Source organism: Molossus molossus, unplaced genomic scaffold (genome assembly GCF_014108415.1).
Source record: "Molossus molossus isolate mMolMol1 unplaced genomic scaffold, mMolMol1.p scaffold_m16_p_37, whole genome shotgun sequence".
Classification (NCBI taxonomy): Eukaryota; Metazoa; Chordata; class Mammalia; order Chiroptera; family Molossidae; genus Molossus; species Molossus molossus.
This window is the reverse complement of record NW_023425374.1, coordinates 800,366-905,361: the sequence shown is the minus strand read 5'-3', so window position 1 is coordinate 905,361 and position 104,996 is coordinate 800,366. Positions and strand designations below refer to the sequence as shown.

The window sequence follows — 104,996 nt, the reverse complement described above, 5'->3', positions numbered from 1 at the left end:
GACAAACAACATGGTGTTGAGGGCTGAGGAGCAGCCCTAGTCCCAGAGCTGTGAGCACTGAGGTAGGAGGGCCGGTGGGCAAAGGGCGTGAGAGGGGAAGCTGGTGCTGGGGCTGAGTTAAGGGAGAGTTCCGACAGAAGGGTGTGTGGGTGTGGGTGTGTGCATGTGTGTGCACGTGTGTGTGCACATGTGTGTGCACGTGTGTGTGCGTGTGTGTGTGTGTGTGTTTGGGGTGCAGCAAGGACCAGGCAGGAAAACATGAATATCTGAGGAAAAGTCAGCAATGGGACAGCAAAGCTGAGGACAAAAAGAGGGGGTTCCCTCTGGGGCCATGGGAGCACCTAGAATACCATCAGAAGTTTAGTTTACTCTGAGGATGACGAAGACAGATGTTTGCACGTAGGAGGGAACGCTGGGAGGGAGGGCCATCGGGAGGAGGGGGAGTTGCTGGCTGACGGGCAGCGGGACGTAGAGAAGGAAGGAGCCAGCGGATCTGGCACCGGGGGCTGTGTGGACGAGTCCACAGCGACTCTCCCTGCGCTGTCTGTACAGGGCTCCCAGCGGGAATGTCCTTGGCCAGGCGAACCCTCCACCTTCCAGCAATGCTGCCCTTCCAGACCTTTCTCTCACCCTCTCCCTCCTCATCCTCCAAACAGGTAAAGAAAAAATCCCACACAAAGTTCAGCACTTGTGCTCGGTCAACCAGGAGGAGCAACCCAAAGGTCGTGTGTGTGGCCAGGGAGCGGAGTCCCTCTCAGTGCTCAGGAAGCGCAGGGCCGGCCTGGCCTCTGCAGGGGTGCGGCAGGGATGCTCACACATCCAATGTACACAGAGACGGAGACACCAGGAGCTGCAGGAACGCTGTGCTCAGCCCCAGCCGCTGCCCTCGGGAGGTGGTGCCCTAAGGACTCCAGTCTCCGGCGGGCTGGGCAGGGGCTCTGAGGGGCTCTCCAGGGGCAGCAGCCCAGGCAGCAGCCCAGGCCAACCGCGAGAGGCACGCAGGGATTGAGGCCCTGTCCCTGCCTGCCCATCCTGTCCTTCCTCTGAGGAGTGGAGGGAAGCCCGAGACCGGCTCCCAGCCCCACAGAGCTGCCCACGCAGAGCTGGAGGCCAAGTGCCAGGGACAGTCCCCCCACCTGTGGGGGCACCTCCAGAACTGCCACGTGGGTAGGTTGAGTCTACAGGCACCTTATGCGTAAGGCTCTTTGAGGCCAGTCGGACCCGATGAGACTACAAGGAAACCCCGAACATCTGGGAGCGACTTTTAGTTAGAAAACTGGAATTCTTAGGTTGTCCTAATTGACTCCCTGAAGAGTCCAGGTACCTCCGCAGGTTACAGTGGTTCATTAGAGACCGTGGGCAGTCTCCATGGCAACTAAGGGGGCCCAGACCCACACCCCATGACCCTGTGGGCTGCGAGCTGCGCAGACAGCTGGGCTCACACGATGGCTGTCGTGTGCCCACAGTGTGACGTCGGGGGACCTCGCAGAGCCTCAGTTCCCATCTGCAAAGTGGGCCTGAGACCACCTATCACCAAGAGCTGTCAGCGAGAGGAAAGGGGAATGAGACAGTCCTGGCTCTGAGAAAGGGCCTCAGGTCCAGGCCTCCCCCTCACCCTACCCCCATTCAAGAGCAGGCCCCCTGGACCATCTCATCCCCGGTACCGCACAGCCGCTGTGGGCCCCCCACTGCGCGGACGCACCTGCGCGCGCATCTCTGGGGCCCTGCAAAGGCCAGTCCCGTGGGGTCGGTGTTCACCAGGGACCCTCCCAGGGCTCCCCGGACTGACTGCAGCCGTGTTTTCCTTGGAAACATAAGCTTTCTAGGCCTGGGTGTGTCCAGGGCGTCCGTCGGTCTCCGACAGGGGCTGGTCCTTGGCAGTGCGCCATGGTGACACGTGGGCAGCTGCGGAGGAGCCGGGGGCCTGCGGCCAACTGCTGCGCCCTGGACAAGGTCTTTGTGCCTTGACCTGTCCGTCGGCACCGCTCCTGGGCCTGGAGTGCGGACCAGAGGGTGGGGCGTCACACTGCAAGATATCGGAACTGAAAAGGTCCTTTTCCACCCCAGAATGCAAGCGTGGGTCCTAGTGCCAGCTAGGTGGGCCCCGGGCACAGGTGGCAGCCCCAGGCTCCTGCAGAGTCCCCCAGTTAGCGGGACAGGCAGGGCCCTAGGCAGAGAGGGCGGGGTCAGAGGAACCTGAGCAGCACCTGCAGCCTGGATACCGTAGGGGGAGGGGAGGCTGCATTTCCAAGTAGATGGAGACCCCAACTCCTGAGCCCGCTGCTGTGGGAAAGAGCTCCCAACTTCCAGCCAGGTGGGCACAGGCCGGCCTGGACCTGCAGAGGGCAGTCCTCCGGACATTGCCTGGTCTGGGACAGGTGGGCTCAGTCATGTCCAGAGAGGGCTCATCCAGGCCCACGGGGATTCCCTGGCCTGGACCAAATCCCACTTTGGACCAGGACTTCCCTGTCATAAGCAGTCATTTTGTTGCGACGTGGCAACTGGACAGAACGGCTCAGGATGTCAGGTACTGGGGTCAGTCTGCCAGGTCTCATCCCGGACTGCTGGGCAGAGCAGGGCACTAGAGACCTCCTGCCCTTCCCCTTCTAGGTCAAGGCCATGAGGAAGACGAGCCTGAAGAGACACCTGCTACTCACCACACAGCAGCAGAAGGAGCCTGCAGAGCTCCTTGCCCAAGCTCTCTGGGTGCAGGTGTGCGTGCCTGTGCTGGGCATGGATGTGCACGCGAGGAAGCGTGCACTGACTCACATGTCTGTTGGTGTGCGTGTGTGTGCAGACAGCTCTGCACATGGGACTGGAGCGTGTGTGTGTTTGTGGGCAGCTGTGGAAATGTGTGTGCAGTGCACTGTGGGCTGGCACACTCGGGTGGATCAAATGTGGGCAGAGTCACAGGAGGCTGGGCTGCCACGTTGGCAGGTGGCACAGGAACACACATGCCTGTCCAGCCGCTGGGCCAGCTGTTGCAAGTCTGGCTGAGGAAGAGCTGTCAGACCTGACCTTGGGATGACCTGAGCTGGTATTTCACCACCAGACCCAAGGAGAGAGGGCACATCACTGCAGGGTGACGAGCATGTGGGAGACCAGGGACGGGTGTGCCTGAGGCCGCCCCACGCCCCACAGCAGCTGAGCCCTCCCCCAGCTACGACAGACTAACCATCCAGGCCTCCGTACTGCACGGTCAGGATTGGGGTCTGTGGTGAGACTCTGTGAAGAGCCGCTGTTTTCCCAGGTCCTCAGGTGCTTCAAGGACAGGGGCCAGTTTAGGAGAACCAGCTCCCCCCAGTTTACCCCAGAACTTCCTGGTTTTAGCACTGAAAGTCCCACATCCCTGGAAACCCCTGTCCCAGGCAAACCGGGGAGGCTAGTCACACGAGCAGACGTGAACCTGTACAATGGAAGGAGACAATCTCTCTGGGAAAACATAACATAATCTACAAAGACAGAATTAGTGCTGTGGAAGGGATGTGTCAGTGAGGAGCTCAGAGCTGAAAGTTGATCAGTCATCTTCTGCCATGAGAAGGGTTTCCACCTTTTTGGGAATCAGCCAAAACTGGTTGTGAATCCAGGCTGTCCCCTCAGCGGCTGTGTGAGCGGAAGCAAGTGGCTCACCCTCTCTGTGCTTTAACTTCTCTCAGAGGCAGAGGCAGACATGCCAGGAGAGGCCGTGCTGGTTACACGCGATATGAGTGATAGTTACTCACACGTGCACACGTATATGTTGTGGAGCCCCCCCCCCCACTATCCCTCTCCAGTGCTGTCTGTCCACTAGTGAATGGAGGAGCGAGGAGTCAAAGACCCCAGAACCCCAGATGCAGAGACGGGCAGAGAGAACACCGAGGGCTGGCTCTCTCAGCTCCCAGATCACCGGGTGACCTTCAGAAGGCCCGAGTCTTCATCTCTGCATAGGACTGTGGCACACACACTTGCTTGGCTTTGTCCTGGCATTTAGTGACTCGAAGAAGCAGAAATGTTTTGTTCAATTCAAAGTGCATCTTTCCAGCCAAAGGGCCAAGGTCAAGCGGTTCAGCAGGAGCAGTTTTGATTGGGTATGAAAATCGCCCAACTCTGGGACCACCGATTCATCTGCTGCTGTCCTGAACCTCTGCCTCTTGGGAACGCCATGCTTGGGGGCATCACTGCCTCTCCGTGGTCACCAGCTGAGCTCTGTGGTCACCCTGGGGTGGAAGGGGAGTCCTTCGTGCTTCCTTCTGCCTCCCACCTTCGTGGAGCCCGGAAGGCGTCCCCGCTGCCCACACACAGGTGGCCCCCACTAGTGACAGGACAGTGCCGAGCCCTCTGGAGCTGGCCTGGCCTGGGCAGGTCTGGGCTGAGATCCCAGAGAGGAGTCGGGATAACTCCCCACCAGCTGCTCTTCTCCAAACCACGCCCTCCTCTTTGTCTTTGATCTCCGCCTTCCGGGACCCTATCCTGGAACCCTCGTCTGTCCTGCTGGGCTCCGCCCTTCCCAAGCCCCTGCCCCCTCTGCTCCCAGCTCTCACTTCTCCTCTGGGAGGGGTCCCTCTATTTTGAGGCTGTTTTCCAGTCTGGGGTGCTCAGGCTCAGGGAGAGCATCGAGCTCCCTGAAAATCACAGACGAAGTTCCTAAAAAAGGGAAAACTCTAGTGAAGCCCAGCCCCACAGAGACTTGGGGACTCCGAGAAGCCCCAATTTTTCAGTGCCCTGCTCAGGGCACCCTTGGGGAAGACACTTGGACTCCCCCTCACCCCAGTGTTTCTACCTGGTGCCTAGGAGCCCCTTGTCTCCTGCTGCAGACCCGAGCGTAGGGGGCGTGGCAGGAGAGGGGAGTGCCCCCCCAATCCTGGCCCGGGAAGCCGTCCCGCGGCTCCCTGCGCACTAATTGGTCTCAACAGGCCGGCAGCGCAGACCCAGCGCCTGTCGTCAGCTTAGCGCCCCGGACCTCTGCGCTCCTGCGGGCCGGGCATGCTCGGTGCCCCTGCGCGCGGCCCCGTCTGTGGCCCGGACGCCGCGGGCCTGCGGAGATGAGGTGCAGCCCGCCGGCCGCCCTGGCCTTGGGGCTGCTACGACTCTGCCTGGGTGAGTGGGCACCGGCCTCGGTGTGGGCGCAGCGGGCAGAGGCGTCGTCTGGGCCGACCCTGCAGGGGGGACTCGGCTGGGGATGGGAGCGGGGCTGGAAGGGCGCTGCCGGGGGCAGCTCTGGGGGCTGCAGGGGCAGCGGAGGGGCCCGCGCCTGTAGTGACCTTGGCCACTGCCCCTTCTGGCTCGGGCTCCCCACTTGCCGACTGATGGTTTTTGTGTGGCCGCTGTTTGAATTCTAAGCACCCAGGTGTCCCTCGTTTCTAAGAAGCTGGCGCCAGCAGGAGGTGGCGGCGAGGGGACCCTCGCGGAGTCTCCCAGTCCAGTCAGAGGGCGTGTTGGGCCAGATGGGGGCCAGACGCCGGCGCGCTGGGGCGAAGCTGTGCCGAGCGCCCGGGTGTCCATCTGTTGTCTTCTCTTCCCAGCCCAGGCCAACTTCGCCCCCCACTTCTTCGACAACGGGATCGGCAGCACCAATGGAAACATGGCCCTCTTCAGTCTCCCAGAGGACACTCCTGTTGGTGAGGGGCCCTGGCACCCACGAGGGGCCCTCATTCCCCTGGAGGTGGCGCCAACCATGAGTCAGTCCCCCGCCTGTGGAGACCAGGCTGTGTGTGCCTCTGGCGCCCTGCGTGCTCTGAAAGCCACAGGGCTGGGGGGGGGGGGCACCGGCAGCTGCCAGGGAGACCTAAACGGGTCCCAGGAGACTAGGAGACCTGGCTGGGGGCACAGAGACAGGGTTGGCTTTAGGCTGCAGGCAGAACGTGGCAGCATGACGCTTACTCCTGGGCTTAGCTGCCCAGCACAGACTGCTGCGACCTTGAGCAGCTGTACAGACTCCCGAAGTCCCAGATCTTTAGGCTTTAAAATGGCCCAAGAACACCGATCTGCCTGGGACACACAGAGAGAGGGGAAGAGAGAGATTTGCACTCCCTCCCCCTCCCCCTGTCTGGGTGGTGAAGCCTGAGCAAAGGGGCACCCTGCTCAAGCACCCCCAGGACCCACTCTGGGCCTGGGAGAGCTGTCTCCAGAGCGCCTCCTCCGGCCTTGATGGTGCACCCCTTTCCCCACCCGCCCCCAGGTAGCCCGGGCTCTGGGTTCCCAGAACAGGAGTCATTGCCAGGCTCAGTCCGAGAGCCAGGCCCGCAGACGCAGACGGAGGGACGGCAGTGTCCTGGCCTCCCACTGAGCTGTGAGGAACAAAGATGGAGAGAGGGAGGCAGGGCCCAGTCCAGGGCGCTGAAGTGCACATCCACTGTGTGAACTGTTGCATCCTTGCTTCTGAGTCGCTGCCCTTTTTAGGAGAAATTGGGTCCCAGATTCTAGGTTTCCCCTTTGTGTCTCCTTCCAGGCTCCCATGTATACACCCTGAATGGGACAGACCCAGAGGGAGACCCCGTCTCCTACCACATCAGCTTTGACCCCAGCGCCAGACATGTCTTTTCCATTGACCCCGATTTTGGAAACATCACCCTGGTTGAAGGGCTGGACAGAGAGGTAGGGAGAGTGTGAGGGTGCAGCCTGTTGCATGAGACAAACGCCTGTGGGCTGACAGGTGCCCTGAGATCGTCCTTACAAAGGTCCTGTGAGCCCCAGAAAGCTCGGAAGGCAGATCAGGGCTGGTGCGTATGGTTAGAGAGTGGGTCCGAGTTGGGTACGACAGCCCCTCTCCCCCTCGAACCCGCAGGTGGCAGGGCCCCACGCCCAGATGGTCGGCCAGGCTGCCCATGTAACGACCTCGGCCGTGGCTGCTCCCAGCTCTCCTCTGACGAGGACCCCGCAGCCACAGGCCAGGGCAGAGGAGGGAAAGGGTGGGCCTCAGGGGTCAGGGTGGAAGTGGGACTGTGCAGGCCCTACCTGGGGGCCTGGGGACCCCTGCACCCTTCCTCACTGGGGTCCCACTGTGTCCTGGGGAGTGACAGACCCTGCAGACCTGTGGGATGTGGGATGTGGAGAGGCCTGGGAGAGACAAGGCAGAGAAAAGGAAAAGGAATAGAACCTTCCTGGGACGTCCGGCACAGTAGCATCTCCCCTCCCTCCAGCCAGGGAGCATGTGCTGTTGTCCCCCGCAGTCCCCCTGGGTCCATGAGAACCCCGGTGTGCAAAGCCCCGGAAGACAGCTCGGCCAGAGGCAGCTTTGGGGCCCCCTGCCCTACCAGGCCTCCGCTGGTGGGCTCAGGAGCAGGGAGAGCTCCCCCCGCCTTGGGGTCTCCAGGGCATGTCACCCCTAGACACTCGGTCCTGTGCCTGCAGAGGGAAGACACGATCGAGGCTGTCGTCAGCATTTCTGACGGCCTGAGTCTGGTGAGTGCCCGGCAGCGTGCGGCTGGCTCTCTGGGCGGCTTCTTCGTCCAACTTCCTGGGCCGTGGGGAAGGGGACTCGCTGGCAAACCCAAGCTGAGGCCCAGGAGGCCCGCCCGCCCCGCGTGCCCACAGGAGGGCGGCAGCGAGTGAGGCCGCGAGGGGAGGAGGGAAGGGCAGGGTGAGCGCCCAGGCTGTGCACATCTGCCCACATCTGCTCACATCTGCCCACATCTGCTCTCCTCAAGCCGGTTCTGTCTCCATCTCAGGCTCCCAAGCTGAATTCCTGGGCACCCCGACCCCCGCCTCTCTCTCCTTCCCCCCACAGCCGGCACTTTCCCCAGAGAGCTGCCCTGGTCCTCACAGGGGCGTCTACCTGAGCTCCTGGACCCCGTCCACCTCAGGGTTGGCCGGAGCACCGCTGTGGAACAGGCCCGGCCACAGCCTGCTCAGACACACTGACAGCCGCCCCACACCCTCAGGACGAAACCCAGGCTTCAGTCTGGTGCTCAGGGCTCCCCACTGGGCACTCCCTGCCCGCCTTTTCTCCCCCATTCACCTCACCAACATCTGACCACGGTGCTGTCCTTGACCTCTGCTGTCACCCCACAAAGTGCTGCACTGCAGAGCGCAATCCCGCTCCTCTGCAAAGCCTCCCTGCTGTCACCACGGGCTGGTACACGTGTCCTGTGGAGCCCCGGAGGCAGCCTCCCGCTCCCCTGCCCAGGGCTGCTTCTGCCAGGCCGTGGGCGCAGGGCCCTCCTGGAGCCTGAGTCCTGCGGGGCAGGCAGGGCCGGGCAGGCCCACCCACCACGCGAATGATATCTCCTGGCACCAAGTAGTCGCTTAATAACGAGAGACTAGAAAGAAGGGAGGGAGGAAGGAGGGAGGGAAGGAGGAGGGAGAAAAGGTACAGACAAACACCTGGGGTTGAGGAGCCACTGCCCCCTCTTGCCCGGATCTCAGGCCCGATTCCCATCCCCTTTGCCCTCTCAGGTGGCAGAAAAAGTCGTGATCCTGGTGACTGACGCCAACGATGAGGCTCCCACGTTCATCCAGGAGCCTTACATTGTCCACGTCCCTGAGGTGGGCTGGGCAGCCCTGGGCTCATGCATTTCTGCCCAAGGCCATGGCCTGACCCCCGGGCAGCCCGGTGACCCCGCCCCCTGGGTAGCCCGGTGACCCCGCCCCCTGGGCAGCCCGGTGACCCCGCCCCTGTGGCTGCCCTGTGACCCCGCCCCCTGGGCAGCCCGGTGACCCCGAACCCTGGGCTGCCCGGTGACCCCGTCCCCGGGCAGCCCGGTGACCCCCCACCCCGGGCAGCCCGGTGACCTGGGAGGGAGCCCTCATCGCTCACCGCCTCGGGTCCTCTCCCACGTGCCTTTCCTCACACGTTCATTTCTTCTCCAAAGGAATGTTCATTGACCAGTTTACAGGTCATAGTGTATGTTTACTGTGGAAATGTTAAGTATGTAGAAAACAAAGTTTCCAGATCACTTAAAACTCCTCCGAGTTGAGCCAGCATTGTTAAATGTTAAATGTTGGTGTATTTATTCCGGTCCTATAAGCATTTCTTCCATTCATTTTTAAATTTACACAATTATCATTCTAATAGCTTCCATTCAGCGAACATTCCACCATTTACGGGACTGTTCCCTTATGTTTAGATATTTAAGACACTTTAAATGTTGTCATGAGAAACTTCAAGTTCTGAACACAGCAGTTCTTTCTCTCTGACTGGAGTTACTGCCTTACGATGCAGCCCCAGATCTGAGATGACAGGGCGGAAGGGTGAACCCCTGTGAGGTGTGGCCCCGGCGGGGGAGGGCTGGCCCCGGCCAGAACTGGGGTTTCGGACATTCGAGTGTTTGTTTCGGTAGGAGAAAGACATTTATTCTGGTTCCAAGTTGTCCGTACTTGGTTCCTGGCGATGCTGACTATGTCTGTGTCTGCTAACCCTCGTCTCAGTTCCTCTGAATAGCTGGTCTTTCTGGAGTCTTCCTTTCTCCTGGCTCTAGGGGCCGCACTGGGGGGGGGGGGTGCAGATCTGCTTTCTCCTCCTTGTCTCCTCCTGCCCTGCACCCTCTGACCATCTCCCCCGGCACTGCCCCTCCTGCTCCCTGGCTAATCACCCTTTGCACCTCTTCTTAGCCCGGGACTCCCCTGACCCCACTCTCCATGGCCCTCCACACCCCCTGCCCCCTGAGCATTCTGCATGGCCCAGGACTGACCCCGGGCTCTGACCCCTCAGGACACACCTGCTGGGAGCAGTGTCTTCAAGGTTCTGGCTGTGGACAAGGACATGGGTTCCGGAGGGAGCGTCGCCTACTTCCTACAGGTAAGACCGCGCGCAAGGTGGAGCCAGAGGCCACGCTCGCAGGTACACCTCGCTGACCCCTCCTCCATCACCTGTAAGTCAGTGTCTGTGCTGTTCCCCCGAACTGTCAGCGATGCCGCATCCGATCCAAAGGAAGGCTCAGGAAGCTATGGGGCAGGACAGACCGGTGAGGACAGGAGGGGCCTGGGTGGACGCTGTCTTTCCAGGACTGGCCCACCCTGGCCCCTCTCCCCAGATCTCAGGGACCCTCAGTCCTCCACCCAAACCCGCCCAGAAGGTAGGAAGAAGGGCAGCAGGTGGCTCCTCCTACCCGCCCCTGTCTATCCGCCCATCTCGTCAGAGGCCACGCCCCTCCCGTGCCTCCTGCCTCTTCCTGGCCCAGGAACCAGCCCCTCACACGAGGCTGTTTCTGCAGCTTTGTTTCCTCTTCTCTCACGTTCACTCACTCGCTGTCAGTTTTCAAGGCAGTGCGGCGTGATGGTTAGCACACAGGTTACGGAGAAATCTCCCCACTCCCCACCCACGGGCCTTGGAAGGTAATCGGACCGTCCCAGCTCAGTTCCCTGGAGTGTAAAACGGGAACGGTCCCAGTACACCTTCCCTGGGTTGCTGTCAGGATTAAATCCATATGAAGCTCCAATAACAGCTCGTTTAGATTAGGGACCATCTCCTGCCCCCCCACCCAACGCCCACCCTCTCTGCACCTGCTGGGGCCTGCAGGCCAGAGCTCAGCCCACCGCTGGGCCCAGCTGTTCTAGATGAGCAGAGAGGCGAGCTCAGGCCCCCTGGAGGGGAACGGCTGGTTTGGGCGGAGGGGTGGGAGGGGAACCCAGAGCCCTAATAAGGGGGACCCCGGAGGCCAGAAAGGCTGATGCCCTGAAATGGGAGCTTCAGCGCCAAGGCCAGACTTTCCTTGACCAGGGACAGGAAGCCCCCCTTTCAGGAAGCAGAGGGCGGTCTGGGGCTGGCCGGGGTGCAGCCTGAGGCCGAGTCTGCCCCTCGCTCTCACAGGATGCGCAGGCCTCCCCATTTTCCGTGGACCGCCACAGTGGTGTTCTGCGCCTCCGGGCTGGGACCACGCTGGACTATGAGACAGCCCGGGCCCACTCTGTCACCGTGGTCGCCAAGGTAATAGGGAAGAATTGGGGGCATCTGTCTTTCCTCAGCCTTTGTCAGGAGCAGCTGCCCTTGGAGTCAGGGTCTCCAGTGGAGGGGACCGTTGAGAGAGCAGATGACCTGGGCGGGGTGGGTGGCTGGGGGTAGCTGCAATGTCTGTTGGGTGGACCCTGCCCAGACACGGACACAGTCTCTAGGGCAGCTGGTGTCATGGTCCCTCCTAGGGGTGACAGGCCAGCTCCCCCTCTAGGGCTGGAGACCCGTGTCCCATCCCGTCCCCCACAGCCGACCTCTGTGCAGCTCCCAGGCTGGCTCACCCCACCTCCTCCTCTCTGGGGACCAGTTCCCCTCTGGGAGCCTCCGCCTCCTCCCCAGCCCATCCCGGAGGCTTAGCTGAGTTCCCCTTGCTTCTGAAGCGAGTGGTGTGGCCTGCAGCCCAGCAGGGTGTCGCCTTCCTCAGGGAGGCCCTCGCTCAGCACACGTTGGCTTCAGACTGGAGCCAGCCCCACCTGCAGCGGCTCCGGGCTGGGCTGGGTGCAGGCCCCCGTCTGAGCCCCACCCCGGACGCAGGTCCTCAGGAGGTGCAGGAGTTCAGTTCCTGGCTGAGAGGGGAAGACTTGGACCCCCCCCCGGGAGAGAACTAACCCTGTTTCCAGAAGAACAATTTTTAGTGTCAGACACTGGAGACTGCGCAGCCCTTCCCTCGTGTCCCCAGAACTCCTACCAGGGGGTCACCTCAGGCGGCACAGGGCACACCCCAAGGGGGCAGCTGCTGCACAGTCTGCCCAGCCGCTCTCTACCCCCAATTCCTCCCCAGGACGGCGGAGGGAGGCTGCAAGGGGCCAGGGTGGTGTTCTCGGCCACCACCACGGTCACGGTCAACGTGGAGGACGTGCAGGACACGGCCCCTGTCTTCGTGGGCACACCCTTCTACGGCTATGTGTATGAGGACACCGTTCCGGTGGGTGACACACCCCTCCACCTAGGGTACCCCACTGCCCCCTGCCCCTCCTTCCAGCTGCTGGCGATGGTCGAGCTCAGCCCAGTTCCCCTCCTTACAGAGGCAGGCTCGGGACTCGGGGGCTCAGGTCACTGTCCTTTGCCTCTGGAAGCATAAGGGGGAGGAAGCAGGTGCTCATGGGCGGAGCACCCACTGGGTTCAAACTCAACTTAGAACCACTGCAAAGGCCGGCGCTGCAGGCTGAGAAGGAGGCTGGGAGGCAGCTGACAGCCTGGTGGTGTGGGGTCTGTCCTGTACCTGCACAGGAGGGAGGTGCCTCCGTGCCTCCCCAGCCCCAAGCCTGTAGCCGGGCGCCCCTCAGTTTGCTGCCGAGCCACCATGACCCTGCTGGGCATCACACGGGCTCAGCTCCAAGGCCGACCCCAGCTGCCTCCCCTTCAGTGCAGGCTCTGAGCCGTGTCAGGGTTGCTACACTTGTCCTTTGGCCCCTCAGGGAAGCTCCCACTCCTCAGCCTGGCAGCCAAAGACCAGCCGGCCCTCCACCCGTGAACCTGCACCGTCGTCTACCCACCTCAGCCATGTCACCACCGCACCTAGCCCTCTGCCCGAAACATGCCCATGGGCCTGGCCCGTCTCAGTCTAGCCCTCTGCTCCCACACTATGCCTACCCCTCCATGAGCAGCCCCCTTGGTGTGCACCCAGAGGACGCCCCAGCCAGACCACGAGCTCCCTGCAATGAGAGACACCACCAGAGCCGACTGCACAGGCCCAGGGCTCGGGAACTCTCTCGAGGGGACCGCAGGCTCCATGTCCACATCCCCAGGCTCTGATTACTCTTGACTTTGTAAAACAGTGCCGAGCACCTACTGAGGCCCAGTCCCTGCTGCTCAGACACCACCATTCCGGGAGCTGGCGGCTGAGGGTGGAGAGAAGCCGAGTGAGGGGAAGGGAAGCTTCTGGTGGGGCTGCCAGCCGAGGCGGGGGGACGGGGCGGGGGACGGGGCAGGGGGACGAGACGGGGCGGGGGGACGGCCACTGTCCTGCGGAGGAGCTGAGGGTGGAGAGTTGCTGGGGCAGGAGGCACGTACCTCCCCCGAAGCAGCTGGGAGTGTGGACCGGCCACGGAGAAGGGCCTGGTAGGGAGCTTAGGGGGCAGCAGGCCGAGGACTTGTCTCTGTGCACCGCTGCCCTCACCCTTCGAACCATCCCCGGACTGTCCATCGCGCCCCTGTGCTGGCCCCTCTCCCACCAGTCCAGGCCTCTCCCTCTGCGTGTCTCTGAAGACAAAGATGGATGAGGCAGGGGGTGAAGCTGGAGGGGGAAGACCGCAGAGCTGAGGGCCGAGAGGCTTGTGGGAAAGGTCAGAGGTGTGGGCAGCCTGTGTGGATGAGGAAGCAGGGACCCTCCTGCCCGGGAGGCCAGTCGGTCTGTGAGCTCCCCGAGAGGAGGGCTGGCTTCACACAGAGGCCTCGCTCTCTTCCTGGCTGGGAGCTCCCCTCCCCTCCCCGTGGGCAGTGTCTGGGAGGGAAGAGCCCTGCATCGCCCCTGAGCCCCCAGCAGCTGTCCCTGTTCCCCCAAGGGCTCTGAGGTCCTGACAGTGGTCGCCATGGACGGAGACAGGGGCAACCCCCACCGCCTTCTCTACAGTCTCGTGAATGGTGAGTCTGGGCCCCTGTGGGGAGGGGCCATCACGGGGCAGCAGCTCTAACTCCCTGGGCAATCAGAGCAAGGTGCCCTGTTTGGGGAGAGAGCTGGCTTCTCCGGGGGGCAGAGTCCCCAAGGCCGTGCCCTCCGGCTCCTGCTTGTCATCAGGCCCAGGGAAAGAGCACCAGGCGGAGGAACTGAGAGCAAAGCGGGGGGCAGACTCCTGTTCCTTCCACCCGGGCATATGCTCACTGGCAAGGGGGGCAACACTTCTCATTGTCTTTACATTGCTATGTTTTTCTGATTCTTTCCAAACGCTCGGCCTAGAACATATACTGATGGATGGAATGTAACGATGACATGGCGTTTTCCTAGTACTAGCCCTATATATGGATGAGAAAACTGAGGCCCAGAGAACCTAAGGAGGCATCCCAAGTCCCACTGGGTTTGAACCTAAGTCTGCTGGCTCCGAGTCTGTGTTTTTTCCACAACTTGGCAGCAACTGGGCAGGAAGGGCCACCCCGGGGTAGGTTCTGCGGCCCTCAGCAGGGACATCACACCTGATCCATGGGTCTACACACTCTCTCTCAGACACGTTGCCTCACCAACCCGGTCCCTAGGATGTGCCTGGGGTGCCCCCTCCATCAGCTCTCGCATGGCACGTGCCCATCAGCACACAGCTGCCCTTCCCCCGCACAGACCCTGCACTGACTTCCTCCATCATCACTTCCAACCTTCAGAACCTGCTCACATCCCTCCTTCCTCCCTCTTTCTGTGCCCCTCCCTCTCTCTCCTCCTCCAGTCTTCTCTCCTTTACTCTCTCCTGTTTCTCCACTCCCCTTTCTCTCCTTCTCTCTCTTCTTTTTAATCTCCCTTCCTCTGTCTCTTCCTTTCTGTCTCTTTCTATGAAGCAGGCATGTACACACACTCACACACATGCACACTCACACATATATGTGCACACATGCACACACACACGTGTGTGCACATGCACAAGTGCGCACAGATGCACGCACACACGCGCGCACACAGCATACATGCATGCACACACTTGTATGCACACACATGTGCGCACATGCGCACACACACACCACATGAGAGAAACAGAGTACTTGGATGTGGGAGCCAAGTAGAAGTGACTCCACGTCCCTGCTCTTCACTTACTGTGCAACCTTGGACAGAGTTACGTTGCCCCCAGAGACTCAGTTTCCTCATTGGTAAGACAGAGTGATAGGATGATGTCCTCTAGAGGAGCTGTCAATGAGATAAGCAGGAGGAGCAGGTGGTGCTGCCCTGTGCGCTACTCAGACTGCAGGCTGTGTCTCCTCCTACAGGGAGTGATGGAGCCTTTGAAATTAATGCGACTTCTGGGGCCATCGTGGTCACACGGAGCCCTGCCCAGCTCCAAAGAGAGGCGTATGAGCTGCATGTACAGGTAACTTGCCTGAGCTTCTTCCTGGCTGGAGGCTGGAGGTCACCATCAGCTCCCTGAGACATGGGCCTCTCCATCACAGCTGCTGGAAAACAGTAGTTAATCTCTTGTCCTCTAATCTCTACGGGGTTTCTCATCCCCTTTGCCACATTCTGTCAGTTAGAAACAAGTCACTAGGCCAAACTACACTCAAGGAAGGGGTCACTCAGTAACGGGCAACAGCAGGTGGGGTCACTGCAGCCACCACGGAGTCAGCCTGTCCAACCGGAGCCACTGTCCCCATCCCAGGTGACTGAGGTCAGCTCTGCAGGGAGCCCAGCTGCCCAGGCCACGGTCCCTGTCACCATCCGGATTGTGGACCTCAACAACCATCCACCTACGTTCTATGGAGAGAGCGGACCCCAGAACAGATTTGAGCTCTCCGTGTATGAGCACCCACCCCAGGGGGAGACCCTGCGGGGCCTCAAGATCATCGTCAATGACTCAGACCAGGTACGCGGCTCTGTCCTCCACCTTGTCTTCCCGAGCCTGCGGGGCCGAGGTCCCCAAGTTGACTCTGCATCAACCTTCAACGGCCATGTTGCAGGGCCTGGCAGGTCACAAAATGACCAAAACAAGAGCGTGTAGCCACAGGGGAAGGGAGAGGAGCTAGTCAAAGACGCTTGGCCTGGAGACCTTCACAGTCAATTAAAAAGTAAAAGTCAACCCTGGCCAGTTTGGCTCAGTGGTTAGAGCATCAGCCTGCAGTCCAGAGAGACCTGGGTTCAATTCCCGCTAAGGGCACGTACCTCAGTTGCAGTTTGTCCCCGGCCCTGGTTGGTCGTGCAGGTGGCAACCACTCAATGTGTCCCTTTCACATCGAAATTCCTCTCTCTCTCTCTCTCTCTCTCTCCCTCCCACTCTATCTGAACAAAAAATGGAAAATTGTCCTTGGATGACAATAAAAAACAAACAAACAACAACAACAAAAAAAACAATAAAAGTCAGCCAAACAAAAGCACCTCTGCGTCTGACTGGCCAGACAGGCATCTGAATGTGTCCTGTGCCTCCTGTGCCCAGCCCAGGGCTGGCGTCTGGGCTGTGTTCCCACAGGCCCTCATGGTCTATAACTCTCTCTCATTGTTGCTCACCTCACCGTCGGAAGGAAGGTGACCTTCAAGGTCACGGGTGAAGGCTGCTGGCTCGGAGTCTGTTGGGAGGTTCTCCCCTTATTCATTTCCCTTGTCTCCTGTCCCCAAACGACTGCCCAGGGGGCCAATGCCAGATTCAACCTGCAGCTGGTGGGACTCGGGGGCGTCTTCCGAGTGGTCCCACAGACGGTCCTGAACGAAGCCCAGGTCACAATCATTGTGGAGAATTCAGATGCCATCGACTTTGAAAAGTTCCAAGTGTTAACCTTCAAGGTAAGTGATGCTCCCCGCTGCCCTGAGTGGCGCTGGGGTCCCAGGGGTTCACACCAGCACCTGGATTCGTTCTTCAGGGGTCCCTAGTCACCCCCGGCCCCTCCCAGCCCTACCCTCTTTCTTTCAGTTCAGGGCCCCTGCTGCTGATTTGGGGAGAAATAGAGGAGGAGGAGAGGGGTACAGGAGGCTCCCCTACCCGCACAGCCTCTCAGCACCCCTGACCTCGCTCTCCAGGACTGGGGGAGGGGCTGAGGGCGGCTACAGTGCAATGTGCCCTGTTAAAGTGGAGAGAAGACGCTTTGTCAAGATACACCTCATCTCATAGACATTTGACATCTGCTATCTATTCTGATAAAAACTTCAGCAGAGCATAAAAAAAATACTCCTTTGTATTTGTAATTATTTAAAATTATAAACATATAAACAATACCTATTATACATAAACATATAAATAATATATATTAATGAAAAGGAAAAATACATACTTTGTTTTTGTTATTTAAATTGTTATAATTACTTATAATTATATATGCATATACACATAGCCAGCACCATTCTTAAAAGTAAAAGTCTAAAAGTATTTTGCCCTGGCTGGTTTTGCTCAGTGGTTAGAGCATTGGCTTGTGGTCCAGAGAGACCTGGGTTCGGTTCCTGCTAAGGGCATGTACCTCGGATGCAGTTTGTCCCCGGCCCTGGTTGGGTCGTGCGGGTGGCAGCTACTCGATGTGTCCCTTTCACATCGATGTTTCTCTCTCTCTTCCTCTCTCTCCCTCCCACTCTATCTGAACAAAAAATGGGGAAATGTCCTCAGGTGAGGATAAAAAAATAAATAAAAGCATTCTATGAAGCCAGAAGCAAAACACGGATGCCTGCTATGACTGCTATTATTTAACACATCCTGGAAATAAGAGGTATACGTGTTGGAAAGGAAAAGAGAAATCTATCATTTTTTAGATGATGTGAATGTTCACTTAGAAAAACCTGAAGGGAATCAGAAAATAGTTAGAAACACAGCAAAGTTTCTCGCATGATTGGTTACAAAGTTGATACACAAAATTAAATAGATTTCCGACACACACAAAAATAGCAATGAAAATAACAGAATGAAAGATTTTCTTTTACAGTAACAACAGAAAAAATTCCTAGGAATTACAATAACAAGAAATAGGCAACATCAAAATGACCAAAAAATGCGAAATTTAACAAAGGGATACAAAGACGGAAACCCTGTTACAAATGCCAATTCGCATTAACAAAGAATCCAGTGCCGCCTCTTGCGTCCTAACCAGAGTTTCCTTCAGAGGTGATGAGGGGACCGGGCACAGCTTCGCTGTTTTTTATCTGGAGAACTAACCCTATAAGAATAGTTGGAAAATCCAGGGAAAAAGAACGCGGCAGGGCTTGCTCTAACAAACATTAAGTTGTGTCGCAGGCACGATGCATTTTAGGGCTGGAACTCAAAAGGAACGTGCCCTTCAGGGGACAGAAGAAATGGGCAGAAACAGCGGGGCTGGGAGGACGCGGGCAGGCGGTGCCCCGCAGGCAGAGCCGGGACCAGCGGCGGGAGGAGGTGCGGAGGAGGCAGGGGTCCCGCCAAGGCCGAGACCTGAGCCGGGTCCCTGCTCTCCCTTCCCCAGCTCTTGGCCACTGAAGTGAACACCCCGGAGAAGTTCAGCGCCACCGCGGACGTAGTGATCCGGCTCCTGGACACCAACGACAACGCCCCCAAGTTCATCTCTCTCTACTACGCCGCCAGGATCCCCGAGGACGCCCCAGGGGGCTCCAGTGTGGTGGCCGTCACCGTGCGTTGTGGACTGGCCCCAGGACTGAGGGTCGGGTGGGAGCCCACCAAAGGAGACCTTAGGGAGTCAGACAGACCTGGGCTCCCGTCTGGACTCATTAGCTTGTCCCTGGACAAGTTCCTGCCCTCAGGGTGCCTCCATGTTTCTTCTTTACAATGGGCACAACACCTCCCAGGACAGTCAGGGGGACGTGAGTGTTGAACCCAAGCTCAGGCACAGGGCTCACCTCCTTTCCCTTCTCATCCCCCAAGAAGGAGTGGAGTTCGTGCCTGGCTGATCTGGTCCTCTGGAACCTCTAACCCGGGAGACCTCCTGGGCGGAAACTAGGGCACCGGGGCAGGCCCCCAGATGAGTGTCTCCCAGAGTTGGGAAAACCCCAAATCCCTCGTTTTGCCATAAAAAACAACCCTCATGAGCTGCCATTGTGCCCAAAGGGGCAGCTGCTATTAGGAGCTTTCTCTCTTCCAGGCCATGGATCCGGACACAGGTCCCTGGGGTGAAGTCAAATACTCCATCTACGGGTCCGGGGCAGACCTGTAAGTAGACCCAGTTTCAGACACGGCCTTGGGCAAGGAACCTGGGGGCTGAGGGTGGATGGGTCTGTCCCAAAGTCAGGAGGCACCTGGAAAGGATGAGACCTGGGTCATGAGGTGCGCGTGGGCATGGCGTGGGGGGAGCAGCTGGTCAGGAGGGGAGCGTGGGCGTGGTGTGGGGGGAGCAGCTGGTGATGAGGGGAGCGTGGGCGTGGGGGGAGCAGCTGGTCATGAGGGGAGCGTGGGCGTGGCGTGGAGGGGAGCCGGAGATCCCGAGGCAGAGGTCCTGGGACACTCAGTGAGGTGCTGGGATCTGCGAGAGGAAGGGTCATCACGACCTCGGGAGCCAGGCAAGCAGTGCTGGGCTCGGGAGGGCAGACCGTGGGTGGAGAGGGAAGGTCTGTGACTCAGGTGGTTGAGTTTAATGTTGACGGGTGGACCTGCCTCCTCAGTCAGACTGCGAGGATGGGGAAGGGCACTGGGAGACCTTGGAGGAGGTGCGTGATGCGTTACTGCCACTTCCTGGAGGCGGCTCATTGCAGCAGACACACGTGTGTCCACGTGTGCACACATGTGCATGGCCTTGTGCACACCCTGTGCTCTGTGTTTGGCAGCTTTCTGATTCATTCATCCTCCGGCGTCATCTGCTCCCAGCCCGGGGCCAGCCTGGATGCTGAGGCCAGGCCCCGGCACCACTTCTATGTGAAAGCAGAGGACGGGGAGGGCAGGTCCAGCCTGGCCGAGGTGTTCGTCACGGTGCTGGATGTCAACGACCACTGCCCCCAGTTTGCGCAGAGCATCCAGGAGAGGACAATGGTGCTGGGGACCCCAGTGAAAATCGAGGTGGGCTTTGCACCTCAGCCAGACACGCCCCCCTAAGAGCCTGTCCTCGCTGCGTAAGAATTGACGTGAAAGTGACGAGTATTGGGTTCTCACTCTGGGCGAGGGCTTTCAGGTACCGGGTGTGTCCCCATCCTCACCTCAGCCCAGAGAGAACCTCTGCGAAGAGGGATCATTGCCACTTTACAAAAGACCGAGTCTGGGCTGTGTTGCTTTACATCAGTTCACGTCGCTGGTCTGCCCGCTTCCCAAGCAAGGCCTCCCCTCGGCACTGACTGCCCTGCCTTCCGCGCGGGAGAGCGTGGGCTCCGCACCCGCAGACCTGACGTTCAGCTCCCTCCTTCCGCCCGTCTGTCCTCAGACAAGCCACTTAGTATCCAAGCTTTTGTTTTCAACCAGCCGCCGCCTAGACCGTGCTAAGGGGGTGGCAGGGCCAAGTCCTCGCCCAGCTCCCGCCCACTCAGTGCGTCAGGGCCGCGACCCTCCCACCCAGCCAGCTCCGGTGACACGGTGAAGCAGGCGCACGAGCCTGGTCCAAGCCGCCCAGCCAGCCTGCTTCTCCCTGTGCACAGGCCACAGACCGGGACGCGGAGGAGCCCAACAACCGCGTGGACTATTCCATCACCCGCTCCGAGCCGGCCAGCGTGTTCGACATCGACGCGCACACGGGGGAGATCCGGCTCAAGCGCTCCATCCGCTCCCTGGACGCGCTGCGCAACATCACGCGCGGCCGGGACTGCACGTGGTCGCTGGAGGTGCAGGCCACGGACCGCGGCTCCCCGGCCTTCAGCACCACGGCCTTGCTCAGGATCGACGTCACGGACGCCGAGGTGGGTGTGAGCCCGGGGGCAGCGGCTCAGGCCCCCCAGGGCACTCGACGCGGAGGGTGCTCCCGTGGCATCGGGCGCACGGGCTTTGCGTCGGGCTGAAACCCTAGTGTCCGCACTCACTCGTGGTGTGGACTCGGCCGGTCCTCCACGTCCCTCTGCACGATGCGGTGATGGTGCCTCCGTGTCGTGCGAGTTAACGGCACAGGTGAAGTCGTCACGTGTAGTTCTCAGATCATTGCCAGGAATGTCGCCGTTGTAGGGGTTCCTGCCACGTGTGCGCAGAGGTGGCCCCGGAGTCAGCGGTAACGCACCCTGCTCTCCCGAGCGCAGTCCAGCTGGTGAGGAGGTCTCGGTCCAAACACGGGTGCTCGCGTCACGGTCTCTCTGTGCGCATTTGTTTCTAGGGAGTTTCATGCATTGTGTTTCTCCTCCGGTGTGTTTTTCTGGGGGGAAGCCCACAGTGCTCATCAGGGAGACCCGATGGCAGAGGTTAAAGGCCACCGTTTGAGGGAGCTCAGGAACCCAGCAGTGCCCTCCAGGGGCCGGGCCGGGGCAGCTGCCTGAGGGGCGCTCTGTTCCAGGCGCTGTCCCAGAGCCCCGTGGACGCCTTCCTGAGGCAGACCAAAGACGACCCCACGACGGCTGTGGGCGTGCTGGCCGTCACCATGGCCGGCGTCGTGGCCGTCACCGTCCTGGTCTCCACCGCCACCTTCTGGCGCAGCAAGTCCAACAAGGTCCGGCCGGTTCGCCGAGTGCTCCGCCGGCGGCCCAGCCCTGCGGCCCGCGCCGCCCACGCCGAGCGGCTCAAGTTCACCAGGACCAGAGCCGCTGCCGAGTTCGTGCTCAGAGAGGATGCTCCCAACGGGAACCGCAGCGCCAGCCCAGGAAGCCCCCCGCCCCTCAGGACCCCGGTGCCCCCCCCTCCACCCAGAATGGCGCCCGGCACAGGCACAGCCCCCCGGACTGTGCCTACCGTCTCCGGCTCACTCACCTCCGCAGAGCCTGACGGGTCACCCACACCCAGAGCCTTGGGAAGCCCCGTCCAGTCAGCCCTGGTCTCTGAGCTGAGGCAGAAGTTTGAGAAGAAGAGCCGAGCCCATCAGGCCTAAGTTTAGAGCGTGGCCCGTGGCCCTCTCTTCCCCTCACCTCCCCCTCTCTGCTCCTTAGGGCCACCCCTGTTTTGTGCAGTGGTGTAACCCCCTATTCAGGGCTCTGGACAGCATCTTGGACAAGGGTTTTTCCTGGTCCTGGGTACGAGTGGAATATACTTCCCGTTGCCCAGACCCCTGGGGCAGCCACAATACTCTCCACTTGGCAGAAGCTGGGGGTCGACCAGGAGCCAGCCTGCCTGTCTTGTCCTCACCAGCCCCAGACCTCAGAGTCCCTCAGGTGCTCCTGGGGGCTCAGCATCACTAGTTGAGTAGGGCCCTGGCCACACGAAACAGCACCTTCTAGAACCTGGATCTGAGGCCTCCCGCTCAAAGCAGGAGCAGACAAAGGCGTCCAGGGCTAGCTGAGGCGGGAGGTCAGCAAACTGCAGGCCGATGGGGAGCAAATGGGCAGGACAGGGCACAGATCCCTGAGAACATGCTGACCCTGGGAAGATGGGCAGTGCTGTCCAGGCAGAGACTGTGGGCCCTCTGTGCCATGGGGACCAGGCACACAGAGGTGGGTTTTTTTTTTTTTAAGTTTTCACCTGAGGATATTTTTCCATTTACCTTCAGATAGAGTGGGAGAGAGAGCGAGAGCGAGAGAGATATACACTGGTTGCCTCCTGCACGACCCCGACCAGGGCCATCCGTGGACTGAACTGCAACCAGAATCAAACCCTAAACTCTTTGGTTCATGGGCCGATGCTCCAACCGCTGAGCCAAATGGGCCAGGGCTGCACGTGTGGTTTCTTGATCCCTGAGCCTGTGTCTGGAGGTGTCGTCTGGCTGTGCAGGCTCCTTGTTGGGGCCTCTGCGGACGCTGACCCCGAGGGTGGAGGAGGCCCTAAGAGGCCGGGAGCCCAGACTGAGGGAGCAGGTCCTTCCCGTCCATGTCTCAGGAGAGGGCTGGGTGGATCAGGTTCCCCCCACAGGGAATGCAGCAGCCTTCCAGTCTGCATGCAGTCAACCTCGATTGTAAATAAAATCGGGTAAATAAAATCTTAACTCACTGCCAAGCTGACCTCCTGTGGACGCTCGTGTTGCCCAGCAGAGATGGTCACTGAGACGCAGCCCAGCTCACGGCCTCCTGCCTCTGGCGGATGGATCCATTCTTCGACCCCAGATCTGACTCTGGGTGGCTGAAAACTCTTTTCCAAATTCATGCAGACACCTCTAGCGGCAGTACACTTACAGGGCGTGTGGCCTGTCATGAGCTTGGACCGGGCTTTCTTCCTGAGCAGGACAACCCTGACGTGGGCATGAAGACCCTGAGCTGGGAACTCAGGCCAGCATCTGGGCCCCTGGAGGGGACACGCCCGAGAACTTGAACCAAGGCAGAGCATTTGAAAACGGGGCACGTGGGCACCTGTTGCAGTGGGAAGTGTGGGAAGTGCCCAGTGACCAGCGCGAGCCACACTGAAGAGGAGGAGGGGGCACCAGCACACAGGGGACAGGCACACGGGTTTGGCATGGAGGGGACCCCACCTGGGAGAAAGGCTGGGCTGATCTCCACCGACGGAACGGTGGATGCCCAGGGCTGCATGCTCATCACACTGGGAAGGGCCGGACTCCTCGCTGGCACGGTGTTAGGACTCTGGGTAAGGAGCTAGAAGGCAGGGGTGACAGGCTGGGCAGGCTCACCTCCTCCTGGGCCCTAAGGCTGGCGTTTACACCCAGGATATGACTCAAAGAAATATGCAGAGTAGTGTGTTTCTCCCCGTGGCTGAGCTCAGACTTCTAATTATACAGAACAATGCAGTACTTTCCAGCCCGAGCCCTGCGTCTGAATCCTGGTTCTGCCACCTGTGTGTTCCTTTGGGCCTCACTCCCCAACGGCACCAGGTACAAGCCTGGTCTGTAGGACGGGGGAGCTAATCCGTGCGAAGCGCCTGCCACCAGCTCTGCATCAGCTCACAGGCTCAGGGCAGCGGCTGCTCCCAGTGCACGAGGCACCTCAGGGTGGCTGGCGGTCCGCGTGCCGGAGCACGTGCTGGAGCAGAGGCCCCGTGCGCCTCCTCTCCAGGACGTTTCCGTCCACTGCTCGGCCTGCGGCAGAGTGGACAGAGCCTGGGAGGATCAGCCCACCTGCATGATTGTTGGCATCTGTCACCAGGCAGTGAGGCCTCCCCGATGGTCTTCAGGGCCCCAGCCACGGGAGGGAGAAGGAAGAAGCCACGTGAGGATGAGGCTGCCAGGCCAGCAGGTGGACACGTGAAGGACCCCTGAGGGGATTCAGGGAGGGACATGGTGCTTTGAAGGAAAGTTCCCAGAATGAGGTGGTTATGGCTTAAGTGACCATCATTTGTGATCAGTAAAGTAAGGGACCTTCTTTTGCAGCAATAGGCTGGTGGTGTTGCGGATATTTGCATGACACTGTGAAGTCCTGCAGATGCCTCTCTTTGGCTGAATAAGATCCACTCCCGTTGATTTACTCAGTGGTTCCTTTGATAGTGCAGCTTCTGAGTATATCATCTGTGCCAGGCCCTCCTCTAGGCATTAGGGACACAGGCTCTCGTGACCCAGAAACAGAAGAGAAAACAAGAACCAAATCCCTCCCTCGAGGTGCTGATGGCAGAGGCTGGGACTAACAGTGGCCTCACCATGAAAGCCAGTAGCCTGTGGTCAGAACCCTGAACAAGTAAGTTTCCCAAGAGCATGACGACTGAATCTCAAACTACAGCATCGTTTAGACATTAACCAGAACGTGTGAAGGATTTCAGCATAGGTATCAGGTTACTACGTATATATGTACACATGCTCACACATACGTGATCCTAGTGAGATCTGATGTTCCAAATGGCCCAGTCTGTATGCTGAGTCACCTTCAACACACCCACACACACCCTGACACGGACGTCCTAAGAGGTGTTAACATTTATTGTGGTGACATTTACTGAGGGCTTATTACATGGCAGGCATTGTTCGGAGAGCTTCATGTGCGAACATTCACATAATCATCCAGACAGCCCTGTGGGGGAGGGACTATCCCCGTCCCCATGTCACGGATGGGGAAACTGAGGCACAGACCAGCACGGTGACTTGCCTGAGGTTCCAAAGCAAGTGAAAACCAAAGCCAAGCTCTAAGCCCAAGAAAGCGGGTTCCGGAGCCCACGCTCCGCCTCCTCCCGTCACGGGGCTGGTCGGTCTGAGTGGTGCACCTCCGCTCAGGGTCTTCGAAGGGGAAGTCTAGGGTCTTAAAAAACCAGATTCCCAGAAACCCTCTGTAGACCTGTTTCCTCTCCCTAAAGGTGCAGGTTGGCAGAACAGCCGGGCACTGCCCAGCTCACCACCCGCTCAACTCAGAGGCCAGTAGAAGTACAAGTTCCTGCCCTGCTCTGACCACTTTCCTTCAAAAACTACAGGGAATTTCTCAGGGACAAATTCTATCATATCACATACGTGTATAGATGTGTTGTTTGTGTTTATATATAACTCTATATGTACATAAAATTAAAAATATATGTTCTTAGGTGTGATAATGGCGTTGTTTTTTAAATCATCTTATCTGTTGTAGATAAAGCCAAAGTATTTACAGGTAAGCCAAGGAGATTTGCATTTGCCTTTAAATACTACGGTTTTGTGGGGGTTTTTTTTAAAGTTGAGGGCAAGGACTAGATGAAATAGGTCTGGAAAATGTTAGCAATTACTGAAGCTGACTAAGAGGAGGAATGAAATTCTCTCTACTTTTGATATAACTGAAAATTTCCATTAAAAAGTTTTGTTTCTTCTAATACTTAGAAAAAGATAAATCAGGAGAATTTGAAGAAATGAGGGAATAATAAATCTAAATATGAGAGGGCAGTCTTCACTTTTTAAAAATTTGTTTCAGCCTGGCCAGTGTGCCCAGGAGGTCGCCGGTTCAATTCCTGGTCAGGGCACATGCCCAGGTTGTGGGCCTGATCCCCAGTGGAGGGACATGCAGGAGGCAGCCAATCAATGTTCTCTCTCATCCATGTTTCTATCTCTCCCTCTCCCTTCTACTCTCTCTAAAATCAATAAAGAAAAAACATTTTTTTAAATAAAAATTTGTTTCAACCAACATTGATTTTCAACAAGTCCAGGTGTTGGGTGAGCTCTGGAGCCACAGCAAGAAAGATGGGTCTCTGCTCTGGCCAGTTTGCTCAGTGGTTAGAGCGTTGGCCCATGGACCAACGACCGGTCAAGGGCACGCACCTCGGTTGCAGTTCATCCCCGTCCCTGACTGGGGCCGGGTAGGAAGCAACCAGTCAATATGTCCCTCTCATGTGGGTGTTTCTCTCTCCCTCCCTCCCACTCTGTCTGAAGATAAACAGAGAAGTATCCTCAGGCGAGATGAAGAAGAAGAAAGATGCATCTCTTTCCCCGAAGGCTGGTGACCAGTGAAAACAGAGCCCGTCCTGCTCAATTCAGATTGCTTTTCCCTGGAGAAGTGAGGTCCAGGGAAGCTGGTTGGGGGTGTGAGACTGAAGAAGCCCAGAGGATGAGTAGAAAGGAGAGGAGGAGGGAAAAGTATCTGTGGGGAGGCCACCAGGGGGCACCTTGTACGAACAACCTTCAGGGGATCCCCTGTGGCCCAGAGAAGCCCTGCAGAGACAGCTGTGGGTTACATTCTGGTTTTCACCCTGGGGGCTTCCCAGAGGGACAGTGAGCTGTCTCTGGGGTTCGTGGGGACCCCTCCACTCCACGTGAGCCCAGCTAGGAGGACAGGGGCGCCTCGCAGGATTTCACAGGCAACACTGACTGCAGGAAGGGGAAGGGGTAATGCCATCACTCCTGTGGCAAATGTGTGTCACACTCAGCGCTGAGATGTTAGCTGGGGACCCAGGGCTGTAAAATGTGCCTGGAACTCACAGTCTCATGGGACCAGGTGGGAATCAGGGCTGTGTAGCTTACTCTTTGCTAAAAGAAAAGAAAGGAGAAAGAGAGAGGGAGGGAGAGAGTCGTGTGACTTCAAGCAGGTCATCCCCCGGCTTCCTCTCTCCAGGCTGCTGTCCAGCGGTCCCTGGAGCCCAGCCGGGCGCAGCCGACACCTTCACTCAGTGCTGAGAGCACCCAGCTCTCAGGAGCACAGACCGCCGGGGGCACACTGGCCCCTCAGTCCAAGCTGCGCACCCGTCAGGCTCTGACCACCCAGAGCACAGCTTGTTGAAACAAACTCGCGGGTCTCTGGGGAGCTTGCCCTTGCGAGGGAGACTGGCCCCGGGTGGCCAATAGGAGACGCAGACGCTGCTAAGCGGGCCCTTCGCGGAGACGGTGGAACCAGGACCTCTCCCGGTGAGCCTCGGCTGCCACGAGGCGGGTGACACGGAGCGGGTCGGGGTGTCCGCCTGTGAAGAGGCAGAGCCCTACCTTTCTGTGACAGGATAACGCGTGTGAGATGTTACACGTGAGTGTTGCGTGTGAACATGTACGTGTGGTAGGGCTCTGTGTGTGGAAAGAGCGACACGGGATCTCCAGACACCACCTATGATGGCAGGGTAGCGGGACGGGCACAGCTCCATGGGCATCAGCTCCGAGGCGCTCAGAACCGTGTGTCCTTGGTCACCGCGTCAAGTTCAGTGCCAGGGACACCAGAGGGGCTCAGTAAACACTTGTCGGACAAATGGCTCAAGCTACGCTGAGTGGCCGCCGAGGGTCAGTCTGGGCCCTGGAGGCCCACGGTTTCCCTCGCCCTCCTCGGTGTCTCTGGGCCCCAGGCCACCCTCACAGACAGCTGAGGGGTCTCCGTAGGAGTCACCCTTGTGCGGCGGGGCTGCCTGGGGGCACCGGGGGGCTCTCCTATTGTGAGGGCAGCAGCGCAGGCCCCCCTGCCCGCAGAGGCCGCGGGCCGCCCAGACGTAGGCGCCCACGGGCACGGTGAGCAGCACAGCGCACAGCACCACCGAGACGTGCAGGAGGCGCTCGCGGGACCCCGGCCCCCCGCTGTCCCTGCCGGTCACGAAGACCACGCACCGGCCCAGGTGCGGCGGCTGGACCCCCGGGCCGAGGCAGGCCTTGTACCTGGTGCCCGGGAGCAGGTCGTCCAGAGCGTAGGTGCGGATGCCGGGGCCCACGTGGACCACCTGCTCCGCGCGGGGGGCTGCCTCCGAGGCCACGTGCAGGGTGAACCCCGTCTCCTCCGCGGTGTCGGCCACCGTCAGCCACTGCAGGAGGACCCCGTGCACTGTCTGCCTGACGACCCGCAGGTCCACGTAGGCGCTGCCCCCCGCGGGGACGGGCAGCGAACGGGGTGCGGGCAGGGCGGGGGCGGGCTGGACGTGCAGGGCGATGACGGCGGCGCCCCGGCCCACGGAGTTGGAGGCCGCGCAGGTGTAGTTGCCCCGGTCGGCGGGGTGGGCGGCGGGTATGAGCAGCTCCGACACCGCAGCCTCTTCCGTGGGAGACGAGGTCAGCACTGCGGACAGAGGGGCCCAGCTGCTCATCCTCTGGACCCAGCGGGGGCCCAGCAGAGCCGGTCGTCCAGGTGGTTACGCTGTGTCCGGGGTCCGCCTGCAACGGCCCGGAAGGTGGGGACCCAGTTTGCACCCGGAGCCAGGGCCGAGGCCGCGGAGTAACCTGCCTGCGAGCGTGGGTGGGAAGCCCGGCTCCGGCCTGCGCGGTCCGCGGCTCCGCCAGACCACCCGCCTGGCTGAGCTGCACCCTGAGCAGTGCCCTCTTGCCCCAGGAAGTGGGGAGACCAGGACCTGCAGCCGGGTCTCCCCCTTACTAGATGCACGGCTTCCGACAAGCTGTGCGGGTTCTCCTGGCCTCGCTTCCCTCTGGATGAGATGGGGTCAGGAGATGGGGTCAGGAGATGGGGTCAGGAGATGGGGTCAGGAGATGGGGTGATGAGATGGGTGACGAGATGGGGTCAGGAGATGGGGTGATGAGATGGGGTGATGAGATGGGGTGACGAGATGGGGTGATGAGATGGGGTGATGAGATGGGGTCAGGAGATGGGGTGATGAGATGGGGTCAGGAGATGGGGTGATGAGATGGGGTGACGAGATGGGGTCAGGAGATGGGGTGATGAGATGGGTGACGAGATGGGGTCAGGAGATGGGGTGATGAGATGGGTGACGAGATGGGGTGATGAGATGGGGTCAGGAGATGGGGTCAGGAGATGGGGTCAGGAGATGGGGTCAGGAGATGGGGTCAGGAGATGGGGTGATGAGATGGGGTGATGAGATGGGGTGATGAGATGGGGTGACGAGATGGGGTGATGAGATGGGGTGATGAGATGGGGTCAGGAGATGGGATCAGGAGATGGGGTCAGGAGATGGGGTCAGGAGATGGGGTCAGGAGATGGGGTGATGAGAGGGCTCAGTCCTGAGGACGCGGCAAGTCAGTGCCCCTGCCGTTATCACTGAGGGAGGACAGCCAGCGCAGTGCCGAGGAGACCGACCCGGAGCGTCACGCGGAGCCTCTGGCCGCACCCACTGCTCTGGCAGGGGCCCCAGAATGAACCCTGCTTCCTCTCACTGGTGTTTAACCTCAAGCCAATAAAATGTGATCAAATGAGCCCTGGCCGGTTTGGCTCAGCGGTTAGAGCGTCGGCCTGCAGTCCAGAGAGACCCGGGTTCGGTTCCGCTGAGGGCACGTACCTCGGTTTCAGTTTGTCTCTGACCCTGGTTGGTCAGGTGGGTGGCAGCCACTCCATGTGTCCCTTTCACATCAATGTTTCTCTCTCTCTTCCTCTCTCTCCCTCCCACTCTATCTGAACAAAAAATGGAAAAATGTCCTTGGGTGAGGATAAAAAAAAATGATATAAAAAAGTCAAAACTTCAGTTAATTTAGAATTTATAATTATTCAGAGGTTTTTGTCACCATGTATACAAATGTCTGGTGACTGACTGCATCTCTCAAGGTTTACTCTGATGTTACTGGTTGTCTTCCAGGCCCCTTGAGATGCCCCGCGGGAGGTGAGGTGCCCCAGCCCTTGGGTGGCATCAAGGTGACCCCAGCTGAGGTATAACAGCAGAGCAAGCACAGAACCCCAGGAAATGAGGTGCAGGTGTGAATCCCAGTTGTGGGGCCCATCACCCCAACTCTGCCTGGGTCTTAGTATCACAACCTCAAATGAATAAGGTCTGGACAACAAAGGGGTGGGAAGAATAAAATCGAATCAATGTCTAGGACTTCCCAGCCTTGCCTGACGTTAAGAATTAGCTGGGGCCTGGCTGGTGTGGCTCAGTGGTTGACATTGACCCTGCACCAAGAGGTTGCCGGTTCGATTCCCAGTCAGGGCACATGCCCAGGTTGTGGGCCACATCCCCAGTGGGGGGCGTGCAGGAGGTGGCCCATAGATGTTCTCTTTCTCTCTCCCTTCCTCTCTCTCTAAAATCAATAAAGAAAAAATTTTTTAAATAAATACATAAATGCCAATAAGGAAACACTACCTTATTGTGTGTAATCCAGGCCTGTCTCAACCTCTCCTACCCCCAGTGTAGAACTTCTCTGTTGGGGTAGGGTTGCTACAAGCCTCCCCATTCTCCCAGACACATTAAGAGGGTGCATGTGTCTTACCATCAAATTCCCTCCACGTGCTCAGGGGGTATGTCCACGCGATGGTTGGTGAAGGGCTGGCCTGTGCCAGGCACCGCAGGGTTACATTGTGTCCCACCTGGACCGTGACATTGGTGCTGGGTGTGGAGACATGGGGCTTCATGCAAGCACTGAGCTCAGTTTCATGAACAAATTGTCCCGCCTTGGAGAGGGGGCCCCGGCACATCAGGTAGGGGTCCACCAGGATGACCGAAAAGTGGGTGAACTTTACAAGCTGGACAAGGCCCCTGAGGCGACAGTCACAGGACCAGGGGTTACTGTGCAACGCCAGCACCAGGCTGGAGAGAGTCTTGGCCCCGGAGCCAGGACGCTGGTGTTTCTGGTAGGCTGGCCAGTTCAGGAAGACACTGCTGGACACAACTGTAAGCCTGTTGGAAGACAGGTCAAGGTAGGTGAGACTGACCAGGAACTGGAGAGCCAGCTCGGGGAGTACATCGATCCTGTTGTGTTTGAGATCCAGAACCCGCAGGAGCGGGGTGGCGCGGAACGCGGTCCACGGCACTGAGCGGAGCTGGTTCCCCGCCAGTCTCAGCTCTCGCAGCCCCGACAGGTGCTGCAGGGCTCCCAGGTGGATCACAGCGACACTGTTAAAGTTGAGCCAAAGGTATTCCAAGGTGCTCATGTTGAAGAAGGAACCTTGGGGCAGTTCGAATAAGGATGAACGTTCAATTCGCACTTGCTTGAACTCTTCAGAAAGGTTCCCTGGGATCTTTCCCAGAGAGAGAGATGCGCACCGCAGAGCCCTGTAGACGAGACCAGGAAGCTTTATGACGGGACCGGGAGGTGGGACCAGGAAGTGGGCCCGGGAAGAGGGACCGGGAAGTGGGACCTGGAAGTGGGACCAGGAAGGGGGTCTGGGAAGTGGGACCGGGAAGTGGGCCTGGGAAGTGGGACCTGGAAGTGGGACTTGGAAGTGGGACACAGGAAGGGCCTTGGAAGTGTACCGGGAAGTGGGCCTGGGAAGTGGCACCTGTAAGTGGACCCGGAAGTGGGACTGGGAAAGTGGGGACGGGAAGTGGGCCCTGGAAGTGGGCCCGGGAAGTGGGACCTGGAAGTGGGACCGGGAAGTGGGACCTGGAAGTGGGACCGGGAAGTGGGACCGGGAAGTGGGACTCGGGAAGTGGGACCGGGAAGTGGGCCCTGGAAGTGAGACCGGGAAGTGGGCCTGGGAAGTGGGATCTGGAAGTGGGACCAGGAAGGGGGCCTGGGAAGTGGGACCTGGAAGTGGGACCAGGAAGGGGGCCTGGGAAGTGGGACCTGGAAGTGGGACCAGGAAGTGGGCCTGGGAAGTGGGACCGGGAAGTTGGCCCTGGAAGTGGGCCAGGGAAGTGGAGACGGGAAGTGGGCCCTGAAAGTGAGGACCGGGAAGTGGGCCTGGGAAGTGGGACGGGAAGTGGGCCAGGAAGTGGGCCTGGGAAGTGGGCCTGGGAAGTGGGACCGGGAAGTGGGACCGGGAAGTGGGACGGGAAGTGGGACGGGAAGTGGCCGGGAAGTGGGCCTGGGAGTGGGACGGGAAGTGGGGACGGGAAGTGGGACAAGGAAGTGGGCCTGGGAAGTGGGACTGGGAAGTGGGACCGGGAAGTGGGACGGGAAGTGGGCCTGGGAAGTGGGACCGGGAGTGGGACCTGGAAGTGGGACCGGGAATGGGGCTTGGAAGTGGGCCGGGAAGTGGGACCGGGAAGTGGGACGGGAAGTGGGATGGGAAGTGGGACCGGGAAGTGGGACCGGGAAGTGGGACCGGGAAGTGGGCCTGGAAGTGGGACGGGAAGTGGGCCTGGGAAGTGGGCTGGGAAGTGGGACCGGGAAGTGGGACCGGGAAGTGGGACCGGGAAGTGGGACGGGAAGTGGGACGGGAAGTGGGCCTGGGAAGTGGGCCTGGGAAGTGGGACGGGAAGTGGGACGGGAAGTGGGCCTGGGAAGTGGGACCGGGAAGTGGGCCTGGGAAGTGGGCCTGGGAAGTGGGACAGGAAGTGGGACGGGAAGTGGGCCTGGGAAGTGGGATGGGAAGTGGGACGGGAAGTGGGACGGGAAGTGGGCCTGGGAAGTGGGCCTGGGAAGTGGGCCTGGGAAGTGGGACCGGGAAGTGGGCCTGGGAAGTGGGCCTGGGAAGTGGGCCTGGGAAGTGGGACCGGGAAGTGGGCCTGGGAAGTGGGCCTGGGAAGTGGGCCTGGGAAGTGGGACCGGGAAGTGGGCCTGGGAAGTGGGACCGGGAAGTGGGCCTGGGAAGTGGGCCTGGGAAGTGGGCCTGGGAAGTGGGCCTGGGAAGTGGGACCGGGAAGTGGGCCTGGGAAGTGGGACCGGGAAGTGGGACCGGGAAGTGGGACGGGAAGTGGGTCTGGGAAGTGGGCCTGGGAAGTGGGACGGGAAGTGGGACGGGAAGTGGGCCTGGGAAGTGGGACCGGGAAGTGGGACCGGGAAGTGGGACCGGGAAGTGGGCCTGGGAAGTGGGACCGGGAAGTGGGCCTGGGAAGTGGGCCTGGGAAGTGGGACCGGGAAGTGGGACCGGGAAGTGGGACGGGAAGTGGGACGGGAAGTGGGCCTGGGAAGTGGGCCTGGGAAGTGGGACGGGAAGTGGGACGGGAAGTGGGACGGGAAGTGGGACCGGGAAGTGGGCCTGGGAAGTGGGCCTGGGAAGTGGGACAGGAAGTGGGACGGGAAGTGGGCCTGGGAAGTGGGATGGGAAGTGGGACGGGAAGTGGGACGGGAAGTGGGCCTGGGAAGTGGGCCTGGGAAGTGGGCCTGGGAAGTGGGACCGGGAAGTGGGCCTGGGAAGTGGGCCTGGGAAGTGGGCCTGGGAAGTGGGACCGGGAAGTGGGCCTGGGAAGTGGGCCTGGGAAGTGGGCCTGGGAAGTGGGACCGGGAAGTGGGCCTGGGAAGTGGGCCTGGGAAGTGGGCCTGGGAAGTGGGCCTGGGAAGTGGGACCGGGAAGTGGGCCTGGGAAGTGGGACCGGGAAGTGGGACCGGGAAGTGGGCCTGGGAAGTGGGACGGGAAGTGGGACGGGAAGTGGGCCTGGGAAGTGGGACCGGGAAGTGGGACCGGGAAGTGGGCCTGGGAAGTGGGCCTGGGAAGTGGGACGGGAAGTGGGCCTGGGAAGTGGGCCTGGGAAGTGGGACGGGAAGTGGGACGGGAAGTGGGCCTGGGAAGTGGGCCTGGGAAGTGGGACGGGAAGTGGGACGGGAAGTGGGCCTGGGAAGTGGGCCTGGGAAGTGGGACGGGAAGTGGGACGGGAAGTGGGCCTGGGAAGTGGGCCTGGGAAGTGGGACGGGAAGTGGGACGGGAAGTGGGCCTGGGAAGTGGGACCTGGAAGTGGGACCGGGAAGTGGGACCGGGAAGTGGGCCCGGGAAGTGGGACCGGGAAGTGGGACCGGGAAGTGGGACCGGGAAGTGGGACCTGGAAGTGGGCCGGGGCTTCTCCTGGCACCAGGCATGTGAATCAGAAAAAAATGTATCATTCACCTGAAACAAGAGCTACATCTTCTCTCGTGAAAGTTTACGGTTCACCAAAGTTTAGTACCAACTAGAATGAGTCTCATAGAGATTTTTTACCCTGCAAAGTCTAGGCCTGCTCCCACTCCAAATTATCCCCAGAGAAGTCCCACCCCCACAGCACAGCACCTGCCAAAGTCCTCCTCTGAGCAGGTGCATCCCGGCCAACAGGAGGGCTGAGCTGCCTGAGAGTCCAGAGCCACCAGAACCAGCAGGAAGTAGTGGGGGACTGAAGCCATTTCCTCTGTAAGAAGCCACCTTGGGGATTTTGAATAAGAGAGTCCCAGCTTCCGAGTGGAAAGCCTATTAGTGGTAATCCCGGGTGATGGAGGTCAGCGCAGCCGTCGAAGCTCTGCAGGCTCAGGGGTCTGCCGCAGCCCAGTCCGCAAGCTCCGTGGTCAGGAGCTGTGCCTCCCAGCGAAGGTCGGGAACCGGCTTTGTCTCGCTTCTCAGTCCGGAGCACAAGCTCCAAGCAAGACGCTCAGTTCTGTCCCGACACCGCCTCCCCTCAGTTTCTGGCAGAAAGGTCAGACACCAGCAGGTGGGCTGTGCTGACAAGATGTGAGAGGGCTGCAGGGGTGAGCTTTCTTCGGGGGGTGACTTGGAGAGGGAGGAGGCCAAGAATTCTGAGCACCATGGTGCAGGTGATTTGGCCAAAATTTATCTAATACTTCCCCAGTCACAATGGGCTCCTGAAACCTAGAATTTCCACCTTATTCGAAAAACGAATGCGGATGATGGGTGAACAGTAATTCTGTGACCACGCCTCTAGGTGGCTCTCTTCCACCACCGCGCATGGGGGAGCCTCTACTGCGTGAATCACAGCTGGCGGGTTCGGTTAAACTGAAGCATGGCTTTTCATTTTGGGTATCACACCTTTTCCTGAATGCTGTGCATTTCCCATAATACAAGGGAAAGACCTACCTTTTAGTATGTGAATTTGGGATCCTTGCTCTGCCACCCATCATTAAGCCAACAAGTATTTCCCTCTCCTGCGCCAAGCCACACACTCACTAGGGGACAGAAACGCAGTGGTGGACACCTGTGGCAGATCCTGTCCCACGGGTTTCTCTCTAGCGTAGGCTCCCTGGTGTTGACGTCTTTGGAGAGTCATTTAACCTCTGTGAGCATCAATCTCTCCTCTGCAAAGCGAGGAAATTAATACATACTGCGTACTGTTTCTAGGTAATTTTGAGATTATGTAAAGTACTGAACATGCAGTAGGTGTCCAATAATGTTTTTATAAATCATCATCTGTATATTGTATTGCGTGTTCACCACCTCAAGTAATAAGCTTTAATTCACCTCCCACACCAACAGACTCTTGAAGACCAACAAAGTCTGCTTCCCTGTTATTTGGGGCATTTCCTGATGCATATTAAAATTCCATGGGTTCCTCTAACACTCATGATACACATTATTCCCTGCAAAGGGGCTCAAGGGAGAAAATCCTCTTAGTAACTAGCCAGCGAGGGGAGAAATGGGCCACAGCTAAGCGGATTACATGGCAGGGTTTCCGTCCAAGCGGACCTACTTGCTGGAGTTTTCAGACGGTCTCTGGGATCTGGCTCTATCTCAGGAGTTCCTCTCGAGGCAGAAACCACAACAAGGAGGCTGCTGTGGGCTCAGGCTTGTGGTGGGCATGGGGAGGCGCTGCCCAGACCCTCGAGAGCGAGTGTCTGCACGGGCCCTTCCCTCTTGTCAGCCCACATACGGTGACAGGGTGGCAAGGGCACAGGGCTGGGACAGTTGGGCCTGACAGGAGCAACCTGGTGGGCGATTCTCATTCCAGAGAATCAGGTTTCCTTCCTGGAAAAAATGTGTTAATCCACCGGTGTCACAAACCACGGGTGAATTCTGTTCTCACTCCGAAACATAACGGCCTTAAGAACTCTCCACCTGCACAATTTCTTCTCCGTTCATCCCGTACGAGTGTCTTCAAATGGGTCCAGCTCAACCCCACTTGCCAACGGTTTGCTGAAGGCTTGAGAACGCCCGAGGCAGGTCATCTCTGGGGTTGCTCAGCCACCTCTGCACTGGCCCTCTGCCCCCCGATTCCTCAGCCTCTGGCTTCCTTCTGGCATACAGCCAGGGGGAGCAATTACATTGTCAGGTAAGGCAGGAGACCAGGACAATTGCAGTTACTTGGGTTATATTATTTTTCTTTCTTTTTTTTTTTTTTTTTTTGTTAATCCTCACCTGAGGATATTTTTCCATTGATTTTTAGATAGAAGGGAGGGAGGAAGAGAGAGAGAGAGACATTGATGTGAGAGAGACATTGATTGGTTGCCTCCTGCATGACCCTAGTTTCTTTCTCTTTTTTAAAAAATTCTTTTATTTTTCTTTGATTTTAGGGAGAGAGGAAGTGAGAGGGAGAGAGAGATAGAAACATCAATGAGAGAGAACATCAACTGGCTGCCTCCTGCACGCCCCCACTGGGGATCAGGCCCACAACCTGGGCATGTGCCCTGACTGGGAATCAAAATGGCAACCTCTTGGTGCAAGGTCAATGCTCAACCACTGAGCCACACCGGCCAAGCGGTATTAATATTCTTGCTAATAAAATGTTAGAGAAAATGATGTTTTAAAGACCCCGCATGGTTCCCCAGCCTCTCTTTTCCTTAGCGGCAGCAGTCGCCGACGTGCAGAGGTGGCATCTCCCTCAGCCTGGGTCCCTGAGCGCATGCCTGGAGCCGAGCCCTCTCTTCATCTACGTTTCCCCTGACTCAAGTAGACTCTGTGAGCAAAAATAATGTTTTCTGTGTTAACCCACAGAAACTTGGGAATTGTTAGCATAGCCAACCTATCCTGGCTAAAACAGCCCTTGCAGTCAACTGAAATAGCTCAAGTACTTGTAAGTTGATTTTTGTCTCTACTGGCTTATATGATAATCAAGACAAAATTGTCCAGCTCTAGCCTGGCCGGTGTGGCTCAGTTGGTCAGAGCATTGACCCATGCATCAGAGGGCGGTGGGTTTGATTCCCAGGAAGGGCACATACCCAGGTTGTGGGTTCAATCCCCAGTCAGGGCACGTATGGGAGGTAGCCAATCAATGTCTCTTTTTCTCTCTCTTTCTCTGTCTCTCTCTCAAATCCATTTAAAAATGTCCATCTCTAGTCCCCTAAACACACTGCTCTCTGGGTCCCTTGATTGATAGTCTAGCTTTAATAGCTTACATCTACTTCCCAGGATAGAATTTCTTTTATTTGCCTTTTTGTACCCTTCAACTTAGACATGCGATTACAAATAAATAACGTCAGACATAGCTTTTGCCTTGGTAAAGAGGAATATAACCATGTAGCAGTCAGAAAAGACATGATGCAGATGCGATGATTCAACCGTCCTCCAAATGGGCTTCCGAAAGCAGCGGGCGGTGGGGCTGCTACGGTGTGGGTGGGTCCTGGCACTGGGCGACCAGAAATTCTTTCCCGGACTCTGGAAAGACTCCTACCAACCGGACTCATATACCAAAGACTAATATGTAAACAAGACATTGTTTATTTTTTACACGTGAATTTGTTTTATTCCGATGACTTGAATATTGGTGAGCACGATGCAGCCTGAGTTTTCTCTGTAAGAGCAAACCAAAGACACAGAACACACTGCGTAAAGATCGTTACAGACGTACTGGGCGGCTGACAATCCGGGGGCATTTCAGTCAGACCCAGATAGGTCTCAACGAATCATTGAAGTTCCAGGTGATGGCGAAAGTATCCGTGTGTGGACAGCCTGTGCTCACGGGCTGTGTTCGCACGGTTCTGGCCTCGGGTCATTGTGTCAGCGGCACACACGCAAGCCCATTTCTTAGTGACCTGCTGTGGATCGCACTGCAGGGATCAGCATCGAACTTAGACCCTCACTTGGGCAGAAATTTATTCAAGACTTGGATCCTCCAAGAAAACCCATCACAACCTTTGTAAATTATCCCGCTGCCTGGACTTCGGCTTTCGAGTCTGTACCGTCAAGTAGCCTTCACAATGGCTCGTTGTGAGGGTCCAACGAGGGAAAACGGAAAAGCATATTGCAAGGTCATGTTGTGAGGTCTTTCGTAGGTGTGAGAGGGGACACACTGACCGGACACCACCGCATCCAGCAAGTGTCCAACACTGCGAGGAGTCTCTCACGTGCTATCCCCAAAACCGTTTCCTGGTTCACTTGCTGCCCCAAGTTTTCTCGGTTGTTGTTGCCCAGAGGAGGGGCCGCCAAATACCCGGGTGCTCTTTCCAGAGAGCTCAGTCCCAGAACAAGACTCGGCATCGCCCCTTCTGCGGGACCCTCTGCCCGCTCCTGAGTCCCCAGCTTTAAGAAATTGAAACGGATCCTCCTTCTAAGTGTCCCACAGAGTGACTGGGAAGACGGTGAGACACCTCGGGAACCGAGGTAAGTTTTGGGGCACAGGCGAGCTGTGAGGGAGGCAGCGCTGGGCACCCGGTGCCAGGTGCCCAGAGTGTCTTCGGGTCCCTCCAGGCTGCCGTTCTTAGAGCAACGAGCAGCTGTCTCTCGAGCATCACCCAACATCTAGAATTCACTGGAAATTGAGTGGTTGTCTCTGGGCAGGACGGCGCCCAGGAGAGGAAGGTGAGAACCAGTGTGTGCGCAGGGAGTGGGGAGTGTCTGCGTGGGTGTGCGAGTGCCCCGAGTCAGCGCAAACGTCACCCGGACGCATAGGGGGAGCGGTGAGGACGCTCCCTCCGCAGCCTGCTGCCTGGTCCGACCTCTGGACCTGCCTCTCCCAGCTGAGCCGTGTGGGCAGCAAAGCAGGCGAGATCACGGCCCAGCTCAGTCGTCTGCCCACCACGACTCCGGGCAGAACTGTCCTCTGCCCTTGACAGTTGGGTTTGGCCGTGGCTCTGGCTTTGACAGATGGCCGCGGGCAGGAGGGGCAGCGAGCCTGCTCCAGGACAAGAGTTTGCGAGGCGTCACTTGTTCTTGCTCATTCTTCTCGGTGAAAGGAACCTCCCCGGGCAGCCACTGGCCCTCCGTCCGGGGCCCAAGTAGGACATGGGGCCGAGCCACCGCAGTGGACACACAGACCTGTAGGTTGTGTAAAAACACCTACTTGCTGTTCTGAGCCTCTTAGATTTTGCTTGTTTGTTATGCAGCCAAACGGACTGATGGGCGAGTTACTTAATCCCAGTTCTTCTCCAGGAAAATGGGGAGACCTGCGGGATCCATGACAAGCGGCTGCTGCGGAAGCTCAATGGGCTCCAGCATGCACGGCACGCAGAACGCGCCGGGCACGAGGACCTGCTCGCTGTGTTCGCTGTGGTCTGTGCGTGGAGAGGGAGCGGGCGGCCCGCGGAAGGAGCGGATGTGTGGGTGGAAGGGGTCGGAGCAGGCGTGTGGGCATGTGTGTGCCGGGGGAGCAGGCCCTCAGCAGAAGTACTCGCTGATGCGTCTGCCCGCCCCGGCCCCCAGGAGCTGAGCGTCCAGGCTGGACCGGGCGGAGAGCAGCCCGGCAGCTTCGCTGAGGCTGCGCCCGGACAGCGCCTCCGAGCCGTCCTCACTGTGGCCCAGCCTCTCCAGGCTGACGTAGGCCCCGGCGGCCTCAGGGGCCCCCCGGGCGTGGCACTTGCGGCAGCGCCGCTGGAGCCCGCTGTAGCACACGAGCAGCGTGAGGGGCAGGGCGATGACCGCAGCCACACTGACCACCACCACGTTGATGAGCCTCTGCGTGGCCTCGGCGTCCACCGCCTCGTTGGTGGAGAAGATGACGCACTGCTCTTTCCGGGGCACCAGGCCCCACTCACAGACACACGCCACGTACTTGGTCTTGGGCACCAGCCCGCGGATGGTGGCCCTGGTCTTCCCAGGCGGCACGGCCTCCCGCCGCATGTCGTGCTGCCCAAAGACGGCGTAAAGGACGCTGAGGGCCGTTGAGTTCCCAGCCAGGGGGGCCTTCCACAGCAAGGTCACACTCTGGTAAGTGTCCCCCACCACCTTGAGAGACCTCACCATCTGGGTCTCCTGGGGTCCCGTCGGCCCTTGCGAGCGCCCTCCCGAGGCGCCCATCGGGAAGTGCTGGACCATCGGCCCCTTCAGGCTGCGCGCGGGAGGGGAGGTGGCCAGGACAGCAGGCTCGGGGGTGCGGGGGACATGCCTGGCCACCAGCTTGCTGTTGAAGAAGGCGGCTTCCGCCCCCTTGCCTGTCCGCACCCACAGTGCCTCGGGGCTGCCGCCGCGCTCGGTGGAGGTCTGGGGCTCAGTGACGACCAGGCTGATGAGCGTCTCGGAGGCTCCGAGGAAGTTCTTGGCCTGGCAGATGTAGTCGCCGGAGTCCAGGTGGGACACCGCAGGCAGGCCCAGCAGACTCCAGCTGGTGCCGTCCCTGGAGACTTCCTGGCGCACTGGGGCGGGGGAGAGACACATGTGAGGAGGAAGGGCCCCGACTGCCCAACCTTCCTGCCAGGCCAAGCTCACAGCCCCCGGACTCTACTAAGACCCTGCTGTCCCAAGAAATCTGCTCGTGCATCTGCTCAGACTGCCCAGGGAGGGGGAGGCTCAAGTCTGGGGAGACCAGGCTGCGTCCGAGCCTGAGAACAATCTGTCTTCCAGATCCGAGGTGCTCAGCTGTGTTCCTCAGGGCCCTTCGGAGGGAGGGGGACAGGGTGGGCCCGGGCAGAGGCCCATCGCTGCCCAGCCCCACGGCCAGCCTGGTCAGGGCACCTTCAGCTTTGTGTCTGCTGATTTCAGACCCATTGCTCGAGAGCCGTGTCTGCCAGCCCCTGACGGGGCCAGAGAACAGCTGGGAGGGACGCGAGCTACTCTGGTCAGACGCTGAGGAAGCCTCCTCGACTGTCCTGCATGTAGGTCCTGAGCTCGGACCCCTGCAGCCCTGCTTCCAGCAGCGCCGGACAGGACCGTCTCTGCGTCCTCAGCGAGATGCGCTCGCTGCGCAGTCACCGGACGCATCGCGCTCCCAGCCCCGCGTTTACCTCCCAGCGCCTCCGCGCACGTACACGCGGAACAAGCGGGACCCTGACGTTGTTTTCACGGCGGTGACATCGTGCACTAATGATCTAACCAACGAAGAGCTCCGTGGATGGCAGCTCAGGTCATGAGTTACTCCTAGAGATACCGTCTGAATATTTAGGACTGGAAAAGTGACCGTGAACATTAAATACAATAAGAAAGTCTCTTCTACCGAAAGTCAGCATGTTGCGCCTCTCAGGTGGGTCCTGGGTCTGGACAGAGCGGCTGTGGACGTGATGGGACCATGCGCTGCCCCAGGCCCCACCTCCGGAGGGGAGTCAACAGCCTGGCTCCGCCCACCTCCTGCTCTTTGGCAAACCTGACTCTGCCCATCTGGACACTGGCCCACCCGCCCCAGGCTGGCATCCAGCATAGCAGTCTCTGCAGTTCACGCACCTGTGCCGTTGAGTGGGTGCCCATCGGCCCTCCTCCAGCTCATCTCGGGGCCGGGAACCCCGGTGGCCCCACAGCGCAGCAGTGCTGTGCTGCCCAAAGGAGACCGGAAGCTGGCCACCCCCGGGTGGAGCTCCGGGCTCCGGCACTTCCTCGGTTCCAGCTGGCTGAAGGCCACTCCAGCCAGGCCGCGTGGGCTGGCGCACCGCAGCCCCGCCTCTATGAGGGCGAGGCTTGGGGCCCAGCCCTCCAGGAGGTGCACCAGGTCATGCAGCCGGCAGTCACACTCCCAGGGGTTGTCTTGCAGCCCTGCAGGGATGAGAGGCAGGAGGTCAGCCCTGGCTACTCAGCTCCCAGGAAGGACAAGGCAGCTCCTGAGCTCAGTCAGCAGCCTGGCCTACGGGCCAGCTCCTTGTCTCGCTAGCTGAGCAAACTCAAGCCTGGTTCTTCACCTCAAAGGATCGCACCACTTCCTTTTCAGGGCTGCCGTAGCGTCAATGAGGAGAAGTCACAGCGAGCCCTGGGTGGCCACAGCACACGTGCAGCATCACATCACCACTGTCACCCTCCGCCTGACGCTTTTAGGGTGTTGGTCAGGGAGTGTTTCTGCAATAATCGCCATGTGCCTAACTCCACTGCTGGGGGTGCTGGGACCCTGCCACCTGCCCCACCCTCCCAGAGCGGCACTGCCGCTGTTCCGACCCGAGTTTCTTTGGCGCAAAGGGAGAGAAGAGAGGAAACCAGGAAATCAAACGTGATGTCATATCCCTGTGTTCTTTATGTTAATATTGAACATCTTTATAGACTGAAGGCAGATCATTGCAGCCCTCGTTCAAAAACCAGGAGAGATGGAGAAAGAGGGAGGGAGAGGGAGGGAGAGGGAGAGGGAAGGAGGGAGAGGTACCATGTGTGCTCAGCTCGAAGGCACAGATCTCTGTGTGTGTCTGTGCTCCTGAAACGCCAAGTAAATGCATTTAGCGTGCTGTCCTCTTCATCCCCCAAAGACTGTCACTAAATACGAGGGTGTGTCTGGTAATACCGGCATCTTCCGCCTGTGCGTACACACGTTTGCACACGTTTGGAAGGGGGTGTGAGTGCTGCACAGGCTCGTTCGACCTGCTGTGTGTCCGTGACTCTGTCCTCTGAGCACCAGCTGGGAGGATGCTCATTCCTCCCGCCCCGCCCTCCCCTGCGTCATTGGCTAAATGCTCGTAATGATACATCTGAGCCCCCAGACTCATCATGCCTGCCTCTGGTGGTGAGCTAGCTGGCTTTCAACTGTCACAGCAGAGTCCCCAAATGCAACAGGCGAAGTCAGAGGACAGCGGAACAGTCACCTGTCACACTGGCGAAAGTTAAACCTTGTGGCCATTTCACCTGTTAGCCCGTGAGAAAGCGGTTTCCATCAGTTTTGCTTACTGATGCGTCCTTGCACTTAGAATTGTGCTCACAGTCACAGGCACTCGAACTTGCAGCGTGAGCACCCACGGTGGTCTCACCCACGACAGGTGGGGGACAAGAACCGCCCCAGCCACTTCAGAGACGATCAGAAAGACATTACAGTATCTCATGTACAGCACATCCCATGCGCTGGTCACCCCACCTCTCAGGTCCTGTCCTGCAGAAACACTTGTCTGCACGTACCAGGCTGAGGGGTCAGGAATATTCTCTGTGACCCTGGCTGGTGTGGCTCAGCGGTTAGAGCGTCGGCTTGCGGACCAATGAGTTGCGGGTTCAATTCCGGTCAAGGGCATGTACCTCAGTTGTGGTTTGTCCCCGGCCCTGGTCGGGTCGTGCAAGAGGCAATCAGTCGATGTGTCTCTATCACATCGATGCTTCTCTCTGTCTCTCTCCCTCTCTCTTTCCCTGCCTCCCACTCTATCTGATAATAAGTAGAAACATACCCTCAGGTGAGGAATAAAACACACACACACAGAATATTCTCTGTGGCATCGCAGGTGTTAATAAAATAGTGAAAACAACCTAAAGGTCCACATAGTGCGAAATATCATGCACCAGTTTAAAAACATGACGTTGATCCTTTTGTAGTAAATAGCAAAGATCTCTGAGACATACCGCTGGGTGAAAAATTAGTGCTGGTTGGTACATACAATGTCATAACAGTGCATGTAACACAGACACAGTTTCTATGTGTGTCATGTGTGTGCATGTACGTGTATGTAGATGTACTGTGGCCACCCTTTCGGAGGGGAGAAGGAACTGGAATTGGAAGAGGAAGCAAGTGTCTTTAGCCTTTTCTGAAATACTTCAAATGCTTGCATATATCCATGCAGGAGTTGTGTTATTAACATTAAAACTAATTTTCCAGAATGTTGTGTCCCCACCTGTCACTCTCCGGGCCAGGCAGGAGAGGTCAGGTTCACCTGGTCAGCCCTTGGTCTGTTGGGAACAGGACAGACTCGGAGAGAGAGGGCCGGCCGGGGCAGCCCATTCACCCTGCTTTGGGAAGTGAGTCTCGGGGGGCTGGCTGCATGACTTGAAGGTCTCTTGTCCCTCTTTTTCCTTATTTGTAACACGGGGTAACCACTCCTTGCCCTGGCTGCCTGACTTGGTTGTCGGAACAGTCACCAAGTTTAAAAAATAAATAAAGGACACTCAGGTCAACTTGGGCGAGGAGTTCTGTAGGGCGGATGGAACTGGACCGGGGCTGGCTGCTCCCTGCCCTGAGCTGTCCGTCTGTGCGAGACTTTCCCGGGCCCGGGGCAGAGCGGCCCTGAACCCCTGAGACTGTCCCAGCCCCCGTGCTGGCCCTGTCGGGGCGAAGGCAGGCGACAGGCACACCTGGCTAGGTGGTCTCTCTTCGGCTCCGACACACCTCCCCTCTCCACACCTGTGGTTCCCAGCCCTCACCGGACTGGAGAGAGGGAACCAGCCTGTATGACAGCAGCATTTGGTGCAAACCCTCCACTCTCTGACCTGCAGCTTATGTGTGTCCATCTGCAACACAGGGGTATTGTGCCTGGGATTTAAGGGTCAAGTTCTACGAGGAGCAAGAGGGGGCTGGGGGGACCCTTCGATGCCACACTGATGCTGATGGCCAGTAAGGACTGACCAATTAGGAAGGAGTATGGGAGGACCTGGTGCTCAGAGGACTCTCGAGGGGGAGGGGGACCCACATGCTTTGAAGACTGTTGACGTTGGGTTTCCCAGGAGACTGAGATGGAACGAGACAGCAGGAGGGGGCGGGGAACTGTGGTGCAGGCTGGTGGATCCCTGGTGGGTGTGCATGGGGAAGGGGGGGCGGGTCTGGAGCTGAAATAGGCCATCAGAGTTGTCCGTGGTGGCTGGGCCTTAGATTCCCATCTGATAGGTCTCTGGATGGGTCTGTCCCCAGAAAGGGTGCGTGGCCACGGGAGAGGCTGTCCCTGATGGGATGCCGGCCGGAGGCCACTGCTGACAGCACCCCAGAAGCTGGGCAGCCCCAGCAACCTCCTGTGTGCTCAGCGCTGCTTTGCACCCACAAGGCTCACGGTTCTGAGGCAGCTCTCCTCACCTCCCTGCTCCAGGGGCCCGGGCACAGAGCAGCGGAGCCAGCACAGGGCCTGCTGGAAGCAGAGCTGGGATCCGAGCCCCGCAGCCCGAAGGCGCTCAGGCTCCTGGCCTCGCCGTGCGTGCCTCTCACTCAGTCTTCACGCAAACCCAGACCAGGTGTGATTTCTGTTTCCCAGGTAAAGAATGGAAACTCAGAGCGGGGCGGTACCGGCACGAGGCCGCAGGGCGGCGCTGTCTCTTACCTAGGACCAGCCTGGTGTGCTGGCCTGGGAGCAGGGGCCCCGCGTGCAGCCGCGCCCAGGTGGCCAGGAGCTCCTGCGGGAGCCTCAGCAGGCGGTTGCTGGACAGGTCCAGGAAGGTGAGGTTCCCCAGGAAGCGCGCGGCCTCGGGCGGCACCTGCGACAGGCGGTTGGCCTGCAGGTCCAGCAGCCGCAGCTGCGGCGCGTCCCGGAGCGCAGCCCAGGGGAAGGCGGCCAGGCGGTTCCCGGGCAGGCGCAGCTCGCGCAGGCGGCGCAGGCCCCGCAGCATCAGGGCGCTGAGCTGGCCGAGCGCGTTGTACGGCAGCCACAGCTGCTCCAGGCGGCCGAGCGGTCGGAAGGCCTCGGCGCGCACCCTGCGGATGGCCGTGCGCTCCAGCCGCAGTCTGCAGGTGTCCGGCGGCACGGACGCGGGCGGCAGGGTCATGTCAGGGTCATTGCACACCACTGTCCTGGTCACAGAAATGGGGATATTTGAGACAGGGCCCCCCAAACCCGCGCTCCAGGTTGTGCTGGGCCCTGGAGATGGGCCGGGAGCCTGCAGCCGCCTGTCTTGGGGAGCCGGGGGTGGAGGGAGGGCACGTCTTGCTCTCAGAGCCTTTCACGGGTCCGGGGAAGGCAGCTGGTCTCTGTCCCTGGCCTGAGGGACCTCAGGCTCAGACTGTGGTGGGCCCAGGACAGCCCGCACCACCCGCAGGGCCGGGCTCATGAAGCCCTGGGCCATCCTCGCATTGTCCCTTTGCAAGTGTGTTAACAGTGTTGATTGTTAAATGACACCTCCGTTTTTGTAACCATTTGGGCTTCTCTTCATTTTTAAACAATGTGCACCCAGCGCATCAGAAGTGGAGGCCGCCCACAGGGGCCTCGGCCTCTGCTGACTCAGGGAACGTGAGCTGTCCCTGGGGTAAGAGCTGGGACCCCGCGGTCCCGCAGCTGGATTCGCATCTGGGCTCCTGCCTTGCCGGCTGTGTCCTTGAGCACATTGCACCCCTTTAGTTTCCTCATTTCCCCGTGATAATGGCCTCCACATCGCAGGTGGTTTGAGGGTTTAAAGGGGACCCAGCCTGTACCAGCCCTGCCAATCTGTCCTCACAGGAGCCCACTGCCCACAGCCTGCGTCCCCGCCTCCCCGCACTGTGGTGTGATCGTCTGTCTGACCAGCTCCTTCCCTGCGCCTTCGGCCCAGACAGCGGCACCTGAAGTCTTGCTCTGTTAGGCTGGCAGAGCACGAGAGAGTGGGGGCTGCCTTCCGGAGCCTGCAGTTCAGGGCACACGGGCTCACAGACAGCAGCAGTCACACACGGAACACGGAAAAGTTCTCAGGGGAGGCCGCTGGGAGGCTGGCATGAGGGACCCGCCCTTGGGCAGCCCCCAGTCGGGCTGGAGGGCTCTCTGGGCACTGGAGGTGACGGCAGAGTTTGCTTTGTTAAGGGAGGCCGTTCTCGTGGGATGTCAGACGCGTGCTCATTCACACCTTCCTGGAGAACACCCCACTCATCAGCTTAACTCACAAACTCTGCTCCAACTCAGCGGGGCTTGACTTGTTCTTCTGTTTGCCAGTGCCCCCCACCAAGCGGCTCCTGCCCACCCGCGGCTGCTCTCCCCATGTGCGTGGAGCCCTCCGGAGGGACGGGCACTGCTAGGCCCGGAAGGAGCCCAGCTTCACAGGAAGAGGAGCACTGGCCACAGGACATTTGCAGACAGTAGAGGTTTGGCTGCTGCAAGGAGCAAGGTTTGGGTTGGGGGGAAGGGAAGAGTGGGTGGGAAACACCCACTCTCGTCCCCTGGAAGAGAGTCCTCGCCGCTGAGGATCCGTATGCATCGGAGCTCCAGAGATTTGGGGGGGAATGGAGTTCTTCCTGTTCTTCAAACCACATGGGGTGTTTATTCTCGGGTCTCTCTTCTCTGCCACCCCTCGTACTCCACCCACTCGTCACCCACTGCCAGGATCCCTGAAAGAGTCGCCCCGGCCAGACCCCGTCAGTGGCTCCCCAACACCCACCCAGGACAAGGGAAAAGGGGTGGACTTGGGGCTGAAGTCCTGAGCGAGGCGGGTTCGGGCTCACAAACGAACAAGCTGGGGGTGTCAGAGGAAAGACGGTTTGAAGACATGAAGAGAGAGGGAGCCGCGGTGGGAGAGCGGGGTCCCCGTCGTCCGTGAGGCAGACAAGGAGGGGTGAGGTGCTCTCAGAGCCTGGGGGGCTGGGAAAGGAGGAAGGAGCCCCCGGAAGGGGGTCAAGGCTGGGGCTCCCGAGGGCTGTACCCGAAGAGACACAAAGGGGCAGAGCATGAGGGGGCTGGGGGTCCACCCGGGTGGGGTGGTAAGAAATACCTGGGACTTGAGTGGGTAACCTCGGGAGGGGAAACGAGAATGGGAAAGAGACTGAGGAGATACAGAGAGAATGGGGGGGAGGGGAGGGAGGGAGAAAAGACAGAGGCAAGGGGAAGACTTCCTGGGACCTTAAGGAGGTTCCTGTCCACCAGGATCCCGGAGGAGGATTCAGGAAGGATTTCCTGGAGCTGATACTCCTGTGCCCCACCCCCACCTCCACCCCCAACTGTAAAGGGACCTGGTACCTCTGGGCAGAGCCATGCCTGCTGCCAGACGTAACTCAGCACAGACCAGCCCTACAGGACCCCTCATCCTGGCCGCACTCTGAGGACCTGCACCAAACCTCCCACAGCCTGGGGTGGAGCGGGGGCTGGGTCCCCCATACCTGGGGTGGAGTGGGGGCTGGGCCCCCCATACCTGGGGTGGAGCGGGGGCTGGGCCCCCCATACCTGGGGTGGAGCGGGGGCTGGGCCCCCCATACCTGCGGTTAAGTGGGGGCTGGGCCCCCCATACCTGGCCGAGCTGCCATCACCCAGGAGGTGGAGGCTGCAGCTGCACCGAGGGGGGCAGGAGCTCCAGGCCTGGGGTGGGCCCCCGAGGGCCAGGAGCCAGAGCACAGCAGACGCCACCCTCATGGCTCCTGGCAGGGCCTGTCCCTGGGCCGTCTCCCCCACCTGCTGCTGCCCACTGGCGCTGCGGCCCCCACGCCCCCCTGAGTCCATCAGATAAACGCCACAGGCCAGGGATTAGGGAAGGGAGCTCGGCCACACTCAGCCGCTTATTGCTCCCGGAGTGAGCCGGTCCTGAGAGTGGGGGTGGGGCACCCCCTTCTGTACCAACAGCCACAGGCCCAGAGAGGCCAGGGCTTGGCAGACAGGAGCAGGTGGGCGCCACCCAGGGCAAGCAGTTGCTGGACCAGCTGGCTGGGCTGCTGCCCACCTGCAAAACCTCTCTAGGCCGTGGGCCGTCCGACCCCCAAGGGGCCTGGCTTAGAGGAGGTGAAATCAGACCGTGGCCTCTGATAAAAGCCCTGGGAATTCTTTTTCGCTGTTTTGTAGTGAAAAGGCCATGAGCTGAGGCAGTGAAGGCGTCGGGAAGAGCCCAGGGCCCAGGACCACGCTGCCTGGGTTCAAGTCCCAGCTGTTCCGCTTACGGGCTGTGACCTTTGACACGTTACATGATTCCTCTTGGCCTCTGTCCTCATGTGTTCAAGGGAAGTAATGTCACTTTACTTGGGGTGTTTACAACAATTAATCCAAATTTCCAGCCCTCGACAGCCTGTGAGAACAGAAACTCTCAGGTGTAGTAAGGACCCCAATTTTTTAACACTCACAAGCACCTGCTCACGGACGGGTTGGGAAACCCAGATGCTGGGCCTCGGCGTCTTCACCCGAAAACAGGTCCAGCTGCTCGAGGTCAGTGTTTCCCGACGTAAATTTCTCCGCGAGTCAGAGGCACCTTGGGCCAGGGCTGCACTTGCCGAGGCCAGAGCGCTCTGTGGGCTGTGGCCACACACAGGAGGGTGCACAGCAGCCCCCGGCCCAACCAGCACTGGAGTCAGACCTGCAGCCGAAGGCTGTGTCCTCGGGGGCTCTTCCCACCAAGACTCACGTGGGCCTGTGACAAGCCGCTTACGTTGCAAAAGAGGAAACAGACCCAGGGCCCCGCGGGCCACACAGCTAGTCACTGGCACATTCAGAACCAGAGCCCAGGTCTCCAGTCCCAGGTGAGATTCTTCCTATGGCAGCAGACGACCTCCCAGCCTCATCCTTTCCCCTCGCTGGTGCGGACATGCAAGTGACCAGGTGGACCAGACACACGTGCACACACGTGCACACAGGCCCTCAGCTTGCAGCACCTACAAACCTGCCGGGACCCGGCTCCGAACAGCTCTCAGGCTCAGCCGCAGCTTCAAGTCCCTCCTCAGCCCGTCCTGGTCATGCAGGTCTCTGCCCTCTCGGCCCCCGGCCACGCGCTCCATTTGGTCCTTAATCCTGCCTGGCGGGGCTGACAGGGGCGGATCTGCTGCAGTCCGGGGTCACAGAGGCTGCTCTGTGCGCTGCTGAATGGGCTCCTTCTTCTTGGGGGGGGGGCGAGAAGGAGCCCAAGCACCTGCCTGTGTGCGCACGTGAGGGGCCCTATAAAGGGAGGGGCCCGGCTGGGGGGCTAGAGCCGAGCTGGGCCAGCGGGGAGGACGCGAGGATGGCAGAGTCCAGCTCCCTGCCCCCAGGATTTGGGGAACTGGAGGTGCTGGCTGTGGGGGTGGTGCTACTGGTGGAAGGTGAGCCGGGTGGAATTTGGGGTGGGGGAACCCAGGGGGCTCCCAGAACCTAGGCCATGGCAAGGAGAGACCCCCAAACCTACTCTTCGGTACTTGGATCCAGGGGGCTCCTGATGCCGCGCCTGTGGGAGACGAGCTGCAGGCTGGGAGCCCAGGGAGAGAGCCGCAGGGTCAGGGAGGTGGGGTTTGCGAAGGGGACACCTACTCAGGGCCCAAAACTTGGGTTCCAGCCTTTGCACTGTCCCTCTCGCCAGAAAATTGTTTTGTTCTTTCCTGGAAATTCTGCTAAGAATCTTGTGTACGATCAAGACCCTGATGGGCTCTAGAGACAGACAGTCCTGCGCCTGAGTGACTGTGACCAGGTCACTGAGCCCCCGGGGCCCTGGCGTTCCAAGTGTGTGCGATGAAGGTTAGGTGGGGTCATGGGTGTAACGTGCTCGCTGAGGCAGACACCAGCCTCTCCAGCACCCCCATTACCGCCCCCGTCTCCATTCTCTCGGCCCTAAGCATTTCCAGTCTAGGGGTGACCTGGGTCCGTGAGGTGCCAGCCTCAACCCAGAGTCCCTAAGATGCTCCCTGAGGCCAGAGCTCGGCCTGCAGACCCTGCAGCTGGGCCGGCCCGAGACTAGGTTGATGGGGGTGCGACCCGGGTTCAGAGCAGACGCAGAGACAGCACCGCTCGTATTCTCACCCCATGAGCGCTGGCAGGGGGGTGGGGGGGCTGGTCCTGGAGACCCGGCCTCTCTCCTGTCTTCCGGGGACCGAGTCTAGCATCCCTCTCTGTCCTCCGACAGGCCTTGGAATCGCACCACCGTGTGCGTTTGCACGGCCGTCCCTCTTCCTAGAACATTCGTTCTGACCCGGTCTTCCTGGTAAACGCTCACGGTTCTGCAGGCAGGGGGTTTCCACACCTCATTTAAGAAGGGAGAAGTTGAGAGTCCCCGAGTGGCCAAGCTGAAGTTCAAGGTCGGCTCCGTCTGCCGTCCTCTGAGGCCTCCTCCGCGAGTCCCTCCCCCCCCCCCCCCGCAGAACACTCTGGACCCCGAAAAACTTGAGCTCACTCCCAGCTCCACAGGTACCAGCTGCGGACTTGGGGCAAGTGAGCTGGTGTCGCTGAGCCTGCTCCCCAGCTGAAGCGGGGGGGACAGTCTCCCCGTGGAGAGGGGAGGACAGGGCTGTGTGGCCCACTGAGCACCGCGCTCAGGGGCTGTCCGTGCCTGTGACGTCCCAGCGTGAACCACGCAGTACCTTGTTGGTTTTCTTCCTGGTCTGCCTTCTCGTTAGACGGAAAGAGGCGGGAGCAGGGTGTGTGCCTTACGGTCTCAGCCTCGGGCCAGGCTCCCTCGCGGGGTTTGATGCTCAGAGTCCTGTCGAGTGTGAAGGGTGAGGGCAGAGCGGGGTCAGGCTCTGTCCAGCCCGCGCCCTGGTCTCGACCAGGTGGGCCTCACCAGCCCCTCTGCCTTCCAGCTCTGGCCGGTCTCAGCCTCAACAGCCTGACCATCCTCTCTTTCTGCAAGAATCCGGAGACTCGGACCCCTTGCCACCTGCTGGTGCTGAGCTTGGCTCTGGCGGACAGTGGGATCAGCGTGAATGCCCTCGTTGCGGCCACGTCCAGCCTCCTCCGGTACCAGCCCGTCGCCAGCCCCTGAGCTCCGGGCACCGCGACAGAAAATGACCCCAGTGGGAGGGCGGGCTGACCGGGGCTGGATCCAGTCGAGACCCCAGAGAACAGGAGTTTCTGGGGCCCAGGAGCTGCTCAAACTTGACCAAGAGAGCAGACCGCAGGGATTGGGAGCTCGGGCCCCGTGACCCAGCTGCCTGCGTCCAGGTCTTGGCTTCATCGAGTCTCACCTCTTGGCTTCTTCTCGAGATTGGGTATCACTACCTAACTCGCAGGTGGTTAACAGTATTGACTTCTCACTACTTGTAAATAACTTAAAACAACCACTGGTGCCTGGGACGCCCTAGGTGTTTGTGAAAGCAAACAGGATCTGACAAGACCTCCCGTGTGCCAGCCGGGGTCCAGCCCGGCCTCAGCGGTGTTTACAAGGCTGTTTTCTGAGGTGGACTGGACACTGGGCACTGACCATGGAGGCTGGAGTCCACGGGGTGCGCGACCTGGGCCTACATCAGGGAGGTTCCTGCTGTGATCTCCTCCTGCCTCTGCTCAGGGTGTTGGGGGGCAGCTGGAGCTCTTGTCTCGCTTGGTCCAAAAAGCCAAGAGTTGGGAGGCCTAGGTCTCCCCTCGGCCTTCATCTGATCTGGGACGTTGGCTGGGTACCTTGTCTCCTCCGAGCCTCAGTTTCCCCATCTTAGAAGAAAGGTCTGAGCTGTCCGCCTGACCAGGGTGCAAGGGACACACCTGCTCACACAGAGACCTTTGTTCCAACCGGGTGCTGAGCGGGGCAGTTTACACGGGTCCATCCCTGCACCCCAGTGACTTGAGATCTAAGGCCCTAGTGTCCTCACAGGAAAACGGGTAATAACAACCTTTCCTGAGGAGCTGGGCCAACGTGGGGGGAGGACAGGCACAGAAGGGCGGGGTCACTCGCCCAGTGTCTCCCGCAGGCGCTGGCCCTATGGTCCGGAGGGCTGCCGGGCACACGGATTCCAGGGCTTTGCGGCAGCGTTGGCCAGCATCTGCAGCAGCGCCGCAGTCGCCTGGGGGCGCTGTCATCACGCCCGCACGCGTACGTTCCTGGGCCCCAGGGTGGAGGGACGTCCATGCAGTGCGGGTGATCAGGGTGACAGTCTGCTGAGTGCTTCCCAGCTCAGGGGAGACTGGGTGGGGTGAGTGTTCGCGAGGGTGGACGTAGACACTCAGGAAAGGAGGGGGCTGTCTGTGCCCTCGCTGAAGCCTCGGCAAGTCAGGGGTCCTCTCTGAACCTGTCTCCTCGGCAAGATTATCTTTGTGATCAATCTCCCAGCTTTATTCTGAAAACCAAATGAGATCATGGGCACAGAGAATGTCCTTGAAGACAGACACTGTTGGGGAGCAGAGAAGTGGTGTGTACGTGGGCACATAAATGTGTGCATGTGTGTGTGCATGTGTGTGTGCATGTGTGTGCATGTCTGTGCGTGTGTGTGCATGTCTGTGTGTGCGTGCATGTGTGTGTGCATGTCTGTGCATGTGCGTCTGTGTGTGCGTGTGTGCATGTGTGTGCATGTCTGTGTGTGTGTCTGTGCATGTGCGTCTGTGTGTGTGTGCATGTGTGTGTGAGTGTGTGTGCATGTCTGTGCGTGCGTTTCTGTGTGTGTGTATGTGTGTGCATGTGTGTGTGTGTCTGTGCGTGCGTGTGTGTGTGTATGAGCCCCACACCTCACACTTCCACAGAGCCTCTGCCGTGCTGAAGCTTCATGAAAACCAGTCCAGCTCTCGGTTTCAAGCCATATTGTCAAGTACCTTCTTCAAACTTGGCCACATTAGTGTATCACCTGCTGTTCTTCACTTGATATTTCTTTCTTGGGAGTGAGTCACTGTTAAAATTCTCATCACCTGCTTTATCTTGTTCTAAACAATATCTGTGACACCATAGCTGTAATATTCTCAGAACTGTAACAGGCATTAAACACATGCTCACTCGTAAGCTCGAGAATCCCACCCATGCCGGAGTGTGCAGACCCACTGCAGTGAGCGGGGTTGAGCTCACCCTCACAGCAAGCCCCGAGCGCGCAGACTGGGAAGCAGAGACTCAGAGAAGTTAAGTAGCTTGTCCAGGGTCACACAGCTCACAGGGGCAGAGCTGGGGTTGGGCCTGGCCTGGGCGCCTCCAGAGCTCGGCTCTGCCTTTGTAGCCTGGTCTCCAGGTTTGGAGCTGTGGTTATGCCTGTGGGTACATGGTCCACATGGCCAGAAGCCCTGGGCATGGGCCCTTTGGAATCACAGATTTGCTCCTGCCATAGACTCGCACACACACGCACACACACACTCTCACACATGCACACACGCACGCACACATGGACACTCACACGTGCGCGCACACACAGACTCTCAAATGCGCGTGCACACACACGCTCTCACACATACACACACACGCACACATGCACACACACTCTCACACGTGCACACACGCACGCACACACGGACACTCACACACACACGCACACGTACGCACACCTCTGACAGCAACAGGCTTCTCTGCCTCAGTGAAGAGCAGTTAAACCCTGTCCGGGGGACCCAGACCAAAGCCTATGCTGTTCTGGAGGCACAGAGTTGCCACAACAGGGAAGGGGAGGAGGGGCCTGGGCTCCTCCACCCCACCTGGACGACCTTGGCTGTGTCACCTTGGCGATCTGTTTCCAAAGCCACAGCAGCTAATGCAGCACATGGGCAGAGTGGCTATTGGCTGCTGTGCCCACAGTGAGTGACATGGGGGTGGTCTTGGGCCGGAAACACCACGGACTGGGGGCTCATCCAGGAGAAACGTCTCTCGCAGTTCTGGAAGCTGGACGTCCGAGACCAGGTGCAGCAGGGTTCTGGCGAGTTCTCCCCTGGTGTCAGGTGGTGCTGCTGGCTGCGTCCTCACGGGGGGGAGAAAGAGGTCACCTCTCTCTTATCTCTTCTTGTAAAAGCACAAAGCCCGTCATGGAGGCTCCACTCTCACGACCTAAGCACCTCCCAAGTCCTCCGCTCCCAGATACCGTCACGTGGTCCATGGGACTTCAGTGTATGGATTTGGGTGGGGGACATGAACCCTCAGTTCCCAGAAGGAGGACACATCCAAGCAAAGTCCATCTGGGGCTGTCAGTGGAATCCAATGTCAGGCGAGGGGGTTGCAGACCTCTTCTCTGCTGGTCAGACCCGCCTGGAGCCCGGTCCCTCGCCCTGGAGCCCGGTCCCTCACCCTGGAGCCCGGTCCCTCGCCCTGGGAGCCCGGTCCCTCGCCCTGGGAGCCCGGTCCCTCGCCCTGGAGCCCGGCCCCTCGCCCTGGAGCCCGGCCCCTCGCCCTGGAGCCCGGTCCACAGCGGAACGGAAACCACAGACAGGGAAGGTACCTGGGAGAGGCTGTCTGTCGCGAGACCCAGGAGGGGCCCCTGGGTGGGGAGAGCTGGGCGAGGCTGCAAGGGGCATAGGTGGAGGGGCCGTGGAGGAGGTCAGGTCAGCGGGACGGGTCGCCCCAAACATTCTGTCAGGACCTAGCCTCTCCAGGGGCGCTGAGAGTTCTCAGGGTGTCATGAAGGCAGAGGTGGCGGCTGCTCGGAGCAGGAGGTGGTGAGTCCAGGGTCCGCGCTCCTCCCACAGTGGCCTCACCTGAGCCAGGGTCCGACCGGCGTGGAGCACGGCCGTGTCCCTGGTGGTGTTCGCGTGGCTGTCGTCTGCTTTCTGGGCCTGTCCTTTCCTAACCCAGCGCTGGGAAGCCCACCTGTCTCCTCACCGCCCCTCCTCTGTGCTCGAGAGGACGGTATGGAGCACCTACTCGGAGGGCTTCCCAGCCAGCCTCCCTTTTACCCTTCGTAGCAACCTGCTAATGCAGAAGGTTCCATTCCTGGAGAACAAACGTGAGACTCGGAGAAACCCCTACCTCGCCTGAGGCACTAACCTGCTGAGCATCAGAGCCAGGATTTGGGGTCATTCTGCATGACCATGAAGTCCACTCTTTTTCGCTGAGAGCTGGCCCCTCCTCTCAACCGCCCTCCTGTCCACGCAGGTGGCCGACTGGCGTGGAGCACGGCCGTGTCCCTGGTGGTGTTCGTGTGGCTGTCGTCTGCTTTCTGGGCTGCTCTGCCCCTCCTGGGCTGGGGCCACTATGACTACGAGCCCCTGGGGACATGTTGCACCCTGGACTACTCCAGGGGGGACAGGTGAGACGAAGGGTCCCTGCCGTGGGACTCTCGGCCGTGAGCCCTGATGACAGCGATGTCGTAGCTGGAATCCAAGGGGGGCAATGTCAGCGTTTGCCAGACGGTCCCAGCCCCGTAGCGACGACACCCACTTGCAGGTTGACGTGAAACTCGGGAAAGCCCGTTCCAGACACTGCAGTGAGGACATGGAGCCATGTCTAATCCTGCCCACCACGGGGCTCAGGGGAGACCAGGACGTAGGGAGACCCACTAGAGAAGGGGTCGCAGGCGCCCCAGCCCCCCTCTTCCGCTGGGACCACGCTGCATCCATCCCCTTTACATGTTTGCTCACATGAACTCGTGAAGCATCTTCCCTGGTCCGGTCCCTCAACACTCCCTGCAGGCATCGCCCAGCCCGGGTCCAGTCAGGCATCCCTGCCCCACACCTGTCCTCCTGACGAAAGGTCAGCACTTCCACCTCCCATGACACAGCGATGTCCCAACGGGGTCCAGTGACACGTGTCCCATCTCCGTCATCCGAAGGCTCCCTTAAAGTCCCTGCGCCAGGAACACGCCTGTAGCGCTCCTTCCTCTCGGCCCACTGACGTCTCCCTCGGGGAGACATGGCTTCCAAACAGCAGTGCCCCTCTCCGTGCGTGGGGTCCATGCAGGCTGAGCCCTGGATGGCCCAACGGCTTGTTGAGGGAGGACCTACCTCGTCTCAGCTCCCTGGCTCCTTAAGGCAGGTTCCGGGGACCCAGTGGCTCCCTGGCTCTGAGGGGACCTCAGCTGGGACCCAGGAGCATCCACCTCTGAGCACCCCCGTGATGAGAGCAGCTCCCTGCATGTGACTGTCCAGAGCGAAGGCGGAGGGGCCTGCCTGGGGGCCACCATCCCTGAGAGACAACCCTTACTCCTCCACCCTCTGCTGCAGAAACTTCACCAGCTTCCTCTTCGTCATGGCCTTTTTCAACTTCCTCCTGCCTCTCTTCATCACACTCACATCCTACCGGCTCATGGGGCAGAAACAGGGGAAGACCGGCCACCCCCAGGTAAGGCCTAGCTCCCGGAGCAGAAGGAACCTCTGTCCTGCTAGGACACACGGAAGCATGAGCGGCAGACGCCCCTCAGGGGTTTCCTGTGTTGTCAACAATCCGGAGAAATTCCGGCTTTCATAGAGTTGGGGTGCAGGGCAAGATGGCCCCCTTCCTGGGGTTGCTGGGGTCGCCAAGACCTGGAGGCAGGGGCAGGATGGCTCAGACCTACCAGACAGACCCTGTAACCCCGAGAGAGAGCGGGTGCCCTGCCGGATGCCATCCGTACTGCTACATTTCTTTCTTCTCAAGAACGAGAGGATTGGCACAAAATCACGCACTTTGCAAATGCTGTTCTGAGTAGCTTTGAGATGATTAGCTTGATCACAGGCAGGGGCTTTTCTCCACATCATACCAGCATATTTGTCCAGGAGAAGGAACAGTCCAGATGAAGCCCCTCGGGCCGCCCCTGAATTTCCACAGTGACACCCCTTTCACCTTGATAATCTCTAGCAGAGGAATCAAAACAAGCGCCAAGTCTTTCAAACCCACATGTGCACAGTACCTGTTTTGAACTGTGTCATTTCGTGTAGTGCTACCCTCAGAGGAGGGGGGTGTCTCATCCCTGGACACTGAGAGGACCCCGAGGCTGAAGGCGATTAGCTAAGCCACCACCAGGAACAGCGGAGTTGGCTCGAACCCAGGTCTGGGACTCTCCCGCCCGGTGGTCACTCATGTTGCATGAAATACTGTCGTCGAGACACTTAATATGCAACATTTATTTTTTTCTGTGAACTGGGCAAGGGCTGTACAAATTATTTAGCTTGAGACCGGGGTCCCCTGAGGTCCCAGAAGGAGGGCGCGGGCTGTGCTGGGACCGCACTGTGTCCTGGGCTCCAGGCCCAGCCCTGCTGGGTGCGCCGAGTCGCTCACTGAGGTCCCACTAGCCCACCAGCCGGGAGAGGCTGCCACAAAAATGCCCTTTTTTCCGGGTGGACTTTAACCATCAGCAGAGTTGCCACGCACCGGCCCGGGGGCCTCAGCTGCGAGGTCACACCAGCTTCTTTGCTGAAGGGAGACACAGTGCAGAGAAAACAGACACCGGTTTCTAGGTTGGGAGTCTCCCCTGAGCGTCTGAGGAGCAGAACAGGCAACTTCCACCCTAGAATTGTTGCGAGTTGCGCGCCCCCCTGTGGCCGCCGGTGGTACCACAGCGCCTGCTCCCCGGTGGCCCCTTTGACCCCAGGACAGGTGACCAGCCAGGGGGCTGCCAGTGCTGAGGGGGGGCTGGTTCTGGGAACCGTGTGAGGGCAGCCCAGCCCGGGGGCCTCGTGCACACAGCCACACACAGAACCCAGGGCTCAGCCAGGCACGAAGCTCGTCATCTGCCCCCAGACGCTGCCCCCAGTCCAGTCAGGTAGTGTCCGGCCATTTCACAGGCGAGGCAGAGAGGGTCAAGCAAGCTTAAATGACAGGCTCGGGGTCGTGCACCTTACACGGCAGAAAGGTTCATCTGGTCCCAAGTCCCTCCGCAGGCTGAGCACCTTCCACAGCCCCGTTACCCTGCTGGTGCCTACGAGGTCCCTGGGCTCACCGGGCTGGCAGCCGCTGCAGAGCATCAGTGCCCCCCCATGACAATGTCCCCAGGTGAACACCACTCTGCCAACCAGGACGCTGCTGCTCGGCTGGGGCCCCTACGCCCTCCTGTATCTCTGCGCAGCCGCCACGGACGTGACCTTCCTCTCCCCCAGGCTGCGGATGGTAGGACACCCCCAGAGCTGGTGCCCCCTCCGGCTTCGTGTCTCTGCCCCACCCCATCTCCTTCTTGCTTACTGCCTCCATGACAGTCCTCTCTCTCTTCCCTCGAATACTCACGACTCACTGGGCATTTGCCTGTCACGAAGACCACGTGGGCTAGGCCTCACGAGCGATGGCAGGGAAGCCAGAGAGGGAATGTGCCTTCTGGGGCCCGGACTGTGCGGGGACGCCTGGTTCCCATGTGTCGTCTGACAGCCAGGCAGGGGGGCTGAGGCAGCAGGACACGTGATCGGCGGCTTTGAGAGGAAGGGGCTGGGGTCTCCAGGGGGGACCAGGGAGAGGAGCAGAGGTTTTGAAACTTCTTTCCTGATGTTTTTGCCATGACAGGTACCTGCTCTTATTGCCAAAACAGTGCCCACGGTCAACGCTGTGCACTACGGCCTGGGCAGTGAGGTGGCTCTCAGAGGGATCTGGCCATGCCTGTCCTCGCAGAGAAGTAAGCGGGACTGAGCGCATGAGTCTGTCCGTGGTGCTGCTCGGACCCAGACCCACCCTGCCTGCCACTCTGGGCGGAGTCCTAGCAGCCGCCTCAGAAACCACGCTCCAGACAGGCACCCTCCATCCCTCATGCCCCGTTGAGCCCTGCCCTCCTCCGGACGCAGGGGACTCAGAGAAACCGGCCTGCTTGATGGGGGCTGGGGCTTGGGGGCCAGAGAGACCTGAATGTTAGTCATCGCCCTCCACACAGAGGCTGGAGACCGCAGGAAAGTCATTGTTCCTGACCCCGGGCACGGGGACATTCACACGGACTGCACAGGCTGGTGTGAGGGGTGGACAAGGTCATGTGCATGCACCACGACATAGAAGCTGCTCGTTGAAACAGAACTGTTGGCAGGCAGAGTCCCGGGTAGAAAGAAGTAGAGTCCCAGGGTGACTGGTGGGAGCTCAGCCCAAGCTCCAGCACCCAGACACCGCTTATTAAATTGTGACCTGGTGCAAGTCACTCGCTGCCTGTGTCTCCTTCTTAGCTTCAAGATGTGGCAACAGGAATGTATGACCGGCGTGTGAGCTCACGGAGAGTGTCCATCAGCACTCGCCAAGGACAGCGAGCTGCGTGTGGATTCCTTCCCATCAAAAACATTTGTTAAAATTCCAGCTATCTGAAAAGGGGGTCCCACCAGCCTCCTCCATGGTGACCGTGTGCGGGCTCAGGGCTTGTCGTCCCAACAGCTGCAGCTCCGACATTCCCTGCAGAGCCGTGGGCAGCTGGGTTGGGGACACTGACGCTGGAGTCCCCACCCCTGGGTGTCCGTCTGTACCTCCAGGGTCAGCCCTTCAGGGACAAGGTCACAGATCTGGGCCCCACTGCCCCAGAGGGAGGTGGAGACGGTTGGCAGAATGACAAGAGCTCCACAGGTCTGATGATGGAGGGCACCCCGGAGGCAGGGAGGACAGAGCAGAAGGGGAGAGACAAGCCCCAGGGCTGGGTGGGGTGGGGTGGTCACCAGAACAGCCTCTAAGGTCCCTGCGCACCAGGACCTGACCCTCGGTTTCACAGATGAGTAACATCAGGCCACGCAAACAGCTCACACACAGTCCACACAGAGCCCAGGTCAGTTCTATCATTTTGCAAAAGCAGGTGGGGGGGGGGCAGCCTCCCCCAGCTCTCTTCCAGACCACGCCCCACACCAGCTGCTGTGGAGACAGAGCCACCTGGCCTCACGCCAGCTCTCGCACTGGGCTCCTGTCTCAGGCCCCGGAGTGGGGCCAAAAGGGAACATTCCTGGCCCCAGCTGTGCTCACACACAGGTTGTTCGGGTGGCCAGGACGCGATGGGGTTCAGGCCAAGAGATGCTGCCCCAGCCCCCACAGCTGCGGATCCTTAGATTGTCTTTATTGGAGAGCAGACATTCAGGCATTTGACAGGAAACACAGATGAGGAGAGGAGAGAAGAGGGGAGGGGAGGGAGGGTTGGGGAGGGAGGGGAGGGGAGGGGAGGGAGGGGAGGGGAGGGGAGGGGAGACAGATGAACCCAGACTCAGAGAAAGGGTGGAGGAGGAGAGGGCCTAAAGACACCCAGCAAGAGTGGCCAGTGTCCCCAGACATCATGCCCACCTGTGCTCAGAAGAGACGGGTTGGAGCAGGCTGGCCGGATGTGGTCAAGGACACCTTTAGCCCAAGCCCAAGTCTGCATGGAGCTGGGGACGGTGGGCTCAGGGCATCTCCACACTGGACGGGGTCCGCAGGACGCGGGAAGGGCAGGAGGGGTGAGTCACAGGTCTTCTGAGCTGCCCCTCCCCTCTCCCCTCAATCCGAGGGGGCTCTGACAGGGCAGAGGTTTCCAAACTATCGAGAGTCTAAGTCTTTTTCAAACAAGATGTCTGTTATGGATTTGATGTTTGAGTCCTCCCAAAATTTGCATGTCGAAGTGTGACTAGTGATAGGGTGATTAAGATTGAAGAGTGGAGCCGTCTGGGGGTGGGGGGAGCATCTGTACCAAAACTAAATCAATTAAATAGAAAAGAAAGAAAAGAAAAATGCACAAAGAATTCAAAGGAAAAGTTTATACTAAGATAAATGCAAGTGGCTAATAAACACAGTAAAGGTTATTTGACGCCACTAATAATAAGGGAAAAAGTGGCGCCATAATAGGGTAGGGTCGGCGTCCTGCTAAGAAGACAGAGCAGAGCTGTCTCCACCCAGGTGCGCTGCAGAAAGGCCACATGAGGACAGTGAGAGGCCCTGCCGGCACCTTGGTCTGGACTTGGACCTGCAGAGCCACAAGACCGCTCGCTTCTGCTGTTTCCTCCCTCCCTCCCTCCCTTCCACTCTCTCAAAATCAACGGAAAGACATCCTCGCGAGGATTAACAACAACAACAAACATGACTGGAGGGGGTGGAGAGCCCATCTGGTGCCACTGGCCCCCAATGCTGGTTCTTCGGAACCCCGAGATTGTGTGAAACCCAATTTAAAAGACACGAAATGTGTTTTCTAAGATCACCCCCCGTTCTGGGCTCTGTTGATTTCAGAGTTCATGCAAGATATTTAGCAAAGAAATGTGAGGACAGTGGAATAACACCCCAACTCACCCCGTCTGCTTGTTGGGAAAGATGACTCCGCCGATTGATGAATGGACTTCAGTTAAAGTCACAAATAAAGTGCAAGTTGTTCCTGAGGTGAAGGAAGAGATCACCCCTGTCCCCCTGCCCAAGGTCCCCGGGACTTTCCTTGGGGAGGGGTGTCTGTGTGCAGCAGCAGAAAGGAAATATCGGTGGATTATAGCCCACACGATACCTATATTCTCTCTTTGGTTTTTTTCTTTTTTTCTAATCCTCACCCGAGGACATTTTTTCCATATTTTGTTCAGATAGAGTGGGAGGGAGAGAGAGAGAAACATCGACGGGAAAGGGACACATCGAGTGGTCACCACCCGCAGGACCAACCAGGGCCGGGGACAAACTGCAACCGAGGTCTGTGCCCTTAGCGGGAACCGAACCCGGGTCTCTCCGGACCGCAGGCCGACGCTCCAACCCCTGAGCCGAACCGGCCAGGGCTGTTCTCTCTTAAAGGAGATGTTGCGTGTCCCCCCCACACCCATGAATTCGGTATCGAGACACACTCCCCACTCGCCCAACACTGACAGGTTTCTGCTGCCTTCTGTCGGACACACTCGGTTCCCTCAGGACCAGGCTCCCTCCCCCTCCCGCCAGGGTCCCAGGCATCAGACAACGTCACCCCGTGTGTCCTGCGACCTCAGTTGAATGGAATCGGGAGGGAACCTCTCAGGCGCGAGGTGCGCCCCATCCCCGCCCCGAGCGGGACCCGCCCTGCCCGGCGCGGCCGCACGGGGGCGCCTGCTGCGCGTCTCCGGCCTGGGCCCCGGGCCGCGCTCTCGCGGCTGCTGGGCGGTCCGCGCCCCGCGGTGCTGCCGTCGCTCCTCGCGGGGGGCACAAGGGGAGTCCCGGGCCGGCGGCCTCCGGGGGGCCTCCCGGAGCCCCTCTCGGCCTGCGGGGCCCGGATGCGAACTTCCTGCGCGTGGGATCCGACCAGAAGGCCCGGCGCTGGGGGGCCTCTGGGACCCGGGGCATTGGGGGGGCCCTGAATTCCCCAGGCTTGTGCGGTTCATCCGGACGTGACGTGTGGGAGGCCCCGAACCAGGGGTGCAGACCGCGGGCTTCCCCAGGGCGTGTCCCGGGAAGCAGCGGCCTCAGGTGTTTCTAAGGTCACGTCTGGAAAGGCCCCGGGGCAAGGCCAAGGGTGGACCCCAGCTCGCCCCTCTCCTCCTGGTGGAGGTGACTTGTTGCTCCCCTTTTTGTAAAAACATATGTTTTGTTGATTTTTACAGGGGAAGAAAGTGAGAGGGAGCGAGAGGGGACCGGGGACGAGAGAACGTGCACCGCCCCCGGGGGTCGGGGGTCCAGCCGCCTGGGCCGAGTCCCACTTACGCTCTCGTGTTGCTGCTTCTGTCCTGGGCCGTTCCCGTGTCACCGTCCCCAGCTTTAATAAACGTCTCTAATAATCTCCTGGACTCTTTTTTGTTGATGTTGTTCTCTCCAAAGTGGGTCGGAGAATGGTTCATCAGATTTTTTAAATTATTTTTTTAACTTTATTGTTGGATGTATTACAGATGTCCCTCCTCCCCCCCTTGACCCCCTCCTCCCCATTCCCATCCCCCTCCTGCCTCCCCCACACTATTGTCTGTGTCCATTGGTTATGCATCTGTGCACATAAGCTCCTTGGTTTCTCTCTTCCCGCCCTCCCTCCCTGCTCACCTTTGAGGTTCATCAGTCTAACAACCAATCTGTACTTCTTATCCCTTCACCTTTTTTACCCATCCTTCCAGCCCCCTCCCATCTGGCAACCAACAAAAACTCTCTGTATCTACCAGTGTTTTTGTTCTGCTTGCTCATTTTGTTTGTAGATTCAATTGCTGTTAGATATGTATTTATTGCCATTTTATTGTTCATATTTTTTTATCTAGTTCTTCTTCAAGAAGACCCTTCCACATTTCATAAAATACTAGTTTGGTGGTGATGAACTCCTTTAGCTATTCTTGTCTTGGAAACTCTTCATCTGTCCATCGATTCCAAATGATAGTTTTGCAGGATAGAGTAATCTTGGTTGTAGGTTGTTGCTTTTCACCACTTTAAATATTTCTTGCCACTCCCTTAGGGCCTGAAAGTTTCTTTTGAGGAATCGGCTGACAGCCTTATGGGAACTCCCTTGTAGGTAACTAATTGCTTTTCTTTTGCTGCTTTTAAGATTCTCTCTTTGTCTTTTTTTTTTTTTTTTTTTTAATCTTTATTGTTGAATGTAGAATGTATTACAGATGTTCCTCATTTTTCTCCCATTGACCCCCTCCTCCCCACTCCCACCCCCCTCCCGCCTTTTCCCACACTATTGTCTGTGTCCATTGGTTATGCATATAAGTTCTTTGGTTCATTTCTTCCCACCCCCCCAACCCCTTTCCCTTTGAGGTTTGTCAGTCTAGCAATGAATTTGTGCTTCTTAATCCCTTCACCTTTTTCACCCATTCCCCCAACCCCCTCCCACCTGGCAACCAACAAAATGTTCTCTGTATCTATGAGAATGTTTCTGTTCTTCCTGTTCATTTTGTTTGTAGATTCCATTGTTGATAGATATGTATTCATTGCCATTTTGTTTGTTCATACATTTTATCTTTTTCTTCAAAAAGACCCTTCATCATTTCATACAATAACGGTTTGGTAGTGATGAACTCCTGTAACTTTTTCTTGTCTGGGAAAGTTTTTATATGTCCATCGATTCTAAATGACAGCTTTGCAGGATAGAGTAATTTTGGTTGTAGGTTCTTGGTTTTCATCACTCTGAATATTTCTTGCCACTCCCTTCTGGCCTGCAAAGTTTCTTTTGAGAAATCAGCTGACAGCCTAATGGGAACTCCCTTGTAGGTAACTAGCTGCCTTTCTCTTGCTGCTTTTAATATTCTCTCTTTGTCTTGAACCTTTTGCATTTTGATGATGATGTGTCTTGGTGTGGGCCTCTTGGGGTTCCTCTTGTTTGGGACTCTCTGTGCTTCCTGGACTTGTATGTCTGTTTCCTTCACCAAGTTAGGAAAGTTTTCTGCCATTATTGTTTCAAACAGGTTTTCGATTTCTTGTTCTCGCTCTTCTCCTTCCGGCACCCCCAAGATGCGAATGTTGGCATGCTTGAAGTTGTCCCAGAGGCTCCTTACACTATCCTCATGTTTTTGGATTCTTTTTTTCTTTTTGCTGTTCTGATTGGGCGTTTTTTGCTTCCTTATATTCCAAATCGATGGTTTGCTTCTTGGATTTACATACTCTACTATTGAATCTGTGTAAATTATTCTTTATTTTAGTTAATGCCTCCTTCAATTCTGACTGTGCATCCATCATTTCTGACTGGACATTTTTTATGCTCTTGAGGCCCTCACTAAGTTCACTGAGGTTCTCACTAAGTTCATTGAGCATCCTTATAAGCAGTATTTTGAACTCAGCATCTGTTAGATTGCTTACCTCCATTTCGCTTAGTTCTTTTCTTGGGGTTTTGTTCTGTTCTTTCATTTGGGACCTTTTTCTTTGTCTCCTCATTTTGGCTGCCTCCCTGTGTTTGTTTCTGTGTATTACTTAATGAGCAGTATGGGACTAGCTGAGACCAGATGCTGCTTGTTTGAAAGAATTTAGGAAAAACCTGAAGCAGGATCCAAGACAGGCTAATCCTAAGGTTAAGCAAGTGGCAACAGCTTGGGTGGGTCTGAAAGTTGGGTGGGGTGGGGCCTCAGGGAGTCACCAGGGTGGGGCTACCAGTGTGAGCCAGGTTGCTGGAGTCCCAGATATGGCTTCTGTCTGCCGCCCCAGGGAAGGGCTCACCAAAGGAACAAAGGCCTCTGACAGCACTTTTGTCCCGGAGAAAGCTGCCCCTCCAGCCCTGGCCCTGAGGCCAAACAGCTCAGTTCTTCCCTGTGTGTCTCTGGTGCCTTTCAAGCTGCCTCCCCTCGAGCTCAGAGGGAGCTGGTCCGAGTAATTCCCTGTGTGGGCCCTTTAAGAGGAGCTGCCTGGGGCTCCTGCAGCCTCAGCCTCCCTTAGCCTCAGTTCCTGCTGGTTTTACAGCCAGAAGTGATGAAGATTCTCTTCCTGGGACTGGAACCCTGAGCTGGGGCCTGGTGTGGGATGGGGACCCCTCACTCCTTGGAGAGGACCTTCCCAACCAAGGTGTCCTTCTGATTTTTATCCGCCACATGTGGGTGTGGAACCAGCCCGTCCACCTCCGCCCTACTCCCAGTCTCCATGTGGCTGCTTTAATCTCCTAGTCGTAGGACTTCCATTCAGCTGGATGCCAGGCGGTTCTGAAGGATGGTTGTGCTGTAGTTTAGTTGTCATTTGATGTGGTTGTGGGAGAAGGTGAGACCGTGTTACCTACCCGCCTTCTTGACCAGAAGGCCTCTGCTGGACTTTTTTTTTTTTTTTAATTCCTCAACTGAGGATATTTTTCTACTTATCAGATAGAGCGGGAGGGTGGTGGAGAGACAGAGAGAAACATTGATGTGATGGAGCCACATGAACTGGTTGCCTCCTGCACACCCCACCAGGGCTGGGACAAACCACAACTGAGGCATGTGCCCTTGCCCAGAATCGAACCCGAGACCCATTGGTCTGCAGTCCAATGCTCTAACTGCTAAGACACACTGGCCAAGGCTTCTCTTGGACTCTCACTGGGAAAACTTCCTGCAGGAAGTCAAGGGCCCCCAGTACTGGCTGGCGGCAGACAGACCTGCTGGGGTCCCCCAGGGCCCCGCGGCCCAGCTGCACTTCCCTCCCAGCCCTCAGCACCATCCTCTGCTCTCCCGGGTGGAGGCAGAGGGGCACCTGGACGCCCTCAGGCCTGGGTACTGGAGACCTGGGCGGACCCCCGGATCTGCCTTTGCTGCAAGTTTCCTGTTTTGGAGTTTGCCCCACCCTCCCCAGAATAGACCCATCGGGAGGGCATATTCTAGAGCACGTGGCACGTAGTGGGTGTTCATCAGTGCTGGGGTTCCCGCCATTGAGATGGCCTCGTGCTGTTCTCCACAGCACCCTGAAAGGCAGAAGGCTCAAACTTGTCTCCCGCTGGGGTCCGGGGATTTGGTGTGGTGCCCGGACCTGGCGGAACCGCCGCCTCCCCTGGGTGCTGGTCACATGGGCTCTCAGCCCGCCCCGACCTCTCGAATTCCAGTGCCCTGCCTGGGGCGTGTGGACACCCTAAGACTTGAGGAGCTGATATCAGGGTCCCTCCCACAGACACTGTGCGGTTGGTCGGCCGGGCCAGCTGGGCTTGAAACTTTGAAAAGCTTCCAGGGGGGTCTAACGTGCAGCCAGAATTGAGAACCCCTGATTTGGGCTGGGGGCAGGGGTGTTATGAAAACTTCCAGTTTTTGAAGAGTGATTTAGCTGAGATTCACTGAATCATCTCTGAGGCCATTTTTTGCTGTTTTGTATGAATATATAATACTATACACACACTCCGGCCCATGTGGCTCAGTGGTTGGGCGTTGACCCATGCGCCAAGAGGTTGCTGGTTCAACTCCTGGTCAGGGCGCATGCCCAGGTTGTGGGCCAGATAACCAATGGGGGGCTTGCAGGAGGTGGGAATCGATGTCCTCTTATCCATGTTTCTATCTCTCTTCCTCTCCCTTCCTCTCTTTCTAAAATCAATTTAAAATTATTTTAATGCTCTACATATATGTACGTACATATGTTCACATACGTTTCTCTCTAGAAGTCCATTTCTTTTTCATGCACCCCACCTTGCCCTCTGCCTTGCTCCCATCTTTGTCTGATTGAATCCTCAAATCACAGATGACCAGGGCAGCCTCGGCCAAAGCTTCTTGTTTTATCGCCACAACACCATTTATAAGATAATAGGGTCAGTTCTTGTGAGTGATGTAGAGACTGGGGCATAAAGGGGTCAACCATACAGCACAGGACGAGGCCTGGCTACGGACTTCAGGCCCAGATATTGGGGGTGTCCATGTGGGCCGTGCATGTCCAGGGGTAGACAGCCGAGCTTCTCGAATCGTACGGCGCGCGCATCCCTGGGCCATGGTGGGCGCAGTTTGGTCCAGCAGGCCTGGCTGGGGTGGGGCTGAGATTCTGCATTTCCTTTTTTTATTTATTTATTTTTAAATGTATTTTAGAGAGAGAGGTGGAGGGAGAGAGAGAGGAACATTGATGGAGTGAAACATTGATTGGCTGCCTCCTGCATATGCACCCTGACTGGGGATGAAACCTGCAATCCACAACCTGGTAGGTGCCCTGACAGGGCATCGAACCCACGACCTTTCGGTATAGGGGACGATGTTCCAACGCACTGAGCCACACCAGACAGCCCAGATGCTGCATTTCTAACCAATCCCCAGAGAAGCTGGTGTGGCTGAAGCTGTGACATATGTAGGAGCAGCGCACTGTGGTCCATGGTCCTTCTCCTCCTGGCAGGGGCTGGGGTGTCCATTCAGATGCCTCCCTCGCCTGCCAGATGACTCAGACCAATCAGTGTGTCATCAGGCACGGGGCAGCACCTTGGGAACACCCTCTGTGCAACTGGGTGTTCCTGAGCCTCTCTTGGGTGTTCACTCAAAAAGAATTTATTGAGCCTAATTACAAGTCAGAGAGAGAGTTTACGTTCCTCCTGAGCAGCTTAGGCTTCAGCACAAATGAACAAGTGCGTGGGACACGTCGTTACAAATTGTAATTAAACTGCAGGAGATAGACAGGAAGTCCCTGGGAGAGGTGGTCAGAAAGATGTCTCTGAGGAGGTGCTATTTGATCTGAGACTCACAGGAAGAAAACAAGGCAGCCGGGTGGAGAGCAAAGGGTGAAGCCTTCCCGGCAGAGGGACAGCTGGTGGGAAGGGGCTGGTGATTCAAAGCACAAAGATTCATGAGCCTGGAGCCGGTGGAGGCGAGGAGAAGCCACAGAAAGTGCAGCGCCGTGTCCAGCAGGGATGTGTCGGGGGCGGAGGAGACAGAGTGGGTACAGAAGAGCAAATGAAAGCCTGTGGAAGTTTTTTTATCCTCACCCAAGGACACCTTTTTTTGTTTTTTGCATTTATCTTCAGATAGAGCAGGAGGAGGAGAGAGACAGAAACATCAATGTGAGAGAGACACATAGACTGGCTGCCACCCGCACGACCCCAACCAGGGCTGGGGACAAACTAAAACCGAGGTACATGCCCTTAGCAGGAACCGAACCTGGGACTCTCTGGTCCACAGGCCGATGCTCCAACCTCTGAGCCAAACCAGCCAGGGCACCTTTGGAAGGTTTTAAACAGGAAAATCACCAGATCTGATTTCCGTCGTTAACTGACCACTCTGGCTCCTGAGTGGAGACTACGCTGGGGGTCAGCAAGGGCAGGAGCTGGGTGAGCTAGACCATTATGATAGTCCAGGCTAGAGTCTGGTTGCTCTGACCCAGAGTGGTGACCTTGGTAAAGATGACAAGAGAACAGGTATGGTGTATGGTTTTGGAAGCAGATATGACAGAACTCACTAGGGTTTCAATAAGTTTATCCATTTAGATGCTTTTGATGTTGGGAAACAGAAAATATAATGTTAACTGTCTGTGAACAACAAGGCCAACTTACCGACGTACCCGGGTGAAAAGTGTGATGAGTACGTAGGCTTCAGGCAAGGTTTCATCAGGGCTCTGCCTTGTCTGTCTGACTCTCAGTCCTGCCGCAGCTGCTCCTCCCCCTCCGTGTGTCCATCTATCCTTGTGCTGACTTCATGCCCGGCGCAAGAGGGCTCCGTTCATTCGGGGGAGGAGCAAGTGTCCTTAGAACCATTATAAAGCAGACATTTCGATCTTCGCGGTGACGGAGACACTTAGGAACGAGTCCTGTTGCGGGAAGAATGGGTCCAGCGGTTGGCTTAACAGCCCTGCGGCACCTCCGCTGCCAGCGCACCGATTCGCTTCGGTGGGGCTGCTGGACACCGTCCCCAGGGGCAGGCGTGAGCTGGCCTCGGTCGGCTTGGACCAGGGGAGGCGCGGGGCGGTCGGTCCCACCCAGTGGCACGGGATCCGCGAAATGGGCGAGCAGCGCGGACCGTGAGGGGTGAACGCGGGGCCAGCAGCGCGCAGCCAGGCCGCGTCCACTGAGATGGGCGGACAAGCGGGCTTGGGGGGTGGACGCACCTGCCTGAGCCACGGGGCGCCCGCGAGCACCTGGAGGCACGAGCAGGAGCCAGAGGGAGCTGCGCTGGGTGCAGTCGCCCACATCGGCGGCACCCTCGGCGTGGAGCAGGTGCCAGACCCTCCCGGCAGCGCCCCGACAGTCCAGGGAGCAGCAGGAGAGGTGGCCGAGGGCTCTGCTGGGAGGGTCAGGGGTAGAAGTCCCCAAACCAGGTGAAGTCTGAGATCAGTGGTCAGTATTTCGCTACTAAGGGAATAGACGTAGGATCTTAGTGAACACGTGAATTGAAGAAAATTGGAATTAAAAACCTTTTCCACGTCTTCTGGTTCTGTGATTCTTGGAGCCAAAGGAGGAGAGTAGGAAGGTGATTGGGAGCCCAGTTTTCAATGAAAAACAGACACCGACACGAGTTAACTGAGGAGCCAGACCTGGGCTTGGACTCAGGCTCCGGATTCTAAGTCTGGTCTCAGACCGGGCGTCTGTGGGGCGAACTGTCCGTGGAGAGGAGGCGAGTCCGTGACTGCGGACCACACAGGCTCGGGGACTCCCAGGTGCTGGGGAAGGGAGCTCGGGGACTCCCAGGTGCTGGGGAAGGGCACTCGGGGACTCCCAGGTGCTGGGGAAGGGAACTCGGGGACTCCCAGGCAGACTAACACCCAGGAGCCCCGCGTTCTGCTCCCTTCCTGTCTGACCCGAGGTGGTCACTGAACTTTTTGGTCCGCATTTTCATCTGTCTAATAAGGAGTTTGGATGAGAGCAGTTGCTCATAAAATTTAAAAAAAGAAAACGGAAGTTTTTTTTTTCTTTTTTTTGAGAAAAACCATCCCAGGAAGTGTAAATCAGTGATGTCCCCCATCCTCCTTCCGTGGGTCCACCATCCTGGAAGGTCTGAGGACCCCTCCACTTTTGCTTTCTAGGGGTCTGTGGGTGGCTTCCCTTTCTAGGCAAGTCCTGGGGTTGCCTGCCTTTCCACAGCCTCCTGTGCTCCAGGAACCCTGACTCACAGGCCTTGTCACCACACCTGGCCAGCACCCCAAGGCAGCAGGCATTTTCTGCTCTTAGCTCTGCCCGTGCATGAGCCCCCTGGGCAGAGCACCTTGTTGTTCTACCGGCCCAGTTTCAAAGGAAGCCCTTGTAGAAGCTCAGGCATCAGAGAGCTCAGACACCACTGTTTACCCATTGCTGTTGGCAGGTACATTTGCAAATAAACAGGAAACTATTGAAGAGCTCTCTGGAGTCAAAGGCAATGAGAATAAACACTCCTAATTATGAGCAGCCAGACACTGCCATGGGCTGGGCATGTGTCAGCACGTCTAACCCTCTGAACCCCGCTGGGTTCACAGTATTATGCTCTTAAGTGTTGCTGTCCACACTTTGTGTATGAAAAACCGAGGTTCTAAATGATGATGAGAACGGCCTGCAGATACTCTGTTCATAAGTGACACCGCTGAGAGGGGAAACCCGCAGAGCCATCTGGATACAAATGCAACCATAGATTTTCAGGATTCTCTAGGGGTAAGACATAAAGCGTGGCCCCCCAGGACAACACACACACGTTTCCTCAGTGGTTATCTTTGGTGGTTCAATCACTCCCTGAGATAACAGTCTGCTACTTACCAACTCACAGTACGGATGTCTGTGTCACTGGTTATGGACATAAATATAAGTCCAGGTGCTGTGGAAGGTGACTTAGGCGGCAGCAGGTGACATGGAAAGAAGCCTTGGACTCCTGGTCAGAATACCATGCACCCTCCTCCCTCATATCCTCTGAAGTTTACCAATCTGTTCCCTACTTTCATGTTTCTGGGTCTATTTTGTCCATTGGCTTATTTTGCTCATGATAGTCTACATATAAGTGAAATCATGTGATATTTGTCTTTCTCTGACTAGCTTATTTCACTTAGCATAATACCCTGCAGGTCTCTCCATGTCAACTCAAAGAGTAAGAGATCCTTCTTCATTATAGCTGTATACTACTCCATTGTGTACATGTACCACAGCTTTTTTATCCACTCCCCTACTGATGGGCATTGGGCTGTTTCCAGATCTTAGCTGTTGTGAATAGTGCTGCTATGAACATGGGTGTGCGTATATTTTTCTGATTGGTGTTTCAGGCTTCTTAGGGTATATTCCTAGAAGTGGGGCCACTGGGTCAAATGGGAGTTCAACTTTTAATTTTTTGAGGTAACACCATATTGTTTTCCACAGTGGCTGCACCAGTCTGCATTCCCACCAGCAGTGTATTAGAGTCCCCCTTTCTCCACACCCTCACCAACACTTGTTGTTTGATGATTTCTTGATGGCGGCCATTCTGGCAGGTGTGAGATGATACCTCATAGTTGATTTTTTGTTTTGTTTAATCCTCACCTGAGGGCATTTTCCCATTGATTTTCAGATAGAGTGGAAGGGAGGGAGGGAGGGGGAGAGAGAGAGAGAGAGAGAGAGAGAGGGAGAGAGAGAGATCAATGCAAGACAGACATATCCATTGGTTGCCTACTGCACAACCCCAGCCAGGGCCAGGCATCTGACCTGCAACCCAGGTATATGCCCTTGACCAGAACTTAACTTGTGGCCCTTCAGACCACAGGCTGACGCTCTAACTGCTGAGCCAAACTGGCCAGAGCCCTCATAGTTGTTTTAATTTGCATCTCTTGCTTGGCCGGTGGGGCTCAGAGGATTGAGCATCACCCCATGGACTGAGAGGTCCCAGTTTGATTCCCAGGCAGGGCACATGCCCAGGTTGTGGGCTCAATCCTCAGTAGGGAGCATGCAGGAGGCAGCTGATTGATGTTTTTCTCTCACATTGATTTCTCTCTCTCTTCTGCTCTCTAAAAAATCAATAAAAACATATTTTAAAAAATAATAATTTGCATCTCTCTGATGATAAGTGACACTTAGTGTTTTTTCATGTCTCTTGGCCATTTGTATGTGCTGTATGGACAGGTGTCTATTCAGGTCCTCTGTCCATTTTTTAATTGGGTTCTTTATCTTTCTTTTGTTGAGTTGTATGAGCACTCTATATATTTTGGAAATTAACCCCTTATCTGATGTATCATTGGCAGTTATGTTCTCCCATAGAGTGGGTTCCCTTTTCATTTTGATTCTGGTTTCTTTCACCATGCAGAAGCTTTTCAGTTTTATGTAGTCCCATGTGCTCATTTTCTGCTTTGTGTCTCTTGCCCTAGGCAATGTGTCAGAAAAATTCTGTTGCGTATGATGTCTGAGATTTTGCTGCCTATGTTTTCTTCTAAAATTTTTATGGTTTCACGACTTACATTTAAATTTTTTATCCATATTGAGTTTATTCTTGTGTACGGTATAAGTTTGTGGTCTAGTTTCTTGCATGTAGCTGTCCAATTTTCCCAACACCATTTATTAAAGAGGCTGTCTTTACTCCACTGTATGCTCTTGACACATTTGTCAAATATTAATTGAGCATAATGTCTTGGGTCCATTTCTGGGTTCTCTGTTCTGTTCCATTGATCTATATGCCTGTCCCTGTGCCAGTACCAGGCTGTTTTTATTATAATGACTTTGTAGTATAACCTGATATCTGGAATTGTGATCCTTCCAACTTTGTTCTTTTTCAAGATTGCTGTGCTATTTGGAGTCTTTTTTGGTTACACATAAACTTTTGAAATATTTGTTCTAAATTTGTGAAATATGTCTTTGGTATTTTAATGGGAATTGCATTGAATCTATAGATTTTTTTGGACTTGTTAATAATATTAATTATTCCAATCCATGAACGTGGTATATGCTTCTACTTTTTAATATCTTCCTCTATTTCTTTTTCCAATGTCCTGTAGACTTCTGAGAACAGATCTTTTACCTCCTTCATTAAGTTTATTCCTGGGTATCTTATTTTTTTTGTTGCAATGGTAAATGGGATTTTTTTTTGTTTCTCTTTTTGTGTGTTCATTATTGGTGTATAAAAATGCCAGTAATTTCTGGATGTTTATTTTGTATCCTGCTATTTTGCCAAATTTATTTATTTATTTTAAACATGTTTTTATTGTGTTTTTTTAGAGAGAGAGGAAGGAAGAGAGAGATAGATACATTGATATGAGAGAGATATATCAATCAGCTGCCTCCTGCACACCCCACACCAGGAATCGAACCTGCAACCCAGGCATGTGCCCTGATGGGAAATCAAACCAGGACCTCTTAGTCCATGGGACAATGATCAATCCACTAAGCCACACTAGCCAGGCCAAATTCATTTATTAAATCTAGTTTTTCCCTGGCCAGTTTGGCTCAGCGGTTAGAGTGTCGGCCTGCAGACCAGAGAGTGTCGGGTTCGGTTCCCGCTAAGGGCATGTACCTCGGTTGCAGTTTGTCCCTGTCTCCGGCCCTGGTTGGGGTCATGTGGGTGGCAACCAGTCAACATGTCTCTCTCACATTGATATTTCTCTCTCTCTCTTCCTCCCTCTCTCCCTCCTGCTCTATCTGAAGATAAGTGCAAAAATGTCCTCGGGTGAGGATAAAAAAAAATCTAGTAGTTTTTTGGTGATGTCTTTAGGGGTATCTTTTTATTTTTTAATATGTTTTTATTGCCCTGGCCAATTTGGTTCAGTGGTTAGAGAGTTGGCCCATGGATCAGAGAGCCATAAGTTTGATTCTAGTCCAGTACCTCAGTTGCGGTTCAGTCCCAGGCCCTGGTTGGAGTTGTGTGGGAGGCAACCAATTGATGTGTCTCTCTCACATCTGAAGATAAATGGCAAAATATCTTCAGGTAAGGATTTTTTAAAGAATATGTGTTTTTATTGATTTTTTTATGGAGAGAGGAAGGGAAAGAGAAATAAAAAACATCTATATGAGAGAGAAACATCGATAGGCTACCTCCTACATGCCCCTACTGGGGATGGATCCTGCAGCCCAGACTTGTGCCCTGACCAATAATCAAACTGGGACCTTTCGGACCATTGGATGAAACCCAATCTACTAAGCCACACAGGCCAGGAATTTAGGTTTTTCTATGTATAATATCATGTCATCTGCGAATAATGATAGTTTCACTTCCTCCTTTCCTATTTGGATGCCTTTTATTTATTTTTTCTTGTCTGATAGCTGTGGCTAGGACTTCCAGTATTATGTTAAATAAGAATGGTGAAAGTGGGCATCCCTGTCTTGTTACTGTTCTTAAGGAAAATGCTTTCAGTTTTTGCCCATTGAGTATGATGTTGGCTATAAGTCTGTCACATATGGCCTTTATTATGTTGAGGTATGATCCCTGTATTCCCACTTAGCTCAGAGTTTTTATTAAAAATGGGTGCTGGATTTTGTCAAATCCTTTTTGGATATCTATTGATATGATCATATAATTTTTATCTTTCATTTTGTTTATGTGGTGTATCACATTTATTAATCTGTGAATATTGTACCAGCCTTGCATGGTACAAGAAATAAATCCCACTTGGTCATGGTGTATACTTTTAAAAATATATTCCTGGATCTAATTTGCTAAAATTTTCTTGAGGATTTTGGCATCTATGTTCATCAGGGATATTAGCCTGTAATTCTCTCTCTCTCTCTCTCTCTCTCTCTCTCTCTCTCTCTCTCTCTCTCCCTCTTTATAGTATCTTTATCTGGTTTTGAGATTATAGTTATGTTAGCCTCATAAAAAGAGCTTGGAAGTTTTCTTTCCTCTTCAAGCTTTTGGAATACTTTGATGAGAATAGGTGGTAGTTCTTCTTTGAATGTTTGGTAAAATTCCCTTATGAATCTGTCTGGACCAGGGCTTTTGTTTGCTGGGAGTTTATGGATTACATCTTCAATTTCCTTAGTTGCTATTGGTTGTTCAAGCTTTCTGACTCTTTTCAGTTGAGTTTTAGAAGACTGTATAATTCTAAGAATTTGTCCATTTCACCTAGATTGTCAAACTTGTTGGCATATACTTGTTCACAGTATTTTCTTACAATCCTTTGTATTTCTGTGTGTCAGTTGTAATTTCACCTTTCTTTTCTGACTGATTAATGTGGGTCCTCTTTCTTTGTTTCTTGGTGAATCTGGCTAAAAGTTGATAAATCTTGTTTATCTTTACAAAGAACAAGCTCTTAAGTTCATTGATCTTTTGTATTTATTATTATTAATTTTTTAGTATCTATGTCATTTATTTCCACTCTGATCTTTATGATTTCCTTCATTCTACAAACTCTGTGTGTTGTTTTTTTTTTTATTGTTTTGTTGTTATTCTCTTTCTAAAATTTTAAGTTGTAGAGTTGGATAGTTTATTAGAAATATTTCTTGTTTCTTGAGGTAGGCCTGTATTGCTATGAACTTTCCTCTCAGGACTGCTTTCACTGTATTCGATAGATTTTGTGTTGTGTGTTCATTTTCTTTGGTTTCCAGGACATTTTTTATTTCTCTCTTGATCTCATTGGTAACCCATTCATTGTTTAATAACATGCTGTTTAGCTTCCTTGCATTTGAATGTTATTAAGGGTTTTCATTGTAATTGATTTCTAGTTTCATGCCATTGTGATCCAAGAAGATGCTTGATATAATTTTAGTTTTCTTTAGCTTCTAGAGACTTAGTTTGTATCCTAACATGTAGTCTATCTTTGAGAATGACCTGTGTACACTTGATAAAAATATATAAATTTCAGCTTTTGGGTGAAATTTTCTGTAAATGTCAGTTAAATCCAGCTGATCTAGTGCCTTGGTTAGAGTCTCTGTTTCCTTATTAATTGTTTGTCTATAAGATCTACCTAATGGTGTCAGTGGGGTATGATTGTCCCTCACTATGAATGTTTTGCTGTCAATCTCTCCCTTAAAATCCTCCAGAAGTTTTTAAATCTATTTTGGTGCTCCTATATTCAGTGCATATATGTTTACCAGGGTTATATCCTCTTGTTGGATCAATCCTTTAAATAGTGACCTTCTTTCTGTTATGGCCTTCATTTTGAAGTCTGTCTTGTCAGATATGAGCATTGCTACACCAGCGTATTGTTTTCATTTCCATTTGTCTGGACAATTTATTCCATCCCTTCACTTTCATCCTGTGTGAGTCTTTTGCTCTGAGGTGGGTCTCTTGTAGGCAGCATATATATGAGTCATGTTTTCTTATCCAATCAGCTACCCTATGTCTTTTGATTGGAGCATTTAAACCATTTACCTTTAAGGTAATTATTGATAGGTACTTATTTATTGCCATTTTTATTCTTTATGCCTGTGTTCCACACACCCCCCACCCCATTTCTTCTCCTTACAACAGCCACATTATTTTATTATGTTTTTCTTTATTGATTCAAGAGAGAGAGGAAGGGAGAAGGAGAAAGAAATAGAAACATCGAGAGAGAACTTTGATTGGCTGCCTCATGCATGCCACCCACTGGGGATCTGGCCCACAACCTGGGCAGGTGCCCTGACCAGGAATCAAACTGGAGCCCTCTTGGTGCAGGGTCAATGCTCAACCACTGAGCCACTCCAGCTGGGCATTACAACAGCCCCTTTAGCATTTCTTGTTGTGCTGGTTTGGGGGAATTCCTTTAGCTTTTTTTTTTGTCTGTGAAACTCTTTATGTCACATTCAATTTTGAATGATAGCCCTATTGAATAGAGTAGTCTTGCATTCAGTCCTTTGCTTTTCATTACTTTGTACACTTTATACCACTCCTTTCTCGCCTACAGTGTTTCTATTGAGAAATCAGCTGTCAGTCCAATGGGAGCTCCCTTGTAGGTAACTTTTGGTCTCTCTCTTGCTGCCTTTAGGAGTTTTTCTTTGTCTTTAATGTTTGACATTTTAATTATTATGTATCTAGGTGTTGTTCTTTTGGGGTTCATCTTAATTGGGACTCTGTGTTTTCTGGACTTTTCCCTTTACCTGGATGTGAAATTTTTCTCTCATTATTACTTTAAATGGGTTCTCTATTCCTTTCTCTGATTCTTCTTCTGGTATCCCTATGATGTGAATGTTGTTATGTTTTGCATTGTCCCAAAGCACCCTTAAACTCTCCATCTGCTTTTTAATGTGTTTCCCATTTGCTGTTCTATTTGGGTGTTTTGTTTGTTTTCTACCTTGTCTTCTAACTTGTTGACTTGGTCATCAGTTTCTTCTAATCTACTGTTGAATCCTTCCAAGGTATTTTTTTTTTATATCAGCCATGTCATCCTTCATGTCCACTTTATTTTTATTCATAGCTTCTACCTCTATTTTTATGCTGGTGTAGTTCTTGTTAAGTTGTTTGAGCACCCATAAAACTATTGCTTTGAATTTTTTATCTGTCAGAATGCTTGCCTTCATTTTATGTAGTTCATTTTCGGAGGATTCCTGCTTTTTCATTTGGGGGTTGTTTCTTTATTTCACCATTTTAGAGGTCTGGTAGCTCATGGCCAGGTGAGGTGTTTTGGGCCACCTAGGCAAGTTGGTATGTATCAGGTAAGACCTCTCTGCCTTTCTTACTGTGGTGGCCTTCCTAAGGGATCCAGTGGAATAGTCTCCTTGATCTTCTGAGCTATGTGCTGTAGGAGTTACCCTTATGTGTGTTATTTGGGCTCTCCTGTTGAATTTGGGTCTTAGTTGAAATTGTGGGTCGGCTAAGTCCTCGAGGCTGTTAACTATTAGTCTCAACCTGATCCCACTGACCCTGTCAAGCCAACTATTCTATAGTTGTTGACAGACAAAACCAAAGTAACAAGGCCCAACCAAAAAGAACCTCCTCTCTCCTCTCCATGGCCTCCTTGCTCACAGTATTTCCAGTCAGCTGTTTTCAAGTTTTTTTTTTAGTTGAATGCTCTACAGATGAGCCACAGGTCCTGTCCTAGCTTTGGAGAGGGCAGATGAAACTGCCTCCTTCTAAATTGCATGTGTTAAACATGTTCAAAGAACTAAAGAAAACCATCTCAAGAACTAAAAGAAACTATGAGGTCCATCTCTCAGCACATATGGGATTTCAATAAAGACAAATGATAAAGATAATCAAATAAAAGTTCTAAGATTTGAAAAACACAGTAACTGACATGAAAAAATTTACTGGAGGAACTCAACATCATTTTTGAGAAGGCAGAAGAAAGAATCAGTGAACTTGAAGAAAGGCCATTGGAGATTTTCCCAGTATGAAGAACAGAAAGAAGAAAGAATGAAGTCTTCTTCATCCCCCAGGGCTGGAAATGCAACAACTGGGAGCTTCAGAGGCTGCTTAGCTGGAGGCAGGCAGCGAGGGAAACCCCAGTGATGTCTCTTGTGCCTCCTGCCTCAAAATAACTTTTTTACTATAAAGAAAACAGGAAAAATGTAGCCCTCTGCACCTCTTCCTACCAGCTCTCTGACCTGTGAGGGAGCCCAGGGTGGCCCCTCCACCCTCAGCCTGTGCTGTGAACCCTGGCTGCCCCCATAATAGGCAACTCCGCTGCCTCTGTGACCTTCACCTACAAGTTCCCCTGCACCAGAGCCTACAGGAGCTGGTCCCAGAAAAGCTGTTCAAGGAGTCAGGTTGCATTTGTATTGCATCAGCCATAAAATGGATCCTTGGGTTGGACAGGCAGCCCTGCAGATTGGGCTGATCAGGCAGGAGCTGTTCAGGCTTCTCTCACGTGAACTCACGCTCTGGGTTAATCCCTGTGACGTGTCCTGCGGAACTGGAGAGGCTGTTCCATCTGTGTGCTCTGTGAAGCCTCATCACCAGGAGGAGGGAGCACTCAACGCAGCACCAGCGTGCAGATGGTGGACGGCAGGATCAGCTGTAAGGAGGAATTTCTCAGGCAGAACCAGCCCTTCCAAAAACCACAGTAGGATGACTGTACCAGGTTAAGATACAGTCTAGGGATGGATCGTCTTATAAGGATGGATACATTTGACTTTTGCTTTGGGTGGGCTCCTCTTAGGGATGGTTGGATTGTGGAATTTCAATCATGTCACAGCTGTGAAGATTTTGAACGAGACAGAGTGGTAGACATTCTTTCCAGTGACAGTGCCATAGTTTGGCAGTACCTTTCAAAAATGGAACAGCCTGTGAGTTCAAGTAAATGATCAGTTTATTTGCTAGGGAGTCAAGTCCTAGAGTGATTTCAGTTTTTCTCAGACGTTATACCTAAATTTTTACATCAGTCTCTCATGCAAATCTGTATTTCAGCAGCCCTTGCAGAGGGAATGTGCACTGTCACACTTGAAAATCGTTACCTTTTGGCAACTGAATAGGAAGGCTCAACATTTTAAACATGGTGCTGGAACTGTTGTGGCAAGACTTTTACTTAGCACTTGACTAGGTACAGTGTACATAAGACAAAGGCAGCAGGCGTGACCTGGGGAAATGGTCAGACTTTATATTGTGTTTGGGGCCTTGAAAGTAGCAGGTGACCAGAATCTGCCTTGGCAAAGGCTTTAGCATGTGAGACCCTGGAAAAGACACGGTCTCAGCTGAGGTGGCGCCAGTGCCCTGCCCATCTGCCAGTCGTTTTCTGAGGCTGAGTAAACGTGCTATTTTGAGAAGTGGAGGTCTGGCCCGGGGCTTTCCTTGTACTTAACTGGTGAAATATTTTCCACAAACCACCATCTATTCTGTGCACTTTGTCAGTCGTCTTTCATTCGGTAAATTGTGAACTGGCATAAATGTGCACAGTTCCTGTGTATTGATTGTGGCAGAGCGGATTTCTACATTTTGGATGAGAGATGTTTCTTTTCTCTATAATGCATCATTTCTTATCTTGGCATTTTAATGTTAAAAAAAGAAAGGAAGAATTAAGGAAAATGAACACATCTCAGAGAGCCGAGTGACACCATCAGGCATACCGACATGCACATCATGGGAGTCCCAGAAAGAAAGAAGAGAGAGAAAGGGGCAGAAAGAATATTTGAAGGAATAATGACCCAAAACTTCACAGCTTTGATGAAAAACAGGAATCTCCACATGATCATCTTAATAGCCATACAAAAAGCATTTAAAAAAAGCCAACATCTTCTTACGATAAAATCACTCGACAGACCAGAAAGGGAAGGAACTCCCTCCACTGAGACAGTGCCTGCGAGAAACTGCAGCTGGGGTCCTACTTAATGGAGCGAGGCCAAAGTGCTCCAGCGAGCGACGAAGGCAGGGCTGTCCGCTCTCAGCACCGCTCTCCACACTGCGCTGGGGACAGCGACGAGGCTGAAAGGACTAACATGCCCCAGGTTATAAAGGGGAAGGAAACAATCTCTATTTGCAGATGACGTGACCTTGAATATAAAAAAATCCTAAGGAAGCCACACACACAGCTATAGGGATAGTAAACAAATACAAAAAGGTTCAGGATACAAGATCAATATGTAGGTAGCAATTGTACTTATTTTTTCTTTTATCCTCACCTGAGGACATTTTTCCATTTTTTGTTCAGATAGAGTGGGAGGGGGAGAGAGAGAGAGACAGAGAGAGGGAGAGAGACATCGACATGAAAGGGACACATCGAGTGGCTGCCACCTGCACCACCCAACCAGGGCCGGGGACAAACTGCAACAGAGGCATGTGCCCTTAGCAGGAACCGAACTGGGGTCTCTCTGGACCGCAGGCCAACTCTCTAACCGCTGAGCCAAACTGGCCAGGGCACAATTGTACTTCTTCACATTAATAATGAGTAATGTAAAATTTAAACTTAAAAAATTCTATGTATAATAACATCATCAATTTTTTAAAATTCTTAGGAATAAATTTATCAAAAGAAGTACAAGATTTGTACACAGATAACTATAAAACATTGTTGAAAGGAATTAAAGAACAATCAAATATATGAAAAGACATCCAATAATTATAGATTGGAAGAATTAATATTATTAAACTAGTAATACTCTCCAATTTTGTCGACAAATTTTTTTATTTTGCAGAAATTTACTCTGAATCTAAAATTACATGGAAATGCAAAGAACCCAGAACAATCAACATGCTCTTTGAAAATCAAAAGTTGGAGGATTCACACTTCCTCACTTCAAAATGTACTACAATGCTACAGCAGTCAAACAGTGTGCTACTGCCATAAGGGTGGAGCAATAGGTCAGGAAATATAATTGCATCTACAAATAAACCCTTAACAATATGGTCAACACATTTTCAACAGTGATGCCAAGACAATTCAACAGCGAAAGAACAGTCTCTGCGATGATGGAGCTGAGACAACTGGACATCCCGTATAAAAGAAGGAGGTTGAGCTGCACCACACTCTGTATACTACAGTTGACTCGAAATGGACCGTAGATTTAACTGTAAGAGCTAAAACTATAAAATCCTAAGAAAAGAACATAGGCAGAAATCTTCATGACCTTGTGTCAGGTTTCTTAGATAGGACACCAAAAGCACAAACAACAACAAAAAAAATGGATAAATTCTTTAAAATAAAACATTCAGTGCCTCAAAGGACACTCAAGACAGTGAAAAGACAACCCACAGACACCTGCAAATCATACATCTTATAAGAGACTAGTATTCAGAATATATAAAGAACTCTTACAAGTCAACAATAAAAGGACAAATAATTTAATTTTATAAAAATGAGCAAAGCAGTTGTATAAACATTTCCCCCCAAAAAAGATACATTGTAGCAAATTAGTCCATGAAAAATGCTCAATATCATCTGTTATTAAGAAATGCAAATCAAAACCATAATGAGATGACATGTCACACCTACCAGGGTGGTTATAATAAAATAGGTTGCCTTGGCCAGTGTGGCTTGGTTAGTTAGAGCATCATCCCATGCACCAAAGGTCACAGGTTCAATTCCCGGTTGGGGCGCATAACCAGGTTGCAGGTTCTAGCCCTATTCGAGGGTGTGTGTAAGAGACAGCCAATTGATGTTTCTCTCTTACATCAACATTTCTCTCTCTAAAATAAATCAATAAAAACATATACTTGAATGAGGATTAAAAACATAAATTGACAATTCTAAATGCTGACTAGGATGTAGAGATATTGGAAGCCCCATACATTGGTGGTAGGAATGCTAAATGGTGTAACACTTAGGAACACAGTTTAAAAGTTCCTCAAAAAGTTAAACATGACCCAGCAATTTTACTCTTGAATATTTACCCAAAAGAACTGAGAACATATTTCTACACAAAATCAAGTTAATAGCAATATCATTCATAATAGCCTGAATATAAAAATAATCCAAATATCCATTAATTAATAAATGGATAAACAAAACAGGCTATTCATGTGATGAAATATTATTCAGCCATTAAAAAGATATGGAGTACATATCTATACTGCTACATGGATGAATCTGGAAAACATTATGCTAAGCAAAAGAAGTCAGATACAAAAGGCCACATTTTATATTGTTTTATTAAATATGAAATGTCCAGAATGGACAGCAAGTGGTGGTTGCCAGAACCCAGTAGGAGGGTGGGAGAGAGTGACCGCTAGTGGGCACCAGGTTCTTCGGGGGATATTGAAAATACTCTGGGATTAGATAGTGGTATTGACTGCTTTGTGAATATACTAAAAACCACTACATTCTACACTTTAGAAGCGTGAATTTTATGGTGTGTTCTATTTCAATATATGTGTCATCATTAGCTTAGTTTGATGGCATGTGAATTTAAAGTGCTCCAGGAGCCCCGATAAGTTCAAATTTATAGGGGAGACCCCGAAAGTCTTCCCTGAGGAGGAGACCCAAGATCAAGTCTCTGAAATGCACCTGGCATAATCCTTTCGCAAAGTCCTGCTCACCAGAGCAGAAAGGTGCATTTCACTCTGACACTGCTCCCCAGGGCCCTCCTTTTCTCCACACAGGTTTCCCGCCTCACGACAGAACCTCCAAGACCCCTTGCTCACATGTTGTGGAAGTTGCCTCTGCCCTGAATGCATGTTTTCAAAGGCATTTGAAAATCTGTCTCATGGATACCTTGCATGAGAACGTCCACATCTTTGCCATGATCAAGGGTGGAGGCGGGTGGGAGAGAATCTGCTCATGGGGGCGTAGGAGTGGAAGGTGGAGCTAGGGACCGAATGTCGGGTGTAAGAGTTTTATCCTGTGACCCGGAACATGGTCTTCTTGCACCGTGGCCGTGTGCCACGGAAGCAGTGCTGCTATGGAAACCATGGCCTACAGCCAGGATCCCTGAGGCTGTGTATTGACCTGGATGGAAGACAGAGCACAGGGAGAGAAACAACAGACAAGCGGTTCTGAGACATCCAAGGCACCATGGATGAAGGACAGATGTGGAGATGGTCTGGGAGGAGCAGAGTCCTGACTCTAGGTCCTGGAGCCGGAAGTGCTCATCTTCAGAACAGGAAGTGGCCACCCTCTGACTCTGGGCCTTAGCACTGCTGAGGTTTGAGAAAGCCACGCCCTTTCAGGGGAAGTGTTTTGTGACAGGAGAGATCTAGGGCCACGTGGGCTGAAGGAACCAACGAAAGGGCCAATTCCTGAAAAAGCACGAGCTATCCAATATGAAACATAATTTAAATAGCCCTACAACTATTAAGAAAATTGAATTTATAATTTAAAAACTCCCAAGAAAAGACCTAGAGAATTCTATTAAATGTTTAAAGAAGAAATAACACCAATTGTATGCAATTTCTTCTAGAAAACAGAAGAGGCGAGAACACTTCTCAATTAATTTTATGAAGCTGTCATTATCCAAATGCCAAAATCAGGCAAAGACAGGACAACAGAGCAACTACCTCATGAATATAGATGCAGAAGCCCTTCACAGACTATTAGCAAATAGAAATCAATAATACATAAAACAGTTACACAACATGATCAAGAATGTTTACTTCCAGGGATATAAAACTAGTTTAATATGGAAAAAATCTATCAATATAATTCACCATATTAACAGATCAAAGAATAAAAATTACACAATCATATGAAAATGTAGAAAAAGCATTTGATAAAATTCAACCTCCCATCATAATAAAAAAAAAAAACCTTTCAGAAAGATAGGAATAAAGGGGAACTTCCTTGACTTGATATAGAACATCTACAAAAACTTGTAACTAACATTGTACTTAAACTGAACGCTTTCTCTCTAAGATCAGGATGTTTTCTCTCAAAGCAAGGATGTCTTCTTCTTCAGCTCCTACTGAATACAGTGTTGGAGGTTCTGACCAGTAATCAAGGCAAGAAAAAGAAATAAACACCATTCAGATTGGAAAGAAAGAAATAAAACTGCCTCACCCTGGCCAGTTTGGCTCAGCGGTTGAAGCGTTGGCCTGTGGACCAGAGAGTCCCGGGTTTGGTTCCCTCTGGGGGCACGTACCAAACATAAATAAATAAACAAACAAACAAACAAATAAATAAATAAAACAGCCTCTAATTGCAGGTGACAAGAGGTAGACTATCTCAATAATTATACAAATAAACTCCTAGAACTGGTAAGTGAAGTCAGCAATGCCACAGGATAAAAGAAAAATATACAAAATTTAAATTATGTCTATATATTTGCAACTAATGTGGAAACTGAAATTTAAATACATTAGTATTTACAATGCTCGAAGACATGAGATACTGAAGTATAAATCCAACAAAGCATGTGCTGGAGACCCTGCAGTGCTGATGAAGGAAATTAAAGAACACACATTGTGTTCATGAATTAGAACACTCAACACAGCAAAGATGTCAATTCTCCCAGATTGATATATAGGTAAAATGCAATTTCTATTGAAATCCTAGTAAAGATTTTTGTAGATAAAGATTTTTCAAAAATGCATATGGAAAGGCAAAGGAACTTAAATACCTTAAAACTTGTGAAAGGGAAGAAGAAACTGAGACTATATCTACCTGATTTCAAGACTCATTATAGAGCTACAGTCATCAGACTGTGAAGTCTTCTCAGAAGTATAAAACCATACAGGACAGTGGAACAGAATAAATAACCCAGAAAAACACCCACACCCATGTGCCCAACTGATTTTTTATGAAGTTTCAGAAGCAGTCCAATGAAGGAAGGATAATCTTTTCAAGAAATGGTGCAATTGAATAGCCACAGAAACAAGCAAACAAATGAAACTTGAACTAGATCTTAGACTTCACACAAAAAATTAACTCAAATGGATTATGGAGATAAATATAAAATGTCGAACTATAAAACTTTTACTAAAACAATTTTTTTTACTTTGGAAGTACTTTTATTTTTATTTTTTGGCATAGTTTTTTTTAAATTAATTAATTTAATTTTGTTACAGATGTTTCTCCTTTTCCTCCCCAGACACCCTCCTCCCTATAACCCCCCACCCCTCAGCCCAGCATTGTTGTCTGTGTCTACTGGTTACGCATACCTGCATATAAGTTCTTTGGTTTGTCTCATCCCTCACCCCACCCCGCCCCCCAACCTCTGAAGTTTGTCAGTCTGAACTTTTAAATCTACAGGATATAAAGCCAGACAAAATGCTCTTAGATTTGATGGCAAAAGAATGATTCCTAAAAAAAAAAACTAAATTAGACCTCACAAGAATTAAAATGCTTTGTTCTTCAAAAGACCCAGTTAAGAGGGATTTTGACAAGAACACGTTCAACAGTTTCCCGGAAGAAAAAAAGGGGGACGCTCACTTCAGGTGGATGGAAATTGTCATTTGGGACCCTTTCAAAACAACCAACTGCGACTGTCTCTGTGACCCAGTCAGCCAGCCCCATCCTTCACGTCGGTCTCTACGATAATCAGAGGTGCTCAGGTCTTGCTTTGCTGAAGTCCGCATACCGTTGTCTGAAGTTCTTCCGTCGGCCTGCCTAGTGACCCCATGTCCAGGGCCTCCTCTGAGTCCCATACGCCCTGAGCTTGGGTGATTGTCCAGACAGTACACTCGTTATCTAGGCAAATGAGACAAATAATCTAATTCATAAAAGAAGCTAATTAATTAAAACCACTTTGTCCCAGACCCAGCTACCTCCTTTCGGAGAAAAAGACATTTCCTATTTGAGAAGCCTTGGATTTTAGTCTTCCATCGGGGGCCGGAGAGAAGAAAGAGGGAAGTCATGGCATCTGTTCGATGTAAATCTCCTTCCAAGTAAAGGTTTATTAAGCACATAATGCTCTGAGCTCTTCACGCTTATTTGTTTTTCGGGAAAAGCACAGTCTGTGATGTCAAGGCAACAGCATCTGCGGCCTCGAACTCACTTGTGCCGTTTACACTATCGTGTTGGTAATCACAAATACTTCGCTGTGGAAACTGCTTTCATCTCTCTCGCCTTCCTTGATCTGAAAACCTTTCAAATACTTCCGCAGACAGCACTCAGGGAGCAGTCACAGAACCTTCTCCTTCAGCCTGGGTATTGACTGAGCAGCTTCAGAATGATGTACCTGGGACCCAGCCACCTGTGGTAGGAGCATCATTGACCCTGGTCTCTTGAGAGATGAAGAAACCCGATTTTCACATCGGCCTCATTTCTTCCATACTTTCAGCCCAGAGATCCAGCCCCACCCCTCGGAAGGCTGTACCCTCAATCAGAGAGACACAAAGTTGGCTTGTGTACACCAAGCATTACAAATATAAGAACAACTTATTATTATTAAACTGGGAGGCAACATGTAGAGGCCAATTGTATGGTTGGCACAAGAAGGGTGTCTTGTCTGGAGTGTGCATAATGTTGTAGCAGAAAGTCATTTATTTGCTTTTCTGACAGCCACCCACTTCTTCACTCCTCAGATAAAAATGATCTGGTGCAGTTATCTGGCACGTGGCCACGGACTTAGGAAAGAACGATTAGCCATCAGCCCTGACAAATGAACACATGACAGTTTCTCCACACTACACATTTTGGTAGGCAGGTTTGAGAACCTCAGATGATTCTTGCCTCCTGGTACTCCTGCCCTTGAGTGCTTCTCTCCCACACTGAATAGAGCTGATGTGCGGTCAGCAGGACACTGTTGAAACAGCAGAATTTGATTTTGACTTTTGCAGTTAAGTCATGAAAAACACTGCAGTTCTTGTCTTGCTCCGTTGTGTTATTCATTCTGGAGAAAGCCAGGTCCACATCATGAAAACACCCAAGCATTCCCATGTGACCAGGAACTGAGGCCTCCCCTCAAGAGCCAGCATGGATTTGCAACCACGTGAGTGAGTCAGCTGTACTCAGATCCTCCAGCCCCAGCGTCCAATGACTGGAAGCCCAGCTGACACCTCGCCTGCAATTTCATAAGAGACTCCAAGCCAGAACCACCCAGCTAAGTCTCTCCCGAGTTCCTCGCCTACAGAAAATATGAGATGATACATATTCACTACTGTTCTAAGCCACTAAATTTCAGGGTGATCTGTTACACAGCAAAAGATAACTAATACACCAACCATGTTAGTGCCCACTTCTCTCGTGTGGTCCGTAGGTAGCCAGAAAAACACACTAAAAACAGCCATAAATGATAGCACCTGGCTTTACTTGTGTCTGTCCTTACAGACTGGGCCAGGGGTGCACTGATGAGGTGTATCTCTAGAAAAATTCAGAAAACCTTTTTGTAGAGTTCATTTTATTCTGTGGTATAAATGTTCCCGCCATGGTTAGTCACACGTTGACAGCACAGATGGGGAGAGATGCACACTGTCGTCTCTCGAAAGCCAGCATGGGTCATCTCCAGCGCCCCACTGGGCTGCACTCCGCAGAAATATGTAGAGTGAAGTGCTCCTGCTCACCGCTGCCCATGTGGCAAGGGACATTTTAAGTAACAGCATCACGTCCTGGCCAGTTTGGCTCAGCAGTTAGAGCATCGGCTCACGGACCAGAGAGTCCTGGGTTCGGTTCCCACTAAAGATACGTACCTCGGTTGCAGTTTTTCCCCAGCCCAAGGGTCATGTGGGTGGCAACCACTTGATGTGTCCCTTTCATATCAATGTTTTTCTCTCTCTCTTCTTCCCTCTCTCCTTCCTGCTATATCTGAAGATAAGTGCAAAAATGTCCTCAGGTGAGGATAAAAAAGAAAGAAAGAAAGAAAGAGTATTGTGTTTTAACAATAGCTTCAGGACCCAATGACCTGAAGTCTAACTGAGCCTCTGCTGTTTTCTGGCTGAGGGCCCTCAGTATATACTATTTACTAATAAATGTCAGATTCTTCATCTGAAAAATGAGGATGACAATGTCTACTCATCAGGATTTTTAGAAGATTAAATAAAAATAAACAACAGAAAAAGCAAGTTATGGAATGCTCAGTGTTTAATTATGCTTAATTTTAATTATATAGGTGAGCAGTGAGTATCATGGCTGAAATGCAGTAGAGGGTCAACACAAGCCAGCTATCAGAATTGTTACTCTTGTGACATTTCTGAGCAGGGAGGTAATGATCAGGGTGAATGCTGAATCAGAAAGTGTGGGCACTGGCCAGTCTTCTAATTTTCCACCTGACTCAGCATCTTCCTCAGTTAGACAAATGACCCCAGTGGCGATCTTAACTCTGGGGACTGACCCGAAGACCTGTGAGCCGACCTGCACCCCAAAGAAATGGAAAGAAGGGAGAGTCGTCAGGGTACCTAGAAAGGGTTCTTCAGCACCACGGACAGAGGTGTTTTCCTGGGAGGGGAGGAAGGGACCAGGGGGGCTGGTGCTGTCACTGACCTCAGTGCTGAATATTCCCATGGGTTCTATGTCTGCCCAGCAGCAGCAGCCTATGGACTCAGCTCCCTTCCAGGGGCCCTGGGGAGCACTGCCTAGTAGAGCTGGGGACCCACAGGAACAAGAATGAAATGAAACGAAAGCGGGATTACCCGAGACGTCTGGCCCGATGTGAGCAGCCTTTGCACCCACATGCTTTTAAACTAGGAGGAAGAGAAGAGGGGATACTGGTAGAACTTAAACTATATTTACCACTGGGCTAGCACGTTTGTTCAGCCCTCACAGAGTGCGCTTGCTTTCCTGCCGAGGGAGCCCTGGGGCACAGAGAGTTTAAGGAACTTGCTGGAGGTCACCTCGCTGGTCAGCAGTGGGGACGAGTTTCATTCCAGGTTTGTCTCAGTCCGAAGCCCCAGATCAACTCTGAATGCTGCTACTTCCAAAACGTCAACAAGACCGCAGACCCTTGACCTATCTAAGAAAAACTGAAGGGCATTTGTTTGTTTTTTTGTTTGTTTTTTACAATGTTTTTTTAGAGAGGGGGAAAGGGGGAGAGAGAGAGAAAGAGAAACATTGATGAGAGAGAACATCGATCAGCAGCCTCCCACATGCCCCCCACTGGGGATTTGGCCCACAACCTGGGCCTGTGCCCTGACCGGGAATCGAGCCAGCGACCTCCTAGTACCTGGGTCAATGCTCAATCACTGAGTCACACTGGCCAGGCAAAGCATTTGGATTATGTGACAGATATTGGTGATTATTTATTATACGCTCTTGTTGAAGCCAGGGACTACTGTTCCCTTTACACCCCCTTTCCAACCTTCAAAAGAGCTCTTCTTGGTGTTGGAAAGAGCCAGCAAAGAGCAACTTTCCTATCAGTGGGGAGAAGAGAGGCCGACCCTGCGGACGTGGACAGGTGATGCCCTAGGACAGTGACTGCAGCCGAAGAGCACAGTGCTTGACCGCAGCCTGGGGATCCCCTGGTGCGTGGTTAGGTCCCAGTGAACAGACTGGCCTCCAACACCAAGACAAGGAGCCTATATTGAAGCCTGGAGACATAATGAGTTCAGCAGTAGCTCGTGATTAAACTGTCCTGCTCTCCAGTTCCTATGCCCCACTTCACACCAGACATCAGCCAGATGCCTGGTTTACCCACTTGGTCCAAAGGGGTTCAGAAGATTCTCCACCCACTAGAGTGACCACCTTCCATTCTGTACCACGCTCCTTAGTGGACACGGTGAAAAGCAGTCTCTCCCCTCCCCCCGCGTGCTGCACCCTGCCAAGCCCACGTGCGTTTCCTGATTCCAGTGATTCTAACTGCTGCAGGAACACGGGAAATAGCAGCCACGTAAGAAACTGAGTTTGACTCTTAAATATTATAACATTCTTATGCAAACTGGCCTTGGGTTTAGTCTGCACTGTCCAAGAGAAATTATACAGCGAGCACCTGTTTAAAAGTGACAAGACAGAGTTAATTCAACACTATTGCAATAGGAGAGAGACTAAACAACTCCAAGTACAAGCAGGGATGAGTGGAATTCATAGCCAGGGAAGGGTAAAGGAGCGGACAGAAATTTGCTAAGGGGAACTGGGTTGAGTGTCACAGGTTGCTAGAAAGAGAGCCTTGATCAACCATCAAGGGTGCAGAAGGAGGGCTTGACTGACTGGCAGTGTGTACATGTGGGGAGGACAAGTCCTCATCAACTGGCCCAGTGGGATTCTTAGCAATACTTGGACCAGCGGGTCACGGGTGATCCAAGGAGGGCCCTTTGTCAGTGTCAGTCAGACGTCTCTAGAGAAACAGAACCAATAGGATAAGTACATAAGTTAGTTAATTAACTGACATGGAGAGAGAGGGAGAAGAGGAGGTACATAGAGAGGGAGGGATGGAAGGAAGGGAGAAAGAGAGAGAGAAAGTGACTTATTTTAAGAAATTGACTCCTAACTGTGGAGGTTGGCCAGTCTGCGATCCATGGGGCAGGGCATTTGGCTGGAAACCCAGGATAAATGTCTGTTGAAGTCTTGAGACAGCATCTCTTCTTCTGTGGGAAACATCAGCCTTTTGTTCTTTAGGCCTTCAGCCGATGGGATGAGGCCCAGCCACACGACGGAGGGTCACCTGCTTCACTTAAAGTCGTAAATGTTAATGACATGTGCAGAACACCTGCACAGCAATCTCTAGGTGGGCACATAGCCAGACACCTGGCACCATGGTGTAAAATTAACCACCACAGGGTCCAAAGAAAGTATGTGCAAGCCCAGATGGGCATGCTCAGTCCACTGTGACTTCTGAGGGTGCTTATTCTTACTCCGTAATGAAAGAAAACAGTGCAGAGCAACCCTCCTCCTACAATGTCTCTCTTTCTCACCTAGAGATAAAAACTACATGGAAAATATTTGTCTACCTTAAGTGGGCATCTGATATCTAGAGACCCACTGGTCTGGGAACACCTGCCTCGCCCAGATTCTGACGGTTGGGCAGTGATATTGTGGGGCATTTCTTACAGGCACATCGCAAGACGAAGGAAGAATAATTGCTTGAACCTGAAAATTGGGTCTCCGTCTTGGAGGAGCTGAAGTTGGCAAAATGCGAACACTGACACAGGTTTTGTGATTTTTGGAGATAAGAAAAGGAAGTATTAGTCCCCAGACCCAAATACACGGGATGGTGGACGTGGGAAGTCCCCCTTCCCCTTGTGCCTTTGTCTCCTGACTCTCAAGAATGAGCTTTTAGACTTGGGAAGGCAGGCAAAAACACTCAGGTGGAGATCCACACCATCCTCCCGCACATGGGAGATTGGGAGAGCATGTTGCTGTTCTGCCAAATTTTAACAGCAGTGATCCACATGAGGAAGCCACGCCCTCTCTGGACACTGCTGCTGTCCCACCTCGACCTCCGCTCCACGGAGACCGGCTTGGCCTCAGCGTCAGGGAGGCGCCCTGGCCAGAGGTCTTGGGTGCTCTTCAAACAGGCAGGGGAGCAAATACAGTTTTTCTTCCTTCTGTGATGCATTTTCTTAGTGCAGCTATAAAGCAGGTGTTTGTCTCTCGAAGGACAGCTCCTCAGTTTTATTCACAACATCCTGTTACCCTGGGGCCTGGACATTATATTAAAGGCTGAGCTGAGAGACGCCAGGTCAGCCCCCTCCCTGATGGCCAAGCTCCTGAGTGGACCGGGCCCCACCTTTAGGAATTCCTTTCCTCTCACTCACTCAGGAGTGTATTTTAAAAGCTCTACCTGCCTATCAGACACCAGGCCCTGCCCTGGGTGCTGGGATTCAGCAGCGACCACAGTCTCCACCAGCCCGGGTGCCCATTCTTGCAAACTGACCTCCTGCCAACATCACCCCAGTGGTCCGATGAGCTCAAATAGGTCTGCTTCCAGTTCAAACTCAAGATGGGCTCTCTTGCCCCTGCAACACTGTATACATTTTAAAACATGTTTCAACATGTGTTAAATAGCATCTCGTAGTAGATACCGTTTTTAAAACAGGAAAATTGTGTAACAGTGTAAAAAGGAAAAATGATCACTTCTGCGTTTGTACCCAGAAAACAACTGGTAACATATGGTAACATATGGTGTGTTCCCCCTGCTTATTTTCTTCCCTATACACAGTTTGGAGACACCACACGGCCTCGGCGAGCAGCAGCCCTTGGCCGACGATGGAACAAAGGCCTTAATATAGGGGTCGGTTCACAGCCCCTCACAGCCCCTTTGGGTGCCCAAGGGAGCCTGCTCTGAGCATGATGGGGCCCTTTGTTTTCCTGCCCCACGGAGAGCAGAGAGTGAGGTAAACATGACAACAGAACCGTGCAGCTCAGTGACCTCAGGACAAAGGGAGGAGCACCCCTCCTCACGAGGCCATTCCTCCTTCCCCCAGGTGGGCTTGGGCACCGTCCCTGGGGACTAGCGGTGCTGTTTGTCCTCGAGACACGTGGGTGTTGGTGCGGAGTTCAGCAGGTACATACTCCGAGGGGCAGAGGCGTCTGAGGTCCCCCTGGGGAAGCCAAGGCAAAGGAACACGGACCCAACGGCAGTGCCCACCTGCACCAGGGCAGGCAGAGCCCCCCGGGCGCTCAGGAGACCAGGTGTGGAGTCGGAGCTCGTCACCTTCCAGAAGCCAGAGGCCGTGTGAGACTGGACTTGGGGAGGGGTGAGCACTGGGGATGCAGGAGGCGAGGGGGTGTGCGAAGGGTTTGCTCCTCTGAGGGCGCGGCTGTGCTGCTTCGCAGGAGGCTGAGGAAGAGGGGTCACCACCGCGGCGGGGTGAGGGCCTGGGCCGTGCCCTGGGCCCTCTCTGGGAGGTTCCCTCCTCCACACTGTCCGTTTGCGTTCAGTTCAGGGAGAATGCTGAAGGCCACCTCTGCCAGTCTTCCTCCCGACCCCAGTCGAAGCCCCTGACTGGCATCAGGGCGGCAGGTGCAGATCAGAGCAGCCCCGACGCCACCGGGAGGGGCTCTGCCCCCTGGAAAAGGGGGGAACCCCATACCCGATGCCAGGGAGGTGTTGTTTGTGGTTCCCGTTTGACGGAGGAAAAGAGGAATGTTCGGACTCCAGGGAGGAAACACGACGTTGTAGGAGGAGGGAACACAGTCCACACCGCCCAGGGCCTCTCCCAAGACCGCTGGCACCGGAGACACGACGTAGCCTCTGTTTATTGATTTAACCCGAAACAGGGATAGAACTCTGCCCGGGAAATGCAAGGCGGGGAAGGTGACAGCAGAGCGAAGTCATGATCTATATAAAGCAAAGCGAGAATGTCTGAAATTAATACAGTATGATTACAAGTAGTTGGGGCATGGCCGAGGTGGCTAAAGGCCTTTAGTACTCAGCCGTGTTTCTGTACAACTTCGGGAAAGCATTTCAGAGCTGGCCACTGAGAACACAGAAGTGTGCCTGCTGCTCGGCCAGCGCTGGGAGGGGCGGTGGAGGGCGGGGTGGGGGCCAGCAGAGGCCTCCTGGGCCCCACATGGGTGCTGCCTTGGAAGACAAGCAGCAACAAGGGCCCCACAGCCACCCCTGCCTGCAGGCCGGTGCAGGACAGGGCCCCTGATGCCGGGGAGCCCCAGCTCCAGCCTGTGAGGGCCCTCCTGAGAGTTGAGGTGAAATCTTCTCCGACTCTGAGTGAAAGGAAGCCGTCTTGAACGGACAAGGTGAGGTAGACTGTCCACAGCTCAGCGTCTCGCTTTCTTCACTTCACGTTACCTGGTGGGCAGCTTTTCGTGCCATATAATCCTTTGGGAACATGGTCGAGACGCTGTCTGGCCCGGTCATGGGCTCTGCCGTGTCCGTGGCAGATTTGGGGCAGCACCGTGCTGGCTGAGCTCAGGGGTACTGGTCCCATCATCTGGCCTGAACCGGACTCCCCCATTTTCCAGTGGTGTGACCTTGGGGACACACAGCGTCTGCCTCTGCCTCATAAAATGACCTCCTTCTAATGTCAGTGAGCCATCCTCATTTTATTTTATTTTAATTTCATTCTATTTTTATTAGATTTATTTTATTTTTTAATGAAATGTATTGGAGTGACACTTGTTTGCAAAACCACACAGACTTCAAATGTAAAACTCAGAAAACATCATCCGCACACCGTGTGGTGCGCCCATCTCCCCCTTCCCCTCCCCACAGCTCCTCACCACACTGTTGTCTGTGTGCGTTTTGTTTTGTTTTGTTTGATCCTCACCCGAGGACATTTTTCCATTTTTTGTTCAGATAGAGTGGGAGGGAGAGAGAGGAACAGAGAGAGAGAGAAACATCGAAGTGAAAGGGCCACATCGAGTGGCTGCCACCCACACGACCAACCAGGGCCGGGGACAAACTGCAACCGAGGTACGTGCCCTTAGTGGGAACCGAACCCGGGTCTCTCTGGACCACAGGCGACGCTCCAACCACTGAGCCAAACCGGCCAGGGCTGTGTCTGCGTTTCTTATACACGGTTGTTGCTGTTGGCTTAGTCCCTTCACTGTCTTTCACCCAGCCCCCCTCTGAGATCTGTCGTCTGTTCGTGTGTCCAGGCCTCTGGTTTTATTTTGTGCGTTAGTTTATTTTGTTCACTAGAGTCTACACATGACTGAGACCAGGAGGTACTTGTCTTTCTCTGCCTGGCTCATTTCACTCAGCACAGTAATCTCCAGGGCCCTCTGTGTCATAGCAAAAGGTAAGATTTCCTTTTTTGTTGTCTTTTCTTTTTCTTATGGTCAAGTAGTACTCCATTGTGTGCACGTACCACAGCTTTTTATCCACTCCTCTACTGCTGGGCACTCGGGCTGTTTCCAGACCTTGGCTGTTGTAAATCGTGCTGCTATGAACACAGGGGTGCGTAGAGTCTTCCGAATTGGTGTTTCATGTTCCTTAGGATATACTCCCAGAAGTGGACACGCTGGGTCAAAAGGCAGTTTCATTTCTACTTTTGAAGAAATTCCACACTGTTTTCCACAGTGGCTGCACCAGTCTGCATTCCCACCAATGATGCACCAGGACCCCCTCTTCTCCACACCCTCACCAGCACTTGTTTGTTGGTTTACTGATGGCAGCCATTCTGGCAGGTGTGAGGTGATACCTCATTGTAGTTTTAATTCGCATTTCTCTGATGATTAGTGACCTTCAGCATTTCTTCATATGTCTATTGGTCATCTTTATGTCCTCTTTGGAGACGTGTCTATTCAGGCCCTTTGCCCATTTTTCAATTGGGTCATTTGTCTTCTTTGTGTTCAGTTGCATAAGTTCTTTATATATTTTGGGAAATAACCTCTTATCAGATGTGTCATTGGCAAATATGTTCTCCCATTCAGTGGGTTCCCTTTTCATTTTGTTGATGGTTTCTTTTGTTGTACAAAAGCTATTTAGTTTGATGTAGTCCCATTTGTTTAATTTTTCCTTGCCAGAGGAGATATATAAGCAAAAATACTGCTGTGAGAAATGTCTGAAGTTTTACTGCCTTTATTTTCTTCTGAGATTTTTATTGTTTTATGGCTTACATTTAAGTCTTTAATCAATTTTGAGTTTATTCTTTTTTTTTTTTAATCCCCACCTGAGGACATTTTTTGATATTTTGTTCAGATAGAGTGGGAGGGAGAGAGAGAGAGAGAAACATCGACGTGAAAGGGACACATCAAGTGTTGCCACCCGCATGACCCATCCAGGGCCGGGGACAAACTGAAACTGAGGTCCATGCCCTTAGCGGGAACCGAACCCGGGTCTCTCTGGACCGCAGGCCGACGCTCTAACCGCTGAGCCAAACCGGCCAGGGCGAGTTTATTCTTATGTTATGGTGTAAGTTAGTGGTCTAGTTACATTGTGTGTGTGTGGGGGGGGGGTATTTTTATTGTGTGTATGTCCAGTTTTCCCAGAGCTATCCTCATTTTAAATTTGGGGTTTCTTTCTCTTCCAGCTTACTTTGATAAACGTCCTTATACAATTTTTTTGTAAAACTTTAATCACACAAATAGTTTGTATTTATTATAGAAAAATTAGCTAATGCAGATAAGCTTTTAAAAAAGCTATTTGTGATATTACCCTCTAAAGATAAGCACAATACATTTGTTCTGAATATATTCAGTGCATACATTTTAGTCTTCTCTCCTGTGTGTGTGCATGCACACACACACACACACACACACACACAGCACTTTACAAAAGGAATCTTGTCATGCTGTTTTGCAATATTTTTTAATCAGTAAGAATAAGCCACGAACACGTGTCAGGAGGAAGGTCGACCACAATTTTCCGTGGCAGCTTGGTGCTCCTTTGCATGTTGGTGTCATTCTTCATTAGCACCCATTTGTCCATTACAAAGAGCATCGTATTATCTCAAATGGGGTGTTTGTGTGGGGTGAAATGTTTGCACAGCCTGCTGGGGTAAAAAAGAGCACAGCCTGTAAATTCCCCTGCAATTATCACACGAGGCAGTCTCTCTGACGTGTCCTCCGTCGCATCTGCCCCTGGGTCCCAGCGGTGCTGAGGAGCCTCTCCCTCCCACACACACTCCTGCAAACCTGCAGCATCTAGAAACCTTCTTCCTCAGTCCGGCCAGGCTGTCTTTGAAGTGCATGCAGGGGCGTCCCCTAGAGACCTGTCGGAGCTGTTCCTGTCGGAGCTGTTCCTGAGCACCACACCTGTTCCTGAGCACCACACCTGTTCCTGAGCACCACACCTGTTCCTAAGCACCACACGGGGGGGGGGGCTGCATCTCTAACAGGCTGCCAGGTGAGGCAGGTGCACAGGCCACACTGCAGGGGACCTTGGTCCACATCTCCAGCACAGCCTCTGCTGGGGGTCATCTTGCTCTCTCCACAGCGGTCCCATGGCTGGCTCACAGGTTCTCAGCCCATCTGCCTGCCCCACATGTCACTGGGAGCGTCAGAGAGTTTCTGGATTCCTTGCATTTCACAGAGAACAGGTGTGGTGGGCGGGGTGCTCCCTCCAGCTCCCCTCTGATGCGCGTTCTGTGCACATTCTCTCCCCTGAAAGGGGTGGGATCCCCCTGTGAGGGCACCCTTCTGAAGTACCAGCTGGGAGGAGGACACAGGTTCCTTTGCTTTAGGCCTTTGATGTGAAGGTGTAATTTTTCTCTATCATCATCTCCAGTTTAACACTGGAACCCGAAACGGAGAGGGGCAAACGGAACTCATGGTGTCTGACATTATGTGTCTCTCTCCTCTCTTTCTCCCAGACCAGAATGGCTTTTTTTTTTTTTTTACTTTCTCTCATGACTGGAAATTGCTCCTCTATTGTGAACACCTCCTTCTGCTGCGGTAGCACCTCCCTGAGACAATAATGGTAGGATAGCTTCTGAGCATATTAAAAAAATACACAGTTTAATGTTTGCAATATATTGTCCCTCATACGCGTAGTAAGTGTGTTATCGCTTTCTTTACTACACTTGCCAGACATCTGTCTACTTATTTATGCTTCTTTATTTGGTTTTATTTATTAATTGTACTCTTTTCCAATTCCCAGATTCCATAATTTTGTTATATTTATAATGTTCTTCATTATTTTTTAGATTTTTTTTCTTATTAACATTTTGAACGGGAAGCTTAGTTTGTTTTCATCACCTCTGACTCTAAAAATAGTTCGCATTCACTTATAAACATGCGATTTCACATCAATGGGGTCATAAAGGCTGTTGTTACGGGGACACCTTCTCCCTGCGCATCAGCACCACCCTTTGCATTTTCCTTCTCACGTAAGAAACAGTTAAGGCTGGAAGTTTATCTTTGCACATCGTTTGGCTATACCCCCTTAGTTCAACATGGAACATTCCCACTTCCTTTCATTTCTATCGACATTAAAATCCTGCCGTAGTTTGCCCCATAAAGAACATGAATTTGAACATCACGCAGATGTTGAGCTGTTGTGATTGGTGCTTCATTTCTCTCCTTCCTTTTCAAATGGGGAAAGCCAAAATCCTTACCTCCTCACGGAAGGGGCATGTTGGAAGAGGTGAGATTGGTTAGTACCATGCAGAGCGTATGACCTCCTACTTCCTGGGAATCTCTGGCCCATTGTCCCAGGTCAGCTGGACATGAACCAGTTAAGCTACCTCGGGATGGTCGCTCCTGGGTGGACCCTGTGGTGTTTCAGCTGGAGAAGCCATCTGCCAGCAGGTAGCACCAGCCACCAGCACCTGGATGAATTTGCAAAAGTCCCAGCTCCAAAGACTTGTTCCTCATCTTTTCGCTTTTCATCTCATTAAATTTGCAATAATATGACTTTGTACATTTCACCGAATTCAATTTTCTGGACTCCTGTAAGTGAATTGTGGTGGAGTTTCACTGTGAGATGAAATATCCTGTGTTAGCCCCTACCCCCCGTGCCACGAGCCCCCCGGAACATGGCCCCCGTCCGGTGGTCACTCACCCACAGCTGTCCTCCGGCTTGCTCACATCACAGCCTGTCCTGGCTCCTGCTGTTCTGCATTCCACATCCTTGGCTGCGAGTCCTCCGTCACTTCTCCCCCTTCGCCTCTGGTTTCAACCAAAGACTCTCATGCTTTCTTTCTAAATTATGTGGCTTTTTTTCTAATTTCTGTCCATGTCTATTCTGAAAAGGTACTGTGTGCATGTAGTACAACATTGAAAAGCCACACAAAGGGGCACCGTGGAAATAAAGTCTCCTTTCATTCTGCATCTTGGTAATGGGGAATCTGCAAAAGCAACCACTGTTAGCAGCGTCTTGAGCATCTTCCAAGAGACGGCCGTTGAATGTACAAATGTGTGTGCACATACACATCCTTCTTGTTACCTATGCAAACTGGTGTCCTATTCATACCCCCTGCACCTGTTCTCCCCGGGCATCAGCACTTGGAGAGAGCTCCATTTCGGCTCACACAGAGAGCGACTCGTCAGTGTTAATGCCATCCTATGTTCTCACTTTCACTTTTGGAAAATGTCCTGGGTCATTTGGAGAACCCCCAAACACACCCTCTGCTTCCCACACTGCAGCTTCCAGTGAGAGGTGCACCTGCCAGTGCACCCCACACCCAGGCCTGGCAGCACCCTGCAGCTCCCCGTCTCTCCTGCCGGTGCGGAAGGAATGAGCAGTTCTAGTCACAGCACTGCGATTTCTCCCACAGAACAGCTGAGCTGAGAAGAAAATGGCTTTTTCTGGCAGGGCGTCTGCGGACCTTCAGCAATGACAAACCAACGCCTGGCAAGAAGCCCAGAGTCACAAACCTCCCCATCCGTAGCGGACAAATGGCCTTCACGCGGGGATGAAAAGGCTCAGCAATACGAAACCAGGAAGCCTGCTTCATCTGCATGTTTCTCTTGTAAGATAAATACAGGCCACTTTCCACAAGGAACAGTCAGCATCCTTCTGGGGGCCCAGGCTGCAGGGCACCTCGGTTTCCTGATGCCTTGATCGTGCAGATGATCATTGTATCATACTCCTTGAAAAGTGAGTCTTTTTCTTGCCAATTAGCACATGTTTTCTCATGCCCCTGAATTTCAGGTCGTGTTCCTGGTATCTGTGCAGGGTGCGTGGTCCCTGTCCTCAGCCTAGTCCACGTGTCTTCCCTCTCACGCACGCTGAAGTCTGCCTGATGGCTGCTTCTTGTCAAATATTTCTGGTGGACAGTGACTTGACGGAAAGACTAGAAACCTGCTCAGTGTTCCTGCTTGCTTTCAATTCCTGTTCCTTCCCCCAGAGATTTCCATGGAGTCAGCGTGTCAGACAAACGTCTTGTCTTCCCTGGCTTCGTGCCCACGCTCAGGATGCTAGAAGGAAGAAGCAAGTGGACGGATGTCATCTGTGGCAAAACTGTCCCTACTACACATCTTCCTTTTTCCCAATAGCCATGGATTTTGTATCTGGGTATAAAACTGCAGAGGAAAAAAGAACACATCTGTCGGCCTTCCTGCAACTAGGTGTGACCACAAACTAACGTTTGGCTGAGGAAATGTAAGCGGAAGTGTTCTGTAGCCACTTTTGGAAACCTTCCTTTGGAGGATGCTTTTTCCCGTCTGTGATTCTCTTCTCCATCCTGCTGCCTGGGACACAGTCGCTGACTCATACCTTGAAGATAAGGCCACACCTAGGGATGGTAGAGAGACTTCAAGAGAACTCAGTAGATCCAAGCCCCATACCAACCTTGGACCACACACCTCCTGACTTTCCCATGAGGAAGAAATCGATGAGGGTCTCATTGTAACCTCTGTCAGGCTGCATTGTGTTGAGTTGTTTCATCTCTACCTTATCCTAAGTGATCAACTACCATCCACTTAAAATTATCCTGAAATAGGTTTTAATGTTTATCTTTAAGTCTCTGCTCCTCGTAACAGACATGGTTAATTTATAGAGGTTGGTTGAGAAGCTACCGGCCTTTCCAACTTGCATAGTAAGTCCTTTGGCTTGAAACCTCAGCCCTCGTCGGGGGGTAGCTGGAGAGGGATTTGGGGTGTGCGTAAGGAGCAGGAGAGGGGTGTACAGGGTAGTTTGGAATTATTATGTGGGGGGAGGTTGGATTACAATATGCTCAGCGTCTCGGGTGACACTCTGGGCACCTGTGTGCTCATGGACCTCAGACAACACCGGCCTGACCCATAGTGTCTAACACACTTCTCGCCTCTCCATCATGAGCGGGTCACTTGCGCAAGTACTCACATCCCCTTTTAAATGTATTTTGGACAAACTGGCTGCTGGTCAGTGGGAATTCTCCCCATGATTGGTCCCAAGTACCAGGAAAATTGGGAGCAAGATCGGCACAGAAGTCAGGTGGGAAGAGACGAGAACAGCAGCCCCTGGGTCACCGAGCTGATGGTTTCTCGTCACTGGATCGTCCGTGGTGCGTGGGCTCGTCGACCCAGCTTAGAGGTCCAGGGACATTTGTCTGGTTTCTGCGAGAAGCCCCTCTGGGTTGCTGGCCCCTGGTTTTCTGCATTCTGTGCAGCTCTAGACGATGAGTCACTGGGAAGCGCTCGGCTGCACCAAAACGACTTAGTGTCCACGGTGCTTGGAGAGACGGCTCTGGACTCCATCCACCACAGCAGCCCGAGGCGGAGGCCAACGCATAGTAACTCACATTGTGAAGTACTCTGAACACTAACTTGAAATCCTTGCTCCCTCTATTGGAAGCCCTCTCTACCATGTCCTCAGTAGCCCAAGCCTTGGAAACAGCCGCCAGTCTTCCTTTGTCCACGATCCATTGTTGAGCCAACTGCCCAGGACCACGCACAGATTTCAGAGTCTATAGTGTTCTCAGAATCTGAGGCGAGTCATCCAGGGAGGGCAACGAAGCCCTGAACAAGCCAGAAGAACTGTATCTCCTGCTACCTCACCTGGAGTCTTCCGCCCAGAAGATTAAACAAGGAACATTGCTCTAGTCACTAGAGTCTAGTGGAAGAGGAAGAGGAGACATCATGTGTGAGGACCAGCTCTCCCCTAGCACCATAAGGTCTGGACAGATCCAGCCACCTTCTTAGAAAGGGAAAGAGGTGGCCATTGAGCTATTGGGATTCTTTTTTTAATTGTTGAAAGTATTACAGGTGTCCCCTTTTTGGCCCACTGATTCCCTCCTCCTGGCTCCCACCCCCCTCCTGCCTTCCCGAGCCTAATGTCTGTGCCGATTGGTTGTGCATACATGCATGTGATTTCTTCAGTTTATCTCTTCCCACCCTCCTACCCTCCATCCCTCTGAGGTTTGTCAGTCTGTTCCCTACCTTCATGACCCTGGATCTCTTTTGGTTTACAGTTTATTTTGTTCATTATGTCCCACAAATAAGTGAGATGATGTGGTATTTGTCTTCCTCTGATTGGCTTATTTCGCTTAGCATAATACTCTCCAGGTCCCTCCATGTCGTCTCAACAGGTAAGAGATCTTCTTTCTTACAGCTGCATAGTATTCCCTTGTGTAAATGTACCACAGCTTTTTTATCCACTTATCTACTGATGGACACTTGGGCTGTTTCTATAGCTTAGCTATTGTAAATAGTGCTGCTATGAACATAGGGGGTGCATATACATTTCCTGATTGGTGTTTCAGGTTTCCTAGGGTATATTCCAAGAAGTGGGATCACTGGGTCAAATGGTATTGCATATTTAATTTTTTGAAAAACCCCATATTGTTTTCCACAGTGGCTGCACCAGTCTGCATTCCCACCAGCAGTGTACTAGAGTCCCCTTTTCTCCACACCCTCGCCAACACTTGTTGTTTGAGGATTTATTCATGGCAACCATTCTGGGAGGTGTGACGTGATGCCTCACAGTCGTTTTAATTTTCATCTCTGATGATTAGTGACATTGAGCATTTTTCTTCATATGTCTCCTGGCCATTTGTATGTCCTGTTTGGAAAAGTGTCTATTCAGGTACCCTGCCCATTTTTCAAATAGATTGTTTGTCTTCCTTTTGTTGAGTTGTATGAGCACTCTATATATTTTGGATATTAACCCCTTATCCGATGTATCATTGGCAAATATGTTCTCCCCGGGAGGGGATTCCCTTTTCATTTTTATGCTGGTTTCTTTTGCCTTGCAGAAGCTTTTTAGTTTGATGTAGTCCCATTTATTAATTTTTTCCTTTGTTTCTCTTGCCCTAGGAGATGCATCAGTGAAAATTCCTCTACGTATGATGTCTGAGATTTTTCTGTCTACATTTTCTTCTAGGGTTTTTATGGTTTCATGAGTTACACTTAAGTATTTTATCCATTCTGAGTTTATGGTTGTGGATGGTGTAAGTTGGTGGTCTAGTTTTACTTTTTTGCATATAGCTGTCCAATTTTCTCAACACCATTTAGTGAAGAGATTGTCTTTCTCCACTGTATGCTCTTGCCTCCTTTGTTGAGTATCACCTTTGCATGCTGTCTTGAGTCAATATCAGGATTCTCTACTCTGTTCCATTGATCTATATGCCTGTTCTTGTGCCAGTATGAGGCTGTGTTTGTTTTTTTTTAAACTTATCTTTATTGTTAAATGTATTACAGATGTCCCCCCCTTTCCCCCCATTGATCCCCTCCTCCTCAATCCCACCTCCCTCCTCCTTCCCCACAGTATTGCCTATGTCCATTGGTTATGCATAGAAGTTCTTTGGTTTATCTCATCCCTCCCTCCCTAACTCTTCCATTTGAGGTTCATCAGTCTAACAACCAATTTATACTTCTTAATTCCTTCATCTTTTTCACTCATTCCCTCAACCCCCTTCCCATCTGGCAAGCAACAAAAATTCTCTGTATCTAGGAGTCTGTTTCTCTTCTGCTTGCTCATTTTGTTTGTAGATTCAATAGTTGATAGATATAACTTAACTGTCATTTTATTGTTCATATTTGTGTTTTTCTCCTTCAAGAATACCCTTCAACATTTCATATAATGCTGGTTTGGTGGTGATGAACTCCTTTAGCTTATTCTTGTCTGGGAAACTCTTGATATGTCCATCTGTTCTAAATGATAGCTTTGCAAGGTACAGTAATCTTGGTTGTAGGTTCTTGCTTTTCATCACCTTGAATATCTCTTGCCACTCTTTTCTGGCCTACAAAGTTTCTTTTGAGAAATCAGATGCCAGTTTTATGGGAGCTCCTTTGTAGGTAACTAACTGTTATTCTCTTGCTGCTTTTAAGAATCTCTCTTTGTCTTTAACCTTTGGCATTTTGATGATGATGTGTCTTGGTGTGGGCCACTTTGGGTTCATCTTGTTTGGGATTCTCTGTGCTTCCTGTACTTCTATGTCTGTTTCCTTCACCAAGTTAGGGAAGTCTTCTGTCATTATTTTTTCAAATAGGTTTTCAATTTCTTGTTCTCTCTCTTCTCCTTCTGGCACCCCTATAATGCAAATGTTGGCACACTTGAAGTTGTCCCAGAGACTCCTTACACTATTCTCATTTTTGTGGATTCTTTTTTCTTTTTGCTGTTCGGATTGTGTGTTTTTTGCTTCCTTATGTTCCAAATCGATGGTTTGCTTCTTGGCTTTACCTACTCTACTATTGATTCTCTGTAAATTATTCTTCATTTCAGTTAGTGCATCCTTCATTTCTGACTGGTCCTTTTTCATGTTGTTTATGTTCTCACTAAGTTCCTTGAGCATCTTTATAACCAGTGTTTTTTTGTTTTTTTGGTTTTTTTATGAATTTTTATTTTTTTGTTACAGATATTTTATCTTTTTACCCCATTGGCACCCCCCCACCCCACCCCCCTCCACCCTGTCCCCGGCTTAGTTGTCCATGTCCATTGGTCATGCATACATGCATATAAGTTCTGTGGTTTATCTCTTCCCACCCCCCCACCCCCTCTTCTGAGGGATGTCAGTCTGTGCCCTACTTCCATGTGTCTGGGTCTACTGTATTCCTCAGACTGTTATGTTCATTATATTCCGTATATAAGTGAGATCATGTGGTATTTGTCTTTTTCTGCTTGGCTTCTTTCACTTAGGATAATACTTTCAGGTCCCTCCATGTCATCTCAAAGGATAAGAGATCTTTCTTTCTTACCGCTGCATAGTACTCCATTGTGTATATGTACCACAGATTTTTTATCTATTCGTCTACTGGTGGACACTTGGGCTGTTTCCAGATCTTAGCTATTGTAAATAGTGCTGCTATGAACATGGGGGTACATATGTTCTTCCTGATTGGTGTTTCAGGCTTCTTAGGGTATATTCCCAGCAGTGGGATCACTGGGTCAAATGGAAGTTCAATTTTTAATTTTTTGAGGTAACACCACATTGTTTTCCATAGCGGCTGCACCAGTCTGCATTCCCACCAGCAGTGTATTAGAGTCCCCTTTTCTCCACACCCTCGCCAACTCTTGTTGTTTGATGATTTGTTGATGGCGGCCATTCTGACAGGTGTGAGGTGATACCTCATTGTTGTTTTAATTTGCATCTCTCTGATGATTAGTGATGTTGAGCATTTCTTCATATGTCTCTTGGCCATTTGAATGTCCTGTTTGGAGAGGTGTCTATTCAGCTCCTCTGCCCATTTTTTAATTGGGTTCTTTGTCTCCCTTTTGTGGAGTTGTATGAGCACTCTCTATATACTGGAAATTAACCCCTTATCTGATACATCATTGGCAATGATGTTCTCCCATACAGTGGGTTGCCTTTCCATTTTGATGATTGTTTCTTTTGCTGTGCAGAAGCTTTTTAGTTTGATGTAGTCCCATGTGTTCATTTTCTCCTTTATTTCTGTTGCCTTATATAA

At 53.7% G+C, this 104,996-nt stretch overlaps 4 protein-coding genes across 7 annotated transcripts; 2 read left to right on the top strand and 2 right to left on the bottom strand.

The window, feature by feature from the left end:
• The first annotated feature begins 4,970 nt into the window (after positions 1 to 4,970).
• CDHR1 (cadherin related family member 1) lies at positions 4,971 to 21,991 on the top strand. 2 transcript variants are annotated; one of them, XM_036281531.1, is made up of 18 exons: positions 4,971 to 5,076; positions 5,502 to 5,597; positions 6,428 to 6,573; positions 7,330 to 7,380; positions 8,374 to 8,463; positions 9,629 to 9,715; positions 10,727 to 10,843; positions 11,649 to 11,792; positions 12,646 to 12,729; positions 13,372 to 13,450; positions 14,771 to 14,871; positions 15,157 to 15,360; positions 16,119 to 16,271; positions 17,909 to 18,073; positions 18,542 to 18,609; positions 19,221 to 19,449; positions 20,019 to 20,276; positions 20,858 to 21,991. In XM_036281531.1, the coding sequence occupies exons 1-18, from the start codon at positions 5,022 to 5,024 to the stop codon at positions 21,383 to 21,385; spliced, it is 2,655 nt and encodes an 884-aa protein (XP_036137424.1). In that variant the 5' UTR covers positions 4,971 to 5,021; the 3' UTR covers positions 21,386 to 21,991. The 2 variants fall into 2 exon arrangements, with proteins under 2 accessions (XP_036137424.1, XP_036137425.1); XM_036281532.1 differs by lacking the exon at positions 12,646 to 12,729.
• A 4,509-nt stretch (positions 21,992 to 26,500) lies between these two features.
• Positions 26,501 to 33,684, bottom strand: LRIT2 (leucine rich repeat, Ig-like and transmembrane domains 2). 2 transcript variants are annotated; one of them, XM_036281533.1, is made up of 3 exons: positions 33,567 to 33,684; positions 29,912 to 30,693; positions 26,501 to 27,800 (listed from the first exon to the last, which is right to left on the bottom strand). In XM_036281533.1, the coding sequence occupies exons 1-3, from the start codon at positions 33,674 to 33,676 to the stop codon at positions 27,019 to 27,021; spliced, it is 1,674 nt and encodes a 557-aa protein (XP_036137426.1). In that variant the 5' UTR covers positions 33,677 to 33,684; the 3' UTR covers positions 26,501 to 27,018. The 2 variants fall into 2 exon arrangements, with proteins under 2 accessions (XP_036137426.1, XP_036137427.1); XM_036281534.1 differs by having other exon boundaries at positions 29,912 to 30,318.
• Positions 33,685 to 38,748: 5,064 nt separating this feature from the next.
• On the bottom strand, positions 38,749 to 47,602 carry LRIT1 (leucine rich repeat, Ig-like and transmembrane domains 1). Of its 2 annotated transcripts, XM_036281537.1 has the most exons (5): positions 47,418 to 47,495; positions 47,322 to 47,385; positions 44,558 to 45,024; positions 40,806 to 41,111; positions 38,749 to 39,784 (listed from the first exon to the last, which is right to left on the bottom strand). In XM_036281537.1, exons 1-5 carry the CDS (start codon positions 47,431 to 47,433, stop codon positions 38,811 to 38,813), a joined length of 1,827 nt encoding a protein of 608 aa, XP_036137430.1. In that variant the 5' UTR covers positions 47,434 to 47,495; the 3' UTR covers positions 38,749 to 38,810. The 2 variants fall into 2 exon arrangements, with proteins under 2 accessions (XP_036137430.1, XP_036137429.1); XM_036281536.1 differs by lacking the exon at positions 47,322 to 47,385 and having other exon boundaries at positions 47,418 to 47,602.
• A 1,486-nt stretch (positions 47,603 to 49,088) lies between these two features.
• Positions 49,089 to 58,748, top strand: RGR (retinal G protein coupled receptor). Its single transcript, XM_036281528.1, has 7 exons — positions 49,089 to 49,185; positions 50,653 to 50,809; positions 51,754 to 51,875; positions 54,834 to 54,987; positions 55,901 to 56,018; positions 57,648 to 57,761; positions 58,146 to 58,748. Exons 1-7 carry the CDS (start codon positions 49,107 to 49,109, stop codon positions 58,266 to 58,268), a joined length of 867 nt encoding a protein of 288 aa, XP_036137421.1. The 5' UTR covers positions 49,089 to 49,106; the 3' UTR covers positions 58,269 to 58,748.
• The last annotated feature ends 46,248 nt before the right edge of the window (positions 58,749 to 104,996 follow it).

Excerpts from the sequence above, each read along its gene's own strand:
- RGR (XM_036281528.1), top strand. The coding sequence starts at position 49,107 with ATGGCAGAGTCCAGCTCCCTGCCCCCAGGATTTGGGGAACTGGAGGTG. Across the intron at positions 50,810-51,753 it reads GCCACGTCCAGCCTCCTCCG|GCGCTGGCCCTATGGTCCGG; the intron begins GTACCAGCCCGT and ends TGTCTCCCGCAG. Across the intron at positions 51,876-54,833 it reads CTGTCATCACGCCCGCACGC|GTGGCCGACTGGCGTGGAGC; the intron begins GTACGTTCCTGG and ends CTGTCCACGCAG.
- LRIT2 (XM_036281533.1), bottom strand. The coding sequence starts at position 33,676 with ATGGCTTCAGTCCCCCACTACTTCCTGCTGGTTCTGGTGGCTCTGGAC. Across the intron at positions 30,694-33,566 it reads TCAGAGGAGGACTTTGGCAG|GGCTCTGCGGTGCGCATCTC; the intron begins GTGCTGTGCTGT and ends TCTCGTCTACAG. Across the intron at positions 27,801-29,911 it reads CACGTGGAGGGAATTTGATG|TGCTGACCTCGTCTCCCACG; the intron begins GTAAGACACATG and ends CTCTGTCCGCAG.
- LRIT1 (XM_036281536.1), bottom strand. The coding sequence starts at position 47,539 with ATGAGGGTGGCGTCTGCTGTGCTCTGGCTCCTGGCCCTCGGGGGCCCA. Across the intron at positions 45,025-47,417 it reads GGTGATGGCAGCTCGGCCAG|GACAGTGGTGTGCAATGACC; the intron begins GTATGGGGGGCC and ends TTCTGTGACCAG. Across the intron at positions 39,785-40,805 it reads GCACCCACTCAACGGCACAG|TGCGCCAGGAAGTCTCCAGG; the intron begins GTGCGTGAACTG and ends CCCCCGCCCCAG.
- CDHR1 (XM_036281531.1), top strand. The coding sequence starts at position 5,022 with ATGAGGTGCAGCCCGCCGGCCGCCCTGGCCTTGGGGCTGCTACGACTC. Across the intron at positions 6,574-7,329 it reads TTGAAGGGCTGGACAGAGAG|AGGGAAGACACGATCGAGGC; the intron begins GTAGGGAGAGTG and ends CTGTGCCTGCAG. Across the intron at positions 9,716-10,726 it reads GCGTCGCCTACTTCCTACAG|GATGCGCAGGCCTCCCCATT; the intron begins GTAAGACCGCGC and ends TCGCTCTCACAG.